The 144,179-nt window shown below is 44.7% G+C and overlaps 6 protein-coding genes across 7 annotated transcripts in view; 3 read left to right on the forward strand and 3 right to left on the reverse strand.

The window, feature by feature from the left end:
• The window catches only part of LOC146181935 (uncharacterized), an 18,413-nt gene extending 6,103 nt beyond the window's left edge, over positions 1-12,310 (reverse strand). The window contains exons 1-3 of the mRNA XM_084575578.1: positions 12,174-12,310; positions 5,932-5,973; positions 730-778 (exon numbers count right to left, since the gene is read on the reverse strand). Of these exons, the coding sequence (XP_084431704.1) occupies positions 730-778; positions 5,932-5,973; positions 12,174-12,229 (147 nt within the window). The 5' untranslated portion in view covers positions 12,230-12,310. The remainder of the gene's footprint in view (positions 1-729; positions 779-5,931; positions 5,974-12,173) is intronic.
• Positions 12,311-20,668: 8,358 nt separating this feature from the next.
• LOC146181936 (uncharacterized) lies at positions 20,669-50,050 on the reverse strand. Its single transcript, XM_084575579.1, has 4 exons — positions 49,856-50,050; positions 36,069-36,110; positions 33,890-33,938; positions 20,669-20,839 (listed from the first exon to the last, which is right to left on the reverse strand). The coding sequence occupies exons 1-4, from the start codon at positions 49,909-49,911 to the stop codon at positions 20,681-20,683; spliced, it is 306 nt and encodes a 101-aa protein (XP_084431705.1). The 5' UTR covers positions 49,912-50,050; the 3' UTR covers positions 20,669-20,680.
• Positions 50,051-57,879: 7,829 nt separating this feature from the next.
• Positions 57,880-95,373, reverse strand: LOC146181937 (uncharacterized). Of its 2 annotated transcripts, none has more exons than XM_084576936.1 (2): positions 94,719-95,373; positions 57,880-58,690 (listed from the first exon to the last, which is right to left on the reverse strand). In XM_084576936.1, exons 1-2 carry the CDS (start codon positions 94,753-94,755, stop codon positions 58,374-58,376), a joined length of 354 nt encoding a protein of 117 aa, XP_084433062.1. In that variant the 5' UTR covers positions 94,756-95,373; the 3' UTR covers positions 57,880-58,373. The 2 variants fall into 2 exon arrangements, 1 of the variants encoding a protein (XP_084433062.1); XR_014700312.1 differs by lacking the exon at positions 57,880-58,690 and adding an exon at positions 91,487-91,547.
• Positions 95,374-95,436: 63 nt separating this feature from the next.
• On the forward strand, positions 95,437-107,371 carry LOC146181938 (uncharacterized). Its single transcript, XM_084576935.1, has 2 exons — positions 95,437-95,732; positions 106,041-107,371. Exons 1-2 carry the CDS (start codon positions 95,669-95,671, stop codon positions 107,279-107,281), a joined length of 1,305 nt encoding a protein of 434 aa, XP_084433061.1. The 5' UTR covers positions 95,437-95,668; the 3' UTR covers positions 107,282-107,371.
• Positions 107,372-124,515: 17,144 nt separating this feature from the next.
• Positions 124,516-139,573, forward strand: LOC146181939 (uncharacterized). Its single transcript, XM_084576937.1, has 2 exons — positions 124,516-124,669; positions 138,045-139,573. Exons 1-2 carry the CDS (start codon positions 124,606-124,608, stop codon positions 139,283-139,285), a joined length of 1,305 nt encoding a protein of 434 aa, XP_084433063.1. The 5' UTR covers positions 124,516-124,605; the 3' UTR covers positions 139,286-139,573.
• A 4,321-nt stretch (positions 139,574-143,894) lies between these two features.
• LOC146181940 (PI-PLC X domain-containing protein 1-like) overlaps positions 143,895-144,179 on the forward strand; it is a 4,006-nt gene continuing 3,721 nt past the window's right edge. Inside the window, exon 1 of the mRNA XM_084575580.1 lies at positions 143,895-144,130. Within this exon, the coding sequence (XP_084431706.1) occupies positions 144,022-144,130 (109 nt within the window). The 5' untranslated portion in view covers positions 143,895-144,021. The remainder of the gene's footprint in view (positions 144,131-144,179) is intronic.

Genomic DNA, 144,179 nt, shown 5'->3' on the forward strand with positions numbered 1-144,179 from the left:
TGCATAGGTCTCACCGTTGTGAGCAAAAATCACACGCATGGCGCTGTTAGTTGGCAGCTTGCAGCTCGCAGGGTCGCGCTTTGGCTGGACGTAAGGTTGCCTCACGTTACGCTCGGCAGGAGGTCCCAACTCGAGGCTCCGCCTTCGTATGGGATGCGGATATTAGAATCAGAATGCTACAGCCCCTTTAGTCACACATCCATTAGGCCACGCAGGCCCCCTTACACGGCTTAGTTTAAAGTAGCCGGCGGTACCCTGGGATGTTGCGTCATACCCTTACAGGTAGATCATAAGAGCCACGCATAATTCACGATCACCAGGAGCAGCATGCCGGGATCACTACCAGGCGGACATCTCTTACTGTCATTAAGCGGTCCTTATCACTACTCTTCGTCACTTCATCATGGATGCGATTGTAATCTCTGGTATACTTTAAAGCTCGGGAAGAGGCTTTTTTTAGGAACCTTACGTTGCATGTCACTGTACGGAATACAAGAGTCGCAACATATGTAACCTGGGGGATCGGGAACCCTTACTGTGCAGCCACGACATGGTGCAAAGTTAAACTTCAAAACTCATAATTTCCTGCCTTTATGAAAATTATTCGCCCCTCGTATTTAACATGCGCCTTATGCCATATCTAAAGCTGCAAATACTACCACTTTTACAAGCGGGACGGCAGGTTAACACCCCAAGCGCTGTAAGTTTAAAGGCGTGAATGTGGCTTACCCAAGGCTGGCAATAACGATTTTCGTGCCGCTTATTCTGGCGATGGTACCTGACAATAAAATGAATTGTTAGTAAATATTACTGCAGTTGATTGATATTAATACGTGTTTTTAAACTCGCACAGAAATGAGGGTCTATGGCACTTTCCCCTAATAAACCTAAACCGCCACGGCGCCCTTCACTCTATGTGAACTGCATTTTCTTTCAGATAATTAGTATTCAGTGAACAGGACAAAATTGCCCTTTAAAATTTGCTACTGACATTATTTTGTTATGTTGTTCGGTATCGATACGACGACGTCGTGATGGTGTGGTTTGGTTAAGAGACGGCGCTGAAGCTAGGCTGAGTTACTTCTGATGATGTGTCCTTGACAGTGAACTGTGGCAGTTAACTACGTGTACTTTTCTCTAACATTGAGACGAATATTGCTGGAAATACTTGAATAGGAAAATCTGGATCACATTAGTGGCCGCCAGCTTGGTACTAGCACTATACCGTCCGACGCGAAACCTTGTACACCGGCACAACCAGCTCTCACCGTCGTCATGGTGCCACCTCCTGATCCGGGCACCTTTTGCGGCGCTGATCACGTAGACACGAAGGCTGGTTCACTATGTACGAGCGTGTCAGCCAGCACAAACAATGAGACGCAATCCATGCTTGTGAACGACATTTTCTGTCTGGTGGGTACTGCGCGCGTCTGGCTTGCAAAGCACGAAGACAATCTTACGTCCTGGGATATGTGCAAGGACAAGCTCCGGGATCTATTTGGCAAGCCGCACGACCGCAATCTCCACGCTAAAGAAAACCTAGCATCCCGAGCCCAGTTCTCTACCTAACCCGGGTTCGATCCCGACCTCGGCGGCTGAGTTTCGATTCAGGCGAAACGAAGAAGCTTCCGTGTGCTGTGCGATGTCAGCGCACGTTAAAGATCCTCAGGTGGTCGAAATGACTCCGTAGCTCTCCACTACGACTCGTCTTTCTTTCTCCACTTTCGCTGGCCCCTTCTTTTCTTCCCTTATGTCGCGCTTCAGGTGTCAAACAAACGAGTGTGACAGATACTGCGCTTTTCATTTCCTGTGAACCAGTTACTATTATCATATTTGTCGTATATTCAAGAAGTTCTATCCCTATGCCGCAAAGTGGGCAGCGTCATGTCCGAGTCCGGAAAAGTGGGCCACATTTTAAAGGGAATCGCAGAAGAGGCTTTTATTCTCCTGCTTTGTAAAGACTGCAACGGTCGCCACAGTCCTTCAAGTTTGCCGGCAGTTCGAGCAAGCAAAACATCGCCTTATTGCTCTCCGCTTTCACAGATTGCCAAACACAGCTGCAACATCCTCGTACGAAGATCTCCCAGCACTTCAGCAGTCGTCACATCTTTCCTACTTGACCAGGTTTGTTCGCCGAGAGCTCGACGCTGTGACACCCGTTGTATTCACTCCTCAGACGGCAGATGCTACTATAGCCCTAATGCAAATCTTCGTTCTCCAGGCATTCGCGAATGTGGGCTTGAACGCAAACGTGAGCTTCAACTCTGACGAGCCTTCGGCATATCCCTCGCTCCAATATAATGTTCCAGTCATAGCTGCTGCAGCTCCTACTGCGATCTTCCTGACCCTGACCCGTTGCTGCTATCGTCACTCGGAAGAATAGTGCACATCAGATGATTGCCCTATCTGTTGTGTCTGCTCCCGTGTCGGTCACATTTCTCTCCATGGCCGGAGCCGTTGGGTAGTGCCACCTCGAGCTCGCCATTATCATGATCGCACAAAGTTTTGCGGCCCTCATACAAACTCTCTGCGTGACACGCCCTCCCGTGATTTCAACTCTCACCCCGTGCACCTCTAACCGCTGGTCGTCTCCTCAGACCCATAGCCCCCGTTCTCCAGCCTCGCCTTTCACAGTCCCCACTTCGCTCTTGCTCTTTATCTGAAAATTAATCAATGCAGCACCCGGATGTAACGCTGCATTGACGACCCAGCTAAAACATCGTTTTCTGATTCTTGCTCACCGCCGCAACCATTTAGATATCTGTGTGGACGGTTTCCCTGTTTGTTCCTCTTATTGACACTAATGCTCCGATTTCTGTCCTCAGTTCTTCATTTCCCTTCGGCTCAACAAGGTTGTAACACTCGCAGCTTCTCGAGCCTTTCGTGTCCCTGATGGAAGTTTCGCTGCCATCGTGTTACTTGGCACTGCGTGCGTCACTTTTTGCGACCGCACTACACCTGTGGGCAGCATATATCGGCTTGTTCGCCTGGGAACCTTTTTTCTAGCATGATAGCAGCAGATTGGCTAGATGACTAAGCCAGAGCTGTCTCCGACCTTTGCTGTCATACAGCGATAAATTTTCGGGGATTGAACATTGGGCCAAACATCCGTTCTGACCCATCACATCACACGGGTGATGGTCACTCCATTCACAGACGTCCTTCTCTTGTCTCCCTTGCTGAGCGGCCCCTTATACAAAAGCAAGTTGAGAAAATACTGGCAAAGATTATTCAGCCTTCCTACAGTCCCTGGGCTTTACCTGTTGTTTTAGTCAAAACTAAAGACCAAAGTGAAGATTTTGGGTCCACTATCATCACCTTAATCAGGCAACAAAGACAAATGTTTATCCTATTCCGAGAATTGACGACAGGCTTTTCTGCTTGCATGCTGCCAGCAATTTTTCTTCCATTGATATGCGTTCCGACCGCTGTCAAATTGCTGTTGATGGACAGGATCACGAGAAAATCGTATTTGTCACCTCCAACGGACTATATCAGTTCAAGGTGATGCCATTTGGTGTCGTTAACACTCATGTGATGTTAACACTCATGTGGCTTCCAATGGACATTTTTATGCTACTTAGAGGAGGTTATCGTTTTCTCTCCCACGTTCGCAAGCCACCTTGACTGACTTTCTACCATCGTGGATGTTTTTCACCTCGCCGGTTTTCAAATGAACGCCAAAAAAAGGCAGCTTCGGCCAGCGACAAATCAAAGTCCGGGTCATTTGGCTGATGCGATTAATGTGCAGCTCGACGTTGCCAAAGTTCGAGCCGTGCGCGAGTTCCCTGCCCCACGTAGCTCAAATTACATGCGTAGACTTCTTGGGTATCACTCCTACTTTCGCCGCTTCATTCGCAACTTTCCAGACGTCGCTCGTCCCCTTACCTCTCTTTTTCAGAACAAAGCGTAATTTTACATGGGGCCCCAACCAGCTCATGCTTTAACAGCGCCTATTTCCGCCCTCAAGTCTCCAGCTATCCTGGCGCACTTCAACCCTTCTGCACCTATAGAACAGCGCACCGACGCTAGCTACCACGGTATTGGCGTTATCCTTGCCCAGTACCAGCACGGCTACTCGCGCATAATTGCCTATGCCAACCGCCTGCTATCGCCCTTTGAGCGCGATTATTCAATTACCGAGCGCAAATGCCTTGTATTTGTTTAGGCGGTGACTAAATTTCGCCCTTATTTTTTGGGAGGTCCTTTTGCGTAGTGACAGACCATCATGCTTTGTGCTGACGGTCCTCATTATGGACCCGACTGGCCGCTTATGCCGCTGGGCCTTGAACATACAAGAGTAAACACGTACAGTGGTCTACAAATCAGGCCATTTACACTAATACAATGGCCGCCCCACCATTAAGTGGACTTTCCCGAACCGCCTGACAATACTGCCGACGACTAAGTCCTGTCCAACTCGGAATAAATCAACATCAGCTCCGGACAGTGTCGTGATCGTGCATTGCAACGCAGTATTGACCAGCTGCGCAACAACTCTGATCCGTGCGCCAGCATGTTTGTATTCAACTAATATATAACAGCGCGAAGAGACAAGGACGAGGTGAGACGAGAAGGACGGCGCTGAACTTCCAACTTTTATTGCGAACGAATCGCGTGAACATATATACTCTGAAACAATCAGGCGTCATTGTCAATGCATGCGCAAATGAGAGCGTTCTTTTTCAGAAAGAGTGATAAAGAAAGAACTAGCACATGCTTCTCCTCGATTACATATAAGTTCGGATTCTAATATTTCTCGTGTTACACGTTGTTTGCTTATTTTTCTAATAGCAGTGCCAGCAAGATCTGGCACTGTTATTAGAAAAAGCAAGACAGTGACGCCTGATTGTTTCAGAGTACAATTGTTCACGCGATTCGTCCGCAATAAATGTTGGAAGTTCAGCGCCGTCCTTGTCGTCTCGCCTCGACCTCGTCTCTTCGCGCTGTTATATATTTGTTCAAGACATGTACTAACACGCCCAATTTAACACTTTAACATGTTTGTACTCTATAATAAGACAATAAACCGACGCAACATGATGCCAGAAGAAGCATGCCTTTTGCTGGTCGTTTGGGGTTATATCTGCCCTCTACTGATCTCCCCCAACTTCATGACGCCTCTACAGCAGGACACCTGGGAGTGAAAAGCACGGACGACCATGTGCATGCGTCGATGATTTTTTTAGCCTGGTCGCTACCAATCTGTCCGTCGCTACGTCGCCGCTTGTGAGCTATCTCAGCTTCATAAGAGACCCTCGCTTAAACCTGGTGGGCCCCTTCAACCAATCGCAATGCCGATTGAGCCCTTTTCTCTTCGAGGCTTTGATCGTCTTGGGTCTTTTCCGAAGTCGACTTCAGAACAAATGGTTTGCTGTCACCACTGATTATACCAACCGGTATGCTACTATTGTAACCAGAGCTATTCCCACCTGCTGCACCTCAAATGTTCCAGGATTTCTTCTGCGTAACGTGATCTTGATTCATTGCGCTCCCCGTCAACTGCACAGAGACCGCCGCCGCTGCTGCTCTTCTCAAGTAGTTGATGACCTTCTCCTCTCATGCGCTACTCGCACCAGTTCACAACGACCTATCATTCACAAACGAACGGTCTTACTGAGAGCCCTAATCGCACACTCACTGGCATGCTGCCAGTGTATGTGTCCGACCACCACCGGGACTGGGATGTGCCTTTACATTTCATAACGTTCGCCTCTATCTTGTCGCGACAAGATACCGTCGGACTTTCTCCCTTGTATCTACTTTTCAGCCGCGCCCTTTACTTTCCTTCGACACCTTGCTGCCTTTGGACAACTCTTCCTGCAGTTACGCTTCGGTTGCCATGACCCACGTCGATAAAATAGCTTTTCTGCCGTATGTGTACAATCGTTCGCACCGGCTCGAGCAAACGATTTTCAAGTGTGGCATTACCATTGTCCTATCTTCCGCAGATCTTTAAGTTCTGGTTGACATCTGGAACAGGAAACAAATACGGCGAGGTCAAACAAAAGGATTTTTTTTTCAAACATGCATATAAGTTTCAGGAGCAGAAGCTGAACTTTGCTGAGAAAATTCAGCTCAGTTGGGACGCATCTTACGCGAAAATAGAAGTTCCTCTACACGAACGTATTAAAGCCCACTCACTAATGTCTACAAGATTACTATTGAAGATGACGAAAACTTAGATTATATTAAAACATTAAAATCGCGGGCTATAAAGCAAAATGACTTTTGATCCATTATAGAATACAGAAATGTTATTTGTAACTTTGTTATGATTGTTATGATTTTGGTTTTCTCTTCATTCCTTGTTTTCTCTTTGGCTTTTTCATCTGTAGTGGCTTATGATGTCGAATGCCTTGTGTAAATCGACAACTGCGAGTTTGTCGGGACGGCCTTCGCCCCATCGGCGTGCTCTGTTCAGGTTGGTGTGAAGAAATTAAAGGGTGTCTTGTGTTCCTAGCTCCTAGTTGCCGCTTTTTGCGGTTCTCGTGAACATGTATAGATGGTTCCAAGCAACGGTATCATAATCACTATCATCATTTCATTCGCAAGGCTGCGGCAGCCGTAATGTAAGTGTAGAGGGATCACTCTCTGTCGCCGCTTATACAAGCCCTTTGTTAAGTGCATCAAGAGCTCAGAAGGATTTTAGCTGCTCTCGACACGTAATAAGATTCGGCTGCTTCGTGGTTTAACTGCTAGAACTGTACGAATTTGTCAGAACAGCAGTGAGAACATGGCTCTGTGATCCTTACGAACTTGTTATTGAAGTAATTTCATTGTAAACATTTATTCGTGCATCCACAACGCGCCAGTGAGGCATAAGAGCAATACAACCTCTAAACATAAAAGGTGGGCATCAGCGCTCATGTTCCTACTAAGAAAGGAAATAACCTAAGTGTGCTTTCAAACATTGCTTGAGCACCGTAACGCACCAACACTGCGAGATGATGATCGCCGTGCAGAAAATGTGGTCAACTTTGACCACCTGAGGTTCATTAATGGCCAAAAAATCCTCAAGGCGTGTCCACATTCGCCTTTGTCATAAAAACTCCCTTGTCAGCCAGAAATAGAACCCGCGCTGTTGTGCTGCGTTGTGGTATGCCTCCGGGGCAGTACGTGCGAATGCTTAGAGCTAAGGGTACCCAAGCTTCCATTTCCGACGTTGAGAATAATTTCGGTTACCTGTTAAAGTAACTTGTTGACTTTGATAATTTTGTTCCCCAAAATTCACCATCTAGCGTTATTATTCCGGAACATTATGCTGCTGCCTCATGTAATAATCGTTTCCGACAAGTGTTTGACTTCTATAACGCCACGTTTTGTTGCACTAAATGTATAATGGGTTGAATCTGGTCGCGAGATAGCCGACCGAAATTAAATGATACACTGCCGTGGTCTGACGCACCTAGTGTGTCTATGCATATGCGGGTTAGAAATGTGGTCTCGCCCGTATAGAAACAGAGATCCCAGAGTGCCGTTAGCAGCTTCAATTCTTTCATTCGTCGACGTCGTCACTTTCCCACTTTTAAACTCGAGTATGTCTAGTGATCAGGGAGCTCGACTGTTAAGCCGGCGAACACGGGTTTAGTGCCAACTGCCGCTTTTGCGAAACAACGCCAAAAGTGCCCGGGTACTGTCAAAAATTCAATGTGAACTGATTTTAATCTCTCCATTGCGGCGCCCTTTAACGGCCATGTGTGGCTTCGGGACTTCAAACAGCAAATTTTATACATTTGTTTTACTGCGGCCTAAATAGCCGTGCCTGGAACGTAGCTAGAACTTGAGGAGGCGCAGCCCAGTTTCATGTTGGAAGAAGGACATGTTTCCTGATCAGCTCAAACGCGTGATGTAGACCAGCCTCCTGTGCGCAGTTTCGTTTGAGGATTCCATGATAGACCGGAGTCCTTGAGTTTAACACATCGTATCCAAGGGCAGCACGACAGTGGCCGGTGCAGGCCGCTTGCTTGGTGGCTTGACGCATGTGTCTGTAGACCGCCCTTTTTCATGAGGACGCTTGAAATTGTCTATTTATTCAGACATATTGGACACCCTTGATAAAAACACTGGGCCCACCTTGTCAAAAGCAGCGGTTTTTCCTTGGGTACATATAAAGTACATTAGCTTTAAAGTCGGCATAGAAATATTTGGATATATGGTCGAGAAAAAGCTTTGCGCACACGTGGTCGTTCGGTAGCAATATCCTATTTGCTCTAGGTAGTACCCGGCGTAACAGGTATAGGCGAACAGGGCCAGATGAAATTTGGTTACAAAAATGACATTTTATCCCAACAAGTCTACTGTTGGGTACAAAGCACTTTTTACCCATAACTGTGTCTGGTCGGCTTCTGGGGCCAGTTTGAATTGCAAGGTGTGCGACAGGAACAGTTCATTTTGCAGCCACCAAATACAAAGGCTACGACGACCGTCCGCGGCTTCGGCCCGCGCCGTCATGTGAGCATACAAAACAGTTATAGCGGCTGGTCCTAAGCCGCGACATAAATTTTGTTGCAGACTTTCTTACTAAATGGTGCCTGCCACAACGTGGAAACTCAGAAACTAACATACACATCTTCTGATGTCCTCTGGCAGCTCAAAACGGCAACAAACAGAACGAAACCGCCACTAAAAAAGGCCGCAATGCTTAGCCGTGCGCGCCGCTGCTCAAGCGAATGGACACTGCGCATCGACTCGCGCCACTGCGTTCGGCGCACGCACTAGTGGGCGAACGCAATCTGTTGCGCTCTACGCCGTGGCGGGTGGTGATTGTCGACTTTCTAACATGCTTGCACCGCGGTGGAGGCAAACAGGTGTTTTTTCGGATTTATAGCGGAAGACAACCCCCGTCCTCAAAAAAGAAAACAGCAGTGGTCAAGACGACGGTGACAGCGCGAGTCAAACGGTTATAAGGTCGTCGCTCAGCAGACCAAATCGATAGTGAAAAAAAAAAAAAACGGCAAGCAGTGGTTCAGCACAATATTCCGCTCTATATCTCTATATCTATAGGCAAATATTTGTAAACTTTCCCAATTTAGCTTCTGTTTAATCAAGCATGCTTTTTAATGGTGCTGGTAAATTTAGCTGAAGCCTCCACACCTCATCTTTAGCTGCTTCTAACAACAGCTGTATTCTACGGGTTCCCAAGAAACCTTTGCGCATTCTAAATAACGTGCAAGAATAGAAAGTAACACGTTTTTTCACTTCTGTATTCTAGAGGTGAGTTCATCAATACCTCCTTTTCGGAAAGTGCTTGCGTACAGAGGTGCTAGGTATGCTGAGCACTGCACAGAGACCTTAGAAAATCACTACCATTCTCATTTATGATTTGCTTAGTTCCTCTTATCTGTGCTGTTGTTCTAAATTTAAGTGCGCTGTACATATTTACTAAAATAGTTTTTGCTTACTATGAGATAACTACCAATGCACAAATAAAACAGACGGACAAAATTGTCGAATTGATCTCAGGACATACGGCCGTAAAGAGTACTTTTTATGGTTGTAACTACCGCTTTGGCATTTGTACTTAAGTCCTTGCTTATTTTGCCTATTGGAATTCTAGCGCATGTCAAGTATTCTGCTTCTCGCTAAATCAGTAAATTAACATTGGTTTTGCAAAGTTATTTGCTAAGAACATTGGTATAAAATTAAGGACGAAAAGATTCTGAAATCCTGGTGTAGCACTCTGGAAGTAGCAGACAGATATGTAATAAAGGTCACACTTTAATTAAGAGGTCTTATGAATGCCTATGGCATATGGTAATGGGCATGTGACGCGACCATCGGCTAACATGTCTTCGAGTTGTGAGTTGTCACCAGCTGTTATAAAACAGCTGATTTGCAAGGCGCTACATTTCACTCTTACCGTTCAAACCAAAATCTAGTCGTCAATAAGCTTTGGGTAAAGATTTAAATACGCTTCCCCCCTCACCGCTATGAAATGTTTGTACTGCTTGGGTAAAACGGTTCTTTACGTCTATCTCGGGTAGTCTTTGAAACGATTTGATATCGCATATGTCGGTATGGTAATGGATATGGCCTTTCTAAGTCCGACTGATTTCGTGACGTTCAATGAAAAACGACAAACAACCGCCAAATTCCTGCGATATTGGTTTTAAAAATATAATATTGTAATATATGTGTGTGTTTATATAAGAAGTGTAGTCAAGACCATATGACATTTTTTTGTTTTCAATGAAATTTTTGTGCCTGGTGTGAAAATGTCTGGACACAAAAGAATGAACCTTGGTTTGCAAAATATTTAGTAGTTCACACGGAAACAGTTCATATATGACTAGAGAAATGCCGTTTTTTCCATTTGAAAATATTGCAAGTTTGGACCTTTACTGCTTGCACATTTGTCCAAACCGGGGTCCAAGTATGCCGGGTTTCATTCACATCTTAGCCTCCTGAAATTCCTCCTGCAATTTGTCCAGTGCTATGCGGGTTTATGACGCCACACGAGCCACCCAACAATCACTATCCGGACATGTCATTTGGCGTCTAGTATCAGGAATGCACCTATGTTGAAATCCGTTAAAGCATTTTAGCCATCTTCGACCTTAAACTGGAAGCTCCGCCCTTCAACTGTACCTCTAACTGCGTGCTCCTCCTTTCATAGCACTCATTGGGCTCGCTGATGCATTCATAATTAATGTGGCAGCAATATTATATATGGCGTTGTGCAGGACCCAGGCTCACGCAGGAGCGACGCCCTCGTGTCAGTGCCGGTGGTTGAGTTACGTCACACGATCACATGTCGTGTCGGAATTTCCAGCAGCTGCACCACTTACAAAATTCAAAGCCTATTTCGTTCCACATCTTCAACATAGTTCGCAACACCCCGCCGGGGTGGCGCAGTGGTTACGGCGCTCGACTACTGTTCCCAAGGACGCGGGCTCGAATCCCGGCCTCGGCGGCCGCTTTTCCATGGAGACGAAAAGCAAGGGGCCCGTGTGCTGTGCGATGTCAGTGCACGTTAAAGAACCCCAGGTGGTCGAAATTTCCAGAGTCCACCACTACGGCGTCTCTCATAGCCTGAGTTGCTTTAGGACGTTAAACCGCACAAACCAAACCAACAATGTGCGTAACGAAAAATAAACGCACAAATAAAAACTTCCCTTTCGATATGTTTCGAATCCGGGTGGAGGCAAAAAGACAAACTTTGCCACTCACTTTTATAGTTGCTGCCTCGTTAGCTTGTTTATTAACGTGGTAAGCTGCGCGTACTTCACAGCGTAATTTCATGCTACGTTTTGGACGTCGCGTTTGCTGTCTTCTTCTACTCAAGCAAAGATAGACGAAACTCGGAGTAGATGGTATTGCATCTTCCGGTATCCAGGAGGCGCGTCAAGGTGGCAACGCTAGTGTTAAGACAAGAAGAGAAGCACGTTGCTCCTGTATGAGATAGCCTGCATGGATGCAATTTTGTGTTCCTTCGGATTTCCTAGGGAAACATTACGGCCGCCGTACTCACCGCAGAAAACAGCAGCGGTCAGAACGACAGTTCCGATGCAAGTCAGCACAATCATAACGTTGCCACTCCGTAGGCCAAATCAATAATAAACAATGTTAATTGGTGGTATTTCACACTATTTCGCCCTAAGCTATACATATCCACCAATAAAGTTTTCAAGCTTAGTTACTGTTCTCGACGGTGCTTCTAGTGACGCTGACAACTTTAATTGAAGCCTCAAAAAGTCGTAGTTGATGCTTAGCAGTAAGAGTCAACCATCATGGCCAATGCATACAACAGTGACTTTAATATGATGTTGTCCGTATACTGTGACCTAATACATTTTGCGAGAGTTTAGAATAAACGCCCAAAACAAGAAAAACCCACGAAAATCTGATAACTGATGCCGCGTTGCAACCTAATCTAGGCTTGTTCTAGCAACAATAGTTGCCTTCTGCACTTTATGTAAAAACGTTAGTGCATCCAGAAGAATTATAAAAGTAAATACGTTCTTTAATAATTATATATGAGCTCATTAAATATAAAGCCTCTTTTTCTGGAATTGCTTGCACACAGAGATGCGAGTTTTGAGGATTCGGGGCTCTGCAAAGTTTTCGGAATTCTTCAAATTTTTGTTTCTATGATTACGCTAGTTTTGCTTATCTCTACTGTTAACAAAATTATTTGCGCTATACATATACAAAGAGCAGTTTATGCTTACTCGGAGATAGCAACCAGTGCGCAGAGGAGACACAGGTACAGAACTGTCGACTTCATCTCAGGAGTTCCCCACTCATCCGGCACAAAGCAGGAGCTTTTAGGCTGCGGTTAGTGCTTGAATATTTATGCTGAAGATGCTTATAATTCTATTGCATGTCAAGTGATCTGCTTTTGGCTCAACCATGTAAATATAATCGATAGCAAAAATCTACTTGGAAGAATACCATTAAAATGCAGGGAATAAAATATTCGTCAATGCTGTGATCACCATCAAAGGAGCATGCTGATTGCAATGAAAGGTCAGATGTTGAATTTAAAGAAAATGCGTTAATAGCACCATTTTCACCAAAATCTAGCATCAGCTTTGTCGACCTAGGCCTAGTGACAAACCATTGGCATGGCTGGCAGGGTTCAGTTAGCAGGGGACCTGGCCAGCCACTGACTACTAAGGTTATATGTGATGTCATGAGACCATATGAAATGACCTGATTGGCAGGAGCTGTAAATCAAGCATAACTTTTCCGACAGGAATTTGAGACCGATATCCAGCCCTCCAGAATCCTTGGATTATGAGTTAAACACGCTGCCCCCAGGGCGTACAGGGACATTCGTATTGCTTAGTTAAAGTGGTTATTTACACCTATCTCGTGTGGTCTTTCATATGATGTGATATCGCATGATGGTATTGTAATAAGGATATATTCAGGCGAAAGCGTTTATTGCCTCATGCTCGCCACGGCCACGATCCCGTCCGTCCGTACTTAACGCCTTTGTTAAGTGAGAACTAATAATTATAGGAGGAACAAATGGTTGCATGAGATAAAGGAGGAAAAAATTTGCCTTGAAGCCATGTTTGATTACTGTAGAGTATTTATTTGAATAATTATACTCAGAAATGTGAATATTTCGTTGAAGTAGCGTGGACTTCGATATAGCCACGAGAACTGCGTCATGTCATACCACATAAAGTCGTCTCCAGACATCTTTAATATTCGTAAATGACATCGCGGTGACGTCACATACGATCATAACGTCACAACTGGTCATGACGCTGCCAAGCGATTCACGCGTATACGAAGAAGACACCGCCGGGCGTCCAATCTTGTCGTCCATGCGGCGTCTTTCATTTCGCGTTTCCTCTAACGGCACACGACACTGCCTTCAGAATCTGACGCAGTACAGCGAGGTGGCGCAGAGTGGCTGCTCCTGGCCCTGCGGGGCTGGGACAGTAGGTCGGCGCAGCTTGCGGTGGTGGCTGGCCAGCCACCGGATTTTTATCTGTTGTAAGCTGTCATTGCACCCGCTATCACAGGGGGTGAATGACGGTTGTTGCGGCGCGCGTCTTTTTCTCTCTCTTCTTTTTCTTTCTTCTCTACTTCCTTCTTCTGTCCGCACGAGGCAGCGGAGGTGGCTGAGCTACAGAACCAAGTAGCAGGCCCGTGCACTTTCTTTTCCTCTTTCCTACAGCCACAACAATAAAATCAACAACTGACACAGTAAAGCAGACATCAGCGGTGTTTCAAATTAGTTTACAAGAAAGAAAAGGCGCCGTTTCTGTCACAATTCTTCACGGACACCTTAACCGTGACGTAAGGAAAACGAGGAAGGTGTGAGGGAAAAAGGAAAGAGGTGCTGTACATATGGGCGCAGACTTTTACGTTTGCTGTACGCAGCGTGGGCCATCGAAAATAAACCAGGCTGGGCTACAGCTGTGGAATTCGTCAGCGTTTTATTTTCTACATAGTGTTCGCATCCTTGTGCCAATGTAAAATTCCAGCGTGTTTGCAGACAATCGGGAACAGAGGAGATGCGTGCGTGCTTGACGGAAGAAATGCACGCAAAGCGCGTAACAATCATAGGCATAGCTGGCCTTAAGATAAAAGCACAGAAGGAGGTTGACGCCTATATGAGCCAACAGCTGATACGCGACGCTATATACCATGATAAATCTTTTAGACGCGACGATTTTGTTTTTCTTTACAGCAACTGCACTATAGCAGCCGCCAGCTAACTGCACGCCACCATCCTCTAAGGATATACGTTGCTAGCTTCAAACTTTGTTCATCGCCCAGATGTAGCAAGCACAAATCATCTGGCAACTATCAAATAATTTGGTAATGGCGGCACACATGCGTTCACCCTTCCAATGCATTGAGTGAATGAGTGCTGCTTTCCCTCGAGTCTGCGCAATAGCTCTATACGCTACCACTCGTCACGTTATTCAAAACATGCTGGAGGAATCTGGAGGTGCAGCATTGCAAGGCGCTACGTATTTGTGTCGGCCTTCTTCAGAACTCTCAATGCCAAGGCATGCGCGTGACTCCGTCACATCGATTGTCTCCAGCTCGCAGCGGACGGCTGCCCACTCTTGCAGCTGACGGCTACCCGTTCTTGCAGCGGTTGCACCAACATCGCCGCTCGCGCACGGCACTGCTCGAGGCCGATCAGTTCCCCACTACAACCCCCCCCCCCCCCCGAACGCCCCTGCTCACGCTAGCCGGCTGCTACGAAGGTTCCCCTAGAGATCGTCACCATCGCGGGAAAACGCACGCTCTCTACAGTACAGTAGCGTACCTCAGCCGTCAACTACGAGGAACTCCAACACCATCTTCTCGTCTACACCGACAACTACCTGTCCAGAAAGCTGCTTGCTAGAAGCGGCATCTAGCATCCTTGCCCTCACTCTACACAGACAGCTCCACGTGTCATTCCTGGGTCCTTTCACCACGGCAGAGCTGCTGGGTCTACGCTTAGGCCTGGATCTCCTGCTTGAACTCACTCTGCCGCCACCCAGGTCTGTATGCTATGCGACTCCCGCCACGCCCTCAGCCACCTTCTAACCACAAGCCGGGGAACTCCGCTGCTGTCGCGGATTCGCGCTCGCCTCGAGCGCTTGGCGGAGCTAGGCTGCGCTGTACGCGTATAGTGGATTCCCGGCCATTGAGGCATTGAGGGCAACGAACGCGCCGACGAGCTCGCGAAAGTAGCATGAACTCCCAGCAACGAGCCCCTCGCTTTGGAGGATGTGCGTGGGGTGTACGACAACCACCTCCGGAAGCAGCACCCCGACCCCCACATTGCAAGAGGTAAGCGCATTCACAGTGTCAGCGTCCGCTCGCTGACTCGGCTGTAATGCGTAATGAACCTCCGTGCGCGCATTAGATGCGTGTGACCTGGGGAACGACGGATACGTCACGGACTAGCCAACAGTGACGTGTATAACGGCTGCAGCATGGTAGAAACACTCGAACGCCATCTACTCTGCACTGAGCCGCGCTAGCCCACACCGCGAGTTGCTGGCCGCTTGCAGTGCGGGGTTTAATACCGAAAAGCGTTGCCGTGCTCCTGTAGCCGCCGGGCAGTGTGTATGTCCTCGAGCAAGCACATGTGAGCCTACGTGAATACATCGAACAGGCGGGCTTGACATCCAGCGTGTTTCACCCAGCTAGATAGTGCGTACTGTGACCAAACGCTAAGCGTGCACTACTTCAGGCGATAAGTCCCGATTGCCGCACATCGGCCGTCAGTGGTTTGTACATTGTTCCACGTGCGTGCGTTGTTACATCGACATAGACACAGCACGCGCTTCGATCGTGCATCTGTACTTGGATTGATCGCGCACCTGCGACTACCTCATCACCCGGGTCCAATTTCGCTATTGCCCTATCCCCATCTCCTACCGTCCCCACCTCACAAGGACGCGCCTCTCGGCCGCCCGCGCTGCTTATCGAAGAGGAACAGAGACCACCACACAACTTTGATAGGGTGGTGGTACAGCTATCGTGAAGGCCCACCCAATGTGCCGAGTGTTCAGAGATCTAAAGGCTGCTGTACGGTCGTTTTTAGAGGCGCTGTGTCCATCCGCCTTTTGCCAGCTGGCGGATGTGTTCGGACACGGAATGCGTATAGGGTGATATACGGTCGCTTTTGGTGCATGCGATGGAGGCGGACTACTCCAGCCCGGCCCGCGCTGACTCGAACGTCAAAACTGCATATGGCGGCTGCGTGCCCTGCGGCGCTGGTTTGAGGAAATTTTTCTTCTTCATTGTGGCCCTCGTCGGCTATCAAATTAAATTGTACCCTAGCGGTAGAGTTCTTGAGCCCCTGCATATACAACACAAACTGTATGAATTGACCATTAGTAGAGCGATTACGTCGGTGGCGATGCAATCGTCCAACGTACGCGCCAGCGGCGTCTGCTTTCGCCGTCTACTTGGTGTATTTACGTTAGTAACGAAGAGAAGACGGCAATAATTTTGTCAAGTACTCCCCGAAGTACACATTCAAAGGTAAAGTGTATATGTTTATATCTCCCCTGCCTGTGTTCACGCGTTCACTTTAAGATAGCAGTCGCGGAAAAGATGCAGTAGCGGGTCATTCAATGTTTTCAGCCGTCATTACAGGCTAAAGGATTTTATAACAAGCCTGTCTTACTGTGAGGAATTAGACTGCAAAGCATAAACAAAACATGCCCACAATTTGTAACATGTACAGAAGTACTATTTGCCATGCGATTCTCCCTGGTGGTAGCAATCTCTTAATAGCGTACATTTCGCCACGTAATCCTTATTTCTGGTTGCACCCTACAGCTGTGGTGTTGCATACGGGATGCATTTGCATGTAGAAAAAATGTTCAGGCTCACGACAGTAACAAATCTTCAAACGTGGACACCATAGCAAATGATTCAAACAGTGCATGTTCAAATTATCTGTAAAATTGAATATGTTTACTTCTTCAAATACATTTAAAATAGCTGTTCAACTATTTTATTTTATTCAGTTTGGTTTTCAGAACTGTTCATATTTGATTCAGCAGCAGGACTGTGCTATTCATAATCAGTTGGGTTGCCAAAACTACAATTTGCATGCCCCCAGTACATAATAATACCACAGTTTCTCCATCTCTGTGCCTAGCGCTGCCTGCCTTAATGAGTGCCTTCATGTTAAGTAAAGCATAAACTTTTGATTCTTGACCTATGCAATTTGGTCTTCGTAGGTTTCATGTGTGTGTGCACTGCTTTTATTATTTCAGACTCTGAAAGTAGCAAATGAAATCTGGTGATTTAGTGTTAGCAGGCAACACAGCTCAAGCTACCCAGCTGCGGCATGTACTGGAAATAATTGTTACCGATTTACCAGCCAAATTTCAACTGAAATATTTGCACAGTTAGTGTTGAGCACAAATAAACAAGAAGTATGGCACAACTGTGCTGCTGCTGAGTTAGAGCCCATAAGGTTTTCGAAACATTGCATGATATACAATGGCTATTCTAAACAAAAATATATAGGTACTTCGTGTGTTGTGTGGAATGAGTGTTTCATTCTTCTGTTATAGTTTGATTCCGGTGTTTTCTTACTTAAAAAGAATCCAGCCTAAACTATTGTCAGGGGATGCTGAAACTAACCCCGGCCCAGACCATACCGACAGCGTACTTTCTGAGCTTCAGAAACTAACTACCGGCCAAGCTGCAGTATTCGCCGATCTACAGAACATTAAAATGCAACTGAAGACTTTTAAAACAACCTTAACAGACTTAAACAAACGCATGGACGCTTTGGAATCACACTACGCTTCACTTTCCACTCTCCATTCTGAAATAGACGCCCTGAAAACTCTGAACTTACCTGCAAGGTTGAAAAGCTGGATGCACGTATGGACGATGCTGAAAATCGCTCTCGTCGCAACAACCTCATATTTTACAATATTCCCGACACTAACCCCGCTGAAACGTATGCCGACTCGGAAGAAACAGTCATTCGCCACTGCTCCACCCAGCTAGATTTTTCCATCGAACCTAATCTAATCGAATGTGCTCAATTCCTTGGACGCCACTCAACTGATCGTAAAAGGCCGATTATCGTGAAATTCACCTCATCCAAAACCAAAGAAAGCATCCTTTTCTTAGGCACTAAACTAAAAAGCACTAACTACAGTATTGGTGAAGATTTTCCCTTCCTGTACGTAACGCTCGCAAACATCTTGTAGCCTTTGCCAGATCGGTAACCGATAAGTTTTCCTTGCGCTTCAAAACTTTACACATTGGTCCCAAACGATACACATTCGATGAATCCTCACAAACCCTAAAAGAGGTGAAATAGCAGTCACCTCATCACAAGTCGACAGGCTGTTCTAAACATGCACAACAAGCACTTTCATTGTCAGCGATCGTTACTAACATCCGCAGCTTGATTTCAAAGCGCGACATTCTTTCCATTATCGTCAAATCATCCTCCAGTGATCTACTAATCTTGACGGAAACGTGGCTAAGTAGTGACGTTTCCGATAGTGAAGTCCTTGCCGACTTGCCTAAATTCCGTGCTTTCCCTAAAGATCGTCCAGGTAGAAGGGGAGAGAGGGGGGGGGGGGGGGGGGTACTTATTGCAACTGCACAGGAGCTATCATGCACGGCCATTCACCTCTCATCGGATATTGAAATAGTATGGGTCTTGTGTCATGCCTCACCAAAGTCAGTTGTGATAGGTGTTTGCTACAGGCCTCCTAGCAGCCTAGATTTTTCTCGAAAATTAATAACGCATTGAATGAAATTAAAACCAAGCATCCTAACACGTGCACTATTCTATTCGGAGATTTTAATTTTCCCACTATCGGCTGGCATAATCTAATCGCTACAGGTAACAGGGATGCTAATGATTTTCTTGACGTTTGCCTCAATTTTAATCTCGTTCAACTAATACCCGAACCAACCCGTGTAACGGATGACTGCGCTAACATTCTCGACCTAATGTTAACGGATAGCCCTAAATACGTTCATTCTATCGCATATCTGCCAGGTATCAGCGATCACCAAGTCATACATGCCGGCCTCACGAATAAACCATCTTCACGCGCAACATGTAAGTGAACAATCCGACTTTACGATAAAGGGAACTATATTGCTATAAATAATGAACTTCGTGCATATTTACCAATTTCCAATTTAACTTTCATCAAAGAACCGTCCACGAAAACTGGTATATGTTTAAAAGTAAAATTGAAGATTTGGTCGACAGGTTTATTCCCAACATATATATATACGAACAAACCCTCAAAACTATTGGTACACAAACACACTCAAACGTCTTGAAAATAAAAAGAAGCGTCTTTTCCGCTCGGCCAAGTTACGCCCTAGTCAAAGCGCTTGGAACAAATATTACGCAGCTGAAAAAAACGTATTTACTAATTATTCGAGAAGCCAAACGCACCTTTTTCCATACCGATCTGCCTGAAATGTTGACTACTAACCCCCGCAGGTTCTGGCAAGTCATTAACCCCCAGCACAGACGCACTATTTCCCTCACCGACGCATCGGGTGCTACCATCTGTGAAACTGAATGCGCCAACATGTTCAACACAGCCTTTTCATCCGTATTTACCAATGAAACAGACCCGACATTTCCTCCAAGCCCGGCTATTATCCCGGATACCATGCCTGCTCTTACGTTTTCTTCAACAGGAATTTCGTCCCTAATAGAAAACAATAAACTTTCATCCTCGGCTGAAATTGGCAATATTAGTACCAAAATACTAATTAACACCAAAGATATATGTTCATCCCTGCTGTGCTTGTTATTCACTCAGTCACTCCTCACAGGTCAACTGCCCAAAGAATGGAAACATGGGAAGGTTGCTCCAGTCTCAGGTGACAAGAACTCATCACTAAATTGCCATCCCATCTCGCTAACTAGTATCCCCTGCATATTCATGGAACATGTCAACTATACCCACATCATGACATTTCTTGATTCCAACATTTTTTTTCCATCCTGCTCAGCACGGGTTTCGCCGAGGTTACTCCTGCGAGACCCAACTTTCTACATTCGTTCAAGACCTGCGTGCTAACCCCGATTCTAACCTACAGACTGATGTCATATTTTTAGATTTCGCTAAATCCTTTGATAAAGTAACTCATAAACGCCTACTGATAAAACTTTCTCGATTAAATTTACACCCCGATATATTGAAGTGGATTGAAGAGTTCTTGACTAATCGATCTCAGTTTTGTCTCCGTTACCAATGTAAACTCTAACTCACTCTTAGTAACGTCAGGCGTCCCCCAGATGTCTGTGCTTGGCCCGCTACTCTTTCTCATATACATTAATGATTTGCCCTCAAACGTAACATCTAACATACGTATGTTCGATAACGACTGTGTACTATATCGTGCTATTCTCACCCCCGCTGACCAACCTTCTGTTTTTATCATTTCACTTATAGCCCTGCGAAAATTATGTCCGCACATTGTGCCAAAATATTACTGTAATTCTCAATTAATTTCTCAGTGCTTGTTACCAACATGCCCACTCGGAGAGATAAGAGACTATGAGTTAGACTATGTAGTTTCTATGCCTCTCTAAATACGCTATTGTGGGCAGTAAAGCTTTTGCATTTGTAAGACACTGCTCTACCAATCCCTTTTTGTTGCTTCACAACCCATTGTTAATCGGTTTTACTGATCCCTGCCATAAGTAATGTACACAAAGTAACAAGTTTTCTCCAGCCATACTTTATTAATTGTTTTTAAGCATTGCACGGGCCCTCTCTTGTTGCTCCAAAGCCCAACCTGGAGACCATATGCAAGCAAGAGGTAGTAGAAGTCTTCCTCGAGGGTTTTGGGTGCACGCACAGCCATCTCCACACTTGTCGCCTACGAACGCAGTCTGACGGCACTGCACAAAAAAGAAAATAGAGGAGAAAAAAAAATCGAAGTAAGGTTTTCATAGATCCTTGCATGTACGTACCAGCTGCTAGAAAACAATCGCACTTTTTCTCAAGTGGCAAAGAGAATTCTGAGAAGAGGAAGACAATTAGCTGAAATTTAGCTTATGGCTAAACTTGAAGTTACCCGAGAGCAATCTGCATGCTACACTCAGGTCCGGCTTGAAAGGAAAGACATGCTTTTTGCACATAGTAGTTTACTCTATGGTTTCAGCTTTATTTGTGCCATATATATATATATATATATATATATATATATATATATATATATATATATATATATATATATATATGTGATGTGGTACATATATATATATATATATATATATATATATATATATATATATATATATATATACATATATATATATATATATATACATATATATATATATATGTACCACATCACATATAAGCGCCCATTGCTTCTCGTCTTAGATCGTTCTCATTCGGGTGTAGACGACTTCTAGTGGTATGACATCGTCTCTACGTCGAACTCCGGGGTACCCGCCGTCATAAGGTTCGAACGAACCTTCTGTCCTAGCAACATTCTATTGTCGTTCGCTTCTACCAACTACCGAGTTATCTGACTTCTTTTTCTTCTTCTTTTCTTCTGTTTCCTCATCCTATTTTGGTTTTCTTCTCCTACTTCTTTTTTTTCTTTTCTTCTGTTTCCATTTCAATTTCTTTTTCTTCTCCTTCTTCTGTTTTTTTCTCTTCTTCTTTTTCTTCTTCTTTCGTTTCTTTTTTCTCCTTCTTTCTTCGCTCTTCAGACAGGCATGGCGAAATGGCAAGACAGTGGCCTATCTACCTCTTGCTACAAAAAACATAAGCCCCCGGCGCAGAGCTCGTAGCTCTTCTGTTTCCTGACAAATTCTCTTTTTCTCGTAACATCTGACATTCTGTCACTCTGGTAAACCTGCAAACGTACCAACCGCGACGAGGTTTAGCCGCCGAAAGGGCTCATATGAGCCCCCTCCATAAAAAAAAAAAAAGAAAAAAAAATCGTTTACGTTTGATGTCGCTGGTCTTGCATTCCCAAGGCGATGGGCGCCATTACATACGTTCGAGTAAAATGTACCCTCTATATCTATTCAAGCCGTGCACAAATTCAACGTTTTTATGCATAATTCGCTTACCACACAATTCCCTTGAGAACAAAGAGGTGCGGCAAATACAGTTTATGCAGTGATTTAGTTATCTTTCTCACTTTTATATCGTTCGCATCTAAACCTTTACTGATGAAGTTTGCTACCACCGCTCGGCGTTATATACACGGGCTCATTTGATGTCTTCACTCTGAAACATAAGAACATTTCTAAGAAGCATTCATGTGACTTTATCTTTGAATAATTAGCTTATTACGTCATTCCCAGTGTCCTGTCGAATGAGGGGCTCATTGATGATATCTCCAAAAATGACTTCATCATTCATATATAGTGCACTGCGCTCTTACTCTAACTCTTCATTAACATAAAATGCCCTTGCAATTGTTTCCTGGCATTCCGTATAACACAAAACCGTCGGATGCCCATTATTCAGAAAATACGGCTTAGCCGGCCTTGTCGGCATCAATGTCGGGAAGGAGAAATAGCGATCACGCCTCCGGCAGGTTGTAGCTGGACAATGAAATGGCCGGTCAGTCGCTGTTTAGTGGGTAGGTTCTGTGACGTACCCAGGCCACATAACCCGATCTTTTTTATCATATAGGTTGCCAAACTCTCCTTCAATAAATTGTTAGCTTTAGTACGCATTTTTTGGCTGCTTGTAGATTGTAGTCGATCCAAAATCGCCCAATAACGGCTATTCGCTCTTGCCGTTAATGGCTTCATAAAATTTCCTATCTTCTTTTTCTTTTTCCTCTCGATTATGTCTACTGCCCTTATGTTATTTTCTCTATAGTGCATCTCTTTCGTCTGTTTTATCTGCTGCGTCGTTGTACGTTTTTCAAAAGTCTGAAAGTTTAAAATGGACACAGTTCAACGAGCACTGGTGTTGCCGCTATCCGAACACCCTAATTTTAACCAATCTACACCGGCGTTTTTGGTGCATGTGTTCTAAGAGACGTTCCGCAACAGTGCATATTAAAAGACTCTGCACATAATATGCCATGAGAGCTAACTCGGGTGGTTCTTCAGATATCGCAGTCGAACCCGCCGGCACTCTTTGTATCCGAGTCAGACCCCCTATACCAGGCGCTGCTGATCAGCCGTGTGACATTTCACGCACTTTATTAATGACTGAATCGAATCGAGCTAAGCCTCAACATGCGGTGACAATCGAAAATGAATACATCTGTCTGTCTGCCTCCGTATCCCAACACACTGTGTCTGCTACACATCGTCCTACACAACACGGCAGAAGAGCTGATGAAAGTCCGACGGACCGGCCAGCTTACTAGTCTAGAAAACTCGAAAGTGAACGTTGTCCTCCTTTTGCCGACTAAAATACCCGGAGCCGACCACTCAGTTGCGACAGAGGTGCTACACCATTCCGCTCAAGCTGGCAGCTAATATCAGAGTTGCGTCCATCCCGCGAACACATGCAACCCCCGCTATCGCTGGACGTAGGAGAGCCAGAGTCACAGCACTCCTCCTGGAATACCGCCACGCCCGACAGGCCTTTTATATCGACCCTGCCTAGCGTAGATGTTTTGGGCCTAGTGGGTATGGCATCAGCGGCTCAGTTAGAATCACGGTCTCCATTCGGGGTAGAATCACGGTCTCCATTCGGGGAATGAACTCAAGGAAGACGGCTCATCGGAGACCGCAAAAGCGGTAGTGCCCACTTTTAAACACCACATGAACACGTGTAGCGAATACCACACCTGTGTGACGAATACATTAGAGAGCGTAAGTAGCGGTGCTAACGGAAATAAAGTTAGCGTGCCGCAAAAGACTCACCATCAGAGCTAGATTTAGTATAGTGTTTAACAAACGGTACACAAACATGAGGTATCACCGATCGAGGATATATTCGAGGTGCTTGCCAGCGCCGCCTGGTAAGAAAAATGTTCACTGAAATTGAACAAGGCGTAGGTTGAGCTGCAGGGAGCCGAAACAATCTCCTTTGAAGCCGCGAGCGAAGCGAACGTTTAGTAGCAGACAAACGTCTGTGGCGCCTGTGGAAGCAGACGAACCTGGAAGGGCACGCCTTCTGCTTTGGAAGTAGACGTGCGAAACGTTTAGAAGCAGGCGAACGTCTGCTTCTACAGGTGCTACAGCCGTTCTTCTGCTTCTAAACGTTCCGCACGTCTGCAACCACAGACGGCGTGCCCTTCCAGCGCTGCGCTACTGAACTGCAAATTCTTAGGCGTTTTTCAACTAAGCCGTCAAGCGTCTTGGATGAATCAGGATATCTGTCGGTTTTGACATGGGTGGAGTACGAAGAACTGTATCTAGGAGCGCGTACGTGAGCGCGTGCTCGAGAGCTCGCTCGCGCTTACTTTTTTGAAGCCGAGTTTGGAAATCTCGCTGCAAAGCAGAAGTGAGCCGGCTATATGCCGCTACCGTTCGAAGAAGGGTCAGTGGGTGCATCTGCTGTGGACCCTGCGCTGCTCAGATTGCCGTTCCGATTCGAAAAGAGGATTTTGAGCAACTGTACAACTGGCTTGCTGTGCCAGACACTTTCACCAGCGCCCAAGGAATGTCACTGGTCGATATGCGCTTTGTATTGCACTAAGACGGCTTTCGCATTCCAACCGCTGGTGTGATTTGGAACCTATCTTTGGTCTGCATTCATCACTGATGTCCAACGTCATGGTTCAAACTATCAGCTACGTTATTGGTAGTTTTCTGCATCTGCTTAGCGATGTCAACAATCGCAGCTGGCTGACGGAAGCAACAATCACAGTGTGCTGACGGAGAAATTCGCAACAGTGAGTATTCACACAATTCACTTTTTTCTTTTTACGGCCGCTTACTCTTCGAAGCAAAGCTAATACCATGTGAAAAGTAGCTAAGCCGATTGTTAAGCAGCGCGTGTTCGGATGCTCGAAACAGAAACAGGTTCCGCACTTCTCGCAGAAGTGCGACGTTGTCATGAGCTGTGAAACGTACATGCATATTTCCGTTACACTGTGCTCCGACTCTGGCGTTGGATATTTTTATTATGGCGCTTGTCGTCTGCTCTCTTCTGCTCTGAGGATTGATGGATGTATGCTACAAGAACCCCGCTCGCATGCCCTTTTGAAGGGAGACTTTGAACATTTAAGAGGTGCATTGCAAACTTCACAGCCAGATCAATACGTTCTCGTAAATTGTAAATATATAGCAGCCATAATTAGTAGTAAAATGTAGTAACCACCGAACCGAGACTTTAAACCAATTCACTTTGCATCGTCGTAGGCGACTTCATTAGGCCTAGGAGCACCAGATTCGAAACCGAATTTGAACAACAAAGCTTCTTTACTCCCTGCACATCGTCGCCGAAGCAAGATTAGTGAAAGCGAAAGACGACAGTACCAGTCGTTGCCTATAAACGTGCCAACCGGAACTGCAACGACTCCTTGTTCGTCTGAAGCGGACGACTGCCCGATGCAAGGACGCCGCCATGTTTTCACTCTAAATGCGCATAACACGCGAGCTAACTTCTCAAAGTTGAGTGCGAGCGCCAGCGCTATTCTGCGGTTAGCGTTCAGCGCATGCGCATTTCCGACCCGCTATTTTTCTAATTACGCAATCGCCGCAAAGCCCGCTAGACTAAATCTGTCTAATAAACACAGATTAAACACAGACTGTCTCGCCTTCGCGATGAATGCATTATCTTTGTAGGCATCGCAGTCCTGCCGCCAATATGTCCCTACACATTCCCCAAAGCTGCGTCGTATGGACGGCTGGTCACACCTCCCTTCCCGGCACTGAGAGCGCACACGTGCTCGCCTACGCAGCAACCTTTCGGACGCTCCTGAAGGAAGCAAACTAAGTAGTCGAAACAAAGGGTGGCTGCGCGGCTCCTTACTTTTACATCCACATCACGCAATATTGTCTGTCGTGCAAAGAGAACACTAATACCACCTCAGCCGACACACAACAAGAAGGCCGCACGCAGGGAAGAGCGTAAAATCTAATAACGGAGAACTGGACAGAGGGCTCCAGGCAATAAGAGAGGAATGAATGCTAGAAGAAATTCTCCTCCTCTTGTTCCCTACACTTAGGGAATGCAAGACTTTTTTCGCGGCATGTATAACGTGGGACTTTAATGTGGGTTTAGTCTTTCACGTAATCCGGTAGCTTAGAGAGGCTAGAGGTTAAGGAGAATTATGGGATCATACGCAGACTGATGGATAGAGACGCATATTGGAGCAGCAACTTGTAAAAAGCATGTATGTGAACTAGGATCATAAAGAGATCACAGTTCCTGTCGCCTGATACCCTTGCAAGCGGAGTGTGTCTTCCGTATTTATCACTTCTCTTCGCTTACACTTCTTTTTGGAACTTATCTATCCTCTCCAAAATCTTTTTTTTTTTTTTTTTTTTTTGCTGGGCTCCCATCCGCATTTCTAGGCTCTATGTGTCCCATTACGGACGCTTCTGCCTCTGATTTCACCTGCAAACCTTGTGCGAAAAGGAACCAGTAACACAGCTTGTAGGACGAATGCATTTTCAACGCAAAAAACACAGCTTCGTTTCACCGTCCTGCATTTTTTTCGCGCTGATGCAATCGTCGTACCAAGAAAAACTATCCCGTCTTTCCACGTTACGTCATCTTGCAGTCTCAAATCCAAGATTTAATCACTCATTAGAACTCACGTCCCTAAGAATTATACGTAAGCGTATCTATAGAGCATGAAACTTGTTATAAAGACAAAGTATGGTTGCACGCATGCGCGCACTCCCTAAGGAGAGAAGGAGGAAATGAAAGAATACAGAACGGCTGTAGAGCGGTTGATTGCGGCGCTTCGTCTCATTTACGATGCAACATATTTTTGGCGATGATGATGTCAAGATATATTAGCACCTCGACGTGAACTGCTGACCACCATCTTGAGCTTATCCGGCTTTCAGCTGCCGCCGCGGTCCTTCTTGGCGACTCCTGGCCGTCTCGTCCTTCCATTGGAGCAATGGGAGCGGGCGTTCCGCAATTACATGCTAGCATCCAGTAGCGCAGTATATTCGACTTGCTCCCCACTTCGTAGCAAGTCGAAGATACTGCGGACAGATTGTCTATGGTGGTCTACTCCAACACTGCGGCTAATGAATAGGCTAATGGTTGGAAAAACGGAATAATTGTCTCTGTCCTCGTTGAAGGCAAGCCCATCCACGTCCTGACTGACATCGATCCTTCAGTGTCCATTCTTGCACAAGAAACTTACCACCTCTATGTCACCCATACCTGCCTGCTCAAAGCAACTAATGATCAACTTCCGGATTACTCTAAGTCAGAATTACCGTACAAGAATGTTTGGTTGGTTGCGGAAGAAAATAAAACGACCATTCTGCCTGTCCTCTGGTGTATGGCGTCTCGGTAGGGACAACACTGCTGGGTCTAGATGCCATTGTTGCTCTGAAAATGAAGATAAAAGGTGCATTGCTGCAATGCCATCCTACGACAATTGATACGCCCCTGCTACCTCTTGAGCTACGTCCGACTTTCGAGCACCTGTTCACCAAAGACTCGGAGTTACCCACGTTTACGTGCATAAAGTTCGAGTGCAGGACTCCGTTTCTTGTGTCACATGCAAGTGTCACATGCAATATGATTTAGGGGCGTTACTACAACAAGACAGTTATCATTCCCTGCAAATGCTCATGTTTGCCTCCCATACTTTAGCCCCGCAAGAACAGAAGTACTCTGTTGGTGAACTTGATGCCTTAGCTTCCGTTTGGCCGCATGAACGCTTACACGTGTTCCTGTGGGTCCGGCCTTTTGTTCTGCGACCTGAAGGCAGTGCTCTTGTCACTTTGCTGCAGAAGAAAGGAACAGGATATTGTCTGTTGCGAATTTCATGCTGGTCGGCTCGCCTGTTATGTTATAACTACAATGTTGAATATCGCAAAGGTAATCAAAACATCGTAGCGGAGGCTCTGTATCGCCTGCTTTTAACCACACAAACATGCTGTGAGTCAGGCGAGCTCTACACTGCTGATGACGATTTCATCTGCCTACTATCCGCAGCCGTCACTGTACATGAACTACAACAGGCAACCATCTGTGACTCGACCGTTACGCAGGGCATGTACTATACTATACTATACAAGACATTGCTACCAAAAAATATCAAGCCGTACTATCTGCTACAGACGTAGCTGTCCATCCTGCAGGATGTCCTGTACTGAGGTGCCAGAGTCGTCGCGCCTGAAAGTTTACGAGGACGCCTCATGGACATTGCGCATAACCCACATCCCAGAATCAGTCGCACGAAAAGCCAGTTGCCAGAGCTTTACTGGTGGCCGCAAATGTAAGAGTACGTTGAACAGTTGGTGCAGACATGCGCCGTCTGTCCGTCATGCGACAAGCTTGCTCGTCCGGTCGCAGCCGCTTTGCAACCTGTTTCCTTCCCAGACAAGCCTTGGGAAAAACCTGAAGTTGGCATCGTGGGATCTTTCGACCAAGCTTCCAGTGGTTTTCGCTTTGCGATAACCTCATTGACTATTACAGTAAGTGGCCGGAGGTTTATTTCACAAGTTCTATCACAGGCGGCAACAGTTGAAGAGTTTATATTAGGTGTCTCCGCACGCGAGGGTTACCTTCAAGAGATTTTGTCACATCACGGACCACAGTTTTTATCCTCCGATCTGCAAACTTTCTCTCACGAATGAGGAATACGTCACTGCTACTTTTATCATCCCCAAGCCATTTGGACATGTAGAACGATTTAATAGAGGTTTTCAAGGCATATATTCAGCTCGATCTGTGCAAGCGACGTTATCTACGTTCAGCTGTTATCGGCTACACCCGGTTTCTACCGCTGTACGCCGCATGCCACAACAGGAATCGCCCCAGCCATCCTGCTTCACAGCTGGATGCCTCCCACAACACAACATCGTGGCCCAGCCGGAATGATTATAGTAGAAGCAATTCAAGTACAACATTTATGCAGATAAGTGGAATGGAGTCAAGTACCGTGACTTGCAGAATAGGGAATTCGTGCGAGTTTGCAAGTCGACTGTACAGGACAACTGGCTGGTCGAATTTTCGCAGCCATGAAGAGTTGTGGAGCGGCGTGGACCAGCTTCATGCCTGCTCGATGATGGGCGTGTGTGGCCCTCGTCCAAATTTTCCGCTGTTAGCTAAGCAGTCTTTTAGCGCCAACCTGCGTTCTCAGATCCGGCAGCTCTGTTCGATTAGATTGTGCTATCAACTTACTGCCCCGGAGAGTCTACCGGTTCACTTCCCAGAAACGTGGGCCAGAGTCCAAAATCCCCAAACCCACTGAGCCCAACTTCGCATAACATCACCCAGTCGAAAAAAATCTACAGAAACTTTTCTGATGTTACGAAAGAATTTCTGTGCCGTTTTTGACGGGAAACCTGTTGTGACAACAGAGCAATCTGTAGTAACACCAAACATTTCTGCAGTTACAACAGGAAAGTGCTACAGAACTACAGATAACAAAAATATGCTACAGAAAAACTACAGAACTACAGGTACTACAGAACTACAGAAAAATTGATGGTTACGACAGAACAACAGGATATTTTGTCGTAATTTTGACACAGCTCTGTAGTTTTGTTCGACTGGGCAACACTGCTGATGTTATTATTAGCACACCCTAGTGCACGGCTTCGCCCAATGCAAGACCAAGAGACCATTCTCAAACCAAGTGTGATGCAACAGTGGCAAGTTCTACTGTTCTTCCTGCAGGCACGTGTAGAAAACTTGCCGCAATGTTTAGTGCTTATATGATGCATTAGATTGCCTTTAAACATTTGCCAGCATTATTTTTAAAGTGCGGTTGAAATCTGATAAAGCCGAAGCGTGGTTGCATGCGCGCGCGCTCGCGCGAAGGAGAGAACGGGGAAGTGAAAGGATATAGAGCGGCTGTGCAGCTTTCTATTGATGCGCTTCTATCTCACTTACGATATAATAAAAGTATTGTCCCGCTTTTCATTGACAAACCACAATTCAGCAAGCTACCATGCTGTAAAAAATTATGACTTCCTTAGTTACGGAGCAGCGACATAGCAGCAGCTGCACAGCAACGTTACCATAGAACGTCTCCGGGGCTCGAATCGCTGCGATGTATCGAGGAAAACGATGGTGAAGATAGTAGCTGCGGCATCCCGCAGCTAATCTTGACATGTTACTTTTAAGTTTTTTTGCAGTAATACTAGTACTAATAAAATTCGCCGCTCTGTCTTAGTGACTATGGCCCGCGGCTGCTTTCCTGAAAATCACGAGTTCGATACCGGTGTAGGCGAAATGCAAAAGCAATTCAAGGCCCAATTGGAATTTAAATAAAAAAAATTTAATCACAAACACGCCAAGCAGCATTGTTGACAAATATGATGTCAACAAGTGTTTCAGACCAGCTTCGCCTTCTTTCGCTTTTTGAGTTGTAACAGCACTACTAATTTCCAAGCACTTTGCCCGCGCAAAAACGTGCGGCTCAACTACATAAAAGTGAATTAATTGACTTGTAAACACCTCGGCATGCTCTCGACAACCGACACCATTCGTGCCTTTTTATACAAGAGAATCCAGCACGTTCCAAAACAGGTCGCCGAACAACTCACCCTTTCTACCCTGTTTTAGAGTGTGTTCTACCGTGCTTATGCAGGCGAACGTCTTTTCGGAAGGGTGCGCGAGGCTGCTACTGACATACTCATGCTCAAATATAAGCATAGCCTCAAGCGGCAGGGAATGCTGCCTGCCAAGTGTGTCTACACCGTGACACGCTTGTGCGTCTTCGAAATGTCATCTGCCACAAAATGTTCTTCACACACCTTGAAAGTCTTGCTGAGCACTTTGTCTGCACGCGGAATAGCTCGAAACTACCTTCTTAGAAGCTTCGGATCTGATAGCGGTGCAAAAAAAAATTAAGTGGCGTTTGTCTGGGTTACCCTTGTCGCCGCTGGTACAGCGCGGGCACGAAGCAAGTTGGCACCGTCGCCCTCGGAAACTGCTACACAGCCAGCAGCATTTGTTGGTCTGAGGGCATAGTAGTTGTCGAGGGGGACCACGTGCTCGCAGTGTGCCCGAAAACAAAAATGGGCCAAGAAAGGCAAAGATAAACACGCGGGCATGGGCCAAGTAGCAACTGCAGGAGAGGAGCTGCGCGCGCGCCGATGACTGCGCAAACTTCGACTGCAACGCCCTCTCACCGCCCGCGTACAAGCAGCGCCCACTTTCAGAAAGGAGTTATGGAATTAAGATGTATCTCATTCAGAAAGGAGTTATGGAATTAAGATGTATTTCATGTCAGTGCACGTTAAAGAACCCCAGGTGTTCGAAATTTCCGGAGTCCTCCACTACGGCGTCTCTCATAGCCTGAGTTGCTTTGGGACGTTAAACCCTACAAACCAAACCAAACTAAACGTTATGCAGCACTGCAGTTCCTTGTGGTGACGAAGAAGCCGGCCCTCTAGGGAACCGGTGGCCGGAAACCTCAGAAGATTCGTGCTGGGGAAGTGAGTTGAGCCGTAGAAGTTCTCGCCCGATTTGCCGGATATTCGGCAGATTTAGTTGGGCATGGTAATCAAAACTGGCCACGGTAGGCCTATTGGCCAGCCGCCCAACTTAAGGCGCTGTACAATTTGTTTAAGCGCTTGCAACGCGCTGATCTGTCTAATTACATCGGATACAGTATTAACGTTATCTTTGGTAATTAAGATGTCGTACACGTAATCCGCGATACCCATCACAAGAACTCTATCTTCCTCGGGCATGTTGAATTTACGCATTTGCATAATCTGAGGATCCCTTTTGTATAGATGGCGCAAATTTCATCAAGCAACTGAGTTCTTTGGCCAAAGATCTGCTCATCCCGTTTTTTTCTCGCAACAGACTCGTCATAATGATGTGTGAACTCTGTTGTAACTCTGTCGTAATTTTTTAAAAAGTCAAGTTTTCCTCGTTATTCTCAATCCAGGTCATCGCCGTGTGAGTTAGGAAACGACATAGATTAGCATGGTGACAGGGACCCACTGGTTGTGCCTACTAACTCTGATAACGCATTAACCACTTCTCAACGTCATCGCCCTGTTCTCCTGCAAACCACCCTGGTTCCCGGTAAGGCTTAGACGGAACACGCCTGGCGGTGGCAGGCCAATCGCCAGCCTGTTTTCCAGCATCGCAACGTGAAAGGTTGAATTGGGTTGTATGTTCCATGATTTTCGGAGGCGATGGCAGTCCAACAAGGCGGTGGCTACAGCGAAGCTCCAGTTGCTTTTGCAGCACCGTTGGTGGGGAAAAAGGGGTCGGATCGAGCACCGTTCACCAAGTTGTTACGCTGAAATAACAAAGGGGTGTTTATTTACAGTGCTGATGGAAGCGGGACAAGGTGACGCCCACTAAATGCAAACACCACCGCCTCTTTCTTCTCTTCTGTCACCCAATACGGCACCGTCCGCAATAGCGTTACAACATTAAAACTTTTCTCCCGGACACGGGGTTGGCAGCCATCATTGCAAACTTCCCTTTTTGTGCTTGTGCGGGGGCGTTACGTGTGATGGATATCTTTTTCCTCCTTTCTTTCTTTTTTCTGCATTTATTTTCACCCTCATTAGGAGTAGCGTCAGGCTGACAAGCATACAGACATCTCCTGCGAACTTTAAAGTGCCTCTTTATCTTCGTAGTCACTGCGGCATAAATGAGATTGTAATATATCGACTACAATTTGTGAGTAGTCTAGCAAACAATGGACCTGGCACGAAGGCTTACTCGAAGAAGAGGGGCAGTAGTGTCAGGGAGGTCACATTTCGGAGCCAATGCATGCCTCACATGCAACCCCAAGAGAGATAGCAGCGTGGGGTCAGGTCCGAGCATATATAATGGTTGGTTCCAAGGCCCCGTTTTGTGGCCACATTATGCCGTTTTCCTAGGCAGGAGAATGATTAAATGCCACATATATTAACCGGATAATCGGGAATTCTTACTCTGCAGTCGCGACACACTGCTAAGTACTATTTAAGAATGAGTAATTTCCTGGATTACCGCCGAAGAATTGACGCGTTTGAATTGTGGTACTGGCGAAGACTCTTGAGGGTTCCTTGGACTGCCAGAAGATCAAATCAGTCGAGATTGTGTCAACCATAAACCCTGACTGCTCATTGGAGGGTCAAATTCTAAAGTTAAAGCTCAGCTACTTTGGTCATCTGATGAGAAGAGAGGAGTCGCTGGAGAAAGATTTGATGTTGGGAAGGGTTGAGGGTCACCGGAGAAGGGGTAGGCAGCGAACGCGATGGTTAGATGGCATTCTCGCGGCACTGCAGATGAAGTTATGTGATGTTAGGAAGATAGTGAGGGACCGGAAGGCGTGGCGTGCCATGGTTCATAGGGTCACGAAGAGTCGGACACGACTGAACTGAACTGAAATTTCCTGGCTACTTGAAAATAATTAGCTGGGGTTTATCTTTAGTTAAACCCGGTAGGTTGCATAAGCAAAGCCGACGTAGCTTTCTTCTTCTTCTTCTTCTTCTGCTTCTGCGGCGCGGCGTGGCTACCGACCGAGTTTACCCCACGGCTTGAAGAGGGGCCCCATCTGCGGTTGCTCTAATGGTCAAACGTGGCTACCAGCCGGGTTTACGCGACGAGCTGAAATCTGGCGTAGTATTGCTTACGCAATATAATTCGTCTCTGCATTGAAGGTGCTTCTTTTTCAATCTGTATGGCTGTACAATGTACCGTTTTTGCAGGATGCATGGTCGATATCAAGCCAATAAGCCCTATAAGCTGTTTCACAACCTGTGCTGTGCGATGTCAGTGTACGTTAAAGAACCCCAGGTGGTCGAAATTTCGGGAGTCCTCCACTACGGCGTCTCTCATAGCCTGAGTTGCTTTGGGACGTTAAACCCCAAAACCAAACCAAACCAACCTTCAAAGGCAAGAACGACACTTACCCACGGCTTGCAACGGCGGTTGCGGTGGAGCCTATTTTGTCTATACATCCTAGGAATACAAATATATAAATATATTATTTTAGCAAACATTATTGCACATCCTATATATGTAGACATGTTATTAAATTCGGGGCGAAATGCGGTTTAACAGAACGTCCCTGATAATCCAAAACCACCAAGACTCCCTGCACTCCATGTCAACTGTCTTTATTTAATTAGCAGCATTGGATTTACTGGAAAATATTGCCGTTTCAAATGCCCTACAGACCTCATATTTCCAAATTTATAAACATCTTCACGATATTAGGCTGCCTAATATAAGTTCTTAGTAAAGTACCAGAAAGCTCAGATGCGATTATAACGGCCCCACATTCCCTTGTACACAGGTATAGCTGTCAATTCGTATCTGCGATCGATAAATAATCATAAAACTCACAACAAAGTTCACTACAGTAATACTCGCCGCAGTGGCCATTGGGGCACTAGACCAAGCCAGTTTGGAGGCATATGCTGGGACTGTAGTCCTCTTCAGTACCTAGCGATTCCGCTGCACCAAATTCGCAACAGCGTAGTCCACTGGGATTCGCAAATCGTACCTATGCGGCGACAAACACAGGCTTGGATGGGTAGGCAATTCTCAGTGTTTTCTAGAGCACAAGTCTGTATCATATTTTTGTTTGCAAAGCTTGCGTATGTCCTTCAAGTCCTGCATTGTGTGAGGAGGAAGGTACAAATTATACATAGAATATTTGCAAGATTTGTGTGGCCCTCTCAATGGGCGCCCATGCGGCGTGACAACTTATTTCTTCCCTTAGAGTTTGGTGGAGTGGGCCTTGTTCACTTGTTTGTGAATCAACTTGTTTCATGTTTTTTTCTTTTTCAAATCGGCAAACCACCCGTTTCTTGTAGCTGTGCTCATTAGGCATCTTAGTCCTCATTTGCCTTACTTATTCCCACCGACTGGGCACGCTCGTGAGGGGCCTTTAGGAAGATTCCTTAAGGAAGTTGCTGACACTTTCAATTTTCTCACTGTGCGTTTATCTGTAGATTACCTGTATAGCCTCCCGAGAAAGCAGATGACCCAGGTTCTCACTGAGTCTTTGTTCCCTGCACCGTTGTATCGGCAGCCTTATCTGGGGTTTTTAGACACCACTGTTCTAAACCGTGTAAGGCAAATGTACATTCAGGCAGCTGTAAAAACGTTCTTTTTCAAACTACACAAAGGGACGTTGCCTGTCAAGACATTTCTTCATGATAAGGAGAAGTTTGTGCCCTGGACGGTGAATTGCGGTCTCTGTAACGTGCCTGAGACAATTGATCATTGCTTTATTCTGTGCCGAGATGCCATGTTCTTTCGGGACGTACTACAAGGAACTTTTAAAAAGGACATAAAATTACACCATATACTATTACATTTTTGCCTCCTGACAAACACTCTGTTGTGCCTTATGATCTATTTGTGTTGATTGGACTGTTCAGTCTTTGGAAAAGCCGTATGATGGACAGGCATGCCGAGCCACCAAGATCGTCGAAATCCGTGTTTCGGGAGCAGTGTGCTTTGGTGAAGAGTGTATATGCTGCACGTGAAGAACCTCCAAGTGGATACCGTATCTAAATTCATGTGTTTGCCTCCCAGAATTTTGATGTTTTGAGGATGGTGCAAAATGTCGGGCTAGGAATATGGCGGGCTCGTATTAAGCAGCCCGGTAACTGTAAACATAGAGAAGTTTAAGTAAGTGAAGTTTTTCTTTATTTTACGGAAGTTTTCCCGTGCAATAAACGAAAAAAACTCGCTGCGGTGGCTCAGTGGTGAAGAAGCTCGGCTGCTGAACCGTGGCGCTCGCGTTCGAATCCCCTCGCAGGGCTCACGTTTTGATAGAGATATAAAGCAATCGTGTCCGTGTAGTGTGCGACCTCAGTGCACTCTTGACATTTCCAGGCAATCTAAACTGTTCCAGAGCCCTCCACTCCGTATCCTCTCCTTTAACTTCCACTTACTTACCGCCTGGTGAGATGTCCGCGGGGGTTTACGAGAAATATTCAACTCTTCGATTTCTATACCACAAATTACATTTTTTCCGTCAAAACTTAACTACAAACCAAAAGAGGGACTATCTCTGTCGTACGTGTGCAATAAGAAAAACCGACTGGAGCAAACGACTTGCAAATATGCCATTACCATTTCGATAGCTTCAGGGAGTCACGCTCATCTGGTTGGGCTCTGGAAAGGAAAATAAACACGCTGAGGGCAATAAAAAACGCTTTCATGGTCAAGCGTGCGTGTAACCTTTAAGAGAGGAAGCACAGTGTCGATTCAGAGATTTCAGTCTATACCGGGTGTTTCAGAGAACATATTCAAAAATACCTGAAATAATTGGTTTCACCATAGAAACAAAATATTTGCAGGTGCAAACTCTCTCCTCTGGCGGAGACAATACACTGCAAAACTGCTCTATTTTTCCGTGAAGTTATTAAAAAAAAAATCTATCGTAGTCGGGTGGCTAGTCTCAATTAGGAATTTGATGCTGTAAACGACACACGCGACATTTCTTTTTCTTACTTTCTTTTCATTTTTCAAATTAGTTTTCTAGCCTTAGGCAGCGCGAACAAATCCGGCACTTTTCCTGGCGCGAAGCCGAAACTGAGCGCAATAGGAGCGTCGGCAGTGTGGCGCAAGCACAAAGCCTGTTCGTGACATTTCGTAATGAAGGCAGCTCAAAATTCAAAACGTATGTGCTACTTTGTCTGTCTAGAGACCCTCGGCACTCCTCAGCTTAGGCAGCGACTGGCGTTATCGTCTGCATTGTGGCTCGGCGTAAAAGTCATCTTAAGCTGCAGCTGCAGCTTAAGATGACTTAAGATGTCGCAGCTGCAGTGTCTATTTGGATATGCCATTTATGATATGGCTGCCTGTAGGTCTTGATATGAGTCTGCATGCCTTCATTAATTTACTAGGTTGCAGTAGGTTATATATATATATATATATATATATATATATATATATATATATATATATATATATATATATATATATATATATATATATATGTATATGTATATATATATATGTATATATATATATATATATATATGTATATGTATATATATATATATATATGTATATGTATATATATATATGTATATATATATATATATATATATATGTATATATATATATATATATATATATGTATATATATATATATATATATGTATATATATATATATGTATATATATATATATATATGTATATATATATATATATATATATATATATATATGTATGTATGTATGTATGTATATATGTATATATATATATATGTATATATATATATATGTATATAAGCAGATAAATGAAGGGGAAATGAGGGTGCTCGTTATAATACATGAAGGAAAGGAGCCAACAGTCGGCGAGGCCAAGGAAAGCATTGGGGATTATGTTTTATGTCCTTTTTTTAATTTTTACTTGGATAATCACAGAAATGAGTAATGTAATCTGCTTAGGGTAAAGATAATTAAACACAAAGTAGAAGACAAAACAACGTGCCGATGGTGGGGACTGAACCCACGACCTCCGAATATCGCGTCTGGTGCTCTTCCAACTGAGCTACATCGGCCGCTGTCCCCCCTGCTACTTTCTCGGGTATTAATGTTGTCTGTATACGAACCTTGAGAGTGTTCACCAGCGCCACCCTGGACCACAGCGACGGACGTGGAACGTCCTGTGTTACCGCCAGCGTCACGTAGAACGTGATCAAGAGCGAGGGCGAAAGCTGTGCTTGAACCCTCATACGCTACCTATATATATATATATATATATATATATAAGCAGATCAATTAAGGGGAAATGAGGGTGCTCGTTATAATACATGAAGGAAAGAAGCCAACAGTCGGCGAGGCCAAAGAAAGCGTTGGGGATAGTACTTTCTTTTTTTTTTTTAATGTTTACTTGGATAATCACAGAAATTAGTAGTGTAATCTGTTTAGGGGAATATAATTAAACACAAAGTAGAAGAAAAAACAACGTGCCGATGGTGGGAGCCGAACCCACGACCTCCGAATATCGCGTCCGGTGCTCTACCAACTGAGCTACATCGGCCGCTGTCCCCCCTGCTACTTGCTTGGGTATTTATGTTGTCTGTATATGAACCTTGAGAGTGTTCACCAGCGCCACCCTCAGCAGTCTTGAGGCAGTCTTGGCAGTCTTGAGGCCATAGGCAGCGTAAGAGGGTTCTAGCACAGCTTTCGCCCTCGCTCTTGATCACGTTCTACGTGACTCTGGCGGTAACAAAGGACGTTCCACGTCCGCCGCTTTGGCTGAGGGTGGCGCTGGTGAACACTCTCAAGGTTCATATACAGACAACATAAATACCCAAGCAAGTAGCAGGGGGGACAGCGGCCGATGTAGCTCAGTTGGTAGAGCACCGGACGCGATATTCGGAGGTCGTGGGTTCGGCTCCCACCATCGGCACGTTGTTTTTTCTTCTACTTTGTGTTTAATTATATTTCCCCTAAACAGATTACACTACTAATTTCTGTGATTATCCAAGTAAAAATAAAAAAAAAAAAGTACTATCCCCAACGCTTTCTTTGGCCTCGCCGACTGTTGGCTTCGTTCCTTCATATATATATATATATATATATATTGTAAGAATGGGCGGTTTATTCAGCAGATCAACACGACTTGATCAGCAGGACTGAGCAGATCAGCGGCGAATACAGCGGCAGCGAACACAGTCAGGTCCAGCACGCGCAGCGATCACGATGCCACTGACTGGCATGTTCCTTGTGCACTTCTTCCTCTTCACAATTACCCGCGGGACGAAGAGGAGACATCCTGGCGACTTACGGCGTGAGCAAGACGGCAGGGTCGTAATAGGGTTTGAGGCGCTGGACGTGAACAATCTCGCGTCCGCGCCGGCGTAGATCATGGGACGGCGTAACAGGTTCCACCACATAATTAACCGGAGAGGTGCGCTCCAGAACACGGTATGGGCCATGGTATTTATCAAGAAATTTTGAAGACAGTCCAGGGGCATTGGAAGGTATCCATAGCCACACAAGAGCGCCAGACGAGAAGTGCGGTGTCGAGTGTTGGCTGTCATGGTTGGATTTATGGCGGTACTGGGTGTTAGCCGTAAATGCGCGGGCGATTTGTCGACAGTCTTCCGCATGCTGGGCTGCTTGAGACGCAGGTGTATACTCTGATATGTCTGGCTGATACGGGAATATGGTGTCGATTGTAGCAGAGGGGTGACGGCCGTAGAGGAGAAAAAAAGGAGAGAAGCCAGTAGTAGACTGCGTTGCGGTATTGTATGCGTACGTGACATACGGAAGGACGAGGTCCCAGTTTGAGTGGTTGGAGGAGACGTACATAGCATGTCGGCAAGGGTATGATTGAAACGCTCAGTGAGGCCATTAGTCTGGGGATGATAGGCGGAGGTGGTTCTGTGAATAATGTTGCACTTGGTGAGCAAGGCTTTCACAACGTCACTCAAGAAAACGCGTCCTCTGTCGCTGAGCATGTTTCGAGGTGCGCCATGGCGAAGAATAAATCGCTGCAAAATGAAGGAAGCTACTTCTGACGCTGTGGCAGATGGAAGTGTGGCGGTTTCGGCATACCTCGTCAGATGGTCAACGACGATAGCCAAGCGGTTGCCTGCCGCAGTGTAGGGAAGCGGCCCGTACAAATCAATGCCGACGCGGTCGAAAGGACGTGGTGGGCTGGGTAACGGCAGCAACTCTCTAGCAGAACGTTGAGGAGATGGCTTGCGACGTTGACAGGTGAGGCATGAGCGAACGTACTTGAGTACAAAGGTGTACATACCCCGCCAGTAGTAACGCAGCCGGAGACGAGTGTATGTCTTGAAGACGACCGCGTGACCGGATTGTGGGTCAGCGTGGAAATAGTCACAAATTTGCGAACGTAGCTGCCGGGGAATAACTAGCAACCACTTGCGGCCATCTGCACAGTAGTTGCGGCGGTAGAGGCGGTTATCACGAATGGCGAAGTGAGAAGCATGGCGGCGGAGAGCACGCGATGGATAAGCAGCTGTAGGATTGGAGATAAAATCGAGGATAGTTTATCCAAGGATCTTGCCGCTGCGCTGACGGCATGTCATTGATGTGAAGCGATGGCGGGGAATCGTCGGAAGGGGAAAGGCTCGCGACCTCAGCTGTAAGGGGGCAGCGGGAAAGTGCATCGGCATCGTGATGTTTGCGGCCAGAGCGGCAAACAACGCGGACATCATATTCCTACAGGCGAATAGCCCATCTTGCCAGTCTGCCGGACGGGTCTTTCAGTGAGGAAAGCTAGCAAAGCGCATGGTGGTCCGTTACTACGTCAAAAGGGCGACCATAGAGGTAAGGGCGGAATTTAGTAAGAGCCCAAATAATCGCTAAGCATTCTTTTTCAGTGACAGAGTAATTGGATTCAGCCTTCATGAGCGTACGGCTAGCATAGACGACCACGTATTCAGTATGACCTGCTTTGCGCTGGGCGAGCATAGCGCCGAGACCAATACCACTGGCGTCTGTGTGGACCTCAATAGGCGCTGTGGGGTCGAAGTGACGTAGGACAGGCAGTGCCGTGAGGATGTGTCGTAAAGCATTGAAGGCATCGTCGCACGCTGGTGACCACGACGAAAGGTCGGAACTGCCGGACAGAAGTTCTGTCAAGGGAGCAGCAATGGAAGCAAAATTCCTAATAAAGCGGCGAAAGTAAGAGCACAGTCCGAGGAAGCTACGTAGATCTTTGATGGAAGTCGGTTTAGGAAAGGCGCTGTTACGGCACGAAGTTTGGCAGGGTCTGGAGATACACCTTCTTTGAAAACAACGTGGCCGAGAATGGTGAGCTGGCGGGCGGCAAAACGACATTTTTTCAAATTCAGCTGCAGTCCGGCAACAGATAGGCAGGTCAAAACGTGCTTCAGACAGTAGAGGTGTGTGTCAAAGTCAGGTGAAAAGACGACAATGTCATCGAGGTAGCAGAGGCATGTCTTCCACTTTAGGCCACGCAAAATGGTGTCCATCATCCGCTCAAATGTTGCCGGAGCATTACAAAGGCCAAACGGCATAACTGTGAATTCGTACAAGCCGTCGGGAGTTACAAAGGCGGTTTTGGGGCGATCAGCCGCTTCCAAGGGGACTTGCCGGTACCCGGAACGTAAATCTAGGGAAGAAAAGAGTTCGGCGCCTTGCAAACAATCGAGAGCGTCGTCGATGCGTGGGAGAGGATAGACGTCCTTTCGCGTAATCTTATTCATCATCATCATCATCATCATCATCATCAGCCTGATTATACCCACTGCAGGGCGAAGGCCTCTCCCATATCTCTCCACTTAACCCGGTTCTGTGCTAGCTGCATCCACTTGACCCCTGCGAACTTCTTAATCTCATCCGCCCACCTAACTTTCTGCCGCCCCCTGCTACGCTTTCCTTCCCTTGGAATCCAGTTTGTTACCCTCAGCGACCATCGGTTATCCTCTCTTCGCACTACATGTCCTGCCCATGTCCATTTCTTCTTCTTAATTTCCACTAGAATGTCGTCAACTTGAGTTATTTCTCTGACCCACTCTGCACGCTTTCTATCTCTTAATGTTACCCCTACCATTTTTCGTTCCATAGCCCTCTGGGTTGTCCTCAACTTAGGTAGAACTCTCTTGGTTAGCCTCCACGTTTCAGCCCCATAGGTGAGTACAGGCAAGATGCAACTGTTGTATACTTTCCTCTTGAGCGATACCGGTAAGCTGCTAGTCATAATCTGCGAGTGCTTGCCAAATGCGCTCCATCCCAATCTTATTCTTCTTGTTATTTCCTTTTCATGGTCCGGATCTGCGGTTACTACCTGTCCTAAGTAGATATATTCGCCTACTACTTCCAGTATTTCGCTACCTAATGTAAACTCCTGTTCCTTCCCGAGGCTGTTGAACATTACCTTAGTCTTCTGCATATTGATTTTCAAGCCTACCTTTCTACTTTTTCTGTCTAGGTCATCAATCATTATTTGCAGTTCATCCCCCGAGGTGCTTAGCAAGGCAATGTCGTCAGCAAATCGCAGATTACTGAGGTATTCTCCATCTACCCTTATCCCTAACTGCTCCCATTCCAAGTCTCTGAATACTTCCTCTAAACAAGCTGTGAATAGTACTGGGGAGATTGTGTCTCCTTGCCTAACACCTTTCTTTATGGGAATTTTGTTACTTTCTTTATGCAGAACTATGGTTGCTGTGCAGCCACTATATATATCTTCCAGCACTTTCACGTACGGCTCGTCTACCCCCTGATTTCGCAATGCCTGCATCACCGCCGAGGTTTCAACTGAGTCAAATGCTTTTTCGTAATCTATGAATGCTATGTATAAGGGCTGGTTATATTCCGCGCATTTTTCTATCACCTGATTGATGGTATGGATATGATCGATAGTAGAGTACCGTTTCCGAAACCCTGCTTGATCCTTTGCTTGATTGCAGTCTAAGGTTGTCCTGATTCTATTAGCGATTACCTTAGTAAATACCTTATACGTAACAGACAGTAAGCTGATTGGTCTGTAATTTTTAAGGTCCTTAGAGTCCCCTTTCTTGTGAATGAGGATAATGTTTGCATTCTTCCATGCTTCCGGTACCGTCGATGACACCAGGCACTGCGTATACAGGGTGGCCAGTTTTTCTAGAACGATATCCCCCCCGTCCTTCAGCAAATCTGTAGTTATCTGATCCTCTCCAGCTGATTTCCCCCTTTTCATAGTTTCTAGTGCTTTCTTGACCTCGTCCTTCGTCACTGGTGGAACGTCTGACTGTTTTTCCCTACCGCCAATCTCATTACGGTCCTGACTACTTTGGCTGCTGTAGAGATCTGTATAGAACTCCTCGGCTACTTTGACTATCTTGTCCATATTAGTGATGACGTTGCCCGCCTTGTCCTTTATCGCATACATCTGGTTTTTGCCTATGCCCAATTTCTTCTTTACCGCTTTAAGGCTTCCCCCGTTCTTTACAGCATGCTCAATTTTCTCCATGTTATACTTCCTTATATCGGCCACCTTGCGCTTATTGATTAGCTTTGATATCTCGGCCAATTCGATCTGGTCTTTTGGATTGGAAGCTTTCATACTCTGCCGTTTCTTAATCAAATCTTTCGTCTCCTTAGACAGCTTACCGATAGCCTTTCTAACTATCCTACCGCCTACTTCTACCGCGCACTCAGTAATGATATCTCTGAAATTATTGTTCCTTGCCTCTAGGGTAATGTCGCCATCCTCAGTTAGAGCTGAATACCTATTCTGTAGCGAGATCCTGAACTCTTCTGCCCTCCCCCTCACCGCTAATTCGTTGATGGGTTTCTTTCTTACTAATCTATTGCGTTCCTTCAGATTTAGGCTAATTCGGGACCTCACCATCCTGTGGTCACTACATCGAACTTTCCCGATTACCTCTACATCCTGCACAATGGCGGGGGTTGAACACATTATGAAGTCGATTTCATTTTTAGTCTCTCCGTTAGGACTTTTCCATGTCCATTTTCGGTTCTTCCGTTTGCTAAAGAAGGTATTCATGATTCGTAAGTTATTGCGCTCTGCAAACTCAACTAGTAACTCCCCCCTGCTATTCCTAGAACCAATGCCATATTCACCTAATGCCTTGCCTCCTGCCTGTTTTTTCCCTACCTTGGCATTGAAGTCGCCCATTAGTACAGTATACTGCGTCTTTACTTTTCGCATTGCCGATTCTACATCTTCATAGAAGCTTTCAACTGCCTGGTCATCATAACTACATGTAGGTGCATAGGCCTGTACAACCTTCAGTTTATACCGCTTATTAAGCCTAATTACGATGCCTGCAACCCTCTCATTAATACTATAGAATTCATCTATATTACCCGCTATATACTTATTGACAAGGAAACCTACTCCTAGTTGTCGCCTCTCTGGTAAACCTCGATAACACAGTACATGCCCATCCTTCAGTACAGTATATGCCTCATTCGGCCTCCTAACCTCACTAAGCCCTATGACATCCCATTTCATGCCCTCTAGTTCCTCTAACAGCACTGCTAAACTAGCTTCACTAGCTAGGGTTCTAGCATTAAACGTTGCCAGGGCAAGTTTCCAATGGCGGCCTGTCCAGCGGAGCCAGGCTTTCTTAGCACCCCCTGCTGCGTCACAGGTCTGACCGCCGCCGTGGTCAGTTGTTCCGCAGCCGCTGGTGACTGAGGGCCGAGGTTTTATGGAGCTTATCATAGGAGGTTGTGGCCAATTACTGCACCAGGGTGGCCAACTCCTGTTCTGGTGAGGGAGTGCGTTGCCGGAGGTGTTCACCGGCATCAGGTCGCACCCCAAACCTGTATATGCAATTCCATCGACACGCGGATTTTTTTTTTTTTTCTTTTTTTTTTTTTGTCATCCGGTGGAGAATTGCGCGGCACCGGGATTTGAACCCCGGTCCTCTTGCATGCGAGGCGGATGTTCTACCGCTACGCCACCGCTGCGGTAATCTTATTAAGGCGGTGATAATCGACACAGAAACGGATAGAACCATCTTTCTTTTTTACAAGGACAACAGTTGAGGCCCAAGGGCTGCTTGAGGGCTGAATCACGCCATTCTGGATCATTAGGTCCACTTGCTCTTCAATAGCCTGGCGTTCGGTTGCAGACACACGATAGGGGCGCTGTCGTATAGTGGTGCGTGGGTGCCGGTGTCGATGCGATGAGTGACTGTAGAAGTTTGACCCAAAGAACTTTGATGAGAGTCGAAGGAGGAGCGAAAGTGATGTAGTAGGTTCAAAAGCTGAGTGCGCTGCTCTGGAGGAAGATCGGCATCGATGGAACGGAGGAACAAGTCTGTAGAGGGGGGAGCGGGCGCAGGTGAAGGGGGGCTGAGCGCAGTCACGGCACAGTGCGGCGCGTCGTCAGGTTCCTCAAAGATCAGAAGAGATGCGACTGGCTGGATACTTCCGAGGCATTCGCCATGGCGCAATGCAGTAGGGGAGTTAAATGGGTTAGAGACCCATAACATGGAAAGGCCAGCGGAAATAGCGAGCACTGCGGAGGGCAATGGGAGGCACTTGCGGCGTAAGAAAGTATGGGCGGGTGTGAAGAGAACGGTGTCATCGCTAATAGATGCACAAGCGACACGAACAAGCACTGAAGAGCAGGGAGGAAGGTCGATATCTTCGGCGACGAGGGCTTTAGCACCGGAATTTGATTGATCAGCGTCTGGTAAGGCACCGGGCACCGTCGAGAACCCCACTTCAGCTCGAGCACAATCGATAATAGCAGCATGACGCGACAGGAAATCCCAGCTTAAAATTACAGCGTGCGAGCAACTTGGCAGCACGACGAACTCAATCGTATAAAGGGAATTCTGGATAACTACTCGAGCGGTGCACGCTGCTAAAGGCTTGATATGCTGAGCGCTGGCCGTTCGCAACGAAAGTCCCGCAATTGGCGTCTTCACTTTCTTTAAAGTGCGACATAGTTTCGCGTCCATTACCGAAATCGCGGCACCAGTGTCAATTAGGGCCATGACAGCAACACCCTCGACGAAAACTTCAATTAGGTTTGTCGGCGACAGATGAGGACTTGGGAAGTTCGACTGGGTCGCAGTTCTCGCCTCAGGAACAGCGGCCTCTAGTTTTCCTCATGTGAAGTGTTCTGTCGACGTCGCATCGGAGAGATAGAGCGGCGTCGCGGCGACTGTGAACGGCGGTCGGACATGGCTGAGCGGTCTGGGGAGAACTGAGGGCGGGCTGGGGGCTCAGTAGGCGCGGAATACTGAGGCGTCGGAGACCAGTATGCAGAACCATGAGTAGGTGGTGCCGACACCGGGAGACGGTTGCGGCAATAACGAGAAATGTGTCCAGCAAGCCCGCAAGTATAGCAAATTGGCCGGTTATCCGTCGTGCGCCAGGGATTACGTGGTCTTGGAGCCGGTCGCATAAACTGTGCAGGTTCTCGCGCAGGCACAGGAGGCGGCTGAACGTAGGCTGGTGGCGGTGGAGCATATGTAGGTGGCGGTCGGGCCGCAACAGCCGCGTATGTTAACGGCGCTGTAACAGGCATGGGTTGAGGGGCTGGAGAAAGAGATTCAGCTACCTGTTCTTGAATAATGTGGCGCAAACTGGGAGCTAGGTGTGAGGAAGGTTCTTGATGGCAGGATATAAGAGAGAGCTGTCGAGCAACTTATTCCCGAATGAACGTCTTAATTTGTGGCAGGAGCGCAGAATGTTCGCCTGCATCTGTCAGGCCAGCAAGGGACTCAGAGTGCATGGTGTTCGCGCGAGTTATGGCCCTTTGTTCCCGCAGTTCATCATAACTTTGGCACAGTGTGACCACTTCCGCGACGGTGCGGATATCTCGAGCCGACAGCATCTGAAAGGCATCGTCATCGATGCCTTGCAGAATGTGCTTGATCTTCTCGGCCTCTGACATGTGTGGGTTAACGCGCTTGCACAAGTCGACGACGTCCTCGATATAGCTCATGAAATTTTCGCCAACTTGCTGAGACCGCGTACGCAAGCGCTGTTCAGCGCGGAGTTTCCTCACAGCTGGTCGGCCGAAAACTTCAGAGAAGCTGGTTTTAAACGCGGACCATGATGGAATGTCCGCTTCATGGTTTCGAAACCATAGGTTTGCTACGCCGGTGAGATAGAGCATGATATATATATATATATATATATATATATATATATATATATATATATATATATATATATATATATATATATATATATCATGCAATTCCTGGCGCACAGCAGATAACCGCCCAATTTGTTACACTTGCGGGCTTGCTGGGCATATTACCCGCTTTTGCCGGAACAGTCAGCCAGTGTCAGCCCCACCTACCCTAGGTTCTGCGTACTGGTCTTCGACGTCTCAGTATTCTGTGCCTACTGCGCCTACTGCATACAGCGATTCGTCACCAGACCGCTCAGCCATTTCTCACCGCCGTTCACAGTCGCGGCGACGCCGCTCTATCTCTACGATGCGACGTAGACCAAACGCTTTAAGTGAGGAAAACTAGAGGCCGCTGTTGCCAACTGTATTGACGTTTTGGTCAAGGTTGTTTCTTCCATGGCCCTAATTGACACTGGGGCTGCGATTTCGGTAATGGACGCGAAACTTTGTAGCTCTTTAAAGTGAAGACGCCAATTGCAGGTCCTTCGTTCCTAACGGTCAGCGCTCAGCATATCAAGTATTTAACAGCGTGCACCGCTCGAATTGTAATCAAAATTGTGTTTATACAATTGAGTTCGTGGTGCTGCCACGTTTCTCACAAGATGTCATCATATGCTGGAATGTCCTGCCACGTCACGCCGCTATAATCAATTGTGGTTGCGCTGAAGTTGAGTTTCCCGTGCTTCCCTAACCCATTCCAGAAACCCTTCCTTCCAGCTTGTGCGCTGAAGCACTCGTCACCGAATACATCGGCATTCCTCCCTGTTCTTCCCTGCATGTAAATATTTATTGTGACTCCGTATGCGATCAAACTGTTCTCTTACCGCCAGCACATACATTTCAGCGCTTAAAGTGTCTTCTGTTGCTTTATTCTGTGCTCACTATTTCTGCTTGCTTCTCAGCGCTGTGGGTCTCTAATCCGTTTCCCTACCCACTGCTTTGCGCCACACTGAATGTCTCAGGAGCCTACAGCCGATCACAACTGTTATCCGTGAAGAGGCTATCGACACGCCATACCTTGCAATGACTGCGCCCAGCGCTTCCCTTTCTGTATATGCTCACTCTTCCACAGACCGCCACACCACCGACGCCAGTCTTCCTACGCCTCACCGATCCTAACTTCTTACCCTACTTCAGCAGTTCAGCTTCTCCTTCGCGACCCCCATCAAGGTTCCCTAGTCCGGTATTCAACTGTGACTCAACAGATCAGCACTGGAGCCCATGCACCACTGCGACAGCGGTCCTATCGTGTATCAGCAACTGAGCGCCAGGTTATTTAGGAGCAGGTATATCAGATGCTCTAGAACGGCATCATTCAGCCCTCAAACTGCCCTAGGGCGCCGCCTGTTGTGCTCGTTAGGCAGAAATATGGCTCCATCCGCTTCAGTATGCATTACCGCCGACTTAATAACAATACAAAGAAAGGCATCTATCCCCTCCACGCATCGACAGCGCACTGGACGGCTTGCAAGCCGCTGAATTAGGTTCCTCTCTGAATTTACGTTCAGCGAACTGACAGGTCTCTATGGAAGCGATACACCGCTCTAATACCGCATTTGTTAATTCTGATGGTCTGTTCAAATTTACTCTTATGCCTTTCGACCTTTGCAATGCTCCTGCAACATTTGAAAGAATGAAGGACACCATTTTACCCTTATGTCCCCACACTTACATTCCGGCTAAGATCTCAATAATCGGCCAGCTGTCCAAGTTGAGCGTAGTGACGTAGATACATAGCCCACCTATTATACAAGCTGTACGAACCTGCTCAGTAGCTTCGTGCCAGTGTTAAATTTAGGATCCAAGGGGCATGCAAGGCTAGACCGCGGTCGCACGTCTCAATGCCAAAGCTCGGTATGGCGGAGCCTGCTGATTGGGCCGCGACATGCGGTGTCATGACGACGAAGGATAATGTGACCTCAATAAATCGCGGATAGAAGTGGTTTCCCACAAGAATGAAGTGACCCTGAACAGCGCACGACAAAGATTTTTACAACGCCGCCCGAACGTCAATACGTTAGTTGGAAATAGGAGGTCCGAACCGGGATCCAATCATATCGGGTTTCATTCGCGTCTCACCATCCGTCAATTCCTCCTACAACTCGTCCTGTTCCATGGGTAATTATCCTTTGTAGTCTAGTATCTGGAATACACTTGTGTCGAATTGCATTTAAGCATATCTATTCTCTTCTTCCTAAACTGGAAGCTACGCACGTAATTCAAAACTAGCTTCTGTAGCGCTCCTCCTGCCATGGCGCTCATTTTACCCGCTGCTGCATTCATAATTAATGCGGCAGAACTCCTGTATGACGTTCTGAAACATCCAGGCTTGCGCTGCAAGGACGCACGTCAGTGTCTGCGGTTTGGGAAACATAACAAGATCACATGTCGTGCCCGAATTGCCAGCAGCTGCGCCACTATCAGCATTTCCAGCATATGCCGGTCTACATATGTCACATATTTTGCAAACAAAAATAAACGCACCAATAAAATCTTCGCTGCCGAGCTGTTTCGATACCGCGTTGAGACAAAAAGACTAAATTTGCCGCTTACTTGTTTAGCCGTTATCTGGTTAGTATTTTTGCTCACGCGTTAGGCTATGAGTACTTGAAACCGTCAATTCAGGCTCCGTTTCGGACGTCGCCTTCAGCGTCTTTACCTACTCAGGCAAAGATGGACGAAATCTGGAGTAGATGGTATTTCATCTTCCGGCCTCCAGAAAGCGCGTATAGATGCCGATGTTTAGCGTTATAAAGACAATAGCACTTTGATCCTGCATGAGACAACCTGCCGAGACGCTAATTCATGCTTGTTCCGATTTCCTGACGAAGACTTCCGCCTTCCTCACCGAAGGGAAATGCGGCGGTCAAGACGAAGCGGACAGTTTCAGTCAACAAATTGTAAGGTTGTCGGTCAGTAGACCAAATGAAAGCAGACCAAACCTACGGAATTCCCATAACTGATGCCGCATCAAAATCTGGGCTAGGATTCCAGCAACAATAGCTGCATTCTGAAGTTTATGTAGAAGCCTTTATACACAATAAAGAAGCATAAAAGAATCCGAGGTCACAGGTTCTTCGCCTTCAGTTACTATTTTTGAGTTCTTCAATGATGATACCCCCTTATCAGAAACTGCTTGCATAGAGAAATGCTAGGTTTGAATATTTGGGGCACTGCGACGTTATAGAATTCCTCGCATTCTTATTTTTATGATTAGGCAAGTTTTATTATCTCTACGGTTAACATAAATTGAAGTGATCTATACATACTTAAAGAAACAGTTCATGCTTACTCCGAGATAACAAGCAATGCGCAGAGGAAATACAGGCACAGAAGTGTCGACTTCATCTCAAGAGCTCCCAATTTCCGCCGGCAGCCAACAGGACCTTTTGGGGCTTCGCCTAGTGCTTTGACTTTTATACTGAAGAGGATGCTTATAATTCGATTGCATGTCAAATGCTCTGCTGCTCGCTAAACCATGTAATTATAATTCATGGCGCAAACCTAGTTCCAAAGAATACCATGAAAAACAAGGAATAAATTATTCTAAAATACTGATTCGCCCCATAGATGGGGCAAGCGGATGGTAGTGAGAGGTCACGCGTTGCGTTTAAAGAAAAGGCGTCATAGCTCCATATTCCCAAAAATTTATCACCAACTTTGTTGGCCTCGTAATTGTAAGCGACAGATCATTGGCATGGCTATGGCAGAGTGACGTGGCCGAGTACTTGCTTGTCAGTGTGTGACGTCATGAGACCGTATGAGATCGTGGATTTGACATGAGCTGCTACTCAAGCATAACTTTCTAGACAGGAATTTAATACCGGAGACCAGCCCTCCAGAATCCTTGGATTGCAAGCCAAACACACAAAGGCCATGCAAGGACTTTCGTGCTGCTTGTGTAAAACGGCTCTTCATACCTGTCTCATGCGGTATTTGATATGAAGTACTATCGCATGACCCTATGGCAATAAGGACGTATTGTTAGAGGCACGAACTAAAAGGCCTCCGATTAGGCTCGCTACAAAGTGCACCAAGCCGACAAACATCCTCAAGCCGAAACGGCTAATGAGAGCTGTTATCGCTTTCGCGCCCCTACCGTAGCAGCGTCCATTAAATGTCCTATCAAATTTTTTGTGGCTTTTCTTCTTATAAATTTCACCTTCTTTCGCAATTTTTATGGCCGTGAATGATGACCTCACTCCTCTTTTGCGAATGTAAAAAAAAAAAGTTGATAAACGCAAATGCAAGACAGGAAACATACGAAAATAAATATAATTTGCTTTGTTCATGAAAAGCAGACTAGAAATTTGAAACCTGCTCTTCACGATTTCGTTCGGACGATTATACATATGAAAAAATGAAAGATGGCTTAGCTCTGCTATGCCTGGATATACGCATCGAAAAGCAGTGACTACCTTGGGATCAGAAGTTAAAGTAACAGCTTGAGGGGCTAGTTGGTGCTGCATAATACCCAGAAATGTGGCGCAACAAACACAAACACATGCGAAGAGGTACAACACACGCGCACACTACCAACTGTAATATAGATCTGAACACACACTTCCTCTTCACCACTCCTCTTCTTCTACACCCAAGTACATCTTCTCATCATCCTCTCCTTTGCCAAGGAGATAGTACTTTCTTCCCAGCAGAACATAAACATCGTCCAAGCATGACAGTCACCAATTCTACACTCACGTACATCTTCACACACCTCTGCTTTGCCCAGCAGCTGATACCACAATCGTCCCAGTATACCACAACCATCATCTAAACTGGACAGTCACAAAGTCCACCACATAGTCACATAGTGGCACACTAACAACCAACCACCACACATGTGCAGTAAGACATGTCCATCCAAAACACATCACTTGTGGAGTCCCTATATAATGAAAAAACTGTAACCTGCCCAACATGTCTACGCAGCAACGAAGTACATGAGAATGAGAAGTACATGTACTTGAGGGAAAAAAGTATCAATAAACAAACATGGCCACAATACATGAGAGGTGCCTAAGAATACAGTTTTAGGCCCGATAATAAAGTCGATTCTTTCCATTATTTAAGAAGATTCCTCAATAAACTCAATCATGCCTGATCAGTCAATTTTCAGTCATGCCTGATCTGCTTTTCTGCGGGCGAGGGTTGTTATCGGGCGTAAATGCCGGTGGGGGCTTTCAGACGCATAATAGCGGAGACGCGGCTGCTGCTGCGGTGACCGAAGAACAGCACCCAAGTTGCTCAATCCTTCTTGGGGCCAACACAGTACCATGCCTCTTTTGACAACACCTGTCATTACCGTTCTGCTTCTGTCTCCGAGGCAGACACTACATATCGGCTCTAGACGTACCCATTTTTACATCCCCATCGCCGCCAAAACCTGCTCCTGACGATCCGCATTTCCTTAGAGAATCGGGCAAGTCCCTGCATTTGTAATAATCTTCAAGATTAATGTCATCGCATAAAAAAGATCGGCAACGAAGAAGAGGCGTATTGTGTATTATGCGTGTGTACTCAACCTCTGCCTCCTAGGCAGGTTCCCACTCAGGCAAAGCAGGCGTTTCAGGACGCAGTTAGTCTGTCCATTCCGGCTGTCACTCGGTTCACCCCAGCTACAGTGGCATTCTGGCAGAGGAGCTGGGTGTATGCGGCGCAAACCTTCGAAATCCACTTGACTGAGTAATAGAAGTACTTCAAAACTGCAATAGCAAAGCATACAAAGACCGCATGAGACAGGTATGAAGAGCCGTTCTACCCAAACCGCACGAAAGTCCTCGCATTGTCTGGGGGCAGCGTCTTTAACTCGCAATCAAAGGAATCTAGACGGCTGGATTCCTGTCTCAAATTACGTTCTGAAAACTTATGCGTGAGTTACAGCTCATGTCAAAGCGACGATCTGATATGGTCTCGTGACGTCCCTCAGCCTGACAAATGAGTACTCGGCCATGTCACTCTGCCACAGCCATGCCAATGATCTGTATCTCACGACGCCGAGGCCCACAAAGCTGATGATGGATTTTGGAGAAGATGTGGCTGTTCACGACTTTCATTTAAACTGAACGTCTGACCTTTCACTGTCATCCCCTTGCCACTTCGATGGGGCTAATCAGCATTTCAGAATATTTTATTCCCTGCTCTTTTATGGCATTCTTTCGAAGTAGATTTTCACCACGAATTATAATTTCGTGGTTTAGCGAGGAAAAACACATTATGTGCGAGAAAATTCATATAAGCGTCATCTCCAGTATAAATGTCAAATCACTAGCCGCAGCCCCAAAAGATCCTGTTTGCAGCCGATCAGCTGGGACCTCCTGAGATAAAGTCGGCAGTTCTATACCTGTGTTTCCCCTGTGCATTCGTTGTTATATCTGAGTAAGCATGAACTGTTTCTTTGAGTATGTATAGCGCACTTCAGTTTAGGTTAACGGTTGAGATAATAAAACTAGCTTAATTATAAATATAACAATACTAGGAATTCTCTAAGCGTCGCAGTGCCCCGAATCCTCAAACCTAGATCTCTGTATGCATGCACACTCCGGAAAGGGGGATTATCATTGATGAAAACAAATATAGTAACAAAAGGAGGAGAACCTGTGACTTCGGATTCTTTTGTTCTTATTTAGGGTGCACAACCCAGTCGGAAAAAACTAGAGAAAACTTTCTATTGTTACGACAGAATTTCTGTGCGGATTTTGACGGGAAACTTGTGACAACAGAACGTTCTGTAGTAACATCAGAAATTTCTGTAGTTACAACAGAAAAGTACTACAGAACTACCGACAACAGAAATATACTACAGGAAAACTACAGAACTACAGAAAAGTACTACAGAACTACAGAAAAATCTGATGGTTACGACAGAACTACAGAATATTTTGTCGTATTTTTGACACGACTCTGTAGTTTTTTTCGGCTGGGAAAGACTGCTACATAACGCTCACGACGGAACTATCTTTGCTAGAAGCTTAGAACAGGTTAGGACCGGCATCAGTTATGAGAATTCCGTGGATTTTGTATGGTTTTATTTGGTCTACTGACCGACGACCTTATAATCCACTGACGCGCACTGTCACCGTCGTCTTGACCACTGCTTTTCTCTTCGGTAAGAACGGCGGTAGTCTTTACGAGGAAAGCGGAACTATCATAGATTATTGTCCCTGCAGGTTATCTCATTCAAGAGCAACGTGCACATGGGTACTTTTAACACAAACGTCGCCATTTCACGCACTTCCTGGAGGCCGGGTGATGCAATGCCGTCTACTCCAGGTTGAGTCTATCTTTTCCAGACTAGATAAAGACGCTGAAGGCGACGTTCGAAATACAGCGTCAAATTACGGTCTGTCTTTTTGCCTCAACCCGGAATCGAAACACTGCGGCAGCGAAGTTCTTATTGTTGTGTTTATTTTTGTTGCGAACTATTAGGCATGTGTAGACCGGCATATGTGGGAATGCTCTCTACTGGCGCAGCTGCTGGCAATTCAAGCAAGACACGCAATCTTGTGACGTAACCCAAACCGCCGACACTGACGTAAACGCCTCGCTGCTGCGCGAGCCTAGATGTTTCAAAACATCACCAAGTCGTACAGCTGTAGCAATTATGAAGGCAGCAGCGGGTAAAGTTAGCGCCATGGCCAGAGGAGCGCACAATGGGAGCCAGTTTTTATAGGCATGCAAAACTTCCAGTTTATTGTCAAGGGAAACAAATATGCTTCAATGCATTTCGACATAAATGTATTATAGATATTAGACAAGAAGTGATATTACCAATGCACTGGACGAGTTGCAGGAGGAATTCACGGAGGGTGAGACGTGAATAAAACCCGGCATGCTTAGATCCCGGTTCGGACACCCTATTTCCAAACAATGCATTTACATCCGTGGGAGCCAGTTTTTATTTTTTACCAATTGAAGATGATGATGGGCTACCGCTGGACATGGTCATGTTATTGGGCCTGCACAGTATCTGGCGATCTAGAATGGCTTTCAGGCATGCAGACGTTGATGCGAAGAAAATACGGCAGCATTTTCGCGAAGCCATTGCGAGTGTTATTGAATTTTTCAAGACACAAAGCGAAGTAGCTGAGTGGCTTCAGAGAATGGAAGTGTTGCTGCAAATGCCTGATTTGTAATGTATCACGCAGCCCAAATAGCGTGGTTTTAACCCATGCTGTGTATTTGTTGCGCAATATTCTGTGTGTGTGTGTGTGTGGAGCAATTCTCTTTATGTGTAAAATCTGATAATAAATTAGCCAATAAAGAAAAGAAAAGAGAATTTGTCCGAAAACAAAAAGAGCCACGAGTCACGAGAGAAACCAAAAGCGACTTTTTCCTTCTTCTTCTAATAATTTCTCTTCGGCTCTTGAATATAAAGCACGATTGCTATGTAGCAGCGCATTCATACATACAAGCACCTATGAAAACCTGACATTGACGTTTCTCTGCTGTGTTAACATTTCTGTCTTCTTTTCTTCTTCGTGTAGTGCACCCAGAGAGCGCTCATACCAGAAAGCTCTTGAAATGACTGTGCCTGCATCCAAAATACTCGAGGAAAACATTTACTACCACTTGCTTGTGTGTGGTCTGCAGGTTGGGTTTTGAAACAAAAAGAGAGGGCGCGGGCAAAGCTTAAAAACAATGAATAATTTACGACTGGAGAAAAGTCGTTACTTTGTGTTCTTTACTTATTGCAATGATCAGTAATACCAATTTATGGTGGGTTGTGAAGCAACAAAAAGGAATTGGTAGAATAGTGTCCCACAAATGCATAAGCTTTATTGCCCAAAATAGCGTCATCAGAGAGGCATACAAACTACATAGCCTAACCTAGTCTCTTACCTCTCCGAGTGGGCACCCGGAAATTCATTCAATATCGCAGTAGCATTTTCGCACAACGTGCGGAGTTCTTAGCAGGACTATAAGTTAAATGACCAAAAACTTCAACATTTTTATTGCTCATTTCGCTGCGAACGGCGCCGCGCAGTAGGAGCCGAAACGCTACCAAAATTATCGGCTTTCGTCGAGCTCTCTGCTAAGCTATGGGATACGAACTTGAAGAGTTCGGAAATAAAATTCCTCTCCAAAAAACTTCTTTCAAGCCAACGCTTTGCTATTCATCACGAAATGCTTTGCCAAAGAGCCAGACCGTAATTTTCATCTTAAATATAGGCTGTGAATTGGAGGCATTTTCATTAACTTTAGAGCTTATCGCAGCTAACCAAACCAGTGTCGTTATATAACTTGATGAACCCTTCTCCACAAGTAGTTGGATCGTGCACAGTAGATGGCGGGAATCAATTATCCCCCTTCAGGCATTTGGTCTGCGAACAACTGCTCCGCTGCTTATATAGGGCATGTAACGCATTTTAAACTGCTCGTACCAAGTGTTCGATGCTTCATGCGTGCGTTGTTAGCTCACGCCATGAAATGCAGGGTTGTGGTAATAGCTTTGTTAAAACAGAGGAGTTTGGGGGATGCATGTCCCTGGGCTCCCGCATGACCTCACTACACTTTGACAAAACAAAAGAGAATATAGCACCAGTTCAGGCGCCAGGCATGTGATCGTGACTGCGAGACCAGAAAACGACAAAAACAAGACCTAGTTCTTGCCAGGTAGACTTGTGTTTTTGCTTTCCTTTATAATTTTTTGCTACCGTGACCACCAGCGGGCCCTCGTTAGGTGCGCGTGTTTCGTGGAATGAGAGGATAAACTGAAAAAGAAAATGTGGCAACTGGCATGCACCTGGATGGGGCTCGGGTCGTCGTAACCTTTACTTTGCCGGAGTTAACTGAGCTTTAAAAAACAGTGCAAGCGCCCGTGTGCTGTGCGTTGTCAGTGCACGTGAAAGAACCCCAGGTGGTCGAAATTTTCGGAGTCCTGCATTACGGCGTCTTTCATAGCCTGTGTCGCTTTGGGACGTTAAACCTCATAAGACAAACCAAACAAACCAATCCGACAGAAAATCTCAGGCATCAAAGTGCATGGCGACAAGAGTGAGCCCATCAATCTGTATTATACACACATCCCGCGGGAGCAGCCAAGGCATTCATTGATCTCAGGTCGCGCAGTGCAGAATCTTTAGGCGTGGCGAACAAATGCGCCTTTCAACAGCACCCACGATGTTTTAATTATCCGCGAAAGGTGGCACTACAGTCCCAAAAGCTGCAGTGCCGAGAGGCATTAAGGCGACAGAGGAAGGATGATGGGTGGTCGATAGGGGCATGAAATATACAAAGCATATATCACGTGCGCATGTCATTTGTGGGTGGGTTGCTCACTATTCACGACAGAAATATAGAATAATACATTAGCATCTAAAAAATTTAAAGTGGCGTATATAAGCGACATTTTGCACATGAGTACTGTGCGTAATAAAATTACTAAGTTTAATAATAAAAACGTCTTAAGTATAATACTGCTCACCTGAATGCTTAAAGTGGTGCTTAGAAAATCTGCCTGTAATATCCATTTACAGCCTTGTAACTACCTTCCGATATGTTCATGAGATAGCAAATTGGTTCTGTAAATAAAGTGGGTATTTTGCAGATCCAGTGCCGGTGTGCACCAGAGTAAACGGGGCAAGCTATTTCTTTCTAACATTTTTCATGCGTGGCATAATTGAAACTGGCAGCCGTGGTACGTGCAATCTGGTAGTGAACGCCAATACACTTTCGTTCAGGCAAATATTTTTCTCATCTTATTTTTATCAGGACCCTTTGGATTGCGTCTCCTCTTTCAGAAAGGTGTGTCACCATCGAACCTGCTTTACGTGCTGACTCACCATCCTACCTGCATTGTAGCTTTCCTCCTGCTGCCCTTTTATTTGCTCTTTCAGACTACAGGATCTCCGGTCCCAGGCTGAGAAATACATACCGAAAAAACATTTTTCACTGCTTGACCAACTTTGACTGCTTTGACTAACTGCTTGACCACACTGCCTCCTCCCCATTTACAGCTTTTCTTCTTCGTAAGCAGAGCAGTATTTAAACCTCTTCAAATTATGATCGCGCTGCCCAAACGAAGACAAATCAATTTGTCGAAACGTTGGCTTTACTTGCTAACTGAAGCTATCCCCACTTCACCCTTGTCCATTGCTCTTTCATGCCTTGTAGCCATCTTATTTCGCTCGTTCTAACCTAACATCTTCAGGTGCAATTTCAATCAAAAACTTGGCAGCGTTTCTCTGCTTGTAGTGCTCGTCTCACTTCGTGCTTTATAGGATGATGGCAGTTCTATTTTTATTTCAAAGCACTTAATTGTGATTGCCAGATTAGTTCCAAATGAGTCACAAAAGCCTGTGGCATTGTCTCCTGCAATTAAATCCTTTATTGACAAGAAATTAGCGACTTTAGCCCACAGTCAGCAACATACTGCTACTTATCGAAAATGCAACACAATCTGGCCTCTAAATCTCCACACCTGAACGAAGGTCGGTGTTTTGCAAATTAATAATAAGCAGTAATAAACAGACAGTAAACTCCAAAAATGTTGGTAGTTTTTGAGATCGTGTTGGATATAGATCTCCGGGTTTCAAAGATACAATGATGAATGTCAATTTGCCATCCCAGTGCATACACAAATTTTGCGTTTTTTTTTCTTTCTGAACCCGGCTTCAGACCACTGTAGCTTGTCAACCTGAGTACGTAGTGTATGCAGGTTGTCGTGGAGTGCTGTGCACAATTTATTCGGGTTACAACGCCTGCCATGGTCAAACATGCCTGCACGGCAATTTCTGAAATTAGCATTGTAAATGTGAGGAATGAAAACAATCGTTCACAGGCATGCAGGAATAAACGAGATCTACCTTTCAGAACAGGGGCAATACTACTGACCGAGCTGAAACCGAGTTCAATTCCAGCTTGTTGTTATAAACTGGCGGGCTGATTTCAGCATCAGTGCTGTCCTCGTCACCACCGTCGGAGCGGTTCTTGGATTGCTTGGTGTTGACTTCGGAAGCTCCTACAGATGCTGTGGCCTCTACGTTGAGCTCAAGTGTTGTAGTTGTAATCGATGTTTGCAGCTCGTTCGTAGCTAGCAGTTCCTCCGTGTTTTGAGCTGTACTCCAGCAAAATAGTTGGGGCCCAATGTGCATTCGTTTATTCTTATACAGCTTGGACGGTCTCCCTACATAATACAAGCAAATGTCATTCTAGTGCAATGCAAATTGTGCATATGAAGTAATAGTGAATAAATCTTACTTGATAAAAATGGGTTCCGCACACCTGAATGTTTGAAAGACCGCACCTTAGATTCGAGCGCTGGATACGCGTAAGCCACAGGCCGCGCCGCTTCGCGCTGACTGTTTTCTTTCGCTCGCGTCTCCCCTCCGCGATCTTCAGACTGCCTCCTTTACAACGATTAGTACAGCCAGCAACCGCTCAAGTAGCCATTATAAGAGCAGTGCCATGCGCATACGACTGAAAGCATTGTGATTCTGCTTGGCCGGGGTGCTCCAAAATTCTGGAAAACAGCCCCGTGTTTTCGGAAGCGACGTCTGTGCAAGGCATGTATAATTTGTTTGATATTTTCATTCCCTTTAATCTGTTTCACGTACTTGAATCTTTTACTGGCGTTACAATGGCTCGGGCTCAATTACTTCGTTTTTAATTTTGCACATGGTGCTGTCAAGTAAACCATCAAAAACTATAGTTCTGAAACATATCTTATAGTTTATTGTGAATGGTAACGTCCGCACCATTGTCAGGGCACTTTTCCACAAATAGACTTTTATTATTTTGCACTCTGTTCATTCATAATAACTTCAGTGAGTGGAAGTACACAGGAACGCATCTTTTCTCTGAACTCGCTTTATCGAGTTTCGTATTTTTTACGAATTTTCTTCGAGACCTAGTCGTGAAGTATGCGCCTAGCCGGCGACCATATGCAAGAATATGGTAGCACACCGTTTCCTTTAGCGTTTGCCACGCACACACAATCTTTGGTGCAACACCTTCTCTCTCAGACCGCACTACACAAAAAGGAGATAATATGAATAATATGAGATAATAACATGATAGCAACATGCAGGAATTCTTTGATATTAAAGAACCAAATGAAAACTGTTGCACACATGCATAATAAGCTGTTTTTCAGTGTTTCAAAATTTTATTTATTCATATTTTGCACTCCCTGATGACAGAGTATCGTAGCTTCCTCGCCATCAGCGGAATTCTAACTTTAATTGAACACTATTTCATGGCCAAAAATGCCACCTTATTGGTCGTTCTTCAACAGAGATGGAAAGCTAAATGACTTGCGTACTTTCCATGCCAACTAGAGCTTTTCTAGAAACCTTAATGATGGCTTTGATCATTGTGACACTCAGCGCTCATTAAAATACAATGACATATCACTCTGTACCAGGGGGCAATGCTCTACGCTTGTATCTAGCGACAACCACCACGGCCAGTATCAAACCTGGTTGTGCGGCTGAGTAGCCTGGCGTCTTATTTCATTAGTGGCGGTAGTAGCACGCCCCAAGGATACTTCACTGTGCAATAGTGGATAAAAAAGACGAACAATGGCGCTAACCTACCTTCGACTTCTTTGAAGCAACGTTTCGGATAGCCGACAAGACCGTAGGCAGTTTTCTCAGTCTTCTTGCAGCTTATGCAATTCCGACACCGTGCCACCGAGGACAAAAGTTGATTATAATTAGGGGGTTACTTAGCTAGCCAACCGGCCATTATCGACAGCTTGCTAAGGTTTCTAGCGTTTCTAGAGTATATACGTTGTCTGCATTCCCGCCGACAACCATATCTCTCAGATTGCATATGGCCCTCCACTATGAAATAACCTCAGCGGTGGTGAGATCTTGAAGTAGACTCATGAAATGCCAAAGTTAACCATTTCTTCCACCTTAGTAGTTCACGTTTGAAGGGCAGTTCCGTCTTTTGGCATCTCTATGGTTTCACAACCCACCGTCTTTGTGAAAGGCAAAGTTGATTTGGAGTTTAAGCAATCTGCTTACAAAGTTTTCCCATTTACAAAAAGTCGAATGATGCTTACCCAAGGCCTGCAACGACGGTTCTTGTACCGTTTATTCATTCTATTGATCCTGGGCATAAAAATGAATTACTTCAAGGAGTGTTATGAAATTTCACACCTAATGTTATCTGGTATTAAATTCGCAGCAAAATTTCGATCTGCAAAACGTTCTGTAATAAACAAATACCGCCTCAACACACTTCCCTTATAAGTTAACGTTTTGGTTAATATTACCAGTTCTATGTTAACAGAAAAATCTTTTGCGCGTTCTTATGTTCCACTGACTCGCTTCAAAATTCTAGACTGTGATATTCGTGCTTAGCTACCTAACATGAAAACCACAACACATTGACGACGGCCGGATACCACATCATGCTCGCGTACATCTGAAAATTTATTCTCACTGTCAACAATATGATCACAAATCGCCAGTACAGCTTCGTGCGGCAAACTTTAAAAAAAGAAGCAGACGCAAACATTATTTTTTCTGCCATTTTCTTACAAATATAACCTAATTGAGCAAACAGCATGCAATTACGTCATTATCATCTTCCTAGCCTCTGTCGGTCCTGATGTGGGGTTTGGGCTCTGAAAAAAAAGAACAGGCACACTGATGTTGAGAAACAAAATGATGCCTGCATCTTCAGACACTTACATCACATTAACAGTGCGAGCAGAGCGCACTTTACGGGATTCCTCACACACTATTCGAAACGTTTCTTAAACCACTCCATTAACACTCTGCCGCTGTCAGCGGAAAGTATGAAGAATTAGAGATGAGAAAAGATACTAAAGGATGAAATAAGATAGACAAGTTAAAAAATAGATACCAAATCAATTTCGTTGTAATACTGAAGCGAATTCTAATTACGTGATTTATTATGTTTTCGTTTATTCTTCTTTATTTGGGGTTTTTGTAATGTTGCAACTCTCTCTCCAAGAGTGTTCTCTTTTAAAACACTTTATATGACGAAAACATAGCGTACTTTACTGCCTAAAAGTTAAAGGATTATACAGCGAAGTGTACGACCGGTTAAGAAAACATGTTTATTTGATCGACGTTTCCACTATGTTTTTCAATAGTGGTTTCTATTTCGGCATTACTTCCTGCAGCTTCTCCTTTTAAACGGGTTGGACGAGCGGGAAGGAAAACAAAGAAATTCAATTTATTTAAAAAGCCCAGAAATAAATAATAAGGTCGCATGAATTTGAAATCAGATAGGCAGCAGTACAGAAAATGATGACTACGCATAACGCGCAAGGAGTAGGAGATTGCGATATCCTGGTGCAACTCCTCTTTTCTTAAGTGCTGCGCGCTTGCAATTTGACAGGCGTGTCACGCTAAGGTGAGCACGTTGTCCCTCTCCCTGGCCGGCAGGGCAGGGTGGAGAGAATAGTAATCCAAGCACAAAAGTTGGAAGGAAGCTATAAAGAGTGTTATGTGTAAGACACCTCAGTAGACAGAAGAGATGAGTAGATGGCAGGACAAAACAAGCAGCGAAAAAAGGACGATGTAATCTTCGCGAGACCTGAAGATGGCTCAATAATAGGGGATGAATATAATTACCGAGTTTTGCATTCAAAAAGGGTAGGACCTAAGATGACGTACCCAGTATCTGCTTTGTTTGCTTGCGTGTTAGAGTTTGACTTTTCGTGGACCTTAGACATCGGAAGAGAATGCACGATATCGTGGCTTCAGTTTGTGCATGGTTGCACTGTGTTAAATTTTACCTTTTGCACTGCACTGAGCATAATCTAGAATTCTTTCTCTTAATCGGGCTCACGTATGAAGCCACTGTGTGAAATTATTAGCTTAAATTTATCAAACTCATGGCATTTCTCGCGTGTCATAAAATAGGTTTGTTAGGGGTCGAATATTTGAGTGGTGGATACTAAATTGGAGTCGGAAGGAACTGTCTAGTACAATCTCCCTTGGGGCTTGCTGCTGCATAATATTGATAGTTATCAGAACATCGCCAACACTATATTGTCCACGAAGAAGATGAAGCCCTAAGACAGACGCTTTACTAAGAACTACTTTATTCTTTTTGGCAAGAACGCATACATATGTTCCCATGGTACCTTCTGCAACAAAAAAACAAAAATATACATATCATCGATCCGGACAAAGTTAACCATGCACATCGCGAGTATAGCCACTGTTACTCTGATACGTGAAGAGATATGAAGTGCCGCAGTTCAGACTTCTGGTTTTTTTATTAATATGATAGGCTTGAAATGCCAACCGCGTGCGTCCATGTTTGTTTCTGCCAAAACTCCCTCCTAGCTGATTTCATTCTGTCAAGAATTGATAGCAATAGCTGATGATAGAAAAGGAATAGCAGTTTGGTTTAGAATTTATTACACGCCAATAGTATTTTTATGAAAATCCACCAATAGTGAGCATTTTCGTTTGATGCTAATGATCTTTAAGCATCAGATTTAGATAAAGCTAGTGACTAATGTACCTCCTGCAACTCAAACAGAAACATCGAAGAAATTATTTTTTGTAGTTGATTGAGTGTGGTTAAGAGAAATGTTTTATGTAGGTTCTTGAGTGAAGTGATGAACTGAATGAGTTCTGACACAGTTGCTGTGCTAACTACGCCTGTTATCGAAAACGAGTTCTGTACGTAGCTGGTCTGGCTGGATATATGAATGGAAAGCCTGATTCAATTTTGTTCACAAATATTCTGGCGTAATTTGGTGTCATTTGTGTGCGCACAGCTGTAGCGCTCCTTCCACGATATGAGTTGTTAAATTCAAAACTATGACTGTTAAGGACAAACTTTGCAGTGTCGCGTTGGCACTTCGTCTAGAAGAGTCTAGAATATTATATTATTTATATACCTCAAACGTGGCTTCCATTCCGTTGTGATGTGAGACGTTAGTGTAAAGCGACTCCACGTCCATGTTAATTACGAACACTCCATGAGAGAGAGTGACATTGAATTACTCTTTTAGGAAACGTTCATTGTCGAGTATGCGAGATGAATGATTATGCAGTATATGTTTGTTGCGATAATTGACGTAATATGACTTCGGCTTTTTGAGTGCGATAATGCCAGATAAAGAGCTCGCAACAAATGATAATCAATTTGTATTTTCGGAACCATGTCGCAGCGTTAGGCAGAGGAATTCACCTTCATTGGTTAGTTTTTTGACAGTTTTTGTTATGATGTTCTTTCTTTCAGTAGTGGGGTCTGCTCAGAAGTTCTTATAAAATTACGGGTTGTTGAGCTCGAGGTCACTTTCCCAAATATCATTATTTTTGTTTACGATAATTATACGTTCACCTTTGTTGGCGCGGTCGATGGCAATTTAGGTTCATTTGGTAAGTGAGGCTGAGCCTATGATGGGGCTCTTTTTTCATCGGGTTAGGCGGCACGGGTTCAATGTTTCGTAGGCCTGGAGAATGTCATTTTGTCCTATATGTTTATTCCTACCAGTTTTAGATGTCCACTGTACTTGATAATAAGGTTACCGAGCATTATTTGCCTGCGCTTGTCAGAAAAGTATTTCCGTAGCCTAAGTGTTCAGGATAACTTGTCTAGATCCTTTGGTAATTGGATTTCATTATACTTAGGCTCATTTGGGCAAACTTTAAGGTACGTAACAAAAGAAATTTTTCATCAGGGGCGTGGTGTAGCTTGATATGTTTTGCGGGATGTTTCGCGCTTTGGGGTTCAGTCTAATGCACGCATACATTTGTTTAATGTTGCGTTACTTTATCGGACGGGGTATCTGGCATGCTGGTTGTATTGCTATTGTCAGGGGAGAAGGTTGAGGTTCTTTTTGTCAAAACTGCTTCAGTTGGGATCAACCGGAAGACCTCAAGCTCATTTGCCTCAGATGTCAAGAGCATTATTTTGTGACGTGTCTGCCTCTCCTCAAATGCAATTTATGTAAACGTCTGCTCGATGTGCTCAATTATTATTTTCCAATGGTTTACAGCTGCCGCCAATTCTTCTTTGCTCCATGCTACTCAGCTAGATTTTGAAATTTGGTAATCAATGGTTTTATGGCTATAAAAGTCCTTCCGTATCATTTATCATTTGAGTTATGTTTTGAGATATTTTTCCTGAAGCTCGTGCTTGATCCCTTTAACGATAATTTTTCTCCATTAAAATAAAATCAACAGCATGAGGCATGAGTACAAGAACTGATGGGTGAGTGAGCTCCTTCTGACTCTTCACATTGTTTCTACTTCAGCTGCAGATCTCAGCTACATAGCCGTCCCAGGACATATCTTTGTTTTGGCTCGGTGACCGCGTTCCCGATTTTCTCTAATGCCCATTAATTTTTCGAAGGTGACGGGTGCATTACAAAGAGCGAATAGCACCACTAAACCTGTTCTGTCTGATGGAGAAATCTCACTACGAGTTAAGTGCTGGAGCTGAGGTGCACTCCATCCGTGACCTGAGGTTTGCCGGCATAGCAACCAGTTATGCACCGCCTGCGTGCAGGAGCGGTGCTTGCGTCACTGTCGATGGTTTGTGCGGCGTGAAAAGTTATCCCGCATTGCAACCTGATCTATAGAGCTTCTTTTAACAGTGATAGATTTTTATTCAGCCGCTTCCGCGGAACACTTACTGCACCAACAAGAACCATACAAGATTCCGAGGTTATAGGTTCTTCAGCTGGAGATACTAGAGGGGAGTCCATAAATGATGATATTCATTGTCTGGACATTTTTGCATACAAAGGTTATATCTATGAGATGTGGGGCCACAAGGGCATTTAGAAAAATATTCCTGGCATTCACATTTCATGATTACTCTCGTTCCCTTCTGTGCGCTGGTAACCAAAAACACAAATACGCTATACGTACTTAAGCCCCGCTGCGGTGGTGCAGTGGTAAGACGCCCGACTACTGTGCTGGAGTACCCGGGCTCTATCCCGACCGCGGCGGCTGCGTTTCGATGGAGGTGAAACGAAGAGGCGTCTGTGCCGTGCGATGTCAGCGCACGTTAAAGATCCCTAGGTGGTCGAAAGTACTCCGCCGCCCTCTGCTAAGGAGCCTCTGTCGCTTTTTCCACTTTCACTTCCACCTTCCCCCCTTCCCTTACGGCGCGGTTCAGGTGTCCATGGAAATAAGTGTGACGGATACTGCGCCTCTCCCTTCAATTTAATCAATTATTATTTTATACGTATTTAAATAAACAGTTCATACTTACTCAGAGATAACAGTCCACACACAAAGGAAACACAGTAACAGAATTGCCGACTTCATTTCTTGAGCTCCCTATTCCTCCGACAGCGAAGATATCTCTTGGCTTTTGTTAGCGCTTTGGCATTTATACTAAAGCCAAGAATTCTCAGGAACCTATGACATATATGTTTTGTTCCTCGCCTAATGACATATTGCTCTTGATGGCGTAAATGTATTTGGCAAGAGCATCATTATATAAAGAGGGGTAAATACAGTCTGAAATGCTATTATTGCATCCTCGATGCGACGAGCAGATGTTAATTCAAGGCCACTATCTTATTTTTGAATTTATGCTGCCGATAAGAACAATACTTTCGCGTATCTATTGTAGGCCCCATGACACACTAATTGCAAATGAGAGCTCATTAAAAAATTTGAAATAAGCCTCCTGGTGCTCCTCACAGCAATGCATTTTAAAGATTAGATAGGGAATTTAAAATAGCAGCCTTAATAACGCGATCCTCCGCAAAAACTGACGTCGGCAAAGTAAGCTTCTACGTTGTGAGCGAAATATCATCGGTGTGGCTCTGGCAGTTGGTAGCTGGCAGATGACGTGGTCATTGGCTAACTGGTCTTCTTTTACTGGGACGTCACGAGACCTTATGAAATGGCTAATTTGGCAGGAGCTGCAACTAAAGCTCTTCGTTCCATATATGAGGTAGACACCGGAATTTGATCTTCCAGAAGCGGACGATTGCGAGTTAAATACGCTGCTCCCAGGCGATGCAAGGATTTTTCTAATGCTTATGTGAAATGGTGCTTCATATCTATCGGGAGTGACCTTCAATATGATGTAATATTGCATGATGGTATGGTGATGAGCATTTTTTTGCAGAATAGAATCATGAAATAAAAGGTTCCGATTAGGTGGGCAGTAAAGTGCATCTACGCGAACGATCATAAAGGAGAACCGCTTATCAGGAGCCACTAATATGTTTTAGAATCATCCATACCTTTAGAGGCGACATTACGTGACTCTTCAGATTATCTGGCACTTTTTTGACACATATCTTAGCTCCTTTCGCATGTGGTCGTTCATGAATTATGACCGTATCTTTCGAGAATACCCTGAAAACTGGATATTGGTATCCATATTTATAAGTGCAAATTTCAACTGACCCAATTTTGCAAACAAATTTATGATTTAAATTGATTATCAATTCCCTTATAGAGGCATGGTACACGCTTTCTGTTTTTATTCGGTTAGAATGAAGGAGCCGTTCTATAGAAGCCTTTCCCTCCAATCTTCGTTCAGAACGCCTGATGTCTATTCACATCCTACGCTACCCGGTTCAGTGGTCAGACATACAGGACACTGGACTTCAGAAAGGGGTTAAAGCCTTTGTGTCGTTTCTACCCCGTAAGATCACCATCACCGGCATCCATCTAGTTCATGCCAGAACACAGCAGCATCAGCTACAGCCTTGTAGCGTTTCGCCAGAAGGGATGACCTAATTAAGAGCATTGCGCTAATAAGAGCCAGCGGTGCAATAAAGTTGTGCAAGCATGTGGGGATCACATCGGTGGAAATCATAGATAAGCATATTTTCCATTACAAATAATTTACCGAAGGTACTTAAATTATGTGATTACATAAATACAGTGAATATGTTTGGAGAGCACTCCATATTACGCTTTATATTCTCACGAAGAAATTGTACTGATTTTTAGGACAGTCTTACTACTAATTCCAAGCACAGGACTACGTTTAAAGCAAGAGATTCCTCTTGATCTTAGATTCCCCCACTTGCCACCTATTGCCATCAATACACTCCTAATAGTCATATCACCGCTCTCTAAAGATACCTAAAATAAATTTTTCGCAAACACACTCTAATGGCTTGCAGTGACCGTCTTTGCTACTCGGTGCTTGCTCAGGAGGCCTACAAGAATTATTTTGAGACGCATCGAAACATTTCGCCACCCTGATCAATATAAAAGTTCATAGTATCTTTCAATATTCAGCCGTTTTCTTACCAACGGTACTGAAGTCCATTAAAGCGGAACTTGTACCAGGTCGTCTTTTTAATAGCAAGTTGCAATCAAAAATTGGAGCTTGTATTTTCGCACACAACCATGTTGCGTTTTCATTAAAGGACATTGTGAATGGGAACACGCAAAATCTCTTCAATATTTTCACCATTCAGGGGCTCTCGTGAAATACAGGGGCTCCTGGGATTACAGCATAAGGATGATGTCGACTTGCTTGCAGTTCAACAAACGTTTCATCGAAATTAGCACCTCAAGAAAACTACACGCCCTACCTCAACCGAGTACTGAAAATTGAGCGCTGCTTTCAACATGAGGTTTTGCCTGCTTGAAGTGTAGCAGCGTTTTGCAGCAGCACAGCGTATCTTGTTACGGTGCAGTATGGCACCTAAGAACAGACGCAAGCAGAAATTGTTGTTGTCCAGATACCGTATGACACATGCCCACAGAGGGGGATCGGCCAAGAATTGGGTAGCAAAGCAAGTTTTTGAATTATACTCCCGACCAGCCGTAAACCAACCGTTTTCTTCTTTCTCATCCCTGAACCACGCGCTCGCCTCGCGCGCTAGCTCCGCGCTTCCTTTCTTTCCGTGCCATTAAATCTCTACACCAAAGGAGGGGAGTACAGGGTCCAGTCAAAGGCCAACTGAACCAAATCGGTAATGCACGACTGTGCGGACACCTGTAGCAGATCGGTTGTTCGCGAATGGCGCTTCATACTCTTCGTCACGGCTACTTGTAGGTCCTTGCTCACCCTGGTTCGGTTCCCTGTGCTGAGGTCCAGCTCTGTCGGAGGAGGAGGAGGAAAAACATTTATTATAAAAACTTCCTTTTCTTCCTGAGTGGAGCCCTCAGTCCAGGGCTCCATGTGCCGCCTCAATCCTGCAGGCCCGCCAGAACAGCTGTCGCTGGTCTTGCGGGTTGTTGCAAATAAAACGGTCTCAGAAAGAATAAATACAAATCAGTCCATAAGCCCATGGGCCACGGCAATCCTCTCGGCCCGCTCGATTAACTGGCGTTGTTCGGTCAACTCCGTGCGGGACAAGGCACCTTCCCAAGATGAGAGGGTGGGGTGAGGTACAGGTGGAATGCCGCCGGGTGACTTTGGGCAGGCCCAAACAGAATGATATAGTGTAGGTCGGTGTTGTTGGCAGGTGGGGCATTTATCTGGGTAGCGGGTGGGGAAGAACAAATGTTTGTGGTACAAATTTGTATACGTGTGAGTCTGCAGTTGTCGCCATGCCACAGCTTCGGCCTTGATGAGTGTTGGGTGCGGCGGTGGCAGAGTTCTTCTTTGTGTACAGTAATAGTAGTGTAATGTGGGTGTAAGACTGTAGAACTGTGCTGGCGTCCTCTGTGTCTACTTCCCCCTCCCCTTCCGTCGACAGCGCCCGGAAGGTTGCTGCTCGTGCGCACTCTCGTTGCCAGGAAGGGAGGAGTGACCAGGAGTCCAAACAATGGGAAAGGTATTATAGTTTATAGGTGAGAGCACGCGTGAAGCCTCGAAAGATAATGTATTCTTCGCGAAGGCGCGACACGCAGCTTGTGAATCTGTGATTATTGTGTATGTCGGACTGGTGGGATGTTTATAACATGTGTCCATGTGGTGTATGAAGGCGAGTGCTACCGCTATGGTAGTCTCCTCGGCCGTCGTGCTCGAGTTCCTACCACGAACGGAGCCCGTAATCTTAATTGAGCCGTTGGCGCCCGTAACAGCTAGTGCCATAGCGTCTGTGCCCGATGGATATGTCGCCACGTCGACATATAAAACAGTTTGGACACCTCTGTACTGGCGCAGGAGTGCCTTGACTCTAGCGGTTCTACGACCAGTGTGGAGTGTCGCAGGAGTCTATATTCAGTCATTGTCCGTGGAAGGCGGCCGATGGGCACGGCAATGTCAGGTGATGCCATCCCACGGCAACAGCCGCTCCTCCAGGCACGGGCGTACGAAAATTGCAGCTTCGCGCAGTGTTCCCACCATAATGCGTAGAAGTTGATGACCAGGTCACTCGTTTGGCTGACCACCTGGTCGAAGTTAGACGGGTTGAAGTTGAAGACGTTCGGCTAGGCAATGATACCAATGGCGTCGCTTTCCACTTCGGTCAGCGTAGACATCTTTTTTGGCTCAAACTTTAGCACTGTGGGCTTGTCCTCATCCTCCTTTTCATTCTCCTTGCTCCATGAGGAATCATCAGCCTTGTTCGCCCACTTTTTGGGCTCATCTTCCTGTTCACCATCGCTGCTGCTGTCCTCCACAGTCTTGATCTCGCTCTTGATCGCTCCGTCGAAACCTTCTGTTTTTGCTGCGAACAATTGTTCGTAGGTGCCATCTGGCAGCGGCGGGATGGTGCCACATACCGGCTTCCGCAATCAGGCTCCCGATGTAACGGACGACAGGAGTCTACCGCTGGCCGATGACGCCGATACGCAGCGATCAGCGCCGCTAGGCCTGGCGCTCGGAGGTACTCGGTCGTTTTCAGAAGCGGGATGCTAGTGCTCAGCGCTTCCTGGAGCTATTCTTCCATCGGCTGGGCGCTTCGGAGGCCCGACTGTCTGCCCACGCTGTGGCGGTGGCAGCTCTCGGGCACGACGTTTGATGCCTGGTGCCGGCCAACCAAACAGGCACAAGTGCCGACCACCCACCGACCAACAGTTCCCTTCTTTCTTTTCTTCTTCTACCTTGAAAAATGGCACATACCCACGAAGGCGGATTGGCCAGGGTTCAGTGTGGACTGCAAAATGTACTACAGATACTGTATTAGAGTAATAAATTAATTATCACCTAAACAAAAAAGATTTAATATCACAGAACTGCATGACAGGAAAAAAATACTGGGGAAAAATTGGGAAGTTTGTAAATTTGGAATAAAATAAGCAAGGGAATCTGTCCGTAGCTGTGATGTAGTTATGTAAAATACTGACAAATTTGAGGCAACGCAAATTCTTTTGCACTCGCACTGAAGTAGAGTAGAAGCGGCACCGACAAAGTAAATCCCAATTGTGCTATTTCAATTTCTAAATGTACCCTTCTCTGATGTGAGAACCTGCGGCAATTGAGAAGAAATGTTCAATATTTTCAATCTCACCGCTAACCTCACCAATGTTCGCGGCGCTGAAGCCCCATCTACATAATTAAAGATTTATTCGGGGGATTCTGCATCTTATGATAGTCAGCGTTACCTCACACTGCCATGACTGACATGAAATAACTTTCCATGAGTACATGAGACGTAGGTATTCTGCTGTTGATATCAAGGGAGCATCGCATGAGGCGGCTATGTATTCATAACGCTCAAAACGGGACATTCTGAAAAAGATGAAATTAGGGATGGTACATTGGAACAGGTGCATCAAGAGCTGATTTAGCCAGGAAATCTGCCGCTTCACTCTGGATAATACGGCAGTGAACTGGGACCCATATGAAGCGTATTTCTTTCACCCATCCCGGTATGAATAAATTTAATGAGCGGCCAGTGACAATAAAACAGAAACAGAGTTTGAGAATAAATTATTTTTGACTGGTTGCAGGGATCCTTTAAATGTGTAAGCTCAATTGCCATACCCTCTGCTAAAAACATCGGTGTGTAATCCGGGACGCGCACCGAAGAACTTCAGGAGACTGACAAAATTCCGATCGTGCCTTCTGCGTGGTTACAGACGCATCAGTGGCAATTACAGTGCCGCGCGCTGCCACTGCGCTTACTTCTGTTCCGTGCCGTTACATCCGGTAGTTCTTTAAAATCTTGAAGAACTACCCAAGCAAAATTAGCATGGCTTTAATTTGTATTAAATTGATTAAGACGTGTGAAAGCACTGTTTCGCTTGGTTATTTTTGATGGCTCAGCGTTGGGTTGCTACCGGTGTTTGACAGGTTGTTAAACATATTCTGGGCACACGATTGGAGATGCCATTAGCGTCGGTTTGAATCATCATCATAAAGTAGTCTCGAACTTCACAAGCCGATAGATGCGAAATGACATCACACCATCGGTAGACATCGCATAAGGAAAGTTGTTTCACAATTATCCCACCAAATAGGGGAAACCACGTGGAAGTCTATTTGTGACGCTCTGTGAGCAATGGTGATCCAGAGGCGATATGGACAAGGGGCCTTTCCAGATTGATATCTGTAGTGCATGCTGTAATCTCACTCAGTGCCTCGGTGGCTCGACAATGGCTGCGTGATCGTTGTTATGCCAACCAGCGGAGCAAGATTGTTGATTTGATTTATTTTCATGTCTAATACTGTGAGCCATCTTGGCGTGTCTCGTACGTACGACAGCGTCTGGCGCCGCCTCTTTTGGCCAGGCATCTATCGCTCTGTTCGTCGTTACGTGGCTTCATGTGACCGGTGTCAGCGACGTAAGATGCCCCCGGCTGTGCCTGCTGGATCCCTGCAGCCGATCGACATCCCAATAGACCCGTTTTCCCGAGTTGGCCTTGATCTCCGCGGACATTTCCTACTGTCTGCTTCGGGGAATAAATGGATCGCGGTGGCCACGGACTATACTACGCGCTACGCTGTCACACGAGCGATACCCACCAGCTGGGCAACTGACGTCGCAGCGTTGCTTCTCCACGACGTCATCATACTCCATGATGCTCCACGACAGCTGCTCACTGACCGTGGCCGTTGCTTTCTTGCTCGAGTAGTCGATGAAATTCTCCAGTACTGCTCCATTAAGCACTATTTCACCACCGCTTACCATCCACAAACGAACGGCCTCAACGAACGCCTCAACCGCACGTTAACGGACATGCTATCAATGTATGTATTTATTGCATACTGCCAGCCTGAATGTCAGGCTGGCAGTATGCAATAAATAAAATAAAAAAGCATGTATTGGACGATCACCGTGTCTGGGATATTGCTTTGCTGTTAGTAACGTCCACGTATAATTCCTCCCGTCACGAACAATGGGCTACTCACCTTTCTATCTTCTACTCGGCCGCGACCCTGCACTTCCGTTTGACAGCGCACTGCCTCACACCGCGAATGCCAGTTCCTACTTTCGTGACGCAATATCTAGAGCTGACGCCGCCCGTGTTATTGCTCGCACCCGACTGGCTTCCCAAAATTCTCAAACACCCCGCCCTGATTCTCGTCACCTGGATATCCAGTACTCTTCGGGCTCTCTCGTCTTGTTCTGGACTCCCGCTCGTAGAGTTGGGCACTGTGAGAAGTTCTTGCCACGCTACTCAGGACCCTACCGTGTCTTACGGCCAGCCACTTCCATGACATACGAGATCCCCCTGTGCGTCTGCCGAAACAGTCCGTTATGACACGTATCGATATCGCTCATGTCATCCGAATGAAGCCGTACTACAAGGTTGACGACTGGGCAAATTAGTAATGGTTCATACTTAACCAGCCAAAGAATCTTCTGATCAATAAACATTCAGTTGCTAGTCGAGCCTTGTCCTGTCCTCTTCTTTCCTGTGTCTCGTCCTTTGGCTGGTTAATTATAAGCCGTACTACACCTGCAGTAGTTCACCGACCGACTGCGCACCGGGACTGTGCTTTTCGTGGGGGTAATGTACCATATATGCCCTGCGTCGCTGAACATTGAAGGAGACGACTGTCAACAACAGTGAGACAGAAGGAAGACGAAGCTGTAGCAACGGTAGTTGGTGCTAAAGAAGGGTGGCCCGAACCAGAACATTCACACAAGTTGTCAGCAGTTGTGCTTATTGAGCTAACCGTTTTGCCACTTATCATTGTGAATGATAAAGCCGCTCTTATTCAAGTTTACTCTACTCCTATCCCCTGTACAAGAACATGTGCGTTTCTACATCTGTACAAATACACTAGATGTGAAGCAAAAGTACACAACAAATACATGATCAGTCAACAAAGCAAAAGGTTCACAGTGAATAAAAAGCACAAAATAATTGAATAATACACTAGCTGTCTACTATTTCGCCGATCTGGCAAAAAACTTACAGAAACAATCGGTTCAAAGCAGTCAATTAAAATTTTTCTATGTTGCATCATTCTATCCTTCCGGAATGAATTGGGTACATTCGGAGCTTCTATGCACATTTCTAAACCGCAATTTTACCGTGAACGCGGCACAACCGGGTATGCAGAATGCCATGTTAAAAATTTGGCAATGTTATGTCGTCGAGACAATAAATATATAGCAGACGGGTTTATTTGTGTTCGCTCCTGAATAATACGCAGCCTACATTTGTATAGTTCTTTTTTACTTTTGAGGAAAACCTTGGTTGTGATTTGAAGAATTATTAGAGATAATTTTATAAAGCTTATTTTGTAGCTTTAATACCAGTGGCAAATTTGTTGCCGTCGTTGTACTCCACATCAAAAGACAGTACAGCATATGATAATGAAACTTGAACAATATATGACAAGAATACTGTCTATTGGCATTATACTTGTTGTGACACAATATGCCCGTCACAAGTGCCGATTTCCTCCCGGTATTAAGGCGAAACACTTTAAGCGCTCATAATCGCGGTGACCGCCCGTCCGTTATATCCAAAGACTGAAACAGTACCAGCTGTGAACCTCCCCCTCACCTGCGCACACCCTCTTTGCTCCTCGGCGACAGGTAGCGGTGCAGAGCGCATGCGCTGCTGTGCATAGCAACAGTGACGTCCCCTGCACCGGTAGGCGGAGCGAGTACGCACTGCGGTGGTGCTCCTTCGCCAGACGTGTCGTTGCAGTCGAGTGAGTGAGTCGAGTGTCGTTGCAGTCGAGTGAGTGAGTGAGCCACTCCCAAAAAGACAACTGGTTCCGCACCAAATAGTTCGGGTAAGTGCAGGAAGGCGAATTTCCCAACAAGAAACGGCGGAAGATCAATGAGCGAATACATCAACAGCGACTCCAGACTTCTCCTGGGACTAAGGCGAGAGATGCGGAACGAAAGCACTTGCGACGGCGCAAAGCTTCGCCTGGGACGAAAGCAAGGTCATTTTTGGCAGTCATTGGCAGTCGAAATGGGGCTGCAAAGGCTAGGGCCTAGTGCACTTTTGGCTCCCTAAGTGCCGCCATAGTTTTCAGGTATTGTACGTGTCCCATCGCGTATTTATCTTGAAAAAAGTCTAATGCTTTAAAAGTACTGATTTACCTTGAATTTATTATTCAGTATTATGAGATAAGAAAGGTCCACTTACTTCCCTTTTGCTCAAAATATTACAGCGTTTGTTGTTCAGCATTAATGACTAATGCTTTTCTATAGAAGCCCAGTCTTGTAGTTTATTTAATGCGTCGTTTTCCCCCGGCATGGTACATCGCTGTTATCTGCTATAGATAAACTGGTGTCATTGGGTAGAGAACAAACTTCACTAACGGATAGATGCTGACAATATCATTTGTAATAAGGCAAATAAATATCGACATTAAAGACGGCCAAGAAGTACTATCAAGAATTCAGGTTTAATTTAGAACGAGTAAGAAGTTAAAGCAACATACTGCTTGCGATGGCAAAGTTACGACTGAATAACATGTTCGCAGCACCATATAACAAAGGAATTTAACTTTTGGAAAAGTAAACTTCGATGGACGACCGAAACGCTTTAGTAAAATAGCAAGTCCTCGTATATAAAAGCATTTTTCAATAATCTAAGAAAAAGCTCTTTCTGATCAAGCATGTCAAGTTCAGCGCAATGTTGTTTCTGGAAGCCATAGCGGAAATTTGCTACCAAATTGTATTCATTTTTGAAAGTACTCTGTGGGAAAGCCGAAAGTTCCCAAGTATTCTATCAAATATTTCCAATACAGACATCGATATCAAGTTATTTAAGCCATTTATTTGACCTTTGATGTAAAGAACACCCAGTTTCACTATTTGCAATGCTTGAGCGAAGCAGCCATTTGCAAAGCAGCGAATATAAAAATAAATGAGCGGAACTTTGATGACATGGGCAAAAACATTTTACAGGACGTATTTCTGCGTCATTACAATCTCATAATGTAGAGTAATATACTGGATAAATTTCCAAGCAGCTTCCGCATCTGTAATAATGATTAAAATAATTCTATGCGCTCATTTACTCCTCGTGTAGGCGGTATGGCTCGGTGGCAGAGCCAGTATATACTCACGAAATGACCACTAAATGCATCTGCCAATTTCCTCTCTTTCAACGTAACTATTTCATTTATCTAACGGCTGTTGCTGCATTTAATGACGTGAATAGCAATTTTAATTGTTTCGACGTAGTGGCTGCGCTATGTTTTTGATTTTGCTACTAAGTGGGCAATATAACGGCTTCTTGCGCGCCGAAGTTTTTTATTTATACGAATACGCAACTTTTTGAAGCACTTGAAGATTTTGCAGTAATTTGAGAGAGAGGGAAAATTGATATATGCCATTCTTCCCTTTAATGTTTTGAAATTAATATTTTCCTGTCCATGTTTTCCTTACTTTCTTTGTCATGAAGCACCTCGTAATAGAAGCTTTTTTATCATAGATTTCTTTAAATATTTGATAAAATTTCTCGAATACAACGCTTGAACTATTTCATGACAAAACCTCTGTCCGGATGCATTCATTATTTTGTAATAAAAGGTATGCAGGTTCACAGAAGAAATGTGAAGTGTTGAGATTTAAAGATTGCAGGTTTTGTCCTTTTCGTGATTTTTTTGTGGCTTAAAAATGGGAATATGACCGATACGATCTTAATAGAAAGTTCCAGCATTGATGTCCCCTATATATTGGTAGCAATAAACAAGTCTATTGAAGATGGCGAGTGAGCCCAACTCTTGTCGCCTGGATGATCGCGTTAATTAAATACGGAAAATCTAGAGAAGAAACGTCTTTCAGAACTGGCCTTATTATCAACCAGCAGGTCAAGATTCCAATATTCCCCGCAGCGGAGTTTTTAGTTTATCGATCTCTTCGATGTAAAAGAACATTTCTGTATCTATCAGATAATTCGAGCAAGTTCCCTTTGGCTGACGAAATAAGGTGAAAAGGACGTAGGTGTTCACCGCTAATGACGTAATTTCAATATCTCCACTTGACCATGCGCATTCTTTTTATGAACTACAGCTGTAAATTTTCTTTAATAATAGAGATACCATGGTACAACGGCCAACGAGAAGAAAGAATCCGCCAGTAATTTATGATACGAAAAGAATGTTTATTAGCATACCATTTCGGAAACGAATGTGGTGTATCCGAGAACAGTTACAAATCTACAGTGGAAGGCATAAGGTCAGAGTCACCTGCCTTAATCGCGGAAGAACAGCTGTAATATTCCGATTCCGAGCAAGCGTCCCAAACTATGCAAGGGCCTTCTCCTAACTACTCTGCTGATTTCATATTTCTTCATGGTTCCGGAAAAACGACCACCTCTCTCCACGACAGGTGCGCGCCCTGCGCCCTTACAGCGCAATTAATCAGGCCACAGTGAATAGCCCCATTGAGTACATGACTTCAATCGAGTCTAACTCTCAAAAACATTGCAAACGAAAACGATTCCTTAAAGCGCCGAGGGCCCAAATGTGCACATTTTTTACAACCCAAAGACTGATCGAGGGTGTCCGCAACAGATCGCAAACTGCGTGCGTGCGCCAATGAGTAGTTTTTTAGAGGCGGGAGCTGGAGCGGAAATAAAATGTACGACAATCGCCTATTTAAACGGCGTGCTGATCATCTGGGGTTTGGATGCAAAAAGATTTGTGGACAACGTGCCGACACTTCTGCGCAGACCTATAAGCCCGATTAGCTGACCAGAGATGAAGATATTTAAACCCGTGAGCACTGCTGAATATTTTTTTCCGGGGTACGATTTTCTTCGCCCGTTTCAATACTGCTGCCATTCTGGGATTGCGTGGCCCTCTAGCACGCAGCCTCTCGCTTTTGCTTTATATACACACCCCTGAGGCTGAGGGAGTGGCGCTTGCTCAAACTTTCAAGGTAAGCAGTAAAAAATTGGCCTGACCGACTATCCAAATTGGCCGCAACTACAGAACACCAGGAGATGGCCAACAACCTAAACGAAACCGTCACTGCAGTTGAGGCAAGCGTGCAAAGCGTTTTTTTTTTCCCCTTCTTCTTGAACGAACACCTTGGTTCATGGCCCCTTTTCCCAAGCATTTCACCGCAGAAGAGCCGAGCACCAGGCCGGGGGAAATCTTGTACCCATTGGAAACTGGTAGGTACCCGGCGGCACTGGGGATCGAACCCCGTACCTTCCGAATGCGAGGCGGATGCTCTACCACAACGCCATCTGACAAGTACTGCTCAGTACTCGCTTGCCTGGACAAAGAATGAGGCGAAATGACAGATATAAAGAAAGCATTGACCAGAGTAAGGCGGACAAAAGTGGAGCTGGCCCCAGTGCCAACAAATCAGACCTAAACGAGCCTTTACGGCAGAAAACCGAACATAGAATTCCTCCTCAACACCGCAAGCTAATTATCAAGACATTCTTGAAAATCTCCATGAAACTACAGCATTGCTTGTATTTCCGCACCTAACATATAAAGATATCACTGCAATTCACGGCCTTCCCGCAAGAAAGAAGACAGCCGGAGTCCTTGTACGTTTCAGCACGCAAGCGCACAGAAATTCCCCGATGCAAAATTTCAGTAAATTGCTGAATAGATCTTCAGATCTGCTCATGCAAAGAAATATGACAAAACAGGGGCGTGCACTTCTATAGCAATAAAAGCACCTGGCACGTGAAAACAGCTTCGACGATATTTAATTCAGCCACCAGAGGATACTGGTAAGGTGCAAAAGCGGTTAATAGACAACTGCAACTCAAAGCAGAAATGACCTGGAGGCTCTTGTATACCTGGATTGACGTCAGCAACGACCATTATCATTTTATAAACGCCTTTCACCAGGTAGCGTAGCAAAATTTCTGGAGAAAAAGTACCTATCAGGTCTGCAATCTTTTCACTTAAATATACGGCCAGCTATAGATAAAGTGGCAGGTATAGATGCTCCATTTTGATTATTGGATACTAGTTTTACGCCATTATGTTACAGGAAATATTGTACACGAATACTGCTGATACCCAGAACAGTGGCTCCACAAAGACAAACTTGGAGAGAAACACAATACAGGCGCACACTGCCAACTGTAATACAAAACGGAACCCGAACTTCTTTCGCACCAATCACAACTTCCTTCTCTACACCCAAGTACATCATACTCGCGCACCCCTTTTTTCCTAAGCAGGAATATCTGGAAAAATAAATAACAACTCACACATCCAAGGTAGCGTACAAGCAATCTCAAAAGCTCTTATTATGGAATAGTGGTGACAATTATTCATTGTGTAGGTAGAGTGTATTCAGCTGGAACCGACCCGATCGCCGTAGAGCCAAGGTATATTTTAAAACAATTTACAGCTCTAGCGCATAAAACGAACGCGCATGGTCAAGAGGTGATTTCAAAATAACGTTACAAGTGGTCAACCATAATGTCATCTTCACCTTATTTCGCCACTCAAACGGAAATATTTCAAAATATCTGATATATAAACTTTCTTTTAAAACCTAGACCACTAACTAAAGCTGAGCTGTGGGAGTGATTTCAGTCTTGGCATGCTGGTTGATAATAACGCCCCTTTTGAACGAGATTACTTTTCTAGCGTTTTCGCCTAATTAACGCTGTATCTAGGCTACTAGTATCCGTTGAATGATATTCTCGAAAAATGAGGTCATTATTTAAAAACGACAACATGCGAAAGAAGCTAAGATGTGTGACGAAAAAAGCGCAAGAAGACCTGGTAGGAGAATTATTATCGCGTTTAAAGGTATGTATGATTCGAGAACCTTAGTGACTCCTGATGAGTGGCTCTCCTTGCGGATCATCGTTGTCGTTGATGCACGTTACTGCCCACCTAATCCGTAACGTTACAGTTCGTGCTTCTATTATCCGACACGTGCTCATCACCATACCGTCAAGCGATATCACATCTTTTAAGAAGATATCAAAAACTGTTTTGCCAAAGCTGTATAAGTATTCCTGCATGGCCTGAGAGCAGCGTGTTTAACTCACATTTGTACAAATTTGGAGGGCTAGTTCATGAAAGCATAGCACAGATATAGACAAGGAAGACGCAGATGTAGACGGGACAGATGCTAACCCTGTACTGACTTTTAGTTAAAGCAATGATGTTCACAGAGGTGATTACTGCATTACTTGTCGCAGAAGATAGGAAAGAGCCGGATGTAGTAGAAATTTGATGCAGCAAATGTTTGGTTTGGGCTAGTTGGTAGCAATTTCTTGAAAACATTGAGCAAATAAAGACAAGAACGAAGCAAGTGTAGACAGGACAGGCGCTAACTCTTTTTTTTTTTTTCAAGAAACTGCTACCAGCTACCCCAAACCAAACATCTATGTGGCTGGAGGGCTTGATTCCGGTCTCTATCTCATATCTGGAATGTGGAGCTTGAGTTACAGCTCCTGCCAAATCGGCCATTTTGATACAGGGACGTCACAGAAAAAGAAGACCAGTTAGCTAATGTTAACGTCACCTGAAAACTATCAACTACCAGAGTCATGCCAATTATTTTTCGCTCACGACGCAGAAGCAGAGTACGCCAAGGCCAGTTTTATCGCAGGATGATAGCGTTGCCTGACCTTTAACATGCATTGAAGTGAGGAGCATTAGCAGGTTAATTTCTATTATAACTATTACGAGCACTGGTTCGCAATTGGTGTGTCATGGAGCCTACAACAGATAGCGCAGGATTATTGTTCAGATGGGCAGCCCAAATTTAAAAATGAGATAGTGGGCGCCGAAGTAGTATCTGCTTGTCGCATCAAGGGTGATATAATAGCATTTCATATCCTATTGCTCATTGATTTTGAATAATGATGTTCTTGCAAAATATATTTGCGTCATCAAGAGCAATTATTTCATCAAGCGGAGCACAAGGCACATATGCCATAGATTTCTCGGAAATCGGCCGTAGTGTAATTGCCTAAGCGCTCACAAAAGCCCCGCAGTGTTCCCCTTACCGTTAGAAGAGTAGGAAGCTCTGGACATGAAGTCGACACTTCTTTCGCTGTGCTTCCTTTGTGTGTGGGTGGTTATTTTCGAGTAAGCATGACCTATCTCTGTCGCGACCGTCCTAGCGCTCTATTTAATTTGCGGATCGTCCAATGCTTGCGGTGTTCCGTTAGCACCGGAATATAATGCGCCAACCAGCCCCAAGTGATATTTTACTGAAAACAATTCCTGCAGACTCCGATGCAGTAACCACCGCTCAAATACTCGATCCCTTACCGACCTCTCACTTTCATGACAGCGGAGAAAAGTCATGAGTTTGATGAACTTAAGGTAACGGTATTACAAAGTGGCTTTTAAAACTTTAATGAAAGCGAGCAACGAGAATCATGCCTTATTTTTAAACTTAACGCAATCCGAAGGGGCGGAAACGAAAGCCACAGCATCATGCCCTCTTTTCCGATGTCTAAGCACCTACCAAAATTCTAACTCTAACACGAAAACACCAAAAAGAAGCACTGAGTGCGTCGTCTCAGGTCATACCCTTTTTAAAGCCAAGTTCGGCAATTATCTCCAACCCCTCTTTGACTCATCTCCTGATTTCGCAAAATGTATATCTCCCTTTTCTGTTTTTCTTTGTTTTACCAACTCTTCTCTTTGCCTACTAAGGTCTCTTACACATAACAGTTTTCAGGGCTTGTTTCCCTTCTTTTCTTTTCTTTCTTTTTTTTTCAAGTTGGGTCAAGATACATTGAAACCTGCTCCGCTGCCGGGGGCAGGGACAAGTGTCGCCATTTTCTCCGAAGATAGCTGCGCGGCCTTGCACGCTGCCGACCACTCGACGGCAGTGTAACACTCCTGTCAAATAGTAAGCACGCAGTACATAACAAGAACTTCGAGAGGGCACTTTGGACCACTCATGTGCGATGTGGCGAAAGCCGGACCGTTGCTACTGCACGGGGCGCATCAAGTTTGCTCTAACTATCGTTATCAACTAAATGAACCATCATTAATCATTACTATTGTCATCATTGTCATTCATCACTGATTGCAGCGACATTATCATCGCAACTATGATCATCATGGTAGGGATGGAGAATTACGATGTGTGTTTCAAGATCCCGGTAGTGGCGCATTTGGTTGAAGCGCTCGGCTGGGGATCCGAGGATGAAGTTTGGATTCCAATTGGAGACGGTATTTTTATTGCACATTAGCTATAGTGTGACGGAAGTGCATGACATAATCGTGGCCGACAGTATGAGCAAAGATTAAAACCAGCGGAAAGACGCAGACAAGGAGAGAATGTTCCTGGAATGTTCTATTTTGCCGCATCAACATACACGGCACTATCAACCCCTTGATAGAAATTGCGGAATTTCTGCTCCATTCGTGATTATCCGAACGCCTCCTCGTTGTAACCTTTGATCGCCCCTGCCCGTCTGTACAATGCTTCTGTTCGCAGCATTCGGCAGGATAGACTCTCAAGAAACTCTTAGTAATATTTGGTTCACAGGAAAGTAAATGCGCACAATCTGTCACCCTTGTTCAGTGGGCGCCGAAACCGCGCCGTAAGGAAAGAGTGGAAGGGGAAGCGAAAGTGGATAGAGAGGAAGAGAAGCCGTAGTTGCGCACGATAGGAAGTAATTTCTACTACCTGGGGATCTTTAACGCACACTGACCTCGCACACCACACGAACGCCTTTCACGGAACTCTCCTCAGAAAACCTAAGCATGGCGACACCTAAAAGCTGCATGTGGAACGCGCACCTGGTTATGCGCCCTCATGCACGTCTCCAGCTCCCCATCAAACGCGCACCTCTCCAACGACCTTTTTGAATACGCTTACGATGACCATCCTGACACGGTGTCCAATACTCGTTTGGCGTTTATCGACGGCTACACTGTGAGGATATTCTTAGACATGGTGTAGGCTATTCTGTTTAAAACGAGGAGCTATCTCGCCTTTCCGGAAGGTAACAATGAAGTGCTATGGCCCAGAAATCAGAACCGCCGATGGCAACCGCGGGAAAGCAATCGGCGGGTGCACAACTGGTTGAGATTAATGACCTCACGTATCCCATAACCTTCATCGTATGGAAGAAATGTAGTATTTTAGAAACGTTACTCTCAGCGTTCATTTTGAGGGTATTTGGCACTGCAAACTACTTCCCAGGCTACCACCCCACGCTTCTTCGACTTCGCCGCGCCCTACATCCGGGGGAAGTTTCCGCTGCACGGATCTTGGCGGGCCACGTTACTTTACCCCCTCAGTCGAGCCTCTTTCTACGTCTCTGGCTTGGTCAGTTTATCTCTAGAAACGTCGTAGTGAATATAAATGTTCCGCTGCTTTTTGAACAGGGCCTACGCGCTGCTTCATGTGTCGCCCAGCTGTATAAAGCTGAGCTCACATTATCGACATGAACTTTCGCGAATCCGCATTACCTACTAAGGGTACAGCTATAGGTAGCCTCAAGTGCCGAATCACCCTGTTGATGTTCTATCAAATTTCAAACGTGCGCTCACTTCATCATCTTTCAGTAGGGACACCCGCTTATCAAATTGCAAGTCCACCAAATGTTGGTTAACGATAACTCCCGTGGTGCTAGGCACGTGGCAATGCTATATATTACAACAATCGCATGGCAGCAGGGCAGCTCCAGTGGCGTTCGTAGACAAATATATGGAACAGTCGGGGAGTCAACGTCATGACTAAGACGTCTATCCGCTGCCTCGGATCGATGAAGAGCTTGATCATATACGACATTCTCTTTACTTTTTATACATTGACCGGAAAGGCGGTCACTGATAAATAGTAGTTGGTGACACCGTGAGTACGCGTATTTTATTTAGAAGGCCGTTCTTGTCTCTTGGGCTGCGTAAATTCTACCTAAGAAAAGAAATGGCCTAAACCAAGAATCGAACTACTATGCCTACGACCTCCAGCCAAGCGCGCTAACCACAACGTCGCCCTGGACTCGTGAGAAACGGATAGTAATTCTTGTCTAGCATGCGGATGGTAGTAGCGATGGCAATATCGATACCGTTAGTGATAATGATGATAACAGCAACGATAATCACGGGGAATCTGTTTGGAAATGATGATACCCGTGCTAGTGATGAGGAGGATAGCAGGTATGAAAATGGCGAAGCAGTCAGGGAAAACAGTCCTGTAAAGTGGCTTTCACCATTTCTGCTCATAAGCAGACCTAGGCCCAGTCTTTCACCCTTTTTCAGCCCGCATGGTATCAGTGAGATTATGGCGATACCAGTCTCTGCATTTCCCTAACAACCGTTCGGCTCATTGTGAACACCTTACTGTGCTGCCTCAAGAGGAAAAGACGCTTGATCTACCTTAATGATGTCGGGATTTCTCAGGCGTGTTCCTTGGGCTTCTCATCCACACTAAAGAAGTCCTACTGGCTATGACAAGCTCTAATCTCACTTTCGATCTGACGACATCAGCGTTTACTTGCGACCAGCTGAAAAACTTTTTCGTGTCAGTACCCAGTAGGCAGAAAATGTTGTTTTCACGACATAATTTAAACGCGGTTTTTCACACATAACACGCTGTGACAAAATAGTACTGTGACAAAATACTACTATCTAACTACAAACTACAGAAAAGCTCTTTGTTACCTTAATAGACGCAATGACGTGTCAACATCGTGTAGGGCTTGATTGAATGCACTATCACTATATTGCCACCTAGCGTTGCCAGGTGGCGCATGACTGAGGTGAAAAAGGAGGACGAAGTTGAAGAGGACGACAAAGTGTCGCTTGCACGTTTGCGTCTGTGCTGCTGTGTTCTTGTGTCTGGGCTACCCCCTGCTATCATTGGTATCCTTAGTCACCGTGTACGTGACATTCTGGTGGAGGTGCTGGGTAAAACGATCGCCTATGCAAGAATCTCCATCTACAAGACGTCGCGCCAGCCCTGTACCATTGGACACCCCCGTGCATCGCTCCAGTCGACGGCTCCAGGGACTGTCTCCGGAGTTTCAGCCAGCACCCGCCGCCATGACATCTAGTGCTCCTGCGCAGCAGGTGACGGGCCTCGCACCGACCTGTAACTACACCTTGCAGGCCCCTCGGGTACCGAAGACTTTCCATGGGGACCTCTTTGAGGATGTGGAGGACTGGTTCCTTCAGTTTGAACGTGTCGCTGCATTCAACCAGTGGGACGATGCTGCCAAACTAAGGAACATCTACATCAGCCTTGAGGACGGCGCCCGTATCTGGTACGAGAACCGAGAGCAAGCTTTAACTTCTTGGCGGGAATTCCGTCGTCAACTGCTCGAGGCTTACACTAGCGCAGATCGTCGCGAGCATGCAGAACGTGCCACTCACTCTCGCATCCAAAGGCCGAATGAGAGTGTCCAAGCATACGTCGAGGACATGACGCGCCTCTTCAGGCGAGCCGATCCCGCCATGTCCGAGGACAAAAAGGTCAGGCACTTGATGCAGGGTTTGAAAGAGCAGTTGTTCGCAGGCCTTGTGCGAAACCCACCCTCGACTGTAAACGGATTCCTTGCGGAGGCCACCACAATGGAAAAGGTGCTACACCAACGTGCCGTGGCTTATGACCGACCTTTTCATACACGCACAACCGCGGAATCATTTGCATCTTCAGAGCGGCATCCCGATGCATTGCGCGAACTGATTCGCAGCGTCGTGCGCGAAGAACTAAGCAAGTTCTGGAGCCCTCTGCAGCAATCGCCATCTTCCGTTTCTGCTATAGTGCGGGAGGAGGTGCGGCAGGCACTCAAGAGCCCTCTTTCGCCTGTAGTTCCGAGCCCGCCATTGCTGTCGGGGACCGACAATCGTCCCACATATGCGGAAGTTCTGCAGAGTCAGGCTCCCCCTTCACCACCGCCCATTCTCGCGTCACCTACAGTTCCGCTGCCCTCGGTGCAGCCAGTGCAGAGCTTCGACAATCGCCCGCTGCCCTCGGTGCAGCCAGTGCAGAACTTCGACAATCGCCCGCTGCCCCGACGCAAAGCCGACATTTGGCGCACGCCTGACCGCCGTCCGCTTTGCTTCCACTGCGGTGAACCAGGACATCTCTACCGGGATTGTCCGTATCGACGCCTCGGTCTCCACGGCTTCCGCATCGACTCGCCTCCTCCCCGGTTTGGTCAACGACCCCGAGTTATTGAGGAGTACCTGGCGGAGCAGCGTTCATCTCGTTCGCAGCGTCAGCCCCGCTCCCCTTCGCCAAGGCGCTCCTCCTCGTTCACTCACGGTTCCTCGCGAGAGGACCAAAGCCGCTCGTCTAGCCCTGGTCGGGAAAACTGAAAACAGCGACCTTCGGGGGCGATGCCGCTGGTAGTCGCTGCGTTGAAGACCTCCCGTCGTCGCCGCTTCGATCCGACCGCGAGCTGCTGGTACCGTCACATAGGGAAGCAAAAAGCGTTTCTCTGGACATTCCGGTTATTTTAGACGGTCGCACCACGGTCAATGCTTTAGTGGACACCGGTGCCGATTATGCAATTTTGAGTGGTCGCATGGCGACTGTTTTGAGGAAGGTGCTCACTGCTTGGCCAGGTGTGTGCCTTCGAACCGCCGGCGGTCATATAGTTACTCCAAAGGGGATGTGCACGGCTCGCATTCAGATTAACGGACGTACGTTCGTCGTTAGTTGCGTTGTTTTAAGTGACTGCTCCCGTGACCTTATCCTCGGCATTGACTTTCTGCGGGAGTACGGAGCAGTTATCGACCTGCGAAATAGACTCGTCACGTTTTCGATGGGACAATCTACCGAACAAGATAGTAGCAGTCCTTGCAATAATGCACTTCGTGTTTCCGCTGAGAGCGTCTCGCTGCCGCCGCGAAGCAGTGCTCTTGTGGAAGTTACCTGTGACGATTTCCGTACCGGTGATGCTGTAGCGGAGGCGAACCATACACTCCTGCTTGCTCATGGCATTTGCGCTCCCCGAAGTTTATTGTCGTTTCACAATGGCCGAGCTGCACTCCTTGTCACAAATTTTTCTAATGAGTACCGACACTTGTTCCCGGGGACTGCTATCGCTTTTGCTGACCATGTTGCGCACGATCCGGTCTGTTTTGCATCCACGGCAGTAGAAACTAACGAGCCATCTCTTGACAACATCGACATTAACTGTCACTTGTCAAAGGAGAAACGGCGGGCTTTAGAGCAACTGCTGCTAGACTTCAAGCACTGCTTTGCTTCTTCCTCGAAGGTTCGTCAAACGCCCATCACACAACATCGCATCATTACTTATGACGACGCTCGCCCAATACGACAGCAGCCTTATCGTGTGTCTGCCAAAGAACGAGAAGTGATCCAGACGCAAGTTCAGGAGATGCTGGATGATGGTGTTGTGCAGCCTTCACAAAGTCCGTGGTCTTCACCAGTAGTCCTTGTCAAAAAGAAAGACGGCACTCTTCGATTTTGCGTCGACTATCGGAAATTGAATAATGTGACAAAGAAAGATGTATACCCGTTGCCGCGCATCGATGACTCACTGGACAGATTGCGACGTGCGAAGTATTTTTCATCTATTGATTTAAAAAGCGGCTATTGGCAAATCGAAGTAGACGAAAGAGACCGAGAAAAAACCGCATTTGTCACTCCAGATGGCCTATATGAATTCAAAGTACTCCCATTTGGATTGTGCTCTGCCCCAGCTACATTCCAAAGGATGATGGACACCGTCCTCACTGGCCTCAAGTGGCAGATCTGTCTTGTGTACTTGGACGATGTAGTTGTTTTTTCCGAAACATTTGATCAACACCTCGAACGCCTTCGAGCTGTCCTGGAAGCCCTCCGTTCTGCTGATCTCACGCTGAAGCCCCAGAAATGCCACTTCGGGTATACAGAACTCAAGTTCCTCGGCCATGTTGTAAGCGCTGATGGGGTGCGCCCGGATCCCGATAAGACTGCTGCCGTCGCACGATTTCCCGTTCCAGCTAATAAGAAGGCTGTTCAGCGCTTCCTCGGCCTGTGCGCATATTATCGGCGTTTCATTGCGGACTTTTCTCAGATCGCAGAACCTCTGACGCGCCTTACAAGGAAGGACACCTCCTTTGTGTGGAACTCTGAGCAGCAGATGGCCTTCTCTTTGCTTCGTGAGCGCCTTCAAACATCCCCTGTTCTGGCGCACTTCGATGAAGCGGCTGACACTGAGGTACACACTGACGCCAGTAGTATCGGTCTTGGCGCGGTCCTTGTTCAGCATCAAGACGGGTTTGAGCGAGTAATAGCCTATGCCAGCCGCACTCTCTCTCGTGCCGAAATGAACTATTCCACCTCAGAAAAGGAATGCCTGGCGGTCGTATGGGCTACTATGAAGTTTCGTCCCTATCTTTACGGCCGGCCATTTAAAGTCGTCACCGACCATCATTGTTTGTGCTGGCTGGCAAATCTGCGAGACCCATCTGGACGACTTGCACGCTGGAGTTTACGTCTTCAGGAGTTTGACATAACCATTGTTTACAAGTCCGGCCGCAAACACGAAGACGCCGACACGCTGTCACGAGCACCCGTTGACACTGGCGATACTACAGCCGATGACGATAGCGGTTTTCTAGGAGCCCTCAGCGCATCTGAGCTCAGGGATCGACAAAGAGCTGATCCAGACATCCTTCCACTCATCGATTATCTGGAAGGGCGTGATACGATTCTGCCTCGACACCTATCTCGGCACCTTGGTTCCTTCTGCATACGGCAAGGCGTATTGTATAAAAGAAACTCCCAGAGCCAAGACAGAACTTACCTTCTGGTAGTGCCATGCGAGCTCCGTGAGGATATTCTCCTTGCTTGCCATGATGAACCAACGTCTGGTCATTTGGGTTGCTCACGGACTCTTGCTCGAGTGCGCAACATGTATTACTGGCCAGGACTTTCCGCAGCAGTGAAACGCTATGTACGAAGCTGTCGCGAATGCCAGCGCCGTAAAACACCGCCCCAGAAGCCTGCCGGATTTCTCAAGCCCGTTAAAGTACCCCGCATTCCGTTCGACCAAATTGGAATGGATCTCCTTGGCCCTTTCCCTTTGTCGCAGGCCGGAAACAAATGGATAGTAGTCGCTACTGACTACCTGACTCGATACGCTGAGACAAAGGCAATCCCTCATGCCACAGCTTCCGAAGTAGCAGAGTTTTTCATGCACAACATAGTCTTGCGGCATGGCGCCCCTTCCTACGTCATTACCGACAGAGGGACAGCTTTCACATCACAGCTGATCGACCGCATATTTGAGCTGAGTTGCACGACCCATCGCAAAACCACAGCGTACCACCCACAAAGCAATGGCCTTACAGAAAGATTGAATAAGACGATTGCGGACATGTTGGCAATGTACGTCGATGTGCAGCACAAGACCTGGGACGAGGTGCTGCCGTACGTTACATTTGCGTATAATACAGCCTTACAAGAGACAACGCGCTTCACACCATTTCGACTTGTTTACGGACGCGAAGTTCAGAGCATGCTCGATTCCATGCTCCCGTGCCCAGATGATGACCAGCTATCCTCAGATGCCCAGCAATATGCCATCCGCGCTGAGGAAGCCCGCCAGCTCGCCCGTGTGCACATTGGGCAGCAGCAGACCACTGACGCGCACCGTTACAACCTCCGGCACCGCCAGGTTGACTACAAGCCTGGAGATCAAGTCTGGGTATGGACACCAGTTCGCCGTCCAGGCGTGTCAGAGAAACTCCTTTCCCGCTACTTCGGGCCGTACAAAGTGTTGCGCCGTGTGAGTGACCTTAGTTATGAAGTTATCCCAGACGGTGCCACACAACCAAAACGTCGAAAGCACAGCTCGGACATTGTGCACATTGTGCGACTGAAGCCGTACTACCACCGATAGCGTATGGCCACCCGCTGTGACCATTTTCTTGCTTTTCACACCATTTTTACCGGCCCTTCTCACTTTTTTTCGGAGGGAGGGGGTAATGCCACCTAGCGTTGCCAGGTGGCGCATGACTGAGGTGAAAAAGGAGGACGAAGTTGAAGAGGACGACAAAGTGTCGCTTGCACGTTTGCGTCTGTGCTGCTGTGTTCTTGTGTCTGGGCTACCCCCTGCTATCATTGGTATCCTTAGTCACCGTGTACGTGACAATATATTGCTTAATGACTGCATAAAAACAGTATTGGTGAGAAATAGAATACCACGAGGTAATTTTAGGGCCATATAAGTGTTGCAGACAATCTGTTTTCAGCCTTTTTCCTAAATATAAGATTTGTAGCGAAACCATCTCTATTTTATTATATATTGCTGTTTCCTTACTTTTCGTTTTTTTTTTCCTTTTCGTATAGTGTGGTCTGAGAGAGAGGATAAGAGATACCTGTGGTACCAAAGAATGCGTGTGCGTGGCAAACGCTAACGGAAGGCATGTGCTACCATATTCTTGCATATGGTCGCCGGTTAGAGGCATACGTCTTGAGCAGATTTCGAACAAAATTCGTCACAAATATTCAATTCAATAAAGTGAGTTGAGAGCAAAGCTGCGTTTTTGTGTACTTTAATTTATTGATATCTAACAACGGACAGTACTGAAGAAAATAACATTGGACAGACGGAAAAGCGTCTGAACAATGGTGCGGACGTTACCGTTCACAATAACTTGCCAGAAATGCTTTGGAACTATAGCATTTGACGTTATCTTCGACAGCACCACTCACAAAAAACAATTGAACAATTGTGAACGCTAGTAAAAAAAATGTCTGAAGCAGTTGAAATGAAATAAACTAGTCAATCATAAATTATTCAATGGTTATGTAGAATATGACAATGTAGTGCATTTTGTGTTTATTGATTTATAATTGCCAGTCAAAATTAGCCTATCATTCGGTTTTTTTAGACGCTGTTAGTATCTTTTTCAATTTAGTAGCTTTCCCATAAAGGTGTTAGGTAGCTTGTACACATCTCCACTACGGCGTCTCTCATAGCCTGAGTCGCTTTGGGACGTTGAACCTCGCAAAACAAACCAAACTTCTTCAAATATGTAACAAACAGTATTTTAAAGCTAAAGTTATACCAGCTTCGTCAAGCAAAGGTCGCTGGAGCCAAAATCGATCCTCAGGTATAGCGCGAGAAGCAGGTGCCACGCTTCTTCTGCGCATGTGCGACGCGAAACCAAAGGTACTCCCTTCTTTTCCTGCTGCTTCGTTTCTCTTACTTCACACACATGCTGCTGCCTAAATCTTTTTTCACATACTTGATAAACTTTTCCGTACCCTAACATAACTCCACAAATATACAACATTGTCTGACACACTGCTACGCAACCAAATGTCGCCTGCATATACCCTTTCCATCCACATCTGTCACTGCCCATCTAGCTCACCTGCTGAGATCTCTTCCTTCAAAATGCCCTCGATACGTTCATGCCTTCTAGACCTGGATGTAGTGCTCTTGAGCATCGTGCAGAACAGGAGCACAAAAAACCAGGGCACAAGGAAGACATAGAAACAGGACTAGCGCAGTTTCTATGTGTTCCTTGTGTTCTGGTTTTTTGCGCTCCTGTTCTGCACGATGCTTCACCGACTCGCCCACATAAAAGTATTAATCGGTGCTGTTGAGGTTCGCAGACAGCCATGAAGAAGTAGTGCGCTGTACCAGTGATTCGGCTGCGTTTCTTTGGCGCGCCCAAAACGCCATGGATGAATTAGCTGGAATTACGTAATAACTGGATTTCGACTCGCAATATATCTGCCGCGATATATAAAACAAATCGCCAGGCATGATTTAAAATTTTAACAAAGGCGCAAACCTTAAATGCAGTTTTTTGTTTCAAGAATGCCTCACAGCAAATTAAAATCACTGTGCTTCAGCAAAGAAAAGGGGACGTCACCTTCATTCACGAGAATTCCTTTATAATACTGTTTCCTAAAATTTTAAAACACATTTGATGCCCATGAAAGACAAAAATGCAAACACAACTGCTAAAAACTATTAAGACATTGGCTAAATGACGCGACGTTATGTTTTCAGCGCCAGAACTGACCCGTCTCACTGTAAAACTAAAAAAAGTGAGCGCATTTAGAGAAGGGCATGTATTTAGAAAAAAATAACACAATATCACCTAATAAAACGCCCTTAAGTTAATGCTAAAGTCCTCACTCGTACTGGAAACTTATTTAATGCAGATAAACATGATGTTCAACATTCATAAATGTGTTGTCATTTATGACTTGTATGGCCAGCACTTATTCACCAGTGTCCTACCAGTATTGGAACTCCATTGTCGCACTGCTGCCTTTGCTACTGTTAAAGAAACACAACTCTAGTTTTCCATGATTAATTCAGTGGTGTGTGCTGTCCAGTCAGTTCGAAAGGATTGCCTGCAGATATAGCAGTGACTACAGAAAAAGCTGCTTCAGTGTTTCATTGCTGACCGCATTTTCTGTCATTAACCCAGTGTTGTGTGTGTCGTATATCTGGGTCGGTGCAGACTGCATTCAATTAAAGCAGTCAGCACTACAAAAAATTCAGTGATCCATTCTTACCACCTAATTTACTGTGATTAACTCAATGGTGTGTGTGTCGTATGCCTGGCATAGTGCTCACTGCCATTCAAATATAGCAATGGGTATGAGGGAAGTTCTTTGAGTGTTTCCTCACTGATCTTATTTGCTGTGATTAACTCCACAGTGCCTATCGCGTAGCTCGCTCAATTAACATCACCTTCTGATCCAGCAGCGAGCACTAGAAAAGCTTCCTCAGTGTTTCATTCACGGTCTCATTTGCTGTTATCATTACGGGATAAAATGGGCAAACTTAATGTCATTTCCAACAAGTTTAGTTTCCTTCATGAAGCTACACATTGATGGTGTGGCGCTGTATAGGGAAGAAAAGTGTCATTCAGAATGAGTCATTTTCTGGAAATAGACTGTACATGAAAGCATGAGCTGATGGGCGAGTTGGTTTTGCATGATGGATGTTAAAGAGCATAAAGGCTTTGGCACCCATTCATCCATGACACATTTCTTTTGGCAATGACAAGATGAACTCTGGGCCAACATATTGACTACAGTGTTAATTTCTTCTGAACCCGCAAGATGCACAGATAGTCCCGGCATCGACCTACCCAAAGAGAAACATTCGGTGCACTTGCTTTTTTAGTCTGGAAATAAAGAGATTTAGTGCCTTGCTGGCAGCGTGCTCTGCGGCAGCTCTGTGCCCAGAGAGCAAGCGCACAGTTACTCGGGGCTCGACAACACTGGCATTGTTCTAAACTTTTTTTGGAAATAAGGCCACGCTGCCACTCTATAGGTATTTTTTCCAAAGAGAGAGGCTGACTCCTCCCCCGTACTGCATGGGGAGTTAACTGACAGAAGTGACTTCACCAAAATTACTTAGAGCTGAATGCAATCTGCAGAAAATCGCACTAAGCTCGCTGTGACACACTGCAGATGACAACAATGGCCTCTGGTGCTCATTAAAAGGGATGCTAAATTTGCCTATGTTACGATATAATTGAACGGTGCATATCTTTGTAATTGCCTATCACAAAATTGTCTTCTGGCGCATTAAGGATTAAAAAATACCTGCTTCAGTGTTTCAAGCTAAATGTGTGCAGCAAACATTCTGAGTGTTGAGGTGATGCTTAACGGTAGGTCATTGATGAAAATCAGAAACAGTAATGTGCCTATTACACTACTTTGCGATACGTCTGATGTTTCATTAATTAGAGGATATGAATGGTTATCAACAGAAGTAAATTGTTTACGAAATGATAAAACATTTCTTATTCAAGAAACTATTCATAAATCAAGGCGCAAGGATGAGAGTTTTGCGTTTGAACGACAGTGTGGAACGCGGTCAAAGGCTTTAGCGTAGTCGAGGAATATACAGTTGACTTAACGATTTTCGTCCATAACGTGAAGCAGCTCATTAGTAAACTCGAGTAGTTGTGTCTTACGTAACCCCTTTTTTAAACCCGTGTTGTTTTGAATAGAAGAAACCGCTGCCTCCTAAATGTAGTGCCGTGTTAGATGAAATGATGTGCTCGAGAAGTTTGCAAGATATACATGTCAGCGATATTGGGCGATAGTAAGCAACGCTAGTTCGATCCCCGGATTTGAAAATTGGGATACCTTTTCCCATTTTCCACTCGTATAGGATCTGCTTTTGAAAGGAAATGCCGAAATATATAAGTGAGTATGACGCTGGAATGAGCCATGGTATGTTTCAAAATTTTTTTATCGATCCCATCAACATCACATTAAGCACTTAATTTTACATTGTTGATCAATATCAAAACACCATCAACCGTAACCACTATTGCGCTCATGGAGCCACAGTCATATTCAGGTGCCGATGGAATATTGGAATAGTCTTCCTCCGTGCATATATTGGCGAAAACGTTCTTGAAAGTCTAGAGGCGTTCGTCTTGAGCAATGGGATCTCCAGCCTCATCGATCCACGAAACATGTGAAGAAGTTTCAGTAGGTGATAATGTTTTCCAAAAATGTTTGGTTTGTGCTTAAGGATGGATTACAAATCGTGAGGCATTAACTTATTCCTACCTCTCCGTATGGCCGCGCAGTATTCTTTATGGGCGTTTTTATGCTTTCCCATTATGCGGGTGTCCTCAGCTGTTTAGCTGTTTTGAATAGTCGTTTTGTTTTGTTCACCAGCGTACGAAGATTCTGGTGTTACCACGGCTTAGATAAGCTAGCACAGAAACATATGCGGGGTATATAGGTGTTCATTAACTCCTTAAAGTTAGTGTCGTTATCGTACCCTTAATAACTGGTTATGCAGCACTCAACAAAGTATTATTTTGGTGCCGTTTTCAGAGGCAAAACGTCTGGCCTAGAGAAATATCAATAAGATCAGAGAAGTGGCCATTTTGCTTTAGGTTGATGTATACTTACAATGTGCACTCCTGCACTACAATGCCACAGTTACGCACGTGTGTTTTATTTTTTTTTAAGAGGCAATTCATCGAAAATAATTCACATTTTTCTGAGAGATGCTACCTAGTATGCAAAGCTCTGTTCACGCTTTACTTAATAGAATATGTGCAAGCACAGAAAAATAAAAAGTATTCACATGTCTTGATTTCCTCGCTGTACTTTAACACTCTCATGTTTTCTTTCTCTTTAAGTGCACACTTACACAGATACTTCAAAATATACGTGGCATTAATTGCGCGTACTCTGAACTGCCACCCGGATATCCTCCTAGAAGACTTGCGTGAATTTGATGGCTAGCACGCAGACACCTGAGATAAAGCTTGTCACGATTGCAGCATCTTAAATGACTAAAGTAGGTCGTCAAACCGCAGAATCTTTTCTGTGGGCGTTTCGTAAGAAATACGGGATGGATAGAATCGTGTTAATTATTCAGCAAATCAAACGGCTTTAAGCATGCAATCATTCTGGCTTTATAAAATGCACTTAATGATTCTTTCATTTCCATTTGTGACACTCTCTCTCTCGTAAGTTTGGAGAGATGTTTATTAAAAAAAAACGGGAATAACAAGCCAAAGTGCAGGAAAATAAAAGCCACTGTGAGCGCAATCGTGGAAATCAGAACGAAACAAAGAGCAAAGTAAACTTATGTGTTTTTCTTCTCCCTTTAAGAACACAAATCAACACCTCATTAGGCTCAACGCTAAAAAATAAGCTTCCTTTATTTCATCCTTAGACTTAATTATTAGAACCGCAGAACGGTAAATGGAAGTCTTCCGCGGTCGTTATAGTAAGTAATGATATTCAAAAGAGCAGCTTATAAAAGCATTGTTCATTCAACATCACATTTGCATCGCAATGGCCAGCAGATTGTCATTACTTCAGGTGTAAAATACCTGTCAACTACGTGTTCTGGCACCTCGAGCTTTTGAGCTTCAGTCTCTCGTTGGGGACGACAGGGCCGGGCACCATCAAAAGTATTTGAATGTCGCCGTGCTCATAAACCTGTCGGCACATTTTTCACACTCGCCGCCACTCCAATACGCTCAGGTTCTCCTTCTACCAGCCAAATTTGGAAGCGCTGACGATATGCGATTAGCAGTGATTCTAACGTTGCTGACGCAATGCCTTGGCATTAACGACCGAATGAAAGGTAACGTGTTGTCTGCATACGTAAATATCTGCTTGTTACATTCTGTTTTTCTTTTTTTCATGTTTCAGCTAGTGTGCAGTAGTAACATTTTTGCAATGTTTCCTGTTGAAATGTAAAGGTGCTATATGATGGTAGACTGTCGACACTAAAATCACAATTACGGGTTCTTTCAACTGTATATACCATGAACCCATGCACGCAGCCAGGAAACTTCTGCATATATATGCATCTCTCCTGTGCGATCTTTCACAACGCAGAACCCTCGAAATTGAAACACTTGAACCAGAAGTCTTCTGGTTCAAGTGGTTCAAGCCGAGTCTACAAAATTTAGCCCATGCTTTCATTCATACATCCTTGCCGGCAAAATACAAGAGTTGGGTTCAGATTTACGTTCTAATTTTACTGCACTCTTTAGCATTATTTACACTTATTAATTTTCATACCTTCATATTGCTATATAGCTCTTGCACTAGAGGCCCGGAAATAAGTGAAAAGACAGTGCGCGCCTAATTTTCTTTCTACTAGTAGAAATACAAATCCCTACTTGCACTGCAGTGAGAGTGAGCATAGTTTACTTTTCAGTGGTAGTGTCAAAAAGAAGTTTGTATTCGGCTTAGAAATTAATTCATTTTCATGTGTAGATTATAGAGTGTTCTGCAACCTTATCTAAACAGTTTTTAGCAATTCTCACACCTCAACGAGACGCAAGTTTGCGGTGAACCCATGCAGAATGCTTGCCCCCTTTTGTTGCGTAGTAAGTCTTACAGTGGTGCTCACCTGGTTTCCCCGCGCATGATGAAAAACCAGAATCATCTGTGATGAGAGTGAAGCATCTGAAGCCAGGAACAAATATTTTTTTTTTTTTTTTTACAGAGCATCATTACAAAAGCGTACCATGCTATTCTGGGCGCTTTAGAATAGCGGTGCTTTCCTCCAGCGACGCCCGATGGTCTCACAGCTGCCTTTTCCCGGAAACTCGGCGTTGGCATCCTTTTGTCCTAAATGTCATAGTATAGTAGACTGCTGTGGTTTTTCGTCATGCGAAGTCAGACAAAGCAAGTACTATGGTCCATCTTAATACGCAACAGAAGTGTCAACAACACGCAGGCTCTGTGCGTAATCTTGGTGTAAATGAACCTCCAATTGAGGCTTGAGAATTTTTCAGAACGGTTGTGATAAAGTTGCAGAACACGGTATAAAAAAAGCTTCCGGAATGCTTAGTAATGACATTGCTGAGACAATTTACCATTTGATCATTGCACTAGGGCGCGTAAAGTTATACGTAAATTTAATGCAGTCTGTGTTAAATATCCGTAATCCCGCCGTTGTAGAAACTATGCAGAGGACAAAAATGATATGTATGCTGAATATTCATTCTCCCTCGAAGCATAGGACGAGGTTCCTAGTCAGTTAAGAGTTTTTTTCAGATAATGGCACGCATAATGAGCTTCATTTTACAAAAAAAACTGAAATATTTATCTTCATTTTATAACGCTTAATTACCAATCTAAAAAGCCAACAGTGTGGATATTATGCTAATAATAACGACCAATGTTGGTATATGTCAACCAGGCACAAGTTATAATTACCCCTGAGTCATTATTACTGTTATCAAATATTCTTACAGTATCAATGAGAATACTTATAAATGGAAATATAAAATAATTACCGACGACTCCGACACTCGCTAATACGAAATTTTTGCGCTGCTCTCCAGGACTTCAATTTGGCAATATGCTAATGTACATAATTAGAGAAACATGTTTAATATGTGTGCAGTTGGAGCCTGCTCTATATTATCTTTCATAAGCATCCTTCAACTGTCACTCAATTCTTTCGCAGTTTTCGATTGTGATAATTTAGGCGCTTTCTTGACACATGCAGGTGCAGCCGCCGTATTTCGACGATATCTTCTCAAGCGGCCTGTGTTGACGAGTGCGCGTTTTATTTTGCGCAGACTTATTTTACCGCCGATAATTGGTGAACTCCTTATTCTCCGCCTATAACTACTTGATGCTACCACGTTAATGGCTGACGTCTAGGACTCCATCACCAATTTACATTCCATTTTATGCATTTTTTTCACACGCTCAATCACTACTCTCTCCATATGTGTCCATATTATAGCCCACGTCATCACACACGTACGTACAATACATTCGTAAGCTACCACTTTATGGTAAAAACCATTGCCGTAGATATAAAGACCCAGTGACCAAGCCGTCCGAACGCATCTGCGTGACATATGGGCTGCAGGATCGGGCATGACATCCATGTGTCCCATGCTCGATTCCCATCTCACCTTGCCGTCTTAGAGATGCCGAGTTGCACCTGCAGAGTCAGATAGTAGTCTATAGAGCTTATTCACGTGACGTCATAGCAGCTTCACTGGCAACCATGGCACACACAACGCAACGTCGGAGAAGGGGAAAAAAGAGCGAGATAGGAATCACGGCGAATCATGACACGGCGTCGGTGAAATTCGAGCTCTGGTTGGATGGCGTTGCAAACGGCGTCTCAAGTGCCCGACAAATGAACGGCGCGCAGCAGAGAGGATGCCAGTAGACCGGCGTCGACGCGTCGGAAACATTTTTTTTGTGTGTGTGCTTTTAGTTACGAAGCACCCAACGTCATGGCCCCTCCACAATACAGGGTTGCCACAACTGCCACCTGCTAAATCTGATAGTAAATAGGGTCTATACCATCTCCATACCACCATCTCATGTGACCTGGGAATTCGCGCACACATGCGTGCATGAGCCTACCTCCGCAGGCTGGCGATTTTTCCGTTCGAAACATCTACTGCGGTCGCTTACCCTCCTCCTCCACTTTCCACCTTACGCTTAGTCCACCTTTCCTTCTTCATCCGCTATATATTGCACTGTCGAGGTGCCATTCTAACATCGTTTACAATGCTTCCCATCGTTTACAGAAGGATAGCCATCCAGGTCACATTATCCCGGGTACACTCAGTTTGCAACCTTTTTAGACATCACAATACATGCACAAATAACAATAATAAAGTTCCACCATGCATTAACAAGCAATCAGATGTGAGAGAGAAACTGCAGTAATGCGCAACGATTTCACATTGTACAAAATTTTTTATCGATGCGTACTTCAGCACAAACCTAAATTTTCGAGAGACCAAGAGATTAAGAACTTTTTTTTCCAAAACTATTTTCTAAGAATAACATACAACGTAGGCCCTAACAAGATAAACGTTTTTCTCTGATGGTGGAGCGTGAAACCTGATTCGTCTCAAGCGGAATGATTCAAAAGTTATTTCAAAACACAGTACTCGATGAAGCACTAATTGCGCTCCCTATTTCTAATCTAGTACATGTAGTGTCCAAAGAAAAGGATCGACGTCATACTGTGTCTCACCAACGGCGCATGCAGAGCAAGATATAATAAACTTTTAAATGCAAGAAAAAAGTCATTATATTTCCTTAATTGAAAGTGGGTATAAACTTGAAAAGGATTTGTTACCAACGCATCACACTTCTCAGCGCGGCCAGCTCCTTTCACGGTACTCACCGCCTTACAGCGATGGCGTGGCATGCCGATGGATGTCGCCATAGAACCTGTGGTATACAGACTCACTCAAATCTTTCCCGTCACTCGTCATCTGCCGCCAGAAATGCGCATGCGCTGCTCGGGCTAGGAGACAGCGCAGACGCATTACCGCTGTGGACTAGTTTCGATACCTATGGAACTGATAAGGCACTTCTTGACGCCGCCGCTGTTCCAGCTGCCGAGCAGGATTTAGGTACCAGCAGGTGGCTCATGAAGCTTCATAACGTAGCTTAGAATTCCCTTCATCTCGTCATCCGTTCTGGCTCGAAGGCGACCGTTTGCTTGCTGGCAACGGGAGTAAAACATTTCATGCAAAATCTATTTTAAATTTACAGTAGCTGCTCGTGTGGCTCGTTGTCACTAAGAATAACAACAAATGTTAAACAAAAGGGTTCTATTGTTAGGATCTCCTTCTGCGCTAGAACGGGCCATAGAAGAAGTAGTAAAACTTGGCAGGTTCCAAGCACATCTTCCAGGTCACTATCATGTTTGGAATAATGTAGCACAGTTTCACGGTGAGTCATCATAGAGATTTTGTCATCAACTGGTGAAATGTTTTGTGGATGAATTACATAACTCCAACTACGACTGTTCGCATTCTATAACTAACTGAATTAGGTAATACCTACTCAACGGACCCACCGAATTATTTTTCACATGTGGCAGAATCTGTAATTTTCAGCACAGCCATTCGTGCAAGGCGGCGGTGCTTGGCAGCGTAAAGTCGGCATCTTAACCTTTTCACACATTTAGCTACCACACAAATGTTTTTATTTGCTTATTTTCATTTTTGTCGTCTACAGTCTTCTGCTCTCCGAAACCCAATATTCAGAAAATGAAACATGTGACTGGCCTATTTAAATGTAATTTTCATCACCGTCCACTTCAAGCAGCAACAATATGTGGTGCCCCACAACTCCGTGCTATATCCCCCTCCCCATTTTATGAACAACAAGTTTTCATACTAAACAGGTGTTTATCCACCGAAAGAGATTGATGCCTAGAAGAATTGTCCATACTTTTATTATTTATTATCACTGAGACAAGGCAATTCGGTAACCTTACCTCTGTCGTGTTTGCTTACAAGTTAAAAAACTGTGTTCCCACAATACAAATTAGTACATAGTATGCCATAAAATAACAGGACCATTGAGCAAGTACAATAAAATAAAAAAAAGACGACCGCAGCACTCCCCTTTACTTAAATGCGGTTTTGATCGTTATCTATATTGTTACTGTTGAAGTGTATTATCATTCACGTGTCTTCAATTCAGTATGCTGGTGGAAGAAAAACAACAAATCCAACCTTGACTGAAATATTACTTCTATGCTTGTATATTTACGTCAAAAGCTCCAACCTCTGCTTGGAAAAACTGCTTACTGTAAAAATGAAGTCCTCACAACACAAACCTCGGACTAGGCTTCTGATAGAACGAGGCATCTCCAGCATATGTGTGTTTTGGGGGAACTGAAACCCAGCTATTGCTTTTACACGAGCGCGTACTGATCTCCTACTGCCCAAAACCAGTTGCCGTCGCCATAGCACAGAAATATCAAGCATAAATTTGGTATCGTACCAAACAGGCCGGAAAAATACACATATGAATTCTTACCAAAATTATGACGCCAGAGGGTTTTTTGCAGCATTGGGGTGATATAGCAAAATATCGGTTCCCATCTAGCAATGACCTGCTGTTGACGTTGAAGCTAATCTGCGGTCGGCATTCGAACTGATGACATTTGTACCTCGAATTGTACGCCGTTAACAGAAAGTGTAGGTATGCACAGAGTGGTGAGAAGTACTGCGCCTTCCTTTTCTAAAAAATAGAGATGAAATTATAAAAAAAAGTTTGTAGAATGAAAAGGTGGTGTTATTATTAAAGGCGTTGAAGGCGCTGTCACTTCTGTTCTTAATGTGAAACTTGAGCGCCCCTTTAGTATTTTGGTGAATACCTCACATATCACATCGAGCTCACTTTTTATTCTCCAAGGTGCTTCAAAGGTCCTTGCTCGTGACTATACTCAACACACATGACCTCGCGAGGTAATTTCAACCATCACAGATTGAAAAAAGCTAACAAATTTCGGGAGCGTTCAAACGAAGCTTAAACGCTCGAGGTGGTTCCTCGAATTGGGGGTATATTTCAGAAAACAGACGAAATTCAATAAAATAAATTTACCTGTAATGGGTTCCGAACAAGGGCGCTCTGAATGCTAAGCGGGAATGACTGCAGAGGCCACGGAGGAAGTTCGTTTTTTTTTTGTTATTCACTGATTTGCATAAATGCAGTAAAACTAGAAAAGAACAAAGGGACGTGCCAAAAATTCGTTTTCACGCAACACTAAAAATTCTTCAATGCAGCTAACACCTCAAACAGGCTCAGCCAATCTCACGGCTCGGGCTAAGCTCTGAAAATGTGCAGCACAGAAGTCACACTGTCGATTAAATGTTTCCGCGTATAGCGAACATATCAGTTGGCGCGAGTGATCTGCATTCTTGTGCTCCAACGGCTGTGGAGGTTTAGAGCCACTACCATCTCGTATAATACCGTGATTTTTGACTGAAGGATGGTGAATGCCATAAAACATAACTAGTGAATCTTTTTCAAGGATCTCTGAAGGACGCCCTATTGGAAAACAGTCTCAGCATTCAGTAAAAACGTTTTCTATTCTTTCTGGTTTTGTTGCAAAGACTGTATTCGGTTGGCCATGGGACGAAGATGCCTTTCTCATTAAACCATCTTTTTTTATGAGAGCGTTATTATGTTCAGCTTCAAGGAAAACAATATTTTGTACTGGTAGTTTTAAAGTGATATCGTTAAAGGCCCCGTTCTCCTTAACATCCGGCAACGGCGGTGTCACCGAGATATCACGAGCATGAAGACGCCTGCTGGCGGACGTAGGGCTTCCTGACATACGTTTGGCAGGAGCTGCCAACTCAGGCCTATCCTGTCAATGGGAAGGTGATATGACAATCAGCCCGTCAAAAATCTTGCATTCACGTTATCCCTAGGCCACACGGGCACTTTTATAGGGCGGGGTTTTTTTATGTGTGGTAGTAGCTTACGCTACTGCGTCATGCGCTTAAATATACAGCTTAAGAGTCCCCAACCGTTTTTGCTGACATTTTCTTCACCCTTTTAACGCCATTTTGTTGTGAGCCATGACTCTAAAGCGCATCCTGTACACAGCGACCTACATCAAGATATATTAGGTCACTGTATAATTTCTTTCATGTCACACGGCTTAATGTTCTGAAGAGAAACATACCTTAAGTATTCGGAATGACGTTACAATTTCCGACAGGTGCCCTTTCAAGACTACAGGTGCAATGTTGTTACAGCAAATAACAAACTCTGGCAAAAACTCTTTTAGACGCACGACTGCGCAAAAAGAAGTCTGTCTGGTCTCACAAAAGTATGAAATGACCGACAATTTGCCTAAGAAACAAGTCATGTGGCAGAACCCATGCATGGCGGGTCTACTTTCAGGTATTGTCAGAGCGGCACTGAATGAACAGGTCAACATTCATGGTATGAAAACATAAAGAAAAATAGAATGAAAATAAGAATAATAAAATAAAAACAAGGTTTAAATTAGGTTCTTAGGAGACGCTTTGGATTGGGGTATTTGGAACGTGTATTACAAAAAATGTGTGCTTCTTAGATTAGCAGCTGCAGGGTAAAAAAGATGACACACACGCTTAAGCGAAAACGTTTGTGTCACCTTTCAATCATGTCTTTTCGAATCAAAGCAGCGCACGTAGTTCCGTATCGCGTTAACTCATAGGTGGATCTTAATTGTCTCATAAAGTTTATTCTATCCCTGTTTTAAGAAAGACCGCAAGAGATGTAGTTTTCGAGGCACCACACCTGGCTTTTGCGATTACGGTAGAATGAGGCTGACGCGAAAACGCATCACGAACACAGGCCCGTGGACTCTAGGTCAGGAATCAACTTCACGCAAAGCCGAAGCAAATAAGCGGTTGTAGAGGCAAAGTACGAGATGTAACCGCAGTAATAGCACGCGTGCCTCCGCTGACTAATAAAGCAAGTAAAGCGGACAAGTCGCTCAGGATGAGGCATGCTGATCAAGCTGCAAAAAACTAAAGCAGCTCAACTGGAAGACAAAGGATTCTGAGGCATATCTAGCCAGCTTAACCTTAGCGAGCGCGGTAAAGACATCTGCTGAACGCGCTGCGAGAAGAGCTTCACTCAAAATCTCATTATCGAAGTTTGAGGTTATCAGTATGTTTGCTTTTTGTTTAAGTACTTCGGATCGATGTGTGTCTATAGGCCCTATTCACTATTAGGTTTAGCAGGCGATAGAAAGTGGAAATTCTATTTGCAGAGCCAGCATAACGTTGAGGGGTTCTGAGCTAAAACCACACAACAAAATGTTTCCGGCGCGTGGGCGCCGGTCTACCTGCCTTGAGACGCTTTGCAACGCTGTCCAACCAGCGCTCTAATTTCACCGACGCCGTGTCATGATTTGCAGTCGGCCTTTACTCTCTCTCTCTTTCTTTCTCCCTCTTTCATGTTGTGTTGACGCCACATGCTTGCCAGTCAAGCTGCAATGACGTCACGTGAATGAGCTCTATACCAATTACGGCACATGGCGCTCGCCGGTTTCCATTTTGGGTCGTTTGGCGCGCATACGTTCACCTTTAGTAATTAAAACTGAACTTATTGAAACTTTTCAAGAACTGGTTTCATATCACTGCAGAAGGCCATTACTTCTGCTTTAAAACATTGTAGCCTAAAACTTTTATCATATATTTAACAGACTGCACGCAGTGCTTTCGTGGACGTCACTTGTAATTTTGAGGCCAATTTTTAGTGCAAGATATTATTCTTTTTCATGCATAGAAACTTTATATATTTCGATAATATCTGCTGTCTTCGAAGCGAATTTAATAGAGTGCCAGGAAAAAGCAATACATAAAAATTTTACAATGACATGAGGCAACTGTGAATTATATTAAGGTACTAATATCAACATGTTTATGAGCAATTGGGTATAATATTCTTATATACAGCAATGTGTTCCTATTACGAAATTGCGTTCACTCGCGCCGAATGTCAAGCCGGCCACAAGAAAAAAATACGGATTTTGTACGTTTTTGACAGTAACAAGCTACTAGAAGAGCCCCAACAGAGGATGCGTGAATATCTCGATTGCTATAATGTACAGCCTTTGTCAAAAGTTTAGAGCCCAGAGGATTTGCTTTTAAGCCATACATTAGGATTTCTATAACAATCGTGGAAGTCCTAGCCATTGGAGAGAAGAGGACGAAACATATTCTCCTCTTCAACAAGTTTGGAAAGCTGGGAATGCATTACGAGCCGCATAGTATGGCCCAGAAATAGACCCCCTGAGCTCTAAACTTTTGACAAAGGGTGTACCTTCATTTTATGCGAAATACTTCCGTTCATAAAGAAGTTCCCATTCAAAAGAGGAACTTGCCTCAAATTTTGTGAATGTGTAACGGTAGCCTAATCAAGATTTTATTAGCAACTTACCTGCATTTGTTCCATCTTTCCAGGCCGCATTGCCGTAACTTTGACGACATAAGTAAAATCTACATAAGAAAGACCATCGGGTCATGTAACATCGTACAGCACATAGCAGTAGGATTACAAAGCATTGCTGCTAGCTATGTGAGCATAAGAAAGGAAGAAGATGAGGTAGCACAATGAGGCCATCACCATCAACATATGACTGCCCTGTAGATTAAGGGCATTCCGCATGCAGTACGTGAGAGCGCGATGCAGGTAGAGCGGCGCCCAAAAAGTGTTTTGCATTTGTGCTGTAATTGTCTAAAACATTCCACATTTGGATGCTGTGATGGCTGAACTGTGACTCACAGGCATTGAAGGCATCCAATAATAAATACGAACGTTCGGGTTACTTTTACTAATAATAATCGTTCATTCTAGCCGTCCGCAAAAGGTTCTTAGACTGATTTGGGAAACCACGGTTACAGCATAAAGTGTTTGAGCTAGTGTTCATAATTCTTGAAAGCTTGAGCATGAAAAACAGACACACACAGATGGCAAGGCGGAAGCCGTCAATTTAAAGCACATTCAGATGTCCTGCCTTTTTCATCCCGTACATAGTGCACTTGCAACCATAGATATTTCTAGCTGTTCTGCACTTAGGGGTAAGATATTGTATTATTTTTCTTTTGAGGTTGGTCTCCTACCCCTCTGGGAAATGACAAATAAGGTTCCCTCAATAAATAATTTGAAAATTTCCGTCTGTGCAAAAATTTGCGCACTTCTAGTTTTCGAACAGAACTAAAACTACCATTTTCCAACGCAGTATGACTGGCTATAAGCCAGATATTAAAGAGTTAAAGGCAGCACACCACATATCAGAAAACCAAAGGCCACTGTGAAGCATTCTGTAGTCCACTCTCGCAAGCAAGGCTGTTCCTTCAATTCTTCAAAGCTAGTGTATACACGTGATTTGAGCACGTGAGAAAACAAATTTCTAAATTCACTGTAGTTTCCGGAGCACACAGGTAGAGAAAATTATTTGAACCTATTGCTGCTTATTTGCGTGCCGAAATGTATAGTATTTTTGTGCAGTGCTTTTCAAACCGACCCTAAATATGCAGCATTTTTGGTAGCCTGCTTTTTTTCTTGTGTGATATATTATAGGCGAACAATTTTCGTCTTGTGATCGTGGTGTTTAAAAAAGATTAAATATCTTTTTTTTTTTCAGAAATGCGGAAGGCGGGCGTATACCTTTCAGTGTCGTCGGTATCGAGCCTGTTCACTTACGGCCAGTTTGAAGTCAACTGGTACGGAATTCCAGCTGAATACTTTGGAAAAACGTACATTGCACTGATGACAAACACTACGTCCGAATGGAAAAGTCTTGATATGTGGCCAGTCACAAAAGCCAATGGCAAGAAAATTACCAACGTGGACGCTCCAGCGTTTGATTTGGATGTTTTGATGAAAGGACAGTGCCTCGGCTATGCGGCCGGCTTCCTTACAAGGCTCGGAAATCAGTATAAAATATTGCTTTCATCCTGCTTCTCAGCTAGGCCTACGTGGATGAGAAGATATTGCTCAGAACTTTCCAGACTCACGCTTAGAGAAATGCTTATCCCAGGAACGCACAACTCCGGAATGTACAATCTGGGTTACGCCCACCCGCACGAGAAGTTGTATCTCTATAACCAAGATCAAACTATTAGGCAGCAGCTTGCGTATGGAATCCGCGGATTCGACCTGAGGGTACAGTATTATAACGGACAATTCTATGTCACCCACGACACTGTGAGAGGGTGGATTACCATAAGGGAAGTTCTTCAGGATGTACGTTGGTTCGTTAATGTAACTGGAGAGGTAGTACTTTTGGATTTCCACAGATTTACCACTGGATTTGGCAAAACTAATGAAAACGAGCGGCACATGGAGCTTTGGAAACTAATTGTAAAAGAACTGAAGGACCTGCTTCTTGAAAAGGCAGCATGGTGGAAACCTGTTGGAGACATTTTCGGTGACTGCACAAACGGCGAAGTTAAGAATGGTCGCATTATCGTTTTCTATAACCATGACTTTAATAGTACAACTTATGATAAATACCTTGCCGTGCCTGTGAAACAAATGTGGCCTAACGCTCATCATCCAGATGTCCTAAAGACATATCTTGAGAAAGAAGCATGCGCTCCTCAGTCTTCTCAAATGATCGGAATAATGGCTGAGCTTACTGCTTCATTCCCGAATTTTATCCTAGGCAATCGTGTCGGGGCTGAGTGGGTAAACTACATGGTGACGGAGTTCTTCAGGAGAAACTATGACCGCTGCCGGGGAATAATTTATACCGATTTTTTTCTCGGCAGTGGTGTAATCGAGGTTGCAGTTGAAGCCAACTTCGTGATTGCTTGCCAGTCTGGAGGGTGGAAAAGTAAAGACTGCAAATATTATTTGAACAAGAAGCTAATTCCGAAGTAGAAAAAAACTGAGGTCCGAAATCTTGTTTTCTCATGTGAGATCCAGCACGCACGCTTACATTTGCGAGGGGGCGTTGTGTTGTTGTTTTTTTCTGAAAGCTAGTTTTCGCACCGTGCTTCATGTGCTATTTTGCAAACTTGTGTTTGTGAGTTCCACACCTACGGTTAATGACTAGCAGGTGCACTCGACAGTCGAAGAAAGGGCTTTCTTGAAACCTTTTCGCACCATTGACCTTTGTGGAATAAAACATTTTTCAGTTCAAGATTTTGGGTTTTAAATTTTATGGAGCCCTCTCTGGGGGGGGGGGGGGGGGGGGTATGTTACACCCCGAGAATACATTCACACTCTTATATTTGTTGTTGAAATGCTTGTCTTGGAAGAAAGCAGCAGATGTGTGACCAACCAGCGCAACGTTCAAATCTATTGTTGAAATGCTTGTCGTTGAAAATTTAGTGAATTGGAAGATTTCTGCTCGCCGCCCTTCACCTGACAGAAAACAATTGTGCAAGATTTGGAGAAAAGTGCAGCGTAAGGTAAAGGGCGCTGAAATATTTAATAGCGAAAATAGTTTCCTTTGTTTAAAAACGTTCAGAGGAAAATTGTTGAACATGAAATAACTTGAACTGATTAACGACTGAAAATTTTGTTTGCAGTATAATATTTGCTAATCTCTTCTCGCTGAGAGACAATTGGTTCATGCGTGAATAATAAAAAACTCGTTCAATATCTGGCTCCGATAAAAAAAAATGACCATGACTTCTTTTCACAAAACTTATTCGAACAACACAGGTTTAGGGGCTTTTGAGTGGAGTATTTTACAGAACGTAAAGAAAAGCAGCTAGATTTGCATTGCACTGTAGCACCGGTGTTTATAGTATTTTTACGGCATACAAATGTGTCGTGAATAATATTTAACAGGCAGAATTGTACTGAAAAATTGACTTGTCATGTTGGAATGGGCGTAAAATCTATAGCCGTATGAACAGATCGTCAGAAGTTACACACCAGACGCTAACGGTACCAGCAGCACAGTGTCGTAGCCATCCATATATGCTAGGAGCTACAACTTTACAACTTTCCTTTCAGTGCTTCGCTACTGCTCTTCCTGACGACGCAAAATTTAATGTCCCAAAGTTATCGCTCCTTACAGTTATCTGCGCCACAAACTCGAAGGTAGAACTGTATTGTGGAACCTCATTTCAGTGCAGTCACGGTAGCAGGCACATCTCAGAGGATCCGACACCTTTTGGTGAGGGACCTCTGTAAAAGCGGCCACCCGAACAACATTCAGCACGCCAGGTAAAGTCTATTAAATGCCATGATCAGGTCATACAAGAAACAAGGTTCTCTAGGCGCATGATTTCTGTTCTGTGTGGAGAACCGGAGAAGAAGCGATTGAGCTGAATAGCAGGCTATGTCATGCTCTGATGCTCACCCGCTTGGATGAGCGGACGAATTTTGGGATATTGAGCAACTACATAGTGTTGGTTGTTACCAGCTATTCCTCAGTTTCACAGACAACCACCCATGCTGATGAGGCAGAATTCTGTGACGTCATGCTTGGCGTCACTGCAACACATCATGACGGTATGCATGCTATGCAACACACGGTGGGAGATATTGAGCATACTGGTATATTCAAATCACGTTCCCTCCCGCACGCTTGCACCCCTGCTCGCGAACTATTATGTCCGTCTGAAACTTGAATTATCCTCGCGGGCCAGCTAAGCTGAGTTTCCGCACTATGACCTAGTAGCTGACCCACGAAGCATTTACTGCGCCTGTTCGAAACGGGAAAATATATTTGTTTCACACATGCTCCATTATAATTTTATTCTGGCGTGTAATTTCACTTTTCAGTGTGTGCAACAAGATTCAGGTTTTTTGCGTGGTCGTTTATACCAGTGCAATCGTGTTTCAGGCTGTGCCTCATAAGCGTTTCTGCAGTTCCAGGCAATCGGTCTCAGTTGTCAAACCTTTCAGAGGCCGATTTAGAATACAGGGCCTGAACAGGCGCTGTGTATAAGAGGTAAAGGAAGGAAAATGGGAGGAGAAAGAGATCAATATGGCATGCATGTCCAGGAAGTTTATGTCACTGCTTAGAGGAAGGAATAGGTAGGCTCACGACTCGGCCTTAAGCTTTATGATGGGAGCTCGGCTTACCGAATCTAATGCGCACTCTACCATAAATGAAATATCTATTCTTAGTAGATAAAGAGGTCTACGTACTCTTACCACTGCAGACATGTTTCCTGTGTCTAACGCGGTCGCTCATCTAATGTGCAACGAGAGACCTGGAGGAGGTACGTGATCCGTTTTGTTTGCTTCAGCGTTTGAGTGGCGCTTCAAGTGCTGTGCTCAGTCTATGTAACAGACGAATCGGAACAGTGCCTCCAGGCACGCTCCAGGTCTGTGTGCGTGCGGATCTCCCAGAACGTTTCGCTATAGGGTTGGTATAAAACCTGTACAAGTCCTAGCTTAATTATCGATGCTAAATATGAGGTGGAGCTTTAGCTCGCACTTTATCATCCAGGTTCTTTCTAAAGCGATGTTACTTAGGTTTGAAAACACGCCCCTCTCAACAACTCATAATTTACTCGGCAAGATGTTGACACCACAATGTTTATCAGGGCTTTAAAGGCTGGCAGCTTTAAATCGGTAGTGTTGAAGATCGATAGTTCAATAATGCTCACATTATTTAGATGCGGAAATGCCAAGTTGCGAGCACGCAATCCATGAGCAGGAAACTTGTTAACTGGCGAGATTTATTTTCTGAAGAATTTTGTTAAAACAACTGAGTTTTCACCAGGCCATTCATTTTTGTTTTGAAGCATGTGTTGTCCTTGCATATAAAATTGGTTTTCTCAAATGCACAGTGATTAAGGTTATCTTTTGTAATGTGCCAACAGAAGATGCTGCCACACTGCACTGTTTCTTACTGCTTGCGCAACGCAACCGAGACTGTCGTTGCAGGCAATCAGTGCGGACATGAAGTCGCTCGGTAAATTGGTACTCCCCGGAAGTGTCAAGGTATAATCTGATTCAAAACCTTAAGCTATATACTCAAAAATTGTTATTACCACTGAATACTGAACTTCATTGCATCCGGTTCTGGGGAAACTGAGGAGCCAAGTGTACATTGAACAAGGGTGTGAAAAAAGCATGCGGATGGTTAGGACAGAAAAAACTTTCACCTGAAATTGTAGACCCTAAGCACTACACTGCCGTAGCTACGGTACGGTTAAGAAGGGTTGCCTTAAATGTAAGGATAATTCCTTAAAAAGTACGCTGAATGGCTAGCATCGCATCTGTTCATTCTCAGAAATATACATTTCCGCTCAGAAATTCGTGCTGAGAGCATATGTACATTTGCTAGAACGGACAATACAAATGAATTCTCTGAACGAGAGAGACAGAAAGAAAGTAATTTATTGAGAAGAAAGGTGGAGAGGTCGGCCAGCGGTAAAGAGACCCTGGCCAGCTACTATACACTGGAGAAAGGGGGAAGGGGAACTTAAATGAGAGTTAGGCTGTGAAGAAGGGGTATAGTACAGTGAGGTTTGACTTGTGATCCGAGTTATTAAGGAGTCCATGCACACACTTAACAAACTCGTGAAACGCAACATGTCACACATGTCTTGAACACACACCACTTGTCATTGAACAAACACCGCCACAATTGAAAAGAACTCTGCACTCTCACATGCTAGCACAAAAGCACTACCACGCACCAGAAAACCTCAAATTAAGGTACGCACTTGAGAAGACCATGCACACTGGTAAACGCAGCGTGCATATGTCTTGGACACGCACCACTTGTCACTGAACACAAATACCGACACAAACGCGGAACCATGCACACGAAGCAATTCAACAGAAAAAGTTCAAAGCGCACTGACACATGTTTTGGCACAAGCGCGTGTGCACGTGTGATAATCAGTCCACAGCACACGCAAATCTCACAGGTGGGAATTTAGGTCCGTTTAATTTAAAAAATCGAACAGGGTTGGTTTGTAGTGTTTAGCGTCCCAAAAAAACTCAGGCACCAGTTATTAGTAGGTGTTGCCATAGCACCTATAGTTTTTTTCCTCGGAAAGCCTGGCTCCGCTGGACAGGCCGCCATTGGAAACTGACCCTGGCAACGTTTAATGCTAGAACCCTAGCTAGTGAAGCTAGTTTAGCAGTGCTGTTAGAGGAACTAGAGGGCATAAAATGGGATGTCATAGGGCTTAGTGAGGTTAGGAAGCCGAATGAGGCATATACTGTACTGAAGGATGGGCATGTACTGTGTTATCGAGGTTTACCAGAGAGGCGACAACTAGGAGTAGGTTTCCTTGTCAATAAGTATATAGCGGGTAATATAGATGAATTCTATAGTATTAATGAGAGGGTTGCAGGCATCGTAATTAGGCTTAATAAGCGGTATAAACGGAAGGCTGTACAGGCCTATGCACCTACATGTAGTTATGATGACCAGGCAGTTGAAAGCTTCTATGAAGATGTAGAATCGGCAATGCGAAAAGTAAAGACGCAGTATCCTGTAGTAATGGGCGACTTCAATGCCAAGGTAGGGAAAAAACAGGCAGGAGACAAGGCAGTAGGTGACTATGGCATTGGTTCTAGGAATGCAGGGGGGAGTTACTAGTTGAGTTTGCAGAGCGCAATAACTTACGAATCATGAATGCCTTCTTCAGCAAACGGAAGAACCGGAAATGGACATGGAAAAGTCCCGACCTGGAGACTAAAAATGAAATTGACTTCATAATGTGTTCAACCCCCGCAATTATTCAAGATGTAGAGGTAATTGGGAAAGTGCGATGCAGTGACCACAGGATGGTGAGGTCCCGAATTAGCCTAAATCTGAAGAAGGAACGCAACAGATTAGTAAGAAAGAAACCCATTAACGAATTAGCGGTGAGGGGGAGGGCAGAAGAGTTCAGGATCTCGCTACAGAATAGGTATTCAGCTCTAACTGAGGATGGCGACATTACCCTAGAGGCAAGGAACAATAATTTCAGAGATATCATCACTGAGTGCGTGGTAGAAGTAGGCGGTAGGATAGTTAGAGAGGATACCGGTAAGCTGTCTAAGGAGACGAAAGATTTGGTTAAGAAACGCCAGAGTATGAAAGCCTCCAGTCCAACAGATCAGATCGAATTGGCCGAGATATCAAAGCTAATCAATAAGCGCAAGGTGGCCGATATAAGGAAGTATAACATGGAGAAAATTGAGCATGCTGTAAAGAACGGGGGAAGCCTTAAAGCGGTAAAGAAGAAATTGGGCATAGGCAAAAACCAGATGTATGCGATAAGGGACAAGGCGGGCAACGTCATCACTAATATGGAAAAGATAGTCAAAGTAGCCGAGGAGTTCTATACAGATCTCTACAGTAGCCAAAGTAGTCAGGACCGTAATGAGATTGGCGGTAGGGAAAAACAGTCAGACGTTCCACCAGTGACGAAGTACGAGGTCAAGAAAGCACTAGAAACTATGAAAAGGGGGAAACCAGCTGGAGAGGATCAGATAACTACAGATTTGCTGAAGGATGGGGGGGGATATCGTGCTAGAAAAACTGGCCACCCTATATACGCAGTGCCTGGTGTCATCGACGGTACCGGAACCATGGAAGAATGCCAACATTATCCTCATTCACAAGAAAGGGGACTCTAAGGACCTTAAAAATTACAGACCAATCAGCTTACTGTCTGTTACGTATAAGGTATTTACTAAGGTAATCGCTAATAGAATCAGGACAACCTTAGACTGCAATCAAGCAAAGGATCAAGCAGGGTTTCAGAAACGGTACTCTACTATCGATCATATCCATACCATCAATCAGGTGATAGAAAAATGCTCGGAATATGACCAGCCCTTATGCATAGCATTCACTGTTTACGAAAAAGCATTTGACTCAGTTGAAACCTCGGCGGTGATGCAGGCATTGCGACATCAGGGGGTAGACGAGCCGTACGTGAAAGTGCTGGAAGATATATATGGTGGCTGCACAGCAACCATAGTTCTGCCTAAAGAAAGTAAGAAAATTCCCCTAAAGAAAGGTGTTAGGCAAGGAGACACAATCTCCCCAGTACTATTCAAAGCTTGTTTAGAGGAAGTATCCAGAGACTTGGAATGGGAGCAGTTAGGGATAAGGGTAGATGGAGAATACCTCAGTAATCTGCGATTTGCTGATGACATTGCCTTGCTAAGCAACTCGGGGGATGAACTGCAAATAATGATTGGTGACCTAGACAGGAAAAGTAGAAAGGTAGGCTTGAAAATCAATATGCAGAAGACTAAGGTAATGTTCAACAGCCTCGGGAAGGAACAGCAGTTTGCATTAGGTAGCGAAATACTGAAAAGGAAATAACAAGAAGAATAAGATTTGGATGGAGCGCATTTGGCACGCACTCTCAGATTATGACTAGCAGCTTACCGGTATCGCTCAAGAGAAAAGTATACAACAGTTGCATCTTGCCTGTACTCACCTATGGGGCTGAAACGTGGAGGCTAACCAAGAGAGTTCTACTTAAGTTGAGGACAACCCACAGGGCTATGAAACGAGAAATGGTAGGGGTAACATTAAGAGATAGAAAGCGTGCAGAGTGGGTCAGAGAAATTACTCAAGTTACCGACATTCTATTAGAAATTAAGAAGAAGAAATGGACATGGGCAGGACACGTAGTGCGAAGAGAGGATAACCGATGATCGCTGAGGGTAACAAACTGGATTCCAAGGGAAGGAAAGCGTAGCAGGGGGCGGCAGAAAGTTAGGTGGGCGGATGAGATTAAGAAGTTCGCAGGGGTCAAGTGGATGCAGCTAGCACAGAACCGGGTTAAGTGGAGAAATATGGGAGAGGCCTTCGCCCTGCAGTGGGTATAATCAGGCTGATGATGATGATGAGGGCGGCTGTCCAATTGTTTGAGACTATTTTCCAATGCCTCACAAATATTATGTCAAATTGTTTCTGGAATGTTGGAGTTCACGCAATTTGGGTTCGCTTCAACTCCGATTTTTTGGAGGTAGCTTTTGGTTTACGCGACTCCAAGCCGTAACCGATCGAGCAGAGTTGCTTGAAGTCGCATAACTTTAGATGGTACGTGAAGTTGCAAGCCTGCATCTAGCCGAGAGATGCGATCCTGGTGATGGCTTGCGTCGAGCCTGTGTAGACGCGTAGCAGACTGCATTGAATGAGCCAGTAATACTGCGGCGTCACTCCTTGAGAATGAGAGGTGTATGGAAGGCTAGTCTTTATGAGCCAGATAGGCTTCCGCATCAGCACTTTCATTGCCTGCGATACCGCAATGGGTCGAGATCCATGGAACCTTGACCACGTGGCCACGCTGGAAGACCTCGATCAGCAAGCGAAACAACAATTTTCCCGGCTAGCGGCTCAAATGTACTTGGTTTTGTGTACCTTTTTATAGTCTGTAGTGCAGGTCTCGAGTCGCAGAATATAGTCCAGTAATTTGCGTTCTGCTGACTAATGTATCGGATGGCCTCTCTTATGCCTGCCAATTCAGTTGCGGGAATGTTTTCTGTCTAAGTTTAAAACGGTGACTGTACGCGCTTTCAAGCACTACGCTGCTGAAGAGGCGGTTGTCACTGAGCCATCGACAGAAACATGCGCCGAGTCAGTATGGGTAGATTAGATATATGACAGTGCCAACTGTTTGAGTCCAACTGTTGCTGGTTGGTTGGTTTGTAGGGTTTAACGTCCCAAAGCAACTCAGGCTATGAGAGACGCCGTAGTGAAGGACTCCGGAAATGTCGACCACCCGGGATTCTTTAACGTGCACTGACATCGCACAGCACACGGGCGCCTTTCTTTTCGCCTCCATCGAAAAGCAGCCGCCGAGGCCGGGATTCGATCCCGCATCCTTGGGAACAGTAGTCAAGCGCCGTAACCACTGCGCCCCCCCGGCGGGGCTCCAACTGTTGCGATGTGCGAATTTTTCAGTATACCTGGAATATGATCAAGCACTTTAGGTTTTGGAATTGTCCATAATGGCACTGCCAAAATTTAGTGGGGCATGTAGTTTGTAGGCATTAGATTCCATTGCGTCCTGATAGGTTTCAAATAAGGTGCATCTGGACGAACGCTACCAATGTTGGCCAGGGAGTGGGGATTATGCCTAGTTATGTGTCGCAAATGCACCCATAGTGGCTCTCCTGTTGGACATAAATACGGGTGGGGCAGGCGCGGGCCTGATAACATGCGCATCACGTCCAAGTCTTGTGGGGTGACGCAAGAACACCCCTAATGCACGCGCCTGAACGCGTTTCAGTGTTCGCAGGACATTCAGTAGTATATCCGAACGAACCGGCGCACTGCATCTTAGATATCCAACCACAAGCGTCTGGTACAGGCGAAGTAAAGATCGCTCAGATGGACTCCAGGATTTGCCTGCTATAAAGCTTACAACGTGTGCCCAACTGTCCAGTTTTCTTCGGAGCAAAGAGATCTGCTTCGATCATGATATATCGCGGTCTATAATGACACCCAGAAATTTATGGTGTGTCATGTAAGGCGTGGCTTGGCCATCAATTGTTACAGGGTACCAAATCATCAACTGGCGTGTAAACGCCAAAATGATGCTTTTTGTTGGCGATAGATAAAACCCCTGACAAAGCAGGTACGCAGGCACAATTGACACTGAAGCTGCAATCACATTGTACTTGGAACGCGTGGCACTTGATTCCCATATGCAGATGTCGGCGTACGCAGATACGAAAACTGTTGTGGGTAGTTCATGGAATAGGCCGACGAACACAAGATTAAATAATATGGGACTTAGCACTCCTCCCTGAGGGACACCGTGAGTGACAGGATGATCTGTCGTGGCACTTTCATCAGTCGCCATGTAAACTGCCCGGTTCCTCAGGTAACTTGCTATCCACTGATGGAGACGTCCGGCAATCCCACATTTCTCAAGAGCGTTTAATATTGCATCATGGTAGACATTGTCGAATGCACCCTTGATGTCGAGGAAGAGAGCTGCGGTCAGCCTGAGTCCGCGTTTCTCTTGTTCAACTGTCGATTTAAAATCAATTACACTGTAGAAAGCGGAGCGGCCTTCGCGAAATCCTGCCATTGCGTCTGAACATAGGTTGTATGTTTCGAGAAACCATTTGAGACGTGCTAGTATCATGCGTTCTATTGTTTTGCCTATGCAACTTGCCAGAGCTACAGGTCTATAGGAGGTCCTCTAACGTAGATATTAACCTGGTTTGAGCAAAGCCACTATGCGGCGTCTTTTCCATTGTTGTAGAACACTTTGAGTAGACCAATAATGGTTAAACCAGATTAAGAGCGTTTCTTCTGCTTTCGATCCCATGTGACGAGGCACACTATAGGTAATTCCATCCGGCCGTGGGGAAGAAGAATATTTACAGGCAGAAAGCTCTGCACTGAGTTCAAGCAGCATGAATGGAACGTCTAGGTGACCATCAAAAGTAGGAGGGGCACACCGATGCTTCGGGAGTGCAGATGTGCTTCCAGCAATGCACGAGCAGAAATCCTCTGCAACTTCAAAACCTTTCCGGCACTGGCAAGGTGCCAGTGCGCGGAAAGGATGCTGCTGCAGGGAAAAAGACTGCAGTGCGTGGATAACATGCCATATTCTTGAGAGTGGTTTCCGGGATCCAGCCTGTTGGAAAATGGCCGCCGCTGTTGTTATCGAGTTTCTGTGACGACAGTAGAGCCATGATTGCTGTCTTGTATTGAAGAGTTCCGAAGACTGGCTCAACAGCATTTAAAATTTGGACAGCTGCCCGAGCAACGGCCGTGTCCACACCAGCGATGATCAGGCGTAGGGTGCCGATCAGTTGCTTAAGCGTAACTCTTATTTGGTCCTATGTGGTAGCCACAACAGGCGTACGCACTGACGGACGTGCCTCACAGATTACATTGCTCATTGGCAGATGCGGCCATGTTGCAAAATCTTCCTGAGGGGTCGTAATATTTGGCACTTGCACAGGTGGAGCCAATGGCTTGAGCACAGCAGAGTGGCCTTGTTGCTCTGCTGATGCGCTGACGCATCATATGGTGCATTCGAGCCCTACTGCCGGTTGCGTGTGCGCCTTCTCCAGCGGTGAGTGGTATTTGCTGCTTCTCTGTGAGAAGAGTGGTCTCTCGTCATTTTCCTCAAAACCTTCATCTCCGTCTTGACTTTCGGACACTGCCTTGAGGTTTCCTCATGAGCCCCTCCACAGTTGCCACATTTTGTAACTTCAACTGCACATGCAGATCCGTCATGATATCCAGCATAGCGCAGACAGGTTTTCTTCCTCATGCATGCTGCCCTCACGTGCCCCAGCTTCTGACACATTCGGCACTACAGGGGAAGGGGTACGTAAGGGTGCATAGGATGCCTTACGAATCCAACCTTCACGTGCGAGTGTAAACTGGTGCCTTGAAACGCTAGCTTCATACATTTCGATTTCCCAAAGCGGTAAATGTGAGTGATTCGGGTAGAGCAAGAAAATAAGTTCACCAAATCCATATCACTTATCTCAATATCTACATCACAAATCACTCCCGCCGTAGTATTCCGATCATGTGCAAAGAACGAGGGCATTTTCATGTTACATAAGGTCTGAAATCGCCTTCAACTTGTCCAAGGTTGTCTCATTTGAGACATCAGCGGGTAGGATATCCCTCCTCGCATTAATACGCACTTCCTTTACTTGGCCCGGAACGAGCCGTTCAAGGGTAAGATTAAGGGTTTGCCTGTTTATGAAATTGACTTTATCTTTATCCTCGACAGGCATGCATGAAATTGTGTAGGTGAGCGGCTGCCCACTCACGCCGACCTCATTGACTTTCTTCGTAATCGAAATGGGCTGGTTAAGCCGCTTCGTACTCACACTGTGCCCATTCTCTTTCGACGCCTTGGAGCGCTTTCTTTTTCGACGCTGTCGCGTCATAGTGATTGAGCCAGCATCATACTCTATGACATCTTCTGTGTCGGAGAAGCTTGACCCTGGTAGCTCCAAGGGGACACTCATGCTGTAACCGCGTTGATTTGGTGGGCTATCCGCCATCACCATGGAAGGTGAAGTCACCGCAAAGACGGTGGAAACACAAAATATATTGAAATAAGCAGGAGCTCAAAAAAAGGTGCCGTTCGCAGCGCACTTGTTCTAAAAATAGTAGTGTTTCCGACAGGAATCTGACCCACATTTCTTGTCCCTGCTTGGCAGAAAGAAAAAATAGGATCATTACTCGGCCTGCCACTTTCTGATTATGATCTCAGCAGAAAAAAGACGCCGAATTTAATGCGCACTGCAGCATAAAACAAACAATTTCTCTTAGGTGATAAATAATTATAAGCACGCTTAACACGACATAGTTGCTATCTTAGGCAATGGCTATAATCAAGCGTTCGGAAGAGACGAAGCCACTCCACATCTAAAATCATTTCAAGATGTTAAACAAAAAAATAGAATTTCTAAACAAAGATAAGTTAACAGCTGAGAGGCCAACAAAAGATAAATAATAGCTAGGATCGAGTCCGTCATTGCTCTCTGCAGCTGCACGCTGCCCATTGCCCTTTAATGCAGTATCAACCGCTTTTCACGTTTAGATGCACAATCAGCTACGCCTGCGATGGGGATAAAGCTTAGTGTTCAGGGCAAATTGATATGAATAAAATGGTTACACTAGACCACGGCCTAATTAAACATACAGCGTCAAACGGTGGCTTCTCGGCGGTGGCGGCGGCATCGTGCTGAGTCTCCCTGCACCCTCCCTCAAGCGCGGACCACCCAACATCGGTATCTTCGAAACAGCAATTGCGGAAAGTCAAGGTTCCTCATGGAAACCACAAAATAAGCGCACACGAAAGAAGGACTTGAAAGTGGGCTAGCGCTGTCTCGCTACTATGTAGAGCATTTTCCCCCGAAATGGACTCCATTTTTGCGGTCTCCATGGTCTCCACTTTTGCGCAGCAGTTGAAGTTCACCTTTCTGTGTTGTGACCGGCTGCGCCCTCGCAGAGGCGGGATCCACTTCGACATCTGCTTCGCCACCGAGCCTTGAAAGCGCGACGTGTGTCCTGCTCATTACCCAAAGCACAGTGGAAGCTGCGGCAAGATTTACTGACACTGGTCGCGAAGGCGGAGTCAATTTCGGTCAACAAACAAGAGTCGGCGATGCCCATTGGCGAAATAAATGACGCGCCAGAATTGTCCTGCGGAAAACATGAATAATGGAAAAGTAATTTATTTATTTGTGGCTTATCAGACATTTAAGACAACATTACCAATTGAAAAATTCAAGGACACTTTGGCTACTAAAGTGATGAAAGGCGAAAGCCTGGGTGCTGCGCCAAATTTGCCCCTGTCCTCAAGTGCAAGCATTTCGGGCAGAGGACATCAGCTCATTAGCGACGAGGTCGCGCTCATTGTATCTTCGCAGTTGTTCTACGTTTACTGTTGTGTGTTGAATTTTACCGGGCACGCAGCGTTAATTAGCAATTAACGCAATAATTAGGCAACTGGCACTAATTAGTCAGGAAATAGTAATTAGTCATTATTTACTAATGGCTAAATTAGCCATTATATATTTATTTAGTTATTAATTGATTAAGGGTCATGTGAGGCACGCTTTAGCGCATACTGTGGTGGTCACGGAATTAGTATTAAATAAATGTTACGAAATTGTCGCTAATTCCGAATTATTAATTATTTATAAATGATTATATATTAAATTAGTCATTAATTAGTTATTGATCATTGATTGGCATATGGCCATATAAGGCACGTATTCGCGCATACTGTGGTGGTGCTCTGGGATTGGTACCATGACGTCATCCCGTATCGACCAATCAGAGCCGCCGCAAAAGCGTGACACTTTTGCTAACGACGATGATAAGGCAATAAAGGCTTTCGCCCTAAAATAGAAAAAAAAATTGCACATTTTTCTGAAATGGGCATGGCTTTTTAGACACCTGAGGCCTGTGGATATTATCCCACTCACCTTGACTAAAGGCAGTTGGTTTTACAAGGTGGTCTAATTTGGGGTGAACACTGTGCGGCGTGGTCGAGCTTTGCGGAGCGCCCCTGAATCTGGTGCGGCCACGTATCCAAGCAAAGTATCGCAGGCACAGAGAGACCTGGCGGCGCTGCATGGTTTCGTCGGTTCCAGCATTCGAGCTGTGCACTGAGTGCTCTACTCAATCATTGTAGCAGAAAACTCGCAGCAAGTATTTGGTTACTTTTTGGCGCTGCGCAACAGCCTCTTCGCTTTCATGTGTGAGTTTAAATTATTGTAGAAGTTCAATCTTTAGTTTCCGTGAAGTGTCTGTTAGAGACGAAGAGCGCGAACGTGCGAAGAACTAGTGCTTCTTTGGAAAGTGCCAAATTACGAACCACTCCGATCGCACAAGATTGCGCCAGAAAGGTACCACAATGCACATAGGCATGCAACTAAGAATGCACGTCTATAGCAGACAGAATGGTGTCCAAGTTAGAGTGTAACAGAAGTAATGTTCCGATCCTCTCATGATAGTTTACATAGAAGAGTATGTGAGGTTATGAATTCAGCTCGTTTTTTGGAAGCGGCAAGAGGACTGGTTTCTTATGCAAGGTGTCGACGTTACTGATCGAACTTTTGCTTTAGAACTCCTTTTATTCGTGGTGACATGACGCAAAATTGACGAGCACTTTGAAGTTTTGATTACGCGGAATATTAGGCACATCTCTTGTATTCCGCGGGTTAGGGTGCTTGGAAAAGCATTGAAAAAAAATTTCTACCATGATCTCTCGTGAAGTGAACGCGGCCATAATCTTTTTTATAACCTGTGTGTTAAAGTCCACTGGACACTGTGACTGAAAAGGTTACCGTTGCAAGTAGCGTACTATTGGCATCAAATGAAACGCGAACCACGGAACGCGTGGCGACAAGCCCAACTGTGGCCGCCTGCCTGTCGCTATCAGACAGAGCCGCGAATTTTTGATTCGCAATAATTTACTTCTATTTTCTTTAGAAGTACTCAAAGAAAGTACCTTTGCAAGACAAACTGAACCAGAACGGTTGCTTGGCGGGCTAGTTGGTTCATATCTAACTTGTATTGCAGCGCGAACCACAAGAAGGGACGACGACAGACAGAGTGAAAAGAGCGCTGACTTCCAAGCTAATAGTTGGAAGTCAGCGCTCTTTTCACTCTGTCTGTCGCCGTTCCTTCTTGTGGTTCGTGCTGCAATACAAGTTAAACTGAACCACCTTTGCAGGCTGCGAGGTTCGAAACTAGGCTTGGGCCCACTGCGGAGGAGGGGCGCAGCGGGGTTTGCGGAGCTTCTCCCAAGCGCGCACCCATAGAAAAGCCGAGCTCCAGGCCGGGGGACGCTTGTACCTATTTTTAGCGGTGGGTGTCCGGCGGTGAATTTCGAACTAACCACCTCCCGCAGCCGAGACATAGAAGCATAAAAGCTCTGCTCTAAAACTTCCTGGGTATTTACTTTCACCGCGTTCTTGCTTCAATAATATATCAGTACGAGGTCATTGCGATTATTTGCGCTTTGATCAGTACGTTTTATTTCACCGCGGCGTAGGCATATTATTTTAAGTTTCTTTAGCTTTCGTAGGTACTAGTATGTAGGTTTTAAGATCTCCCAGTCATTATTTCATATTTGAATGTGCTTAGCTCTTTACAGCACTCCTAAGACATGGCAGGTATTTAGATTATTATAGTCTAAGAATGCAGTTTTTAGCGGGCTAACTTAGAAACCTCGGGAGCTAGTTCAGCCACTCTAATTTTGTCATTATTTTACCTTAATGCTATTGTATTTTCTAAATCATAAAATGGCGTTTTAAGCATAAATGAGCTTTATTTTGATTTTATTCGAGCGAAAAAAACAATTATGGCACCCCTCATGGTACGCAATCCCAGGCGCTTGAATCCAGGATATGCTCTTTACACAAGGTGAGAAGAAAGAGGAAAGAAAATTATGAGGGCCACTTAATTATGGCAGCCCCACATTAAACAGGTCGTCACGAAAGGGACTCGGTCGGGCATTTGGCATGTTCCGCCAAATAAGTTGTGCACGGTTTGCAATGCGGAGAGATGCGCTTTTACTCGTTTATATATTGAATGTCCGTCCAATTTTACAGTTCGTATCAGTGTTGTTTTCAGGTTCACGAGCTAATAAAATTCGCCCGCTTGTTCTCTTGGAGCGGGAATCGCTTCGTTTGTGTCTTGGGCTTTCCAAATTTCTCGCCAACAATGTGCTCTACCTTGAAGTCTGAATTCCTTCTTTGCTACGTAGTTTACAATTTCTATCCGTTTGCCAAAAGTAACCAGGCTGCATGTTTTGCTTCTCGCTTCTATTCTAAAGCCAACATGGCTTCCCAGAGGATCATCACTTGTTAATAAGTGAGGGCAGGAGCTCGCCTTTACTTTGCGCAGATTTACAGCTTCAAACGTGGTACGAATTCTCGCTACCCGACCTAGAAGAGAAACCCGCACCCTGGTTACTTTTGGCAAAGACGGTACCTAAGAATATATGAATCAGTTTCATCAAATTATGTTTATTTCTTGCTGTCAACCGACCTTCTTTTTTGGTGTCCACTGGCCTAGATTTCACACCCCGCAGGTAGTTATGGTTCAAAGTTTGCTAGACCCTTTAAAAGTTTCCCTTCCTAGCATTCTTCCCATGCAAACTAGCGGTTGTTCTGTTGAAATTGTCTTTGATGACATTTTCCCGAATAGTGTTAAACATTTATCATCCTTAATTCTAAACGGGTTAATAGAAGATCATTTAGGAAACCTTTCCGTTAGCTTAACCACAGTAACCGACGCATCTCAGTGTAACGAAAAGGCAGGTGTAAGTATATATTGTCCGCAACTAGACCGGTCTTTTCCTGTCCGTATTCCAGACTTCATCCCAATTTTTCAAACAGAGTTTCTGGCGGCGGTACTCCCTCTACGGAAACTAGACTCCTATTTTCTGCAGTGACTGCAAATACCGACTCTCTATCTTTGTGTTCATCCCTATCTTCGTCAGTGTTTTCTGCTATTGTAAAAACCTTCCTCTTCCTGATCCCTCGACATTTGAAACTTGTACACAAGGCATTGGTGCCAGGTCACAGCAATGTGACTTTTAAATGAATATGCTGATAGTTTGTCAAAAGAGTCACTCAATGGCCAGGTATTGTCTATCCTTCCGGCAACAGCGTATATCACCGTAGCGAGGTTCCGGAGAAAACCTTTATTAAACATGCAAACTGGACATCTTTTAAGATCTGACGACTACCTGCATCTCAAATGTTCTTGGAGTAAGAAATTATGTCATTCTCGGCAACTTAAAGTTTCTCTAACAAGGCTTCGCTGCCGTATCCCACTTCTAAATTTCTAAACAAAATAAAAATAAACGGTATTCGTATGTCTTGATTTCCTCGCTCTGCTTTAAAATAATCATGTTTTCTTCCTCTTTAAGTGCCAACTTACAAACATAAGTCAAAATATATGTGGCAACGTACACTGAACTGCCAGCCGAATATCCTCCTAGAAGACTTGCGTGAATTTGGTCGCTAGCACGAAGACAACTGAGACAAATCTTGTCACGGTTGCAGCATCTCAAATGAGTACAGTAGATCGTCAAACAACAGAATCTTTTCTGTGGGCTTTTCATAAGAAATACAGCATGGATAGAATCTTGCTAAATATTCAGCAAATCACGTGGCTTTTAGCATGCAATAATTCTGGCTTTATGATTCTTTTGGTTTCTGAAATGTATTTAATTATTCTTTCATTTTCATTTGTGACACTCTCTCTCGTAGGTTTCTAGAAATATTTATTGAAAAAAGACGGGAATAACAAGCCAAAGTGCACTGTGAGCCCGATCGCTGAAATCAGAACGAAACAATGAGCAAAGTAAACTTATGCGTTTTTCTTCTCCCTTTAAGAACACAAATTAACAGCACCATTAAGCTCAACGCTCAAAAATATGCTTCCTTTATTTCATCCTTAGGCATAATCATCACAACCGCAGAGCTGTAAAGCGAAGTCTTCCGCAGTCCTTATATTAAGTAACGAATATTCAAAAGAGCAGCTCATAAAACCATTGTTCATTCAACATCACATTCGCATCGCAACGGCCAGCAGATTATCGTTACTTCAGGTATAAAATATCTGTCAAATACGTGTTCTGGCACCTCGAGCTTTTCAGCTTCACTCTCTCGTCGGAGCCGACTTGGTCGGGCACCATCAAAAGTCATTGAATGTCGGCTTGTTCATAAACCTGTCGACGCATTTTTTGCACTTTCCGCCACTCGAGTACACTCAGGTTCTTCTTGCATCAGCCAGATTTGGAATCGCTGACGATATGCGATCAGTAGTGATTCTAACGTTGCTGACGCAATGCCTTGGCATTGACGACGACAAGAAGGGTAACGTATTGTCTCCATACGTAAATCTCTGCTTCTGACATTCCTTTTTTTTTTCATGTCTCAGCTTGTGCGCGATTGCAACATTTTTCCAGTGTTTCCTGTCGATATGTAAAAATGCTATATGATGGTAGACTCTAGATACTAAAAACAGAATTACTTGCGGGTTTTTTCATGTGTCTATACCTTGAACCCATGTATGCAGCCAGGAAAGTTAAGCATATCTATGCATCTTTCCTGTGCGATCGTTCACAATGCAGAGCACTCGAGATTGAAGCACATGAACCAGAGGACTTTGGGCGCGTAAAGTTACATAACAGCCAAGTCTACGACGTTTAGCCTTGCTTTCATTTATACATCCTTCCAGGCAAAATACATGCATTGAGTTCAAATTTACGTCCTAATTTTACGGGCCTCTTTAGCATTCTTTACACTTATTAGTTTTTATACCTTTATATTGCAATATATATCTTGAGAGTTCCTTGGACTGCCAGAAGATCAAATCAGTCGATATTGTCGACCATAAACCCTGACGGAAGGTCTAATTCTAAAGTTAAAGCTCAGCTACTTTGGTCATCTGATGAGAAGAGAGGAGTCGCTGGAGAAAGATTTGATGTTGGGAAAGGTTGAGGGTCGCCGGAGAAGGGGTAGGCAGCGAATGTGATGGTTAGATGGCATCTTCGAGGCGCTGCAGATGAAGTTATGTGATGTTAGGAAGATAGTGAGAGACCGGAAAGCGTGGCGTGACATGGTCCATAGGGTCACGAAGAGTCGGACACGACTGAACGACTGAACTGAACTGATATATCTTACACTAGAGGCCAGAAAATAAGTGAAAAACATTGCGCACCTAATTTTGTCCCAACGAATAGAAATAAAATCCCTACTTGCATTGCAGTGAGAGTGAGCATAGTGCACTTTGCAGTGGTTGTGTCACAACGATGATTGTATCCAGCTTAGCGAAATTAATTTATATTTCTGTCTAGATTATAGAGCGTTCTGCAACATTATCGGAACCATTTTGAGCAATTCTCCTGCCTCAGTCGGACGCCAATTTGTGGTGAAACCGTGCAGAAAGCTTGCACAATTTTGACCCTTTTGTTGCGTAGTAAGTCTTACAGTGGTGCTCACCTGGATTCCCCTCGCATGATGAGAAACCAGAATCGTCCGTGATGAGAGTGAAGAAGAAGCGGAAGACACGAACGGCAATTCTCCGCAGAGGGACAGTGGTGGCGCGATTTAGCATCATTACAAAAGCGTGCCATGCTATACTTGGCGCTTTTCTCCAGCGACGCCAGATGGTCTCACGGATGCCTTCTCCCGTAAACTCGGTGTTGGCATCCTTTGGTCCTCAATCTCATCGTGGACGGTTCTAGTATTTCATCATGTGCGATCAAACAAAGCAAGTACTATGGTCAATCTTACTACGCAACAGAAGTGTCAACAACACGCAGGCTCTGTGTGCAATCTTAGTGTAAATAAGCCTCCAGTTGAGGCTTGAGAATTTTTTAGAACGGTTGTGATAAAGTTGGAGAACACGGTATAAAAAAGCTCCCGAATGCTTGTTAGGGACATTGTTGAGACACTTTAACATTTGATTATTCCACTGGGGCATGTAAAGTTATACGTAAATTTAATGCAGTCTGTGTTAAATGTCCATAATCCTGCCGTTGTAGAAACTATGCAGAGGACCAAAACGATATGTCTGCTTAATATTCATTCTCCCTCGAAGCACAGGAGGAGGTTCACAGCCATTTAACAGTTTCTTTCAGATAATGGAATGCATAATGAGAGTGACTTTGTTTCACAAAAGGAGCGAAATATTTATCTTCATTTTATATCGCTTAATTACCAATCTAAAAAGCCAACAGTGTGGCTATTATGCTAACACTAACGAACAATGTCGGTATATGTCAACCAGGCACAAGCTGTAATTACCCCTAAGCTCTTATTACTGTTATCAAAGATTATTGAAGTATGAAAAAAATACCTATAAATATAAATTTAAAATAATTACCGACGACTCCGGACTCGCCATACGAAATTTTAGCGCTGCTCTGCAGATAATCAATTTGCCAATATGCTAATCTACATAATTAGACATACATGTTTTATTATGTGTGCAGTTGGAGCCTGCTCTATATTGTCTCTCATAAGTATCGTTCAACTGTCACTCAATTCTTTCGCAGTTTTCGATTGTCATAAATTAGGCGCTTTCTTGACACCTGCAGGCGCAGCCACCGTATTTCGATGATATCTTCTCAAGCGGCCTGTGTTGACGAGTGCGAGTTCTACTTTGCGCAGACTTATTTTACCGCCGATAATTGGTGAACTCCTTATTCTCCGCCTATAACTACTTGATGCTACCACGTTAATGGCTGACGTCTAAGACTCCATCACCAATTTACATTCCATTTTATGCATTTTTTTCACACGCTCAATCACTACTCTCTCCATATGTGTCCATATTATAGCCCACGTCATCACACACGTACGTACAATACATTCGTAAGCTACCACTTTATGGGAAAAATCACTGCCGTAGATATAAAGTCCCACTGATCAAGCCGTCCGAACGCATCTGCGTGGCATATGTACTGCGGAGTCCGACATGACATCCAAGTGTCCCATGCTCGATTCCCATGTGACCTTGCCATCTTAGAGAGACCGAGTTGCACCTGGAGAGTCGGATAGTAGTCTCTATCATCTCCATATAACCAGCTCATGCGACCTGGGATTTCCGGCATACATGCGTGCATCAGCATACCTCCGCAGGCTGGTGATTTTTTCATTCAAAACATCCACTGCGGCCGATTACTCTCTCCTCCACTTTCCACCTTACACTCAGTCTACCGTCCCTTCTTTCACGGCTGTTTATCTCACTGTCGAGATGCCATTCTAAACTCGTTCACAATGCTTCCCATCGTTTACTGAAGGGTAGCTATCTAGGTGACATTATCCCGGGTACACTCATCTTGCAACCTTTATAGATATCAAAATACACATACAAACTGCAAAAATAAAGTTCCTCTATGCCTTAAAAAGCAATGAGATGTGAAAACGAAACTGCAGTGATGCGCCAATGATTTCAGTTCGTACAATATTTTTTATCGAAGCGTAGTTAGCACAAACGAAAAATTTCGAGAGGCCAAGAAATCAAAAAGTTTTTTTTTTCCAAAACTATTTTCTGAGAATAACATTCAACGTAGGCCTAAAAAGGATAAACGTTTTTCTCAGATGATGGAGCGTGAAACTTGATTCGTCTGAAATGGAATAATTCGAAAGTTATTGCAAAACACCGTACTCTGTGAAGCCCTAATTGCGCTCCCTAGTACATGTGGTGTCCAAAGGAAAAGATCCACGTCATACCGTGTCTCACCAATGGGGCATGCAGAGCGAAGTGCATATATAATCAACTTTTTAGATGCAAGAAAAAGGCCATTATTTTTTCCGTAATTAAAACCGGATATGAACTTCAAATGCATTTATTACCAAAGCAACACACTGCTCAGCGAGCCCAGCTCTTTTCACGGCGCTCTCCGCCTTATAGCGGTGGCGTGCGATGACAATGGATGTCGCCATAAAACCTGTGGTATATAGACACACTTAAATCTTTCGCGTCACTCGCCATCTGCCGCCAGAACTGCGCATGCGCTGCTCGGGCTTGGAGGACAGAGCGCAGACGCCTTAACGCTGTGGGCTAGCTTCGCTCCCCATGGAACTGGTAAGGCACTTCTTGACGCCTGCGCTGTTCCAGCTGCAGCGCGGGATTTAGGTACCAGCAGGTGACTCACAACGCTTCATAACATATGTTAGAATTCCCTTCATCTCTTCATCAGTTCTGGCTCCAAGGCAACCGGCTGTGCGCTGACTACGGGAGTAAAACATTTCATGCAAAAATTATTTTACATTTACAGTAGCTGTTCTTGTGACTCGTTGTCGACCAAAGTTGTCCATAAACGACGTCGTTTAGTCGAATGTCTAAGAACACTAAGAACAAAAGTTAAACAAAAGGGTGCTATTTTTAGAATCTCCATATGGGGGCCCTAGTGAGGGTCGTAGAAGAACTAGCACAACTTGGGAGGTTTTAAGCACATCGTCTAAGTCCACACCATGTTTGGAATAATGTAGGGCAGTTTCACGGATAGTCATACTAGAAATTTTGTCTTCTACCGATGAACTCTTTTATGGATGGATTACATAACTCCTACTATGACTGTTGACATTTCATAACTGACTAAATTAGGTAACACCTGCTGAACTGACCCACCGAATTAGTTTTCATACGTGGCAGAATCTATAGTTTTCACCACAGCCATTCGTGCAACGCGGTAATGCTTTGAAGCGTAGACTCGGCAGCTTAACATTCTAAGACATTTAGCTACAACAAAGAAGTGTTATTAATCGCTTATTTTCATTTTTGTCTGCTACAGTCCTCGGCTCGCCTGCACCCAAAATTGACCTATGGAAATGTGATTTTCATCCCCACCCATTTCATGCAGCAACAAGATGTTATCTCCAACAACTCCGTGCTGTAATACCCTCCGAATTTTCTGAACAGCAAGCTTTCATACTAAACAGACGTTCATCCACCGAAAGAGATTGATCCCCATAAAAATTGCCAATAATTTTATTATTTATTATCACTGAGACATGGCTGTATAACGGTTACCTTACATTTGTCTTGTTTGCTTACGGGTTAACAAACTGTATTTCCAAAATAAAAATTAAAACACTGTATGCTATGAGATAACAGGACCATTGAGCAAGTACAATAGAAATCAAAAACGGCCGCAGCACACCCCTTTACTTAAACGCGCCTTTAATCATATTCTAAATTGTTACTGTTCAAGTGTATTATCATTCACGTGTCTTCAATCCAGTATGCTGGTGGAAGAAAAACAACAAATCCAACCTTGACTCAAATATTAGTAAAATGCTTTTATGTTTACGGCAAAAGCTCCAACCTCTGCTTGGAAAAACTGCTTACTGTAAAAATGAAATCCTCATAATAAAAACCACGGACAGGCTTCTCGTAAAATGAGGCATCTCCAGCACATGTGTTTTGGGAGAAGAGCTGAAAGCCAACTATTGGTTTTACGCGAGAGCGTACTGGTCTCGTAGTTCCGCCAACCCGCCATAGCACAGAATAATCTAGGATATACTTGGTATCGTTCCAAACTTGCCGGAAAAAATACACATGTGAATTCTTATCAAAATGATGACCCCATAGTGTTTTGTGCTGCATTGAGGTTGATACAGTAAAATATCAGCTCTCATCTAGCAAATTACCTGCTAGTGGCGTTGAAGCTAGTTTGCGGTAGGCATTCGAACCAATTACATATGTACCTCCAATTGTATGCCATTAACAGTAAGTGTGGGATGCACAAAGAAGTGAGACATACGGCGCCTTCCTTTTCTAAAAATCGACATAAAATTGTCAAAATAGTTTGTGGAATGGAAAGGTGGTGTCAAAGGTGTTAAATGCGTTGAAGGCGCTGTCACTTCTGTTCTTAAGGTTGTGACTTGAGCGCCCCTTTAATATTTTCGGCGAATTCCTCACATATCGTATCGAGCTCCCTTTCAATTTTCCAAGCTGCTTCAAAGGTCCTTGCTCGTGACTATACTCAATACACATGACCTCGCGAGGTAGTTTCAACCATCACAGATTGAAAAAAGCTAACAAATTTCGGGAGCGTTCAAACTAAGCTTAAACGCTCGAGGAGGTTCCTTGAATGGGGAGTATTTCAAAAAATAGAAGAAAATCAATAAAATAAATTTACCTGTCATGGATTCTGAATTTATTTATTATCAATACCTCAAATGCCCCAGGAATGGGGTATTACATGAGGGATGGGCTGCTATTTCATATGAAAATAGATTCGATGGCTGCCTTGAATTGAGATGGATTGGAGTGGTGCACGAAGTCGACTGGCAGATTGTTCCAGTCCCGAGCAGTTTTTACGAAGAACGAGCGAAGATGAGCTGTAGTCTGCGCTGGTGGAGGGTAGACAACTTTGGGATGGCTGGTGCGGTTTGAGAAGCGATGAGCTGGTAATATCACTGAAACATCAAGTGGTGTGTGATAAAATTTACGAAAAAGGCAAAGCCTAAAGATGCAACGTCTCAAATTGAGATTAGTAAGGTGAGCCTTAGATTTAAGAGCAGTTACGCTGGAGTGATAAGAATAATCTGAAAAGATAAATCTTGCTACGCGATTTTGAACTGATTCGAGGATGTTACAAAGGTTAGCTTGATGAGGGTCCCAGATTGAGCATGCATATTCTAGCTTAGGTCGAACGAACGTGAGGTAAGTTAGTGCTTTAATCGAGGCAGGGGCGAGGCGCAAATTTCGACGGAGGTAACCAAGAGTGCGATTGGCTTCGTTAGCAATGTTCTTTACATGTGCAGACCAATTAAGTGTGTTAGAAATTGTATGCCAAGGTATTTGTATGATTGGACAGATGAAATTTCGGAGCCACAGATGACATACGTGGAGGGTTGATAGTGCTGTCGTCGAAGAAAAGAGAGTAATGACGTTTTATTAGTGTTTAAAGACATTAATCATTTGTCGCACCAGGCTTCAACGCGTTTAAGGTCATCTTGAAGAATGCGAGAATCGGAACTGTTATGGATGGGACGGTAGATGACGCAATCGTCTGCAAATAGGCGGATGTTAGAAACAATGTTACTAGGCAGATCATTAATGTAGATTAGGAAGAGCAATGGTCCAAGTACAGTGCCTTGGGGAACGCCGGAGAGGACTGGGGAGCAAGTCGATGAGAGTTTGTTAGCGTACACAAATTGCTTCCGGTTAGTCAGAAAATTACGTATCCATTCCAATACAATAGGGTTAATGCGTAATCGTGAAAGATTAAGCAAAAGTCGCTGATGGGGAACTTTGTCGAATGCTTTTTCAAAATCTAAAAAAAGAGCATCTACAGGTACGTTTAAATCCAGGTTAGAACTTATGTCATTGATGAATAAAGCTAGTTGGGTTTCACATGACAGTCCTTTACGAAAACCATGTTGATTAGGATGAAAAAAGGCTATAGAAATTAGAAATTTTACCATGTGAGAGTAAACCACATGTTCCATTAGTTTTGAAGAGACGCTTGTTAGTGAAATAGGACGATAACTAGAACATGAAGATGAAGGACCTTTTTTCGCAACTGGAACAACCTTGCCTATTTTCCAGTCTTCCGGCACCACTCCTGATGACAACGATTGCTGAAAAATATGACTTAAAATGACGCTGACAACAGTTTTGGTGTGTTTTAGTACTTTTGAGTTGATGCCATCGACACCTGATGAAGATGTAAGTTTTAGTGAGTCTATAATTTTCGCGGTACCGGAAGGATTAAAAATGATATCAGGCATGACTGCGTGATCATAGCTAGGGAAATCTGGTAAAGAGTTGGCGGGTTCTTGCGTAAATACAGATGTGAATGTGTGGTTAAGTTCTTCAGCTATTTTATTGTCAGGGGCACTCTGAATGCTAGGCGGAAACGACTGCAGAGACCACGAAGGGATTTAGGTTTCTTTGTTGCATGCTTTGCATAGATGCACTAAAATCAGCAAAGAACAGAGGGACGTGCCAAACAGCCGTTTTCACACAACTAAAACTTCAATGCAGCCAATGCCTCAAACAGGCTCAGCCAATCTCACGGCTCGGGCTAAGCTCTGAAAATGTGCAGCACAGAAGTCACACTGTCGATTAAATGTTTCCGCGTATAGCGAACATATCAGTTGGCGCGAGTGATCTGCATTCTTGTGCTCCATTGGCTGTGGAGGTTTAGAGCCACTACCATCTAGTATAATACCATGTCATGATTTTCGACTGGAAGATGGCCAATGCAATACAATGTGACTGGCGAATCCTTTTAAAGGTTCTCAGAAGGACGCCCCAGTGGAAAATTTGGAGGACGCTTAAGCTTCGCCTTCAAGAGTGGAACGCGATAGCGTTATTGCACCTCGTTGAGAAAACTTATTAAACACAAGGGTATTGGGGCATCCTCGCACCGGTACACGCGCGGCCCGAAGGGGAGAAGCGGGTGAGCGAAGATAGTGATCTAAAGAAAGGAAAGACGCTTGATTTTACAACCCGTGAGGGTGCACGGCGAAACGTCAGGGGCGAGTGGCGCGCCACGTGCCGGGGCAGCGCCGCACATGGCGAGGAGGGGTTCTTCTGTGTTTGCCGCAAGATGGCTCTGCATGTGCGCAGAGCGCAGAAGAAATGTAGCGGAAACTTCCTACGCTACTCGTGTAACTGCGACTTCTGTAACATGCTCATAATTACCGATATACACTGCAGTATAACGTTCTACGGCACGTTTCTAAGGCAACACCGCATTCACTAGAAGCGCTTTTGTACCGCTTTCAAGCATCGAACTCGTGGCTGAGCTTAATATGTAAACAGCCAGAGACAATAGACCATGTATTTCTGCACTGTTGGGAGGGCGTCTATTTTTGGGACGTGCTGCAACGAACTGTTAAAAAAGAAGTACCATTAGACTCATACGGGATTACATTCGTGCCAACTGAAAATAATGATGGGATTCCACTTGATACGGTTATGCTAATAGGCCTGCACAGTCTATGGCGGTCCAGAATGGCGGGTTTTCACTGTGACCCTGACGCCCGCCCTGCAAGGCTCTACTTCCGCGAGAGTATACACGCATTGGTTGAAATGCACAAATTGAAGACCACTGTGCCAGACTGGATTTCAAGAGTCGAACCACTATGCGAGCTGAAGGAATTTTAACTTGACAAAGGCAACTCGTATGAGCCTGCCGGTTTCTGTATTAAGTGTCATGCTTGTGGTAGCCGCTCTGCTGTGAGCATTCTGATTGTAGCGCGTTTTTGTTGGTTTTGTTGTGTGTTGGTGATGACCGGCAATAAAGAAAAAAACTCGTGGCTGAGTGGTAGCGTCTCCGTCTCACAATCCGGAGACCCTGGTTCGATTCCCACCCAGCCCACCTTTGGAGGTTGTTTTTTATTTATGAAGTGCATGCCGGGATTTATCGCTCACTGCCAACGACGCCGACGACACCGGCTTTTCTGCGACACGAGCTCCTTAACGCTACCGCGTTAAAACAGTCTCAACGTATTCAATAAAAACTTGTTCTATTGTTTCGGGTTTGTTATAAAGACTGCACGTGGTTGGTCAACGGAGGAAGATACCTTTCTCCTGAAACCATGTTTTCCATGAGACCGTTTTTGTGTTCAGTTTAAAAAAAAAACATTTTGTACGGGTAGTTGCGATGTGAGCGAAATATTTGGAGCATGAAGACACCTGCAGGCGGTAGCTGGCAGCTGATATAGCCGAGCACTAACTGGACGCAGGGGTTCCTGACATTACGTTTGGCAGGAGCTGCCAACTCGGACCTATCCTTTCATATGGGAAATATAATATCACAATCAGCCTGCAAAAAATCTTGCATTCACGTTATCCCTAGGCCACACGGGCACTATTATATGGCGGGCTTACGCTACTGCGTCATTCGCGCTTAAATATAGAGTTTAACAGTCCCCAAACATTTTTGCTGACATTTCGTTCACCCTTTTAATGCCATTTTGTTGTGAGCCATGACTCTAAAGCGCATCCTCTACACAGGGACCTACATCAAGATATACTAGGTCACTGTATAATTTCTTTCATGTCACACGGCTTAATGTTCTGAAGAGAAACTATTTCGTTACTATTTCCGACAGGTGCCCTTTCAGGACTCCAGGTGCAATGTCGTTACAGCAAATAACGAACTCTGGCAAAACTTCTTTAGACGCATGAGTGCGCAAAAAAAGTCTGTCTGGTCTCACAAAAGTATGAAATGACTGACAATTGGCCTAAGAAACAAGTGATGTGGCAGAAACCATGCATGGCGGGTCTACTTTCAGGTTTTGTCAGAGTGGCACTGAATGAACAGGTCAACATTTCTGCTATGAAAACATAAAGAAAAATCGAATGGAAATAAAAATAATAGAATTAAAAACAAGGTTTAAATTAAATTCTTAGGAAATGCTTGGGATTGGGATATTTGGAACGTGTATTACTAAAAATGTAGTTTTCTTAGATTAGCAGCTGCAGGGTAAAAAGACGACACACACGCTTAAGCGCAAACGTTCGTGTCACCTTTCAACCATGTCTTTTGGCATTAAAGCAGCGCAAGTATTTCCATATCGAGTTAACTCATGTGTGGATCTTAATTGTCTCATAAAGTTGATTCTGTCCCTGTTTTAAAAAGACCGCAAGTGATGTCGTTTTCGAGGCACCACACCTGGCTTTTGCGTTTACGGGGCTGAATGAGGCTGACCCAAAAACGCATTCCGAACAGAGGCCCTGGACTCTAGGTCGGGAATCAACTTCACGCACAGCCGAAACAAATAAGCGGTTGTAGAAGCCAGGTACGAGATGTAACCGCGATGATAGCACACTTGCCTCTACTGACTAAAGCAGCAATAAAAGCGGACAAATCGCTCAGGATGAGAAAGGAAAAAAAAAAAGCAGCTATATTTAGAGCACGATAACGAGTTTTGCGACACATCCAGCAAGCGCAGCTCTAGTGAGAGCAATAAATGCATATGCCAAACGTGTCGCGACAAGCGCTTTACTCAAAATTTTTTTACTGCAGTTTGAAGTCCTCAATATTTGTGCTTTTTTTTCCAGTCCCCTGGATCGATATTCGCCTATGCCAATTACGGCGAATGTCGTGCGCCTGTTTGCATATTGGGTCGTTTGGCGCTCTAATTGTAGCTATTCATATTATTTACAATCAAAATTATTGAAACATTTCAAAACTTGGTTTCGCATGCGCTCTTGAATTCCATTACTTCTGCATTACAATATCGTAACGTCAACCTAAATCAACATTTTAACAAGCCTCAAGCAGTGCTTTCGTCGATATAACTTTCATTTTCAGGTATATTTTTATGCAACATATTATTATTTGTCTGCTATTTAAAATTTATATATTTTGGTAATTTAAGGTTCTGTCCTCTCTTTGCAGAGCGTTTGCTAGGGGATACCGATAGGTAGATTTCTTGACACCGTCATGAGGCAACTATGAAATATATAAGATATTAATATTAACATGTTAATAAGCAGGTTCTAATCTTTATATATGCAGCAATATATGCCTGTAAAAATTGCCCCCACTCGCACCGATTGTCAAGCTGGCCACAAAAAAGAAACGAATATGTAAGTTTTTGACAGTATCAGAATATTACAACTAGCTCGAGAGAAGATACCTGAATATATTGATTCCTACAATCAACGTTCATGATACGTAAAACAATTGCGTTCATAGAGAAGTTCCCTTTCAAAGATGACCTTCTATCACAATTTGTGAATGTGTTACGATAGACTAATTGAGATTTACTAGCGACTTAACTACGACGCACAGCCTTGGCGAAAGTGTACAGCCTACGGGGTCTGCTTCTGAGTTGTGCAGTTGCGCTGATCTAGCATTAGTAGAAGTCCTTCCCGTTAGAGAAGATAGGACAAAAAACCTTCTTGCCAGTAACAAATTCGACACACTTTAAATGCAATACAAGTCGCACGAAGTGGCTCAGAAGCACACCCATGGGCTCTAGACTTTTGACGAAAACTGTGCGTGTTCACCGCGGTTACATGTGCTCCTTCTAAAGGATGGAGCGTCACAGCATTAAAGCACTAGCGTCACAGCATTAAAACAACGTGCTGAACTGGAAGACTTATCATGTCGTCGTAAACACGCTCGGTTAACACTTTTCCATAAGCTTTATCACCATCCACTACTGCTCAGTGATTTGTTTCAGTCACCTGATGTCATTTTTCCACGACTTGATCATGCCTTCAAAGTTAAACGTGCAAAGTTTCATTTATCATCTTATGCCAATTCATTCATACCTCGCACTATCATTGAATGGAATAACTTGCCATCGCACATCGCTACAGAAACTAACATAAAAAAAATTCCAAGAGCTACTTCGCTGTGACGGAAATGTGTAGAATATTTGGTGTTGTTTTTCTTTCCTGTTTTGATGTTATATTTGATGGTTCTTATTGTAATTGTTGTTAATTGCATCGTGTTTTTTTTACAATTGTATCCCCCCCCCCTATGTAATACCCTCCTTTGGAGGGCCTTTAGGGGTAACCTGAGTAAATAAATAAATCTGTCCAGGCCAGCCTTAACTTTGAAGGCATAAGAAAAATCTACACTAAAAAAACACCTAGTTGTGTAACCACGTACAGATTACAGCGGTAGGATGAGAAAGCATCGCTGCTAGCTATATGGGCATGAGCAAGAAACGAAGAACACGAGAAAGCAGACGATACAGTACATCAACACAATCAGGCCATCTCCAGCACCAAAGGCGGCCCTTATGGAGTAAAGAGCACTCCATATATAGCACGTGAGAATGCAAGGCAGCTGAAGCCCGGAGCTGCGCCAATTTCTTGTTACGACTTTGTGCTGCCATTGTCTAAAATATTCCACATCTAAATGTTGTGATGGTTTACCTGCACCGCACACTCAATAACAACGTCTAATAAAAGATGCAGGCTTGAAGATTCTTTTACTAATAATAGTCGTTCGCAAAATACTCGTAGTTGATTTAGAAAATCGCGGTTACAACATAAAGAATTTGAGCTGTTGTTAATTATTTTTGAAACCTTAAGCATGAAAATTCGACGCACACAGGTGTCATGGCGGAATCCGTAAATTTAAAGCACATTCAAATCTTTTTCCTCGTTTATCATAGCACACTTGAGACCATAGGCATTTTCAGATATGCTGCACTTAGGGGTACGATTTTGCATAATTTTTTCTTGCAACTGGTCTCCTCCCCCTCTGGGCAATGAGAGATGCGATTCCTTTCATACATATTTTGAAAACTTCCGTCTGGGCAAATAGTTTAGCAGTTCTCGTAGATTTATAGCAGAGATACAAATACCATTTCTCAATGTGGTATGACTGGCGATACGCCAGATATTACAGTGTTAACGGCAGGATACCCCATATCGGAAAAAAAAAACAATGGGATGATGAAAATACCGTTTGAAGCCTTGAAGATTTCGTGAGGTTGTCTCACGAAGCCTCCAAGGCTATTTTAAGCGTAACTTGAGCACGTGAAAAAATAGGACTGCTCAACTTCTAAATTTATTGCAGTTTCCTGAGCACACGAGCAGAGAAAATTAAAGTGCTGCTGCCTTTTTCCGTACCGAAATATATCTCATTTTTCCGCAGTGGCTTTCAAGTGCACACTTAATATGCGGCATTTTCGATAGCCTATTTTTTTCTTAGAGTGATGTATTAAAACTGAAAAAAAAAAATTCATCCTGTGATTGTGCTGTTTAAAGAGCTTAAACTTAAATATCTTTGTTTTGTTTTTTTTTCAGAGCTTCAGAAGTTGGGCGTATACCTTTCAGTGTCGTCGGTATCGAGCCTGTTCACTTACGGCCAGTTTGAAGTCAACTGGTACGGAATTCCAGATCAATACATTGGAAAAACGTACATTTCACTGATCAGAAAGAACGCGTCCAAATGGAAACCCCTTGAAATGTGGCCCGTCACGAAAGCTGATGGCAAGAATACCACCAACGTGGATGCTCCAGTGTTTCATTTGGATGATTTAATGAAAGGAGGATGCCTCGGTTATAAGGCCGCTTTGCTCAGGAAGACCGCAAATCAGTATGGTATATTGCTTTCATCGTGCTTCTCAGCTAGGCCTAGATGGATGAGAAGATATTGCTCAGAATATTCGGCACTCAGGCTTAAAGATATGCTTATCCCAGGAACGCACAACTCCGGAATGTACAATCTGGGTTATGCCCACCCGCACGAGAAGTTGTATCTCTATAACCAAGATCAAACTATAAGGCAGCAGCTTGCGTATGGAATCCGCGGATTCGACTTGAGGGTACAGTATTATGACGGACAATTCTATGTCACCCACGACACTGTGAGAGGTTGGATTACCATAAGGGAAGTTCTTCAGGATGTTCGTTGGTTCGTTAATGAAACTGGAGAGGTGGTACTCTTGGATTTCCACAGGTTTACTTCTGGATTTGACGAAACTAATGAAAACGAGCGGCATAATGAGCTTTGGAAGCTGATTGTCGAAGAGCTGAAGGACCTTCTTCTTGAAAATACTGCGTGGCAGAAACCTCTTGGAGACATTTTCGGTGACTGCGCAAAAGACGAAATTAGGAATGGTCGCATTATAGTTTTCTATAACCATGGCTTTAGTAATCCAGCTTATGATAAATACAAGGCCGTGCCTGTGAAACAGATGTGGCCTAAAGCTCATCATCCAGATGTCCTAAAGACGTACCTTGAAAACGAAGCATGCCTTAATCAGCCTTCTCAAATGATCGGAATAATGGCTGAGCTTACTGCTTCATTTCCGAAGTTTGTCCTGGGCAATCGTTTCGGGGCAGAGTGGATCAACTACATTGTGACAGCGTTCTTCAGGAAAAATTATTACCGCTGCCGGGGAATAATTTATACAGATTTTTTTCTCGGCAATGGTGTAATCGAGGTTGCAGTCGAAGCCAACCTCGTGATTGCTTGCCAATCTGGAGGGTGGAAAAGTAAGGAATGCAAGGATTATTTGAGGAATACACCAGTTCCGACTTAGAAGAAATGTGATCCAAGATTGTTTTCTCATGTGCAATCCAGAACGCACACTGATTTTCACGATGAAGCGTTGCATTTTGTTTTTTGTTTGTTTTTTTTTTTATTTTCGATAAACTAGTTATCGCACCGTTCTTCATATATTATTTTGCACACTTGTGTTGGTGAGTTCCTCACTTAGGGCTAATGACTAGTAGGTACACTCGACAGTCGAAGGAAAAGGCTTTCTTAACAACATTGTTCTTTTCGCACTGCTGACTTTTGTGGAATAAACCGCTTTACCATTCAACAATTTCAATTTTTCTCACTGGCATGTTCTCACTCGATAATATACTCCCACTCTAATACTCGCCGTTGAAATGCTTGCCTTTGAAAACGTAGTTTATTGACAGATATTAGCTCGCCGCCCTTCACCTGCCATAAAAAATCATACAAGGTTGCAAGAAGAGTGCAGCATGGTGTAAAACCGTACTGAATTATTTATTAGCGAAAGTAATTTCCTTCCTTTAACAGTTTAGAGGAACCTTGCTGAACCTCTTATAACTTGAATAGATTAACGACTGAAAATGTAGTCTGCAGTATAATAATTGCTAACCACGTTTCACCAAAAGACAGTTCGTTCATTCGAGGGTAATGGAAAACTCGTTCTATATCGGACTCCGCTAGAAGTATGACCAAAGTTTCTTTTTACCAAACGTATTCGAAAAGCACGTTTGGGGTTTTTTTTTAGTGGGATATTTTACAGAACGTAAAGAAAAGCAGCTAGGTTTTCATTGCTCTGTAGCGCAGGATTTCATATTATTCTTTACGGGATACAAATTTGTCATGAATGGTAATTAACATGCAGAATTGTACCGAAAAATTCACTAGTCGTGTTGGAATGTGCGAAACATCAATAGCCATAGGAAAAGGTAGTCAGAAATTACACTTCAAACTCTAAAGGTAAAAACAGCTGAGTTTCGTAGTCATTCGAGTGTGCAAGGCGCAACACGTTTCCTTTCAGTGCTTGACTACTGCTTCTACATGAGGACACAAAATTTAACTTCCGAAAGTTATCGCTGCATACAGTCATCTGCTCGACAAGGTCGAAGGTAGAACTTTATTGTGGAAATTCATTTCAATGCAGTCACAGTCTCAACAACGTGCACTGTATCAGGCATTTCTAAGAGGGCCCGAGACCTTTTGGTGCCGAACTTCAATGCAAGAGGCCACCCGCGAAACGCCCAGCAGGTCACGCAGAGTCGATCTAATACCATGAACAGGTCATAGAGACAAAGGTCTCTGGGCGCATGATTTCTGTTCTGTGTGGAGAACCGGAGAAGAAGTGATTGAGCTGAAGAGCAGGCTATGTCATGCTTTGACGCTCACCCGCTTGGAGGAGCGGACGGGTTTTGGGATACTGACCAACTTTAGAGTGTTGGTTGTCGCCAGCCATTCCTCGGTTTTACAGACAACTACCCATTCTGATGAGGCAGCATGCTGAGACGTCATGCATGGTGTCACTGCAACACATCATGGCGGCATTCTATGCAACACACGGTGGGAGGTATTGAGCATAGAGGTATATTCAAATCTCTTTCCCTCCCGCAAACTCTCGCCCCCGTTCGCGAACTGTTGTTCCCGTCTTAAACTTTGGTTATTCTCGCGGGCCAGCTAAAATGAGTTTCCGCATGATGGGCCTAGTGACCGTCCCACTAAGTACTTACTGCGCCTGTTTGAAGCGGCAAAATACTTTTTTTTACACCTGCTCCATATAATTTTACTCCGGCGTGTAATTTCCCTGTGCCGTTTTTTGATAAAATATAGTCGAGTTCTGAATGCAACAAGATTAAGGTTTTTTACGTACGTGGCGTACAGGTGATCAAATATACCACTGCAATCGCGGTTAAGGCTGTGCCTCGAAAGCACTTCTGCTATTCCAGGCACTCGGTCTCAGTTATCAAACTTTTGAGAGGCCGATTTAGAATACGTGGCCTGAACAGGAGCTGGGAATACGAGGTAAATGAAGGAAAATAGGAGGAGAAAGAGATCAATATGGCACGCATGTCCAGGAAGTTTATGTCACTGCTTGGAGGAAAGATAAGTAGGCTCACGACTGGGCCTCTAGCTTTATGATGTGAGCTCGGCTTACCGAATCTAATGCGCTCTCTACCATAAATGAGATGTGTATTCTTAGGAGATAAAGAGGTCTACGTACTCTTAACACTGCAGACATGTTTCGTTAGGCTAATAATATATTAAGCTTTTTCAGAGAAGGTGAGGTCCTTGCACATCTGTAATAGTTTCAGAATATTTGAAAACAGTTTGGAACGTCTAAAAAAAGATAAGTTAGCTTAGATAGGCGAACAAAAGATAGAAAAACAGCTGATAGATGCAGCATCATTGATCACGCCAATCACATGCTTTCCATTGCCCTTTAATAGGACTCTTAAACAGCTTCGAACGTTTTACAAAAACACGAAAAAGAACCCGCAATCGGTAGAGAGCCAATGCTCAGGGTATGCTGATAAATAATTTTTATTCTAGACCAACGCCTAGTGAACAAACGCCATGAGCCAGCGCATTGTTGGTGGCGGCGAGTGCTTCGAGCTGACGTTCTCCATACTCTCGCTGAAACGCGGCACTCGCAGCGTGAACTTCTCCTAGACAGCAATTACAAAAGGTGAAAATCCATCTTAGAAACCTAAAGATCAGCACACACAGATGAATGGCTAGGATTCGTAGTTCTTTGACTGTGAGCGCTCACTTATCTGTTCCCAGAGTGGACTACGTACGATTAGGCACTTCATCTTGCAAACAGAAATATCAGCGCATACGAACAAAGGAAATGAACTATACTCCTTCGTTCGCATGCGGTGATTTTCCTGTTACCTATAGATGAACGGCATACAATTCGCCATTGTTCTGCAGCAATTGAAGGACACCTTTTTTTGCGGTGTCGCCGGCGCGGCTGCCGCTGGGATGAAGACCACTTTGATCTGTACTTCAACACTGAGCGTCGCGAGCACGACAAATGTCCTTCAGATTACACATAGCACTGCCGCGAGGCAGGTGCGGCAAGGTGAACTGACATAGGTCGAAAAGGCGGAGTTCAACTGCCCTCCAAAAGCAAGCGCTAGCGACTTCAAATGAGGAATATAACGAAGCGTCCGAATTTTCGATGGGGAAGACACAAATAAAAGAGATAATTGGTTCTTCATTTGTGATTTATTTGACACTTAAGACATCAGTACAGTAATTGATGACAAAAATGTTTGATTTCGCACACTTTGCTGAAATGCCTATCGCTGTTTCCTCAAGTCGTTGTGTGTTTTCAGACAGCAGCGGCCTGTGGATGTTATGCCGCACACATTGACGAAACTCAATTGCTTTTCCGCCGCTCTTAGAGGGACGATGTACAGGATGGTACTATTTTGGGATGAGCACAGCGCCGCATGGGCTGTCATGTCTGGGCATCGAAGAGCTCGGTGGCGTTCACGAATTAATAAAGAGAGTTCATTTCTGCTACTTCGCAGGCCGCAAGCTGGTTACATTCTGGGGATGAAGCGTCCGCGCTAGCCTCTTTTATAGCCAGAACGGTCTAACAGACAACCGATAGCCGAACACAGCGCATGCTCAGGCAGCACGCGACAGCGTCACGTGTGCTTCAATTGACGCGCACACACCATGGACGATCTTTGCGTAGCGCTCTTGTGTCTAATGCGGCCGCACATCCAATGTGCGAAAGCGCCTGTAGGCGGTGTTCGTGTCGTCTGCTTCAGCGTGTGAGTGGCACTGCAAGAGCTGTGCTCAGTCTATGTAGCAAACAACTCAAACCATTGCCTCCAAGCACGCTCCAGGTCCCCTTCTGCATCGAGATAGCGAGGCCGGATGGTAACGAACGGCTAAACGACAACACCACTCCATGAACCTTGCATTTCGGGTAGCAATTGATGGGAAGATAAGGTAACAAGCATTTGGGCTTGTTGCTTCTGTTATTTGCTTTCTTCATCACTGTCCTTGACAGTGTCACTAGCGCTTCTCCCCTAGTTTCCTTCGTGCTGTAATCGCCGTCCATCATGGATCTCTTATCGCTAATTCCTGGAAGCTTTAATCAGCGGCCTTGAACAGACTTCAGCCACATGATAGCTGCAGATGTGCTACTTATAACGAATCGCGCTTATAGCGTTCGCAAATTGTGATTATGGCTGCATTTTCCAGGTGTCAAATCGATTGTATCGAAACGATGCTAGGCGTCGTTTGCCTTTGGCCAATTGCTCTTTGTACAGCGCGAAGAGAATATTGCGCAAACTTATCTTCAGGTTTTGATACATATTGTAGCTTGATTGGCTATTGTGTCCATTATTTCAACCCTGCAAAAAGATGCGTTAAAATTGAGAATATTTGAACATAATTTTGAATTTCACAGAACACGCCTGCTTAGGCGTTCATACCTCACGCTATCAAAATGCGCTTTTGAGCTGCGCATATGAAAAGAAACGGATGCTAAAAAAAAGCAACTTCCTTAAGATCATGCATGATACATTTGTATGACGACAGCAAGCAGGATGACCTTTCTGCAGCGAAAGTAACATTTCCAAAGTGCATTAAAATAAATGCACCGTTAGCAGCAGGAGCGTATGTGGTGCAGGATATCAGGTGGTCTGTGTTGTTAAGAGCACGAACTAGCAACCAATGTAGTCGTGAAATGCATTTGTATACGAAGACCTTCATACCTTGAATTACCTCTCCCGTGATGACATGGGGTTTGGACTGCTGGCCATAAAGTATGGAAGTGCTGAAAAGATGACACTAGAGGTGGTTATAGTGCTGTTGGCGCATTTTCTGCTTGGCAGCTGCGCATTAGAAGGTAATGTGTTCGATCTGCCTCAATTCATTCGTCAGTTGCGTGCATAGTG

The sequence above is a fragment of the Amblyomma maculatum genome, chromosome 8 (assembly GCF_055883805.1).
Source record: "Amblyomma maculatum isolate TAMU_Amacu chromosome 8, ASM5588380v1, whole genome shotgun sequence".
Lineage (NCBI taxonomy): Eukaryota > Metazoa > Arthropoda > Arachnida > Ixodida > Ixodidae > Amblyomma > Amblyomma maculatum.

Coding starts and splice junctions, on each gene's coding strand:
- LOC146181936 (XM_084575579.1), bottom strand. CDS start 49,911: ATGAAGTCGACACTTCTGTGCCTGTATTTCCTCTGCGCATTGCTTGTT. Junction 36,111..49,855: donor GCATTGCTTGTTATCTCGGA/GTAAGCATGAAC, acceptor TTTCCTTTCCAG/AGCCCAACCAGATGAGCGTG. Junction 20,840..33,889: donor ACCGCCGTTGCAAGCCGTGG/GTAAGTGTCGTT, acceptor TTTTTTGTGCAG/TGCCGTCAGACTGCGTTCGT.
- LOC146181937 (XM_084576936.1), bottom strand. CDS start 94,755: ATGAGAGTGTTAAAGTACAGCGAGGAAATCAAGACAT. Junction 58,691..94,718: donor CAGCGAGGAAATCAAGACAT/GTGAATACTTTT, acceptor TGTATTATGTAG/GGAGACCGTCCAAGCTGTAT.
- LOC146181938 (XM_084576935.1), top strand. CDS start 95,669: ATGCGATTAGCAGTGATTCTAACGTTGCTGACGCAATGCCTTGGCATT. Junction 95,733..106,040: donor CATTAACGACCGAATGAAAG/GTAACGTGTTGT, acceptor TTTTTTTTTCAG/AAATGCGGAAGGCGGGCGTA.
- LOC146181939 (XM_084576937.1), top strand. CDS start 124,606: ATGCGATCAGTAGTGATTCTAACGTTGCTGACGCAATGCCTTGGCATT. Junction 124,670..138,044: donor CATTGACGACGACAAGAAGG/GTAACGTATTGT, acceptor TTTTTTTTTCAG/AGCTTCAGAAGTTGGGCGTA.